This window comes from Tursiops truncatus, chromosome 12 (genome assembly GCF_011762595.2).
Source record: "Tursiops truncatus isolate mTurTru1 chromosome 12, mTurTru1.mat.Y, whole genome shotgun sequence".
In the NCBI taxonomy this organism is placed as follows: Eukaryota; Metazoa; Chordata; class Mammalia; order Artiodactyla; family Delphinidae; genus Tursiops; species Tursiops truncatus.
The window spans coordinates 33,884,581-34,028,759 of NC_047045.1; the positions used below are offsets into that span (position 1 = coordinate 33,884,581).

Below are 144,179 nucleotides of genomic sequence, written 5' to 3' on the forward strand. Positions count from 1 at the left end.
CAGTTCTTTCTACTAAGGTTGATTATTCATTTTATCTTTTGAATAATAGCTTCCAGTTAATATGTATTTTTAAAAGAATAAATTATGAGCCTTTGTCTATTGGTAATTGCCATAATGAACAGCTATAAATTTAATAATACAAACAGTTGAAAACATTTTATTATTTCAAGTGTATTAACATAGATCCTACTGAGAAAGCCAAAAAATTGCCTTTATGAATTATGTTTCTGGAGAAACAAAGAGGAAAATGTTTGAGCAATCTGTGGAGAATCCTGTCTGAATCTACGAGGTAATGAAATTAAAAGCGAGTGTTTTAAGAAAGGAGGAAGACATGAGTCTGTTCAGGGCAGAAGAAATGATAAATGACCAAGAAATATATTTAAAAAATAGTAACAACCTTACTAGTAATGAAAGAAATACAAAATTTAAAATATTTTAAGATCTAATGTGTTGCTTATCAAACTGGGAAGTGATTTTTAACATGATGGTGAGCAGATTTCTTATAATCTGATGGAGAGTGACACGTTTCCATTGTGACAGTGGTGGAGTGAGCTTCAAACTTCACAGACTATCTAAGGATGAATTGGCAACACTTTGTGCCTCCAGTTCCTAGCAGATATTTACTTTGAACATGAACAACACTGCCCTCTTAATGCAGCAAGGAAAATCTGGGAAAGTTTCCTGAAAGGTAGGTACTAATACCTTCTTTTAGCTGGATATAACCATATTCAGTTTCTATGAAGACTGTGAACAATTCAGTGGTGGTCTTTCTCAACTACTGTATGAAATTATTTGTAAATATGATGCCTGAGGAGGATCATGACAAGCAGTTTCGTTCTGTGTCATAACTAAAGGATAACCACAGAAAGGAGTTAAGAACCTGACACAGTGTTTGTAATGAAAAAGAGGTAATGGAGAGTGCAATACTTTCAATACAATCATAAAAAGCCCATTGGCGGTAACTTGATGTGTGTGAAAATTATTTGTTTTCCACTAACATGAAACATAGACCATGTCTTTCAAGTAGCTGGATTTCATATACCTCCTGCCATGCTGTGTACACCACAAGTCCTTTGAAGTGCTCACATTTCTCCATGCAGCAGTAAGTCATTAGTGTTTGTGAGACAGAAAGATGAAAAACTGGCAGGGGAGGAAGCATTAGGAAGTACATTTTTTAGTTATTAAAATATTGAACCAGAAAATCTAAATTTCATGACATTTTATTTTATTTTTTTCGGTGTGAATTTGTATTTTTTTTCTTTTGAGCATATCTATTGGAGTATAATTGCTTTACAATGGTGTATTAGTTTCTGCTTTATAACAAAGTGAATCAGCTATACATATACATATAGCCCCATATCTCCTCCCTCTTGCGTCTCCCTCCGACAAGCTAGTTGATATGATTTCAATTTTCCTATATTTCCCAAGGCTTGATTTCTGATCCAAGATATGATCTATCCTGGAGAATGTTCCATGAGCACTTGAGAAGAAAGTAATTCTGTTGTTTTTGGATGGAATGTCCTACAAATAACAATTCAGTTCTTGTTGTTTAATGTGTCATTTATAGGTTGTGTTTCCTTATTTATTTTCATTTTGGAAGATCTGTCCATTGGTGAAAGTGGGGTGTTAAAGTCCCCTACTATGATTGTGTTACTGTCGATTCCCCCTTTTATGGCTGTTAGCATTTGCCTTATGTATTGAGGTGCTCCTATGTTGGGTGCATAAATATTTACAATTGTCATATATTCTTCTTGGACTGATTCCTTGATCATTATGTAGTGTCCTTCTTTGTCTCTTGTAAGTCTTTATTTTAAAATCTATTTTGTCTGATATGAGAATTGCTGCTCCAGCTTTCTTTTGATTTCCATTTGCATGGAATATCTTTTCTATCCCCTCACTTTCAGTCTGTATGTGTCCCTAGGTGTGAAGTTGGTCTCTTGTAGACAACATATATATGGGTCTTATTTTTGTATACATTCAGCCAGTCTATGTCTTTTGGTTGGAACATTTAATCCATTTACATTTAAGGTAATTATTGATATGTATGTTCCTATTACCATTTTCTTAATGTTTTGGGTTTGTTTTTGTGGGTCTTTTCCTTTCTCTTCTGTGTCCTGCCTAGAGAAGCTCCTTTAGCATTTGTTGTAGAGCTGGTTTGGTGGTGCTGTATTCTCTTAGCTTTTGCTTGTCTGTAAAGGTTTTAATTTCTCCTTCAAATCTGAATGAGATCCTTGCTGGGTAGAGTAATCTTGATTGTAGGTTTTTCCCTTTCATCACTTTAAATATGTCCTGCCACTCCCTTTTGGCTTACAGAGTTTCTGCTGAAAGATTAACTGTTACCCTTATGGGGATTCCCTTGTATGTTATTTGTTGCTTTTCCTTTGCTGCTTTTAATATTTTTTCTTTGTTTTTAATTTTTGATAGTTTGATTAATATGTGTCTTGGCGTGTTTCTCCTTGGGATTTATCCTGTATGGGACTCTCTGCTTTTCCTGGATTTGATTGACTATTTTCTTTCCCATATTAGGGAAGTTTTCAACTATAATCTCTTCAAATATTTTCTCAGTCACTTTCTTTTTCTCCTCTTCTTCTTGGACCCCTATAATTTGAATGTTGGTGCGTTTAATGTTGCCCCAGAGGTCTCTAAGACTGTCCTCAATTCTTTTCATTCTTTTTTCTTTATTCTGCTCTGCTGTAGTTATTTTTACTATTTTATCTTCCAGGTCACTTATCTGTTATTCTGCTATTGATTCCTTCTAGAGAATTTTTAATTTCATTTACTGTGTTGTTCATCATTTGTTTGTTCTTTAGTTCTTCTAGGTCCTTGTTAAATGTTTCTTTTATTTTCTCCATTCTATTTCCAAGATTTTGGATCATCCTTACTACCATAACTCTGAATTCTTTTTCAGGTAGACTGCCTATTTCCTCTTCATTTGTTTGGTCTGGTGGGTTTTTACCTTGCTCCTTCATCTGGTGTATGTTTCTCTGTCTTCTCATTTTGCTTAACTTACTGTGTTTGGGGTCTCCTTTTTGCAGGCAGCAGGTTTGTAGTTCCTGTTGTTTTTGGTGTCTGCCCCCAGTGGTTAGGGGTTGGTTCAGTGGGTTGTGTAGGCTTCCTGGTCGAGGGGACTGGTACCTGTGTTCTGGTGGATGAGGCTGGATCTTGTCTTGCTGGTGAGCAGGACCACGTCAGGTGGTGTGTTTTGGGGTGTCTGACCTTATTATTATCTTAGGCAGCCTCTTTGTTAATGGGTGCAGTTGTTTTCCTGTCTTGCTACTTGTTTTGCATAAGGTGTCCAGCACTGTAGCTTGCTGGTCGTTGAGTGGAGCTGTGTCTTAATGTTGAGGTGGAGATCTCTGGGAGATTTGATATTATGTGGAGCTAGGAGGACTCTGGTGAACCAATGTCCTGAACTTGGGTCTCCCACTTCAGAGGCACAGGCCTGACACCTGGCCAGAGCAAGACAACCCTGTCCACCACATGGCTCTGAAGACACGGGAGAAAAAAAGAAAGAAAGAAGGAAAATAAAATAAAGTTATTTAAAAAAAAATTATTAAAAATAAAAAAATTAAAAATAAAGAAAAAGAAGGAAGGAAAGAAGAGAGCAACCAAACCAGAATACAAATCCACCAATAATAACAAGTGCTAAAAACTATACTAAAAAAAAAAAAAGAAAAGGAAAAAACCCCAAAATAACGGACAGACAGACCCCTAGGACAAGTGGTAAAAGCAAAGCTATACAGTCAAAATCACACAAAGAAGCATACATATACACATTCACGAAAAGAGAAAAAGGGAAAAAAGTCTATATATAAAAATAAAGGAAGAGAGCAACAAAATCAACAAACAAATATACCAATGATAATAAACTCTAAATACTAAACTAAGATAAACATAAAACTAGAAACAAATTAGATGTAGAAAGAAAACCCGAAGTCTACAGTTCTTCCCAAAGTCCACCACCTCAATTTTTAGATGATTCCTTGTCAATTCAGGTATTCCAGAGATGCAGGGTGCATCAAGTTGATTGTGGAGATTTAATCCGCTGCTCCTGAGGCTGGTGGGAGAGATTTCCCTTTCTCTTCTTTATTCCCACAGCTCCTGGGTTTCAGCTTTGGATGTGGCCCCACCTCTGCGTGTAGGATGCCTGAGGGTGTCTGTTCCCCGCCCAGACAGGACGGGCTTAAAGGAGCAGCTGATTAGGGAGCTCTGGCTCACTCAGGCTGGGGGGGTGGGGAGAGTGAGGGGTACGGAATGAGGGGCGAGCCTGCAGTGGCCCAGTGTGACATTGCAGCAGCCTAAGGTGTGCCGTGTGATCTCCCAGGGAAGTTGTCCCTGGATCATGGTACCCTGGCAATGGTGGGCTGCACAGCCTCCTGGGAGGGGAGGTGTGGATAGTGACCTGTGCTTGCATACAGGCTTCTTGGTGGCTGCAGCAGCAGCCTTAGAGTTTCTTGCCCATCTCTGGTGTCTGTGCTGATAGCCGTAGCTAGTGCCCATCTTTGGAGTTCGTTTAGGTGATGCTCTGAATCCCCTCTCCTTGCACACCCTGAAACAATGGTCTCTTGCCTCTTAGGCAGGTCCGGACTCTTTCCCGGACTCTCTCCTGTCTAGCTGTGGTGCACTAGCCCCCTTCAGGCTGTGTTCACGCAGCCAACCCTAGTCCTCTCCCTGGGATCTGATCTCCGAAGTCCGAGCCTCAGCTCCCAGATCCGACCTGCCCCTGCAGGGGAGCAGACAAGCCTTTTAGGCTGGTGAGTGCTGGTCGGCACTGATCCTTTCTGTGGGAATCTCTTAGCTTTGCCTTCTGCATCCTGATTGCTGTGCTCTACTCTGTGGCTCTGAAGCTTCTCCCCACCGACCCCATCTCCACCAGTGAAGGGGCTTCCTAGTGTGTGGAAACTTTTCCTCCTTCACAGCTCCCTCCCAGAGGTGCAGGTCCCGTCCCTATTCTTTTGTCTCTGTTCTTTCTTTTTTTCTTTTGCCCTACCCAGGTACGTGGGGAGTTTCTTGCCTTTTGGGAAGTCTGAGGTCTTTTGCCAGCGTTCAGTAGGTGTTCTGTAGGAGTTGTTCCACATGTAGATGTATTTCTGATGTATTTGTGGGGAGGAAGGTGATCTCCACATCTTACTCCTCCGCCATCATGAAGGTTTCCTCCCATGACATATTTTAGACTCTTAAGATATAGAATGTTAGAAAAACACCATTCATTTCAGTAGTCTTATTTGAAAGATACAATCTTTTTATTTTCAGTTTAAGAATTTTTCATGTGCTTTCATTATCTGCAGAATCTGTCTATATGGGTAGGTAGGATTTAGGGGATTCAGACATTGCATACAAATGAAGTGTTGGTGGAAACAACAATCTCTGAAAAAATTTCTAAAAGACTTATGCCAATTGCATGGACATGTTGTATTTAACAATACTAGCACTACTTGAATCAGAACAAACCATAAAACCTGGCACTCAAGGAAACTATAGAAGCCCAGGTTCTTTCTTTGTGCAAACCATTTCTCACAACCTTACCCTTTAAGATCACCAGCTTATGTTGTCTTTCTTCTTTGGGTTTAATATTGCATTGATGTTCTCTTGCTGTATAAAAATTATCACAAACTTAGCGATTAACACACAAATGTACTATCTCTGTTTCTCTGGGTCTCTTGTCTAGGTATGGGTTCACTGGGCCTCTGCTTAGTGTCTCTCTCACGAGGCTGAAATCAAGCTGTTGGTTGTATTTCTTTTCTTTATGAAGCTCTGATCCTTTTTCAAGCTCACATGGATGTTGGCAGAATTCATTTCCTTGAAGCCATAGGCCAGATAGATGTTCCCGTTCTTTTGCTGGCTGTCAGTTTTTAAGCCTTTGCCATGTGGTTGCCTCCAATTTTCTGACTTCAGGAAGGGCCCACCTGATTACAACAGGCCCACCCAGATAATCTCCATTTTGATTAACTCAAAATCAATTGGTTAGTAGCCTACTTATGAGATTAATATTACATGTTCTTCCATCACTCAAGGGGTGGGGATTTTGCAAGATGTGCACATCAGGGGGTGTGAATCCTGGGCTATCTGCCTACCACAGATATGTAAGTGCATGTTTCTTGCTTGGCCTCAATATGCCATTACTACTTGAAATTCCACCTTGATGTGAATGATGATACATTTGCTGTGCTTTATAGGAGGTGTTAATCAAACATTAATTTTGCCAATAAAACATAAAATTGGCTCTTTATAAAACTGCTGCCTCAAACTTTAGGGAAGGATCTGAAATTTTATACTTTGATTAAAGCTCTTGGTATGGTGTTTAAGTTTCCTTTCTGGCATTTTTCAGTGTAGAATAAAACTATCCATAAGATCCACTGGTGTGAATAAGGGGAAAAAATGAGATTTTGATTCCTGTATTGTTAATAATAACTTGATTAAAAGCTTACTCTGTGATAAGTCCTGTACACGATGCCAAGATTTCTGCCACATAATCCTCATCTCAGTCTTTTGAAGTCAATATCGTTATCCTAAATTACAGATGAAGAAGGAGAAGCTCAGAGAAGATGACACCTCTGAGAAGTGTCTAAGCTGGGTCTATATTCTTCCCTGTCTGCACCACATCCCTGATGATAAATTCATTCAGACAGAAACTGCTGTTCTAAAGCAGAAGTTACCCATGGAACCACACAGTCTTTGATCCTTGCATGGCATATTAGAGCAACTCTGAAATGGTTACTTTTAAAGTGTCTTCTGTGGAATGATGAAATTCTGGAAATGTGTTATAAGGGCTATCTGAGAGATAAAGGAAAGACTAAATAAATGACATTATCTCTTCAGATACATTGTGGCATTTGGGACAAGGGGAGGTTATTTTACTAAAATATGGTAGAAAATCAGCCCTATTGTTCAGCATCCTATTGTTTAAATAAATAAGAAAAAATATATAGAGAAAGAAAATAAATATTTTTCTCTCCTCTCCATGTATATTTATATTATATTTCTTCCTCTCTCTCTCTATATATAGAGAAAGATATATATATATCCTCAATATTTCAATCATTTAGGAGTAAGTTGGAGATATTATTATGTCCCTTTACCTCTGAAATGCAATATATTCTAAGGCAGATCTAACATTTAAATAAGTATTCTTTTTCCTAATTAGGTAAAAATTAATTTTTGAACATTTGTTCTCTGGCTCTTTTTTGGCTGCTGTGACCAAACAGAGTAAACACACGTCGTCCACAGACAACGCTCTTAATTTTTTAAAATCACTTAGTAACATTTAAAAATCCTTCCTTGGATCTTATTACTGTTTCTTACATGGCTCAGGGTAAGGATACTGATCATTTTCTATGCCTGTGATAGATTGTTGTTATTCCTCAATGTGTTATCATCCTTGAATTTTTACCACCAGGTCCTGATCAACATGTTCTGTTTTTATCCAATGGAATTTTCACATCCCTTCTCCTGGACCCTGTGCTGTACCTGTGTTGCTGCCTGTCTAGAGTATGCACACAGTTGATTGTAAGTACTACTAATAAATTATTTTCCAAAGTGTTTGCACAGTATCCACTTGTTCTATCAGTATATTGGTTCACCTTGCTCTATAATTGCAGCAACATATTTAAAAATTTTCAAATCTGTTACTGTGAATTATTTTCTCATTGTACTTTTATTATGCAGCATTTCCTGATGTTGAGCATCATTCCTATATTTATTGTTCATTTGTGTTTTCTTTTGTGTAAAATTTCTTTTTATATAGTTTCTTTTCTATTAGAGTTCTTCTTTTTATCTTACTGATTTGCAAAATTTGTATATTTTCTCTACACTAATAGTTTTCTGTTACATCTGCTGAAATATTGCCTCCTGGTTGAGGACTTGTCTTTTCACTTTCTTTATAGTATCTTAAGACAACAGAATTTTATAATTTTGTGATTTAATTTATCACTTTCCCCATGATAGTTTGCTTATCTTATTTATAAAATGAAACAAAATAAAACAAAAATCTTTCCTTTCTTCAGAGTCATGAGTATATTTCCTATATTGTTTTGAAGAATTTTAAATATCTGCATTTCACATTTCAGCTCGAAATCTATCTGGAATTTTTTTTTTTTTTTTTTTTTTTTTTTTGCGGTACGCGGGCCTCTCACTGTTGTGGTCTCTCCCGTTGCGGAGCACAGGCTCCGGATGCGCAGGCTCCGGATGCGCAGACTCAGCGGCCATGGCTCACGGGCCCAGCCGCTCCGTGGCATGTGGCATCTTCCCGGACCGGGGCACGAACCCGGGCCCCCTGCATTGGCAGGCAGACTCTCAACCACTGCGCCACCAGGGAAGCCCTATCTGGAATTTTAAGTACTTGTTAGATAAGTTAAAATTTTTTTTTTGCTTGTTTTATTAGGAAAACACCTTTATTAGGAAAGATTTATAGCACTGCTTTTAATACCTTTCTTCACTACTGATCATAAATACTGCCTCGTTTTATATGTGTAATCCACATATGTGAATCTACCTCTGACATCTACTTATTCCTCTTGATCCATGTGACCATCCAATATGCCAATAGGAAGCTACCGCTGGCTCCCAACATCCAAACTTCCAGCAACAGAGGCCAGTGCTTACCTCGATATGACACTATTTGTTGAGGAAGCCAACCAGAAACAAACCAGCTATTGCTTAGATACCATCTTTCTACCCAATACTTCTGTCTCATGCTTTTTTCCACAGGTAACAGACCTGCATCACAATTTGAAATCTCCTCCTAACCATTTCTTCTCCCAAGCTCTTTATATTTCACAAGTGTTTTCTCAAATAAATCTCTTGCCCATCTAATCTAGTCTTTCTGTCAGATGTCATGAACTGAAACATATGTTCCTTCTGAGAGCATCAGCTTAAATTTCTTTCAAATATCTGAGATCGCTACCATTGGATAATTATTTTAGACAAATTCTAAGCTCGTGTGTTTTTGAACCATAAATTTTGCTTCGCATAAATTTTGGTTAATGAAAATATAATTTCAGTTCTAATTATTTTCCTCTCATCTAAGAGACAATAGCCAAAGAGGTAAGTTTCCATACCATCTCCCTTTGGAACAATATATTGTCTTTTTTAAGATTTTCCATTTTAAAATTTATTTATTTATTTTATTTGAGTATAGTTGATTTACAATGTTGTGTTAGGTTTAGGTGTGCGCATGGCCGCTGAGCCTGCGCGTCTGGAGCCTGTGCTCCGCAACGGGAGAGGCCACAACAGTGAGAGGCCCACGTACCGCAAAAAAAAAAAAAAAGAAAAAAAAAATTGGTCAAAGTTCTGACTTGACACTTCACCAAAAACACTACTACAGACACTTCATCAAAGGAGATATACAGATGGCAAATATGCAAATGGAAAGATGCTCAACACCATTATTAGAAAAGTCCAAATGAAAACCACAAGGAAATAGCACTATAAAACTATTAATCTGGCTAAAAATTAAAAGACTAGCCATAAAAGTGTTGACAAAGTTGTGGAGAAAATGGAGCTCGCATCACTTCTCCTGGGAATGTAAAACGTTACAACCAGTTTAGAAAACAGTTCTGCAGTTTCCTAAAAAGTTAAATATACCCTTACAACATGATCTAACCATTCTGTTTGTTAGGTATTTACTTAAATGAAGTGAAAGCATATTTCTATACATAACCTTGTACATGAATGTACATTGCAGCTTTATTTGCAAGAGCCCCAAACTGGAAACAACCCAAGTGTATATTGGCTGGTAAATGGATGAACAAACTGTAGGATATTCCTACAATAGGATAATATTTAGCATAATAAAGAATGCACTATGCATACTTCAACATGGATGAATCTCAAAATAATTACTCTGAATGAAAGATATCAGACCAAAAAAGGGTACATATTTATGTTTTAAGATGGATAAAATTCCAGAAAGTGCAAACTAATCTATAGTGACAGAAAGCAAATCAGTTGTCCCCTGGGAAGGGAGGTAAAGGAGGGACTACAAAAAGTTCACAGGGAAATATCTGGGGAGATAGACAAATTCATTATCTTGAATGTGGTAAGCTTTCCGTGAATTTATATTTTATATTTGTCAAAAGTCATAAAATCATATACTTTAAATAGGTGCAGTTTATTGAATGCCAGTTATACATCAGTAAGATTGTTTAAAACCCAGTTTAAAAAAAACCAGATCTGGCTTCTGAGAAAATTAATTTCTTGCTTTACAGTCTTTGAATTAAAAATAGGTTTAACAATATTTAGCCATTACTTTAGTTGCTTTTTATTGATAAGAATTTTCAGGATGTGTAGCCTCATAAACAGCCAGAAATGGAATCCGCTTCTGAGATTCTTTTCCACACAATCTCAGTCATGAGCTGTTGAAGAAATACTGCTTTCTAAAACCAGAATATAAGAATACAATCGTACCTGTGAGATCTCCCTAGTTTTGTTCCATAACAAAAATGTGCTGATGTAATTATGAAATCCTTGTTTACTCTTTATTTTAAATCACACCTTATTAACCTTTCCATTCTTTTGGAAGCTACATCTATACTCAATGTTCCCCCTTTAACTGTTTTCTATTCATTAGAAATATACTAACCAGGACAGAGATATGGAGAAAAATCTTCGTAATTCCATCCAATGTTATCCTTAGTTGAAACTGAATCATCAGAATATTTGTTCAGCCTAATTCCAATTTGTCTAATACACTCTTGCCATATCCTTTATAGAAATTTACTTATCCTTATCTTGCTATACTAATTTATTAATTCTTTAAAAAGAAAGGATATTCAATGCTACTTTAACAGCTTCTAAGGTGCCTTCCAGTCCCTCCATTTAATAACAAATTCTAGAATTTTGGAAATTTTAGAAGCTAAGACTAAACCATTTTTCAAAATTCATGGATGCTTTCTTCCTCTACTAAACCCATATGTGTTTTCTTCAAAGATTATTGATCATGTTTCTATTATCATCTTAGCTCTTTGCCTGGAACAAAATTAACCAAGCTCATCATATGTACCCCATGAGGTTAACTCAGGGCTCCAAGTCTGAATTTTATGATTTCCTGAAAACTCTCGAGTAATACTTAATGGCAGTTACTTCTCATTTTAAACACACCGTTCTATCTTAATACCAAACTTTTAATCCCCACCGTACATTGAACATGGTATGAGATTTTCAATTTAAAATTAATGATTGTATCTCCCAAGTTTGGTTAGATAAATATTTTAATTTAAATTTACTTTATAGAAAGTGTCAGATTTACATACATGACGATTTCTTTTTATGCTAATGGATATTTTGATGTGAAAATCTGCTATATAAATTTTTTACTTGCTATATACTGACAAGAATTTTCATTTTAAATGATTTAGAGGGGGTGACAGTTTATTTTATGTGTCTACTTGATTGGTTCGTGGGGGGCCCAGACAGTTGGCCAAAATATTCTGGGCGTTTATGCAAGGGTGTTTTTGGATGGGATTAACATTCTAATTGGTAGAATAAAGCAGATTACGCACTGGCTTTTCCTGCCTGACAGCCTTCAAACTGGAACAACAGTTCTCCCTAGGTCTTTAGCCTGTCAGCCCACTCTGCAGATTGGATGTGCCAAGCCTCCATAATTGTGTGAACCAATTCCTTATTTTATATATATGTATATATACACATATATATATAATAAATCTATACATATTTTAAATGTATAAAGTGTACAATATATAAATAAATATAATATATAATTTATTATATAAATATATATTATTATATAGAATATGTATAGCCTTATTATATATTATATATATTTATATATATAACCCCTTTATATATATATATATATATATATATATATATATATATAGTCTCCTATTGGTTCTGTTTCTTTGGAGAACCCTGACTAATACATAGGGATATTACCAAACAGGTGCAGAAAATACTGCAAGGTCTTCATAACTTGGGATCATGCATTTTATCATGTATCTAATTCAAATTTCCTGAGTAGAATCTTTCTGTTTGGAACGGATTTTGTCCAGGCTTTCCTCTCTATTATATCTTTACTCTCCAGTTTGAGGATATTGACTTTAATTATTTTGAAACTTTTATTCATACTTAGACTCACATTCCATGAGTGTAAGTTATGGAATTTGAGTTATAGCATTTTCACTTTTCCTGTCTAAGGAAATTTATTGAATAAAACAAACCATTTAGAAAATAACATACAGCATATTTTGTAGTTTTGTAAAAACTATTTTAATGCTCAGCCCCAAGCAGAGATGGTATCTGTGTTTAATAACTGCTACTTCAAAGATATGCAGAAACACATTTGCATATGCTACGACTGGAAGAATTTATGTGTTTAGTTCATGGATATTAAAATTAATTGTAAAATGCCACTAAGGGAATTTGTCTTGTGATGTTGTCTGTAGGGGAAAATTTACATTTTGAGATTAAACATCTAAAAATGAAAAAACTGAAAGAATCTATGTTTTCATCCTGTGATTCGTGGGAAGGGCATAGATACATCTCAACACATTATTAATTGAGTGTTTTCAAGGATCTGTGTTTAGAATATGCCAGAGGAACACATTCTCAGTACTCTATGAAGAGCTCAATTTTTCTTCTTAATAAATAATGCTATGCCGGCTGCCTTTTGCTCTAAAAGAAATTATACCAGGTATGTGAATATTATGGAGATATTTACTGGTCATTCATCATTTAAAGGTTAGAAAAGGCTTTTAATTAGTAATACATAATAAGAAACTTAAGGGAGTTGCCTAGCAAATTTCATCTCAGATAAAAGGACTTTTTTCCATATTAATAAGAGTGAAAATCAGAGGCACAGTTGACCTCCTGCCCTAGAATCATCTCATCCTTTTTCGTAATTAAGTTTCCAAGTAATTTCATGGCCCTTAAGTAACACAATCTTCTGGGTTCTTAGTTCATGTCTGATTTTCTCCATTCAGTATTTCTGAAGAATGCTTCAGTCTCAGTGGACATGCCTTGCTAATCCCCCCCACAAAGTACTACCACATCACTGGCCTCTTGAAGTGCTGCCGACTCACGCATAGTGCTAAAGTAGCCTCATTTGAAGTGTGCTGAGGGAGCAAAGAGAGCCACTTTATTGCCCAGTGGTTGCACAATAAAAAGGAACACAGATAACAGAATATTTGGGATGATGTTTATGAGAAGGAAAATCATCTAGTTGAGAATTAGAAAGCACAGTCAGCTTTTGGGCTAAATTTAAGTGCACACCTGCTTTATCCTTAAGAGCCAGATACAGAGCTTAGTGGCTCCTATGAGTTCACCAGGAAGGCATAAACATTCTGAAGGAAAGGAGAAAATGAGAAGGTTTGTAGAAAGCAAGAAGAAGGTAGGGAGGAAAAAATAAAGGAATAAAACTGATAGGTGTACAAATGAAAATGGTAGTGTGACAGCCTTGCAGTGGATATTCTGGTAGAAATGTCTGGCCCTTGTGTTACCAATCAAATTAAATAACTTACTCATGCCAATAAGAATAAAAATAACCTCAGTTTTGCAGGGCTCTTAATTGAGTCCTCTGATAAGATAATAGGTTATATTAAATTTTATCAGAAAGAGGGCAGTAAAAAATTGATGAGGATTGTCTCTGACAGTTTGTAAACTGTATCAAAGGCCTTCTATACTTATCTTGCTGGTAGGTATCAGGGATAGGAAATTAGTTTCCTAATCCAATAATGTATCCTTCTACTTAAGATTTCCATATACATCAAAGATATATCCTAACATGAAATATATGAAATAAAGTATGTCTGGGGAACACCAATTTATATGTCACATCTTCAGACAGGCCCTCCCCTCCTCTCCCACTGAAGGCCTTCTCTGGTCAATTTTTCTGGGAATTGGGATGGATTCCTGGGAATATAAGATCCCCTCAATCTCCTTTTTTGAAAACTAAAGTTCATTTACTCATGGAAGAGGAATCAGGCCCTAGAATGGGAGTACTTACTATGAAGGAGAACAGGAAATGGAAGACAGCTCACTGTGTATGAATTCAGAAAGATAAACGGTAGTTAAAACATTGAACTAAGCCAGCTTGATGAGTAAACCCTTTGTTTACTGAGGAAACAGAAGATAATGAATTCATGAATATGCATTAGCTTTAACTGCACTCTTAAGATATGACTTCATGACTGTTGGACTAATAAGATGTTCAATTTTTACTTACTTGAGGAGAACCTAGTAAAGATGTGGGCAAATGGGCCTAGATCCAATCCAAGACTTTGTTTTCATGTGGAAAGGAGACTCGATTCTTTCTCCTTGTGATAAGAGGAAAAAATGTGAGAAAAAATCATAAATGTCTCCAGTATCTTGTACCTTATGGTGAACCCTGTGAGGGGTCACACGTAGGAAAGAAGTGTCTTGTTTATACAAGTCAAGTCATCAGAGGAGTGAATATTAGTCAGGGATCATCATCGAGTTCTGACTTACAACTTTGTCCATTTCATAAGTCATTTATTAAATATTTCATACAATGGTGCCTACAGTAGTGTTAAGTGCTGAAATGAAAGAGAGCTCCTTATTCCTGTGAAGGTTACACTTCATCGGGGAAGATGAAGTATCCTAATATAATCCTCTTGGTATCTCATCAAAGTTTGGTAGGTACCAATATAAGACAATCTACAAGTAGGCAACCATTGATAAAAAAGAAAGTACATATTGCAAAACCTTTTATTATTCTTCTATGGTATTCTCTTTGAGCCCAAATGGGATAAATCTCAGACGGGCTCCTGGAGGAATACTTATCTCCATGATCTTTCCTTTCATCTCTTTTCCCTCTTGCTCCCCATCTCCACCATCATATTTTGTTTGTTTGTTTGTTTTTGTTTTTGCGGTACGCGGGCCCCTCACCACTGTGGCCTCTCCCGCTGCGGAGCACAGGCTCCGGACGCGCAGGCTCAGCGGCCATGGCTCACGGGCCCAGCCGCTCCGCGGCACGCGGGATCCTCCCGGACCGGGGCACGAACCTGCGCCCCCTGCATCGGCAGGCGTACTGTCAACCACTGCGCCACCAGGGAAGCCCTCCACCATCATATTTAATTAGCTTTCACAATGAAGCATCTAGAAGGCAAAGTTCTTCTTGCTAACATTGAATGTTTTCCATAGCAAAACTTCAATGTCTTATTAAACTAGTGAATCTTGTTTTATTTACTTTATCTTACTAGAGTTAAAGAGATGAATAGAAGGAAGAAGAAAATTCCATTTTCTCACATAAATAACTAAATAAAGACATTGAAGAAAGAAGTAAATATGATAGTAAAGTACATAGATATCTGATGCCTAAAGGATATAAATGAGAGAAAGATGGATGTGGGATGAAATTAATTGAAGAGATTTGATATGAATGTTTTTATTATAAGTTTTATTTTAGAAAAGGTAATATTTGTGTTGCTAGAAAGGAAAAAATTGAGGCAAAGGGAAAGAAAGATAAAAATGAAGGCCAGGAATGGCAGTTGAAGAGAAGCAAGTTATATAGAAAAGATTAGAAACTCTGGGTGACTGGATTGAAAGGCCAAATGGAGAAAAAATAAGAAATTGACCTGTATTAGACAAAGTGATATGACTTTATAAAATGTTTTATATGCAATTTGTAATCAGTGAAGGTAATGGTGTTTTAGCTGGGTACACAACTACCTAGCTGAAGACTGCCCGTTTTTATCTCCTTTATAACAATATGGGGTCTTACAATTACATTTTTCCCAGCGAAAATTGAGTGGAATTAATATGGGTAGTTTTCAGGTAACCTTCTATGACAGGAGTTTTTGTTAATGTCAACTTGCCTAAGCTACAGTTCCGAAATGTTTAATCGAACACTAATCTATATGTTGCTGTGAAATGGCTTCTCAGATATAAATAAACTCCCTAATCAGTTGACTTTGAGTAAGTGAGATTATCCTGGATAATTTGCATTTGCATGGGCCTGACAATCAGTTGGAAGGCCCTAAAGAAGAGCTAAGACTCCCAGATTTTCTGTGTGTGTGTGTGTGTGTGTGTGTGTGTGTGTGTGTGTGTGTGTGTGTGTGTGTGAAAGAGAGAGAGAGAGAGAGAGAGAGAGAGAGAGAGTCAAGATAGCTTTTCAGATCTCTGAGGCATTCCTATAAGTATTGTAACCAATTGGGATTGGGTTAAAGAAGGACCCTGGCACTAGACTCTAGTATTATTCTGTATTGTATGAAGCATATAACCTACTGGGATGCCTGTTGCCTATGGATTATCTGTGATTGGGCCACCAGGACTGTCTGTTGAAACCTCAAGTAGAAACAGTGACATGTTAAGAAGTGGAATGCAAATGTGTGGTTGTGGTACAGCAAAAATTCCCTTAGATAGACCCTTGAGCATTAATGCAGCACTTTCAGCCTAAGGTGGTATAAAAGACAGCAAGTCCTCAGTTTGGGGCTGCTCTGCCTAGAGGGTTTCTTACCCCTTATTGCACGTATTTAGAACTTTGAGCTCACATCCACAAGGAACTGGAAGGAATTGATAGTCATTTTCTCTTACAAATACTTTTATAACCTCTTGTATATTCTCTGCTGGTTTAGAAACAAACAAGTGAGCAACAATACAAAACAAAAAAAGCAATCAGCAAAACCTAAGTTATTATTTTTATCAATGGCAGCCTGTGGAGTTTGTCCTGGCTCATTCTGCTGAACCGTAAGGCTCCAGCAGAAGAGGAAAGGTGGGTTTGGTTTTAGTCATTGTCATATCACAGGTCTTGGTCAGTGTCTATCACATTGTATGTTATATTAAGTATTTATTAAATAATTTGTGATTTAATATGGCCGTACTCCTCTTCTTTCCAATAGCTTACTGCCAATTTCCATAAGAAGCCCTATTGGCATATCAAATTTAATATTTCCCAAATTTGACTTATTATCAAACATCTGAGCGTTCTTTATGATTTGCTATCCCATTAAATGGCAACTCAGGACCCAATAGGTCAAACTAAAACCACAGGAGTCTTCTTTCCCTGCTCAGCCACCTCCTTCATTTAGTCTCTAAATCTATCAACTGAGTTTCTCTATCTATCTATCCATCTATCTATCTATCTATCTACCTATCTATCTATCTATCATCTATCTCTCATCTATTATCTGTCATCCATCTGCCAAAATTTCATCTAGTTCACTATAGAATTCATACTGGGTACATTAGTAGCCTCTTGGCAGGAAAGTTAATAAGCATCAGAATTGCTATCTTCCTAGGGAGTGTATAGTGTTTTGCAGTATAGATCATTAGCACTTCATTCTACTTCTCCTGCTCTGAGAGAGAGACAGAGAGAGACAGAGAGAGAGAGAGAGAGAGAGAGAGAGAGAGAGAGAGAAGAAAATGGCATCCCAAATGCTTGCATAATGGGCTATCCCTTATAAGCAACCTTAGTTAAATTTGCATCTAACTAGCAACACTTGTTACTGCTTCTTCCAAATTCCCATTAAAATTTTATAAAAACATGAACAAATTTTAAAAACTAAGGATGCAGCTCCAAACTAGATCTGAGATTCAACCTATTAATAATATTTAGGAAACATTTCTACTAATGCCAAGTACAACGCATCTGATTTCAAAATCAACAAACAACCAAAAAAAATTCCATCAGATAAACATACAACAGTGGCGAAAGTGACATTCCTGTCTCCTGAAAGTCTATAAGAAGTGGATCCACTTCTTCCTCATGTATGGTCTTTGGCTCAAAAAAATAGGAGGAATGAATATAAAAAAATGGATACTATTCCTATAGTGTATATACTGTATTTTGAGTGACCCATAGTGCTTTGTCCTCACACCACCATCGTTACCTTCATGGTACCTCTAAATAACCACCTGAAAATGCTAAATAACAAAATGCATCTGAACAAGACATAGAACAGTAGATGGAGGGTTGGGTGTGATGGCTAAGTCACTTCTCTGAAGGTATGGGATCCACAGTTATTATGCTATAGGTTGGCGCAGAGGTCATTGTACACTTGAGACTATCCTTTTTCTTGTCTAAAAATAGTAGTCAACACTTTTGTAATATTTCCTATGTGACAAGTGTTATTCTAAGCACTTTATGCATCTTAACTCAGTTAACTCTCAGAACAACCAACAAAGTAGGGATTATTATTTTTTTTTTAATTTTTAAAAGAGGAGATTGAGTCATGAAAAGTTCAAGTAACTTGCTCAAGTTCAAATAGCTAGTAAATGAACTCAAGCTCTGGTTTCAAAATCCACACTGTTAACAACTACGTTATACTAATAGGATAATCTTGATCCAAGAACGCTCATTAGACACTAGAGATCAAGCTGGAAATTATGCATTGAAACATGCTTATTAAGCTGTGTCTATGAAGGAGATCTGATCAGGACTCAACTGAATGAGGACTCAGACCTCTTTTGTTAATAAGCAAAGCAACCAGCAAACTATACCGAGCACCCAATCATGGAAATATAATCTTGAAGAGTTACGGAAAGGATCATATAGCCCTCTGAAAGTTATTTACTCAGAGAATTATTCAGAAATCTATTAGCATCCTTAATAACACACAGAAAATCTACCTTGAGAGAAAAACAAATACCATGAAGAGGATATACACTGAGATGAAAAAATACCACTTTAATTTTATGTGTGGCATGGGTGACTGAAAAGAAACTAAATATATCACAACAGAATATAAATATCAAGGCACTATAAAGATGAGTAAACAATATAGAAAACTGAATGAGTAGTTTAGAGGTATAATTTATTTCCTACAGGTTGCTTAAGAATGAATGAAAATAATCTGTGACAAGCTGGTACATATGGCGAAAACAAATATCTGAAACAGAAAATTTGGGATGAAAGCCATAATCAGAAACATGATTGAAGAAAACTGCAGTGAAATAGCCTCAGAGTATGGAAACCAAAAGGACTCACTGTAGTTCACACAAAAACTTTTAAAGATACCTTTCCAAGATATGTCCCAATGCAGAAAATTTGCTAAATGAATAAAAGCATAAAAACAACTATGAAACTACCACCCAGTGAAAACTGATACTAATATTATATATATATTAGAAATGAATACATTTTATTATTCCCCATTTATTGTCATATAGACTAGCTTCTTCACTTGAATTATTTAAAATATTTTCCTATTTACTAAATATACACTTACCAAAATAATTTCTAAGGTATCAGGTCATTAATTAGTCAATGAATCCTCAAATTTTCTTTAATATTAGCAAGGGTATAATAGACATTCTTGTAGCTACATTCTAGCATATAGCCATTAGTGTATCCTAAGAATAAGTTGAAATTGATGATTTATATAGTGTGCACATTCTTAGGAATTTTGACCTTAATCCTGAATATATTTAAAATGGATCAACTGGTTAACAAAAAGATTGTCTTAGCATCCAGTTTTCATGTGAAATATAAATATATATACATAAAGGACATCAAAATATAGTTTTCATTGTTATTTTGTTGCTTAGGACAAGTAGTTTCAGAATACAGGTTAAGGCTAAGTTTTTATATTCATCTTAATATTATAAATTCTGTAATAATAGGTACAATCAATTCCTATGTACTTCACTATAGTACTGGACTTGATAAAATGTTTTTGTACTCCTGTTGTCAGACCATAAACACTCCATATATCCTTCTCATAAATCACTTAATCAAATGCAATCATGTATTACTATGCATTATGCATTCAGGAAATTTTCTCATACATTTGTATAAATCCTGAAAGCATTAATGTATCTGTTATATAGTTGCTGTCTAGGAGGTGCTATTGGTGTAAATACTACTTGTATATTTTAAAGGGACCTGGAAGTACATATTCATCTATATGTCAGGTTTCCACAATAGAATATTTAGTAAGTAGGGCAAAAGACAATTTTGATATTTTGAAATATATTTTTTTTCTTATAACCTTATATTAGGTTGTAAAAAAATATCAGAGCGCATATCCTCTGTCACCCCAGAAAGCAGAAGTATGATCAAGCATATAAAAAAAAGTAAGGAGAAATATGTTGGCTCATGGTAAAAAATATCACTTTCATTGTCTCTGCTACAACCGAACCTATGTGCCTCTCCATCTCTGGCTTCATCCAACATTTTCTCAAACTCCTCCAAAATTAATATCCCTGAACTTCACTCTGATTATGTCATTTCTGTGCTCAAAACTTTTAATAGCTCCTCAATAATCACCACACACTGTGGGCAGTTGGTCTAGCTTCTCTGTAATCTTATAGCAGCCGATGTTTCCTACCTATCCCCTCTCACTCATCTTTCTTGAAATTGAAACACTTTTACTGTTTGTGATCTAAGATTTCTTTCTGTCAGCTTTTGTCGATTTTATTCTCTCACTGTGAATTTTTACCCCACCTCTAATTCTACTAATCATCCTTTCCCTTTAAGATTGGCAGAATATCATAGTGCGGAAGTGTTGGTTTGAAACAGACTTTGGTTAAGGTTCCAGATCCACCACTGACATGCTATGTGGCTTTGAGATAGCATCTGACATTCCAAGCTTTGATCTCCTCATGAGTAATATTTAGAGGATGACAGTCTCTACTTCCCTGAGCACTTTACCACATCACTATTCCAGGGACAGTATCTGGCACAGAGATATGGCTCAGGAAATGTTAGCTCTTGTTACTTTATCTAAAGCCTTAATGGAACACATCAGTTTTAATTTGTATTATGCTTTTGTGCATACAAGCCTTGCTTCTGTCCTCTTGTAGACTATGAACAACTGATGTCACCAATTGTGATTTATTACTTTTTTAATTGTCTTAATGCTTAGCATATCACCTGTCTCATAGTAAACTTAAATTAAATACTAGTTAAATAAAATAATCACTGAATCTATTAGAGTTGACTGATAAAGGAAAGTTTGCCTCACAGAGTTTTCAGCTACTGAAAGTGTTCAAGGAGAGGTTAGCTGATCCACACAGTGGAATAATGCAGAAGGTTAAAAAACTACAAGGAAGATAGTACAAGATGAACTCTCAGACAGAGTCTAATTTTAAGACTCTTAGAAAAATAAAGAGGATGACACTACAGTTTAAAAAACAGACCAGAAAATAATTATTGAATGGCTTTACATCATCACAGTTTATTATGAGTGCACTGTGGTAATCTGGGTGAGGTGAGTGGGTTAGAGGGAAGTAGGAATCATGGATTTTGCATTATTTTATCTAGGAATTATATTAAGAAAACATCATTTTCAAACATGATATTTGCTTAATAATGCCTGCTAAAAAGCTGCTGTCCGGTGGTAATCGGAAACAACTGAGAATCCTGAAATTTAGTTTTGTAATGAACTAACGTGTGCCTTTGCCAATATCCCTTAAACTCTCAGGATCTGTTTTCTCATCTGTGAAACTTCTGCTTGAACCAGATAATCTTAGACTCTAAAGTGTAAAGAAGCAGTGAGAAAACTCCCAGCTCTCTAATATACAGAACGTTAAGTAGACCAAAAATTGTATTTCTTAAGAATAGTAGAAATTTAGAAGCACATAAATATTCAGCAAAAGATGTGGCCAAACTCCTGACAAGCAAACTCTGGTGTGTTTTCTCATCAACCTAAATTAAACTGCAATTGTACCCCAAACAGCCTTATATGTCTGTGGGCTCCTGCCAATATGCAGTTGGATCTCTCTTCTGCAGCTGTCTGTGATGCTCCAAAGAGACAAGTGAATACTGTTGTCAAATAACAAGTGGAGAAAATGGCATCATTAAAGCAGAATGAATAAATTACATTGGCCCTATAAGAGCATCTTTAACAAATGAACATAGACAACAGTTAAAGTATACACTTTTGATTTTGCAGGAATACAGCATCAAAGATTTTTAAAAGTGGACATTTTATTAATAATACATAATTTTATTTTAGTTCTATACATTAACTTTGCCATCGTTAGGCAGTTTTTATTAAATAAAACACTTTGAAAATTGAGTTTAATAAAAAGAGTCCTGAATGTGAAATATCTGGAATTTTAGTTCTCCTATTAAGGGTCTGTGTTATACAACTTTATTGGATCTTGATATCTTCATGTGTACGTAAATTAAGACTAGATTACATCCAAGGTCTTTCTAAAACTCTATGATTCTTTGATTCTGTAAGTGTTCCATTTAGTATTGTATATGTATGCCAAAAATATTTTTTGTGTTGCATTCATTATAAAAATGTGTATATTATTATTTTCATATATTGTAAATTAGTTGAGGTTAAGATTATTAATAAAAACAGCCTGGTGCACACAGAGAATTTAAATGGTTCTGGGAAATGGAATTAGAAACTGAAGCAGGTGAAAGATTTGAATGTTCGCTGCAGGTGTCAGACAGGAGCAACGCAGATATTATTTACTTCAGTGCTGGAGTCATGGGAACAAATTAAGCACTTTTATGTTTGTCACAAGTGTATTTGAACTGTGTACTCACCTCAGATATTTAAGTTAAGATACAGCAACAGCAGCCATTGTTAATAGCAAGAATATGGGAACCGGCAGCAACAATTTAGCAGGTAGGTAGGCACCAGTACAAAGCAGCACATAATTGGCACTGAACATTTAAATGAACAGGCACATGAAGTGAGCCTTTCAAAAAAGCTGTTAGGTTGTCATAACTTAGATGACTTCTGAAGGTTATGTTCAGAGAAATGACAAAGGCTCAGGGCGGCAGGTGGTCAGAGTGGGCAGCAGAAGTAGTTTTTTTTTTTACTTGGAATGATGCATAAACAGGCAGCAAAGTTGCAACCTGAGCCTGTGGTGCAGGTGCTAATTATTCTTTCAGTGGCACGAATGGAGTCAAAGAAAGGAGCCTGATTTATAGCCTATTTTCAACAGTACTGACCAAAAATAAGTAACTCCAGATGTCCAATGCAATGGGGACACTGGAGGAGCTCAATAATAAATAGCTGTGATAAATTTTTGGATGAAAATTGTTGCACCTCTGTCCTATTACTCTTTTTGCTAAGTAAGGATTATTCTGAGTTATAGAATGTGGATTTGTGCTGACATTGACTTTAAAACTTGTACTGAATTTCAGTGTAGCTTAGCCAAATTTATTTGTCCTCTTCTCATCCACACCCCACCCAAATATCTCACAGTCAGCCTAGATCACATAGTGATAAACACCTCTTATCATAAAATGAATCTTCTAACAATGAAATCTTTACAGTTTGCACATTCTTCTAAGCAAATAAACATTAAAAACAAAACCAAAATGTGGTTTAGAATTCTCTTCCCTACTTGGCTCACTTGTTGAATCCGTACTTATAATTCAAGCATTGACATCAACACTATGTGTCCCTTGAAGTCAGAACAAGTCTTTTTCCCCAAACCTACACCCCAAATTAAACACTTTTACATTATGCTGAAATTTTTGTTTGTTAGTCTTTTTCATGAGACCCTGAAATCCTGACAGTAAGAAATTCATCTCAATTGTTAAGTGTTGACTGAATAGGCGGCTACCTAAATGACTGAATTAATGGATGGATGATGTGCTTACAGTACTATTTTGATGACCAAAGATAGCAGGCCCAGGCTGTGGGTTGAAAATGGTCAGCATTGCAGTGAATGGCAAAATCACTAGCTTTTGAAGCCAAGCAAAGGGTAACACCAGAATTCTCAACTCTTGGTATGATTAGAATCATGTGAGAACTTTTTATAAAATACGAATATCAGTGTCTCACTCTAGTAAGTGTCTACTAGTTCAGTAGTTCTCAAAAGCGTTCTCTGGACCAGAAGCATCAGCATTACATGAGAATTTGTTAGAAATGCAGATACTTGAGCCCTACTACAGACCTACTAAATCAGAAACTCTGGGGATGAATTCCAGAAACTAATGTTTTATCAGGCTCTCCAGATGAATCTGATTCATGATAAAATTTAAGAACAATTGTGAGATTCCCATTCAATTTATCTGAAGTGTAGGCATTCATATTTTCTCTACAGCTCATCAGTTGATTCTAACGTGCAGCCAGAGCTGTGAACCGTGGGAATAGCAGAAGAGAATAGGAAGAAATATATGCATATATGAAGTCAAATTCACAAGGAACTAGAGCAGAATGAATAAAAACAGAATGAAAAGAAGGTGTGAAAAATTGTAAGATATTTAATTAGCTAAGTTTTTGTTTGTTTCTTATTCTGACAAGAGAAGCACATTACAGAGAGAAATGTTTTCTATACACGCCTACTAGGAGTGATTTAATTATTCTACAAAATTTCATGTCAATTCTGGATGCCATGTTATTCAGCTTTATGAAAGAATCAAACCATAAGACTATTTCCTTCAAGAATCATCATCAATACATGCACAGGTGTAACTGTGAATCAAACTCAATCTTATTTAATCCTTGAACAATCCTTTGAGGGATAAGCACTATTACACTGATTTTTTTACACGTAGGTAAGTGGAAACTCAGGTACTTTAATTAACTTGCCCAGAGTCATATAACAAGGGAGTGACACAGCTGGGACTGGAACTCAGCTTTCTTTCACCAGCCTTGTTTCTCACAAGCAAGACACTGGGATATTCACATTGTTAAGTATGAATCATAAAACTATATTCTTAATGCTGTAATTAAAGCTCAGTGTGGGAATTTTGCTCTACATGGTTTATAATTAAGTTTACCTATTTCTTTACTTGTTCTGAGTCATAAACAAGAGAAGAAAGGAAATAATGTATCTTAATGCCTCTTAGTGGTCGAGCACTTAACATGCACTGATACATTTATCTTTTAAAAATCCTCGGTTGTTAAGTATTATAATAACTATTGGCTGAAAGTGATAAGAATGGTGACTAAGTCTACATATCTAGGCAGCACTGGACGTAAAATCCAAACCCAGATCTGTCTGATCACAAAGTGTTTTGACCACATTCATTCTCACTACACTGGCACTTTCCTCCCTCAAACATCACGGAAGAGAAGAATCATGATTGAGTAATTCCTGAATTATCCTGAGACTGAAAAAAATGACAGTGAGATAAAAAAAGGTAAGTTGGAAGTAAAAATAGCATGAAACTATGAAGAAATGTGAATGTCAATTTAATGGCACAAATTTAAACATTTTTAAAATGGCAGGCTTTTCAAAAAGTGAAGGGAATCTAAGCAAATTTAATGCAAATGAAAATAGAAGTGGAAAATTAAATACAGTGCTGTGGACACTGAGAAGAGAATGAATATTACGACCTAGAAAGTCACCGATGAATTAACGAAAGAAGCAGTCATGAAAGGAAAGTGAGGGCAGAGATTGTGCATCTTAAGTTGAAGCAAAGAAGAAAATGCAGGGCATGGTCTGAGAAGCAAGTTCTAGGTGTGCTTGGAAATGAAGGTTTGGGGGATGCTGAGAGGATCAGCAATAAAAATGGAAAGGGTGATAAGGTCCAAATATTTCAACGTGTGCAATATTCTCTGAAATTTGTTCTGTACTATTAGGTGCTGTTGTGCAAAGGGGTGACTTGAAGGCTGGAGTAAGGACAAGTGTGGATCTTCAGGCACTGTGGAGGGCAGGGCCTGGATCTGAGTGAGAGGTAATGAATGCTTACGTGGATAGTGGGTACCACAAAGGGGAAACTGATCCACATTTTTTGAGAGAATAAAGTTAATGTTTTTGTTGTTGCTTCTTTTCTGTTTCGTTATGTCATGTTTTGTTTTGGCACCATGTATGGGACAATGAGAAGAGGACCAAAGATACAATCTTGAGAAGTATGCTAAAGGCAGGTAACGAAAGGAAGCCACCATCAAGGATACAGAAGGCATTATATGACAGATGGATGAAGCAGAAGAGTAATCCTGGTTCGGTTATCACTTTCCCAGATTTAGTGTCTTCAGTTAAAACAACTAAGTTTTTTTTTTTTTACCATATCTCTATACCATCTATACTTTTATGAACAATATTTTTATTGGTTATCTCTGTTTTTTACATACTTTAAAATGAACTTTATATCATTACTATGTATAGGATGTCCTTATTTTTCTAATTTAAATTAAAATAGATGTGTAACTGGGTTGTCACAAGGATGGTAGCGATTAAGAAAAAGATTCCAAGATCCCCAGGCAAATGTTTCTATTTCAAATGTTCTGATTTCCCTTGTATGTGGGAAAGAACACACAGCAGTGCCCCACTGAAAGGACAGTCTCCCTGGCTTTCAGGTCCCACTGCTCTGATGTCACCTGATTAGGGTGAGAATCTCATCAAGCCGGCAGGAAGTCTCCTTGCCATTCTCACAGCTGGGATTCTACCCTCCCAACTGCTTATCCTCCAAATGCATTGCAGACTCCGCTTTCCATCTCTCTGCTTGCCCCTTGGACAAGTCAGTGGTTACAACACCAGGGACACTGGAAGGTTTTCCCTTAAAAGCGAACTACCCACATTTACCATTCTCCTAGGCTTCCCCGACAGGCTTTGGGGCTGGCTGACTCTCTTCTTGAAATAACGAAAATTGTCCTGTGTATCACAAAGCCACACATCTATCAAAACAAGACCTAAGGGCTTCCCTGGTGGCGCAGTGGTTGAGAGTCCGCCTGCCGATGCAGGGGACACGGGTTCGTGCCCCGGTCCGGGAGGATCCCGCTTGCCATGGAGCGGCTGGGCCCGTGAGCCATGGCCGCTGAGCCTGCGCGTCCGGAGCCTGTGCTCCGCGGCGGGAGAAATCACAGCGGTGAGAGGCCCGCGTACCGCAAAAAAACAAAACAAACAAACAAAAAACAAGACCTAAAATGATAAAGCACCTAAACTCAGAGGAAAAGAAGTGCTAGGCTTTTAAAGGAGAACTACATTGTGGGCAAAGCACTGCTTTAGTTAAAGCGGGTTCAGTGATAAGGAATTCATATTCTAAGGGAACATTTAGACTAAGTTTATAATCTTGGGTTAAGTAGCTTTAACAAATCTTGTAGTTTCCTGTTTATTACTTATAAAGAAACTATTTCCCCTAGTTATTTTAAACAAAAGCCTTGTCTTAAATTAAGAAGTTAAAATAAAATCTTCAGTTTTGGGTGTAGGTATTGATTGTTTTTACAATTATGAGTATTTGTAATTGACATCCATACTGACATTCATACTGTAAGACAGACACACTTAGATTACAATCTCTTCTCAACAACACAAGACCTTACTAACTACTGGGTAGCACTGACTGGAATTGAAGACCTTGTACACGAGACAAAAGAAAAACCTCACTGTCTCACTAGAGAGGTTTTAGGGGATTGGTGAACGTCCTCAAACTGTATGGAAATTATTAGGCACATTTAGCACTTTTTTTCTGAAATTAGGGTATATAACTTTCATCAGAAGTGCAAACTGACCTGTGAGTAACATACACATGTGGGAAGGGAGGGGAGAGAGAGAGAGAGAAACTGCTCAACCCACTGCTTTTGGATTACTTTCTGCAGTTCTAACTCATCTGAATGTGATTAATGGCAGGATTTGTTGGTCTCTGAAGTCAGATTTTGAATTGACATAGTTATGCAGTGCCTCGTCATACAGTAGGTTTAGATTTTATTCTATTTTCTATAGTTTTAGAAAAGCACGTATTTCCATTATGGAACTAAATTCACAGCTTTGCCTGGGTAGTATATCCTAGGACAGCCCTGTGAAAATTGCATTTTAGTTGATGCTGTCATGCCCATCCTGGTTCTCTACAGTTAATGAAGTAAAATGAAATACTTATTTTTCTGTATTATTCACTCCTTTTCAGTCTTCTCAAGGGCACTGTAAGAGTCTTAAGAATGGGTGTTAGAATACTGGTATTAGATCATTAGAACATGGTCCTCGAAGAGTCTCAACAGGCCATGAATATTATCAAGTGTCCTTGAGTCAGTCATCACATACAAATGAATTTGAGATAAATGTGCCACTACTTCCCAAATTAGTGTAGGTAATCAAGAATTGATTGCAACATTAGGAGAACAGAGATCTAGTTTTTTGTAGGACAGCTGCAAATCGTTTTTATTTTAATGTTTCTTTCCCTGGAGAATTCTGCTCAGGCCTTTTCTATCATTTCTTTAATATATATAATGATTTAGTTCACCACCTCCAGAGCAATTTGACCTTTGCCACCTCCACCTGTCATTTTTATCTGCCCCAAACTCAAGCAAGAAACAGGAGAAGATGCACTATAGAAAAAGGCAGTGAACTGTGAATTTCTCCTATTATCTGATGGAGACCTCTCTTGGGGTGAAACTGACCTGCTTTTTTTTCCATTAAAAACTCTATTATAATGTTCCTTAAAGAAATTTCAAAGCATTTAGTCGATAGAAGTTATGAGTTAGCTACAATGTAAAGTAGGATAACTAATATTACATTGATTTTTTATTACTTCTGACATTTCTAAAACAGGCAATATTTGACTTTTAAGAGTTTACTATAAAATATCCAATTTATACGAACCAAGATATTATTTTTTATGCAGTTACATCCTCCTACATTGAAATTCATGGGAAATAATAGTTTTTTAAAAGTTTATTAATATGGACCTCTGTTATAGCCATCAAATTTATTTATATGCACCTGGTTTCTTCCTTTTCTATCTATCCCACAAATGACTGCCACATTAAACATTACAAAGCCACTTAGATTATGACCCTACTGCTCACAGACTTTCAGATTCTTTATACTATCAAAGTAAAGTGAAAATTAAGAATAATTTACAAGGCTTCCAGGATCTGACCCTGTTGTGACTTGTAACCCCTTTTCTGATTACTCTACTCATTGTTTCTATACCTTATACTCTGGCCCATACCCTTTACTGTTTCTCCTAAATGCCAGTGCACATCTGTTAATTCCATCTCAGTTGCTCTCTTGCTCATAATCAACTTGTAGATTTCACTTTTTCGTCTGACCACAAATGACTTCTTCCTTTGAATTTTATACCTGTCAGTTATGTGCATTTATTATGCCTCCTTATAAATCAGATATGAATACGCTTGCCATGGCTCCCTGTCTATACTCCGTAGTCTTTGAGGTCAGAGCTGTATCCATTTTACTTTGTTATCATCAATAGAACCTATCAGAATACTTTGAATATTATAGGTACCAAAGCAACATGTATTCAAAGAAAGATTGAGTGTAATGTGTTACTTAAACTGGTGAATGATGACAATATCATTAATTTATTCATTAATTCAACAAGTTTATGAGGTTCCCACTATGTCGTAGGAATTGTTTTCCATGTTATTTGGAACCTGGCCCTGAGGCACATTTTATCTAGAAACCTTGATGTTCTCACATATTTCTCTGCTTTCCAGGACCTTTCCTATGATCACTGCCATCTTTTGGTATGCTTCTAATTAGACCAGATAAATTTTCCAACCTGAAACTTGAGAACATTGCTGTTGTGGAAAATGACAATCCTACAGAAATCCCTCCGTGCATGTTACTCTCTACCACTTCAGAGTGAACATTGCTGACCACTGGTAGAGTCTGGATGCTATTCGAACTCTCTATGTCTTCCTCTTGAACTGATGGTCTGATACGGTGGAGAGACTCATACCCCTCTATCAGCTTCTCTGATTCCCATCTTGTGGCAATCATAACTTAATCTGCTCTTTCTTACAGGAAACTTAAGCATGGCATGCTATTTATTTATGTCATCCACTGTAATTTTCTGAAAACACTATTTCAGGCAATATCTGTGCTTTTAGAATTTTAATTTAGTGACAATTAGGAGTCATAGCCTCATGGTATAGGTAAAACGTGATTTAACATAACCTTTATTTATTTCAAAGCATGGTCCTGCAGGTTTATTTGTTTTAGAAAACAAATACTTGAGCAGACACTGTATTTGCTAACACTTAACAGAAAGCCTGGTGTATGGTATGTTCTCAATACATATTTACGGAATCAATGAAATGTGGTGCTTTTGTGCATTAAACAATGCAAACAAAGAACACCTGAAAGTAGGGCTCTTGTGTGTGTGTGTGTAAGTGTGTGTGTGTGTAAGTGTGAGTGTGTGTGTGTGTGTGTGTGTGTTTTCTTTAGCTGTAAGACTGTACAGACTCTGGTTCCTCTGTGGTTCTGGCTTCCACTTTCATTGGAATATCTGTGTCTATTCCTGGCTCTATATGTGCGTAACCTATCTGGGCTTTTCTTATCTTCAAAATGAAGGGAATTGATTTAAATAATCTCTAAATTCTCTTCTAGCTCTAAAATCTGAGATTCTACAGATTAGGTTTCCTTATCTTATTTTATTCTTTTGTCGTTGCTATTCTTGGATGTATTTTGCATTTCTTCTTTCCACAGGACGCTAAGGCACTATTTACAAATACATACATAGTAGAAGGCATAGACACTGATTAAAAAATATCCTGCTATATAAACGTAATGATGCATGAATAAGGTAGTATTTTTAGGACTTCTTATTTCAAAGTTTGCTTTGGAAGCAGGTCATTAACATATTGCTCTTAACAGCTAGCTTCTTGTAGGAGAAAGGCAGAGGCTGATGTTAAAATGGTCTCATTAAAGTGAGATTTGGCTTTATTCTGAATGTCAAGTGTATAGATTCAGGCTTAGAGTAAATCTGGGCCCTTTGACAGTTGCAGTATCTATGGCTTTGCTCACCCCTCTGGACTTTTTTTCTTCTCTACTCTGCACTGTTATTTATTTCCTCGCAGCTTTGCACAGCCTAATTATGAACTCCTCAAAGATATGAATCACGTCCATACTTTAATTACAGCTTTCAGTAAATTCAGGATGCTTGTATAGAATAGCTATCATTCAAAAATGATGTAAACTGTATGAACTAATGTTAAATTTTTAATCCTTAAAACTTTGCTATTAGCAATTTTATTTGAAGGAGTTCTATTTGCTGGTAACCAAAATCCAGAAATCTTGGGAAATCTTGCAGTTTGATTTGGACTCCATTGTTTTGGCTCTGTTTCTTAGTAATAGGCCTGGAGACTCAGTATTTCTGTCTTTAGGTACATTGTCATTTGCCTCCTGGCAAGGATTCACAGCAATGGTATTGGGTCACAAGACACGCAATCTCCCCTCGCCATTACCCAGAATGTCTTTCTTGATCATGGTAATCTCACAAAATCTCATATATCTGAAGGTAGGCAAAAAGAGTTTCTTTTTACAAAACTAGCTTGTATTGTGAGTTCTTAATTATTCTCAGGTGGGCCATACCAAAGAGAATAAGATTTCACTAAGCACAACTCTTTACCAAAGTATAAGTTCCTTCTCAGGGAAAAGATTTTTGTCAGTTTACTTGAGTAATATTTCCCTAGTTTCTAGAGCAGAGCTCACACATATCAGGACACTTGATATATATGAACTGGTAACCTGATATCTTTCTACTAATCACTTTAAATCTCCCATTCCAGTGGTTCTCTAGCATGTGCCTCAGAGAAAATAAGCAATATCAAAAAGACTGTTATCTGTCAACCCACTGTGACGGGATCCTTACTAGGATCCACCATGCAGCCAGCTACATTTTGAGATGTAGCTATTTTTTTTTTTTTTGGTATTTGGGGTTGCATTACAAAAAATAACCAAATAACAGCACCACTTAAATTAGCTTAAGAATGATGAACTTATAAATAATTATTCTAAGCTGTCCAGTTGAAGTTGAGGATGGGATCTGAGCTAGACTTCAGAGAAAAGTAGAATCCAGTACTTGAACAATGTCAAGACTCTTTCCACCTCATTTCTATCTTCCTTGTGCATCTTCCTTCTTATCTCTCTCCTTCTACTCTCTTAAAATTTTGGTTCACAAGAGTTTTCATGGTCAAGAACCGTTCCAGAATCTTTATCTTACAGCTTCAGCAATTTGAGAGTTTCTCCTATTTGCCTAGGCTCAATCAGGGGCATGCCATTGAAATTCTCAAAGTACACTTTGCAAAAAGTTAAAAGTACAGTTTTTGTAGAAATATAGAATAAGCATGTGTCAAAATGTATTAAACTTCTTTATGAGAAACCTTGCTTTTAAAAAATTAAGAAAAACCAAAGTGTTTCTATTCAAAGTATTTCTTTCTTTTCTATTTAAAAAGATAGAAAGCTGGAACAGGATTTCTAAATCACATACAAAACAGGTTGATGTCCCACTGGACAATAAAAAAATAAATAAAACTTTGGGGGGGAAATCTTTAGCATGTTTGTATCTCTATTTGCATCTCAACATTCATTTGCATTGCTATTTGACATGAAGCATTTACAATACTATCCATTTTATACAAATCACTAGCTACCTTTACAGAGTTCTTAAATCCTCTATCAGTAGTAAATAAAATAAAATAAAATAAAATAAAATAAAATAAAATAAATTAAAATAAAATAAAATGTATATAACACTAGAAAATTACAGAACTCCTGGCTAGTCCTGTCAGATAATGCTCAAGTGTGACACTGAATGGACATGCAGTCATCTTTTACTTATTTCCAAGTTATGGATATTTTAAAATAATGCCATGAAGATTGTTTACTCACATTGCGAAGATTAAATGAGAATATGTATAGAAAATGCTTAATGAAGTGCTTGGAACAAATTAACTCATCATAGAGTTTATTTATTTTAAACATTATATTTATTAACGTTATTTTACTAAAATACAATCCCCTTTGAGTTTATGAGATGTTACTTCAGATAATTTTTATATTAATATATATAAAATATATTTAAGTAGTATATACTTAAATATACTTGCATAAAATATATATAAGTAGTATATTTGTTCCTTCTTTCTTTCCTTCATTCTCTGATTCCTTCTTTGCTTCCTCCCTCCCTCCCTCCTTCACTCCTTCCCATCTTCCCTTTGTCAAAAATCCAGAAACAGTAAATGTTAAAACCAGATCAGTAAAATAAGTATTTGGCAAGAGTTTATTGAACACAGAAGAACAGCTCATAAACTGGGAGTCTTCAAATCCAAAAATGATACAAAGCTTAGAGGTATGTTATTACAGGATGACTTTTAAAGTGAAAATAAGGAAGTTTTTAACCTTTACAATGATACGTTATTACAATGGTGGTTCCCGACGTTATGGGATTCGTTAAAAGTGACTATCTTATACCACTTTAGAAAGATGACTTAAGTTTCTTTTATGATTATCATCAGAAGTATTTATAAGAAACAACCTAAGTTAAGTTTTGCTTGTTCACAATATAAGCTAGATTTAGTTTTGCTTACATGGCTTAAATGGTTTTGTTTGTTTGGGGATTTTCAAGCCTGGTCTCCATTTTATTTTAACACCTCCTTCTCCCTCCCTCTCTCTCTTCTCTCTTTCTCTCTCTTTCTTTCTTTCTCTCTCTTAAATTCTGGCATGCACCTGATTAGCCAAGCTATTTTCTCCACAGAATTAAATCAAAACGAACAGTCCACTTCATCCCTCCGTCTTTTGTTGCTGCTATTCCTGCCTTGCCTTACTCTGCTGCAGACATATTGGCTTTGGGATATTAGCGATTTCCCACTGGCTCTTATCTCCTCTAGGAACTCTCAGCTTACAGCTTTTTCCAAGGCAAATTCCCTAACCTCCTTCAAATCTTTTATTCCCAAATCATCTTCTCAGTGAGATCTACTCTGTTTGATTTAAAATGGAACTTCCCCAACTCCATTTCTCCTTTCTCTTTTGCCTTGATCTGTTTTTTTCCCATAGTATTTAACCCTTCACAGATATCATGTTATTTAATTTTATATTATTTTTATTTTTTCATATCTGTCTCTATCCCCTCCCATCAAAAGATACACTAGAATATAAGCTTTGTGAATACAGAGATTTTTACCTGTTTTGTTTACTATTATATTCCAAGTGTCTGGAAAAATTCCTGGCACAGTAGAGGTTCTAGATAAAGATAGATATTTGTTGTAGATTTATTGAAAAAATAAATGTCACAACAGGGAAAATAAACAACAAAACTTCAACTCCACTCTCAGAAGGTGATCCTAGTGGACTCTATATATGGAAAAGTCTTCCAGTGAGAATAAACTGCTAAGGAAGGCAAGCTAACGAATGGAAACTTGTGAGATTCATTATTCCTATTTTGGAGGCTATTAAATATTATATTTTTGAGGCAGTGGTCAAGGCACTATACATCTCTTTCCTTGGATAAGTTTTTAACTGTGGTTATTCTGGATTTCTTCCACAATTTTGGTATCAGGTATTTAGAAAATGGTTAAATTTATTAATTAGATCAGAAATTGTCAAACTATAATCTGTGAGCCAAATCCTACCCACTGCCTGTTTTTCTGCCATCTGTGAGCTAAGAATGATTTTTACATTTTCATAGTTGAAAAATATTAAACAATAATATTTCACAGCATGTGACTATCATATAAATTCAGTTCAGTGTCCATAAATAAAGTTTTATTGGAACATAATCACATTCATTTCTGTGGTGTCTATGACTGTTTCTTGTGATAAAATAAAATTCATGAGTCCATATGATATAATAAATAACAAAATAAATTAATAAATAGAGGAGAGGGCTTCCCAGGTGGTGCAGTGGTTAAGAATCCGCCTGCCAATGCAGGGGACACGGGTTCAAGCCCTGGTCCGGGAAGATCCCACATGCCACGGAGCAACTAAACTAGATCCATGCGCCATAACTACTGGAAGCCACGTGCCTAGAGACGGTGCTCCACAACAAGAGAAGTCACGGGAGTGAGAAGCCTGCGTACCACAACGAAGAGTAGCCCCTGCTTGCTGCAACTAGAGAAAGCCCGCATGCAGCAACAAAGACCCAACACAGTCAAAAATAAATTTATTAAAAAATAAATACATAAATAAATAGAGGAGAATAGATAAATATCCCCTACAGAAGAATTTCAAATATTGGTGACAGAAAGAAAGCAGCAAATGGAAAAGTAGTAGGCATGGATGTAGAAATTAGTGGACAAAAGTTTAAGCAGAAATAGGGTATTTGTATAGTCTCAAGATATCTCCTACAAAATATTTGGTAATTAAAAAGGGAAAACAGCAACTTGACAAAACCCAAGCAAACACCACTTTTGCCAAGTGGTCAAGTGCAAGGTTAACATCACCACTAATAAGATACAGATATCATGTACCCCTGAAATGATGCACTAGGAAAGGCATATGATTTTCTGAGCTATCTTTCGCAATAATGCATAACCTCAATCTAATCAAAATAAAACATCAGACAAACCAAACTAAGGGACATTCTATAAACTGACCAGTACTTTTCGGAAGTATAAAGTTTTTTTTAAAGAAAAGTCTGAGGCGCTCTCCTATGTTAGAGGAGACTAAGGAGACATAACAACTGAATGCAGTGTGATATCCTGGACTGGATCCTGGGACAGAAAAGGACAAAATTTTAAAAAAAAATGAAATTCACATAAATTACATATTTTGGTTAATATTGAATAGCATTGTATCAATGTTAACTTCTTAGTTTTGATAAATATTCTGTGGTTAAGTTGTTAGCATAAAGGGAAGCTAGTGGAAATGTATATAGAAACTCTGTATACTATCTTTACCAACTCTTCTGTGAATTTAAAATTATCTAATCATAGAAAGTTTGTTTTAATGCTCCATATTACTCTTTTCCCTTTTGTCCAAGAGGGCCCTAACAGTACTGAGGAGGGTGACAGTTACACTATAGTTCCTTATTGAGCAAGCAGAGAATGGAAAAACCAGCCCAGATAACACTTAAGCTGCTTCCTAAGCTTCCTGACACTTTCTATTCCCTTCAGGAACAGACATAGCCAGAAGAGAAAAATGAGCAGCAGAAGAAAGTCAGAGTGGCTTATCTTCTTTGCATGCCCAGAAGGAAGAAGAAAGGCCGCTCTTAGAAACCAGAGAGAAAAGCTGAATATGATGTATTATTCCCAAACTGTCTCTATTTCTTTTTATTTTTTTAACTTTTAAAAAAAATATCTTTATTGGAGTATAATTGCTTTACAATGTTGTGTTAGTTTCTGTTGTACAACAAAGTGAATCAGCTATAAGTATACATATATCTCCATATCCCCTCCCTCTTTTTTTATTTTATTATTTTATTTTATTTTATTTAATTATTTTTATTTTTGCGGTACACAGGCCTCTCACTGTTGTGGCCTCTCCCGTTGCGGAGCACAGGCTCTGGACGTGCAGGCTCAACAGCCATGGCTCACGGGCCCAGCCGCTCCGCGGCATGTGGGATCTTCCTGGACCAGGGCACGAACCCGTGTCCCCTGAATCGGCAGGCGGACTCTCAACCACTGCGCCACCAGGGAAGCCCCTCCCCTCCCTCTTGAGCCTCCCTCCCACCCTCTCTATCCCACCCCTCTAGGTGGTCACAAAGCATCGAGCTGATCTCCCTGTGCTATGCAGCAGCTTCCCACTAGCCATCCATTTGACATGTGGTAGTGTATATATGTCAGTGCTACCCTCTCACTTTGTCAGAGCTTTCCCTTCCCCTCCTGTGTCCTCAAGCCCATTCTCTAGGTCTGTGTCTTTATCCCTGCCCTGCCACTAGGTTCATCAGTACCACTTTTTAAGATTCCATATATATGTGTTAGCATACAGTATTTGTTTTTCTCTTTCTGACTTACTTCACTCTGTATGACAGACTCTAGGTCCGCCCACCTAATTACAAATAACTCAGTTTTTCTCCTTTTTATGGCTGAGTAATATTCCATTGTATATGTGTGTCACACCTTCTTTATCCATTCATCTGTTGATGGACATTTAGGTTGCTTCCATGCCCTGGCAACTGTAAATAGTGCTGCAGTGAACATTGTGGTACATGACTCTTTTTGAATTATGGTTTTCTCAGGGTATATGCCCAGTAGTGGGATTGTTGGGTCGTATGGTAGTTCTATATTTAGTTTTTTAAGGAAACTCCATACAGTTCTCCATAGCGGCTATATCAATTTACATTCCCACAAACAGTGCAAGAGGGTTCCCTTTTCTCCACACCCTCTCCAGCATTTATTGTTTGTAGATGTTTTGATGATGGCCATTCTGACTGGTGTGAGATGATACCTCATTGTAGTTTTAATTTGCATTTCTCTAATGATTAGTAATGTTGGACATCTTTTCATGTGTTTGTTGGCAATCTGTATGTCTTCTTTGGACATACAGATTGTTTCTTTTTAAATAATAATTATTTTATTGTGGGAGGAATACTCTTCAAATAACAAAATCTAGGCATCGTACTAAATAGCAATTCAAACAAGTTTAGCATATTTATCATTTTACTCTTGCTCCTCATAGATGTTTAAATAGAATGAAAGCAAATGGCAATCTGATTCCCTCATTTACATGGAGAAGATGGGAACAACATTGCCTGGAATATCAATTAATGAAAGGTAGGTTTCCAAAGAACAGAGATGATATTATTTTAAAATCATCTTATTAGAGCACAGGGGGAAAGGTTTTTGATTTACATGTATATTTCAGACCACAAATTATCAATAGTTCTTTGACTTCATTATTTTCATCTAAAACCAGACAGAATGGGAGTGGATATGTAGGAAAACAATGTGAGTGTTTGCATTGTGACCTATGACTATCATCAGCAAGTAGTTTAAGCAAAAGTAAAATCCACTAAATAGCAAAGTAATTAATTACAAACCTCTACCTAAATCACTGGCAATTTCTTGTCATCTGAAGTGAGTGACCCTTTTCCCTCTAAGTCCCACAATAAGGATAACAAATTCTGAAACTTATAAGGGCAAGCAGATAAAATAATTGAATTAGGCAGTGGTAAGCACTGTGGCAAACAGAAGAGCCCTTATCTCAGCATAAAACTGCAGCCACTAATAGGTGAGAGCTAATTGTTGTCTTACAGGAAGGTAAGCACAGTGTTTTCGGATTGTTTTTTTTTCAAGAGAAAGCAAAACCCCAAAATTTTATATGAAATCTCTTCAGTCTATGCCTCCTTTTCCACAGGAGTGTTAGTGCTACTAGGCATATATAGTCTTTGTTTCTTGTCCAACAGAAGAATAGGCAGCAGGGACACTGAAATCCTAGGGGAGTAAGAGGATGGGGATTCGTCCTTAGAAAAAGACTATACACTTGTTAGAATTTGTTTTTTAAATCTATGTTCAAAGAAGAATGGGTAACGAAAGCTTAAGAAAGGTTTTATTTGCTGTAGAACACCTTAAGGATATTGATACACTAAAGTGCATGTAAATCTCCAAGAGGAGATTATCATATTCAACTTTTTCCTAAACCTTTCAAAGTATGAAGAGATATTTTATGGCTTTGAGGATACTAAAATGCCATGTATCTAAATTCATCTGCATTTATATATATTACATCTATTTATGAAGTTTTGTTTTCTGGGTATTTATGTACATTTGAGCACACATGCATTTTCTTGGCCTTCTCATGTTTCAGAATTGCCATCTAAGTTTGGTAAAGTGTGACCAGCAGATTGTTTTACCCCAGGCAAATGTGACCAGTAATCTTGAGTTGGGGTAAAGCAGATGTTTGCAGAGCTTTTGCTCATATTTCTGATTTTGGTACTTCAGCCTGTTCTTTATGCTATGATTATATTGCAGTACTCTATAATCATGCCTCATCAATTCACGCTGCTTCAATGTATCCTTAGCGTGTTTCTTTTGTGAACTTCCCTTGTCATTGCCCTACTACAGCTGGGTAGGTTAGCCTGCTGAGATTCGAGTCTCTGCGTATGTCCTTCTGAGAGCAATCGCCATCTCAGTGTATTTACATAAGTATATGTAGGTATATGTACTTTTGATTCTTTAGTTTGAAACAAAACTTTTATGTTATTGATAGTCAAAATTTGACATACGTTACAAGTAAAAATCTCAGAGTTGCAAGGAAAGCCTTTAACTGGTAATCAGGATATCCTGACTTTAGATTTTGCTTTGCTATTTGTTAATTATAATAAACTCACAAGGCCAAACATAGATACCCTCTGTTTCTTTATCTGTGAAAAGAGAAAATCATACTAAATGGTCTGTGATCACAAAGGTTGTGATATTCAAAGGCAGTAGTTTTCAATTAAGAAAGCATTAAAATCACTTGTGGGGCTTGTTAAAACACAAATTTCTGGGACCCAACACCAAAGATTTGATTTAGCAATGGCAGGGGTGAGGATCGTGAATTCACATTTTTCACAAGTACTCAGGTAATGATGGTTTTCCAGAACACAATTTTTGTAGCACTACTCTATGAAACATCAGGCATCAGGATGATGTTATGTTCAACTCTTCACAATACACTAGCTGAGTAATATTTCCTGATTCTATATGACTTTACTAATTTTAGAGGACTGCATGGGTTGGGAACATAAGGCACAACAGTATAATAAGAAGAATAAGGACCTTGAAGTCACTTATACTTGAGATTGAATCTCATTTATCTCTGTAAACATTTTGAACCTCAATTTCTTCATTTGTAAAATAAGAGGACTAACATTTGTTTCATAAAGACACTATAAGGGTTAAATACGTGTAAATATGTGCATTATATTTAGATTTTATTTCCTCCTTCCTTCACCACCTTCTTAATTCCTTGTTCTCATTTTACTACAAAGATCACTTGTCCACAATTCAGGTAGCTAACACAATAAGAAAATTTAGTTATTTCAATATTTAATAGAAGCCTATTTGTCTAGGCATGTACAAGGGATAGGGAGACTAGCTGATAAGAAAATATTATAATGAAAGTGATTAATACACACCACCTGTTCTCAGAAAGTTTCATTCTAATAGATATCGTAGAAGCACTAAGGAAGGGTACCAAGCCCAACTTTGCAATTTGAGAGGGGGTGAGATGGCAGTGTCACAGAATGCATCTTAGAGAGGATTCTGCCTTTACTTATCTTTAAAATGAGTTTGAACAGTGAGCTAAAAAAGGTTTTTCAGAAAGGTCTATAAAATATAATAGAGGCATAGGCATGAACTATCTGTCTTTGGAACTTAAGTATATGTAATATGTGTATATTTATGTGTATATACATATATTTATATATAGCTTGTTAAGCATGTGTATTTTGATTTTCTATCAACACAGCGAACAAAGTAACAGCAATAAGTTACTTGTTCATGATTATACAATTAGGGCAGATTTTGGCAGGGATGGATCATCTGCTACACAAGCATCACTCATGTGACTGGCAGTTGGAGCTGGTCACTGGCTGGGGTCTCAGCTGGAGCTGTCAGCTATTAGGAGTTTGGATTCTCCTCCACGTGGACTTCTCCACGTGGCTGTCTGGTCTATCTCAAAACTGGATTCCAAGAATGAGTATTATTGACAAGGGTGAAAGCAGAAGCAAAGCTCTTTAAGCCTGCCTTTTGGATTTGAATCTTAGCCACTTCTGTAAAGACATTGTGCCTCAATTTCCTCATCTTTTGAATGGGACTAGTAAGCTTACATCATAGACATGATGCAAGGGGTAATATATGTAAACTAGTTAATTGCATTTAGATCTTAGGTAAACAGCATGACTTCTGCCATATTCTAATGGAGAGATTCAGTCATGAGGGTATGGTGATGGTGACTGTGACTGGACTCTACCTCTCAATGGGAAGAGTACAAAGATTTTATGGCCACCTATCATTACCACAGGGAGACAAAGAGTAGCAGGGCTAAAGAAGGTGACAGAGATCAGAATATGGAGAACCTCATAAACAACGCTAAGTGCTTAACTTTCATCTTGAAGCTAAAAGAAAGTCTTGTGGCCTCTCCCGTTGCAGAGCACAGGCTCCGGACGCGCAGGCTCAGCGGCCATGGCTCACAGGCCTAGCCTCTCCGTGCATGTGGGATCTTCCCAGACCGGGGCACAAATCCGCATCCCCTGCATCGGCAGGCGGACTCTCAACCACTGCGCCACCAGGGAAGCCCCAGAAAGTCATTTTAAACAGTGGAGAGACGTGCACATAATTGGTTTGTAATTAGATTATTTTGACAACATTGTGGGCATGGGTTTGAGAAGGGTACAACTGGAGTAAAGGAAACCAGTTTTAAGCTGCTGCAAGTTTTTAGATGCCTGGGTGTAAAAATCAATCTGGGAGAACAGTTGTAGTAAAGAAAGTGACAGAATGGAGATAGAGATTTATAAATTGGGGCTAGAGGCTGGAGACGAAGGGGTTTGTTTTTGGAGAACTCTAGGGAAGGCAGCCTGAATATGCCTGGTGGTGAGGGAGGACGGTGAGCTGTGAGAAGATGATGTATCTAATTTTGGACATTTGGGTTTAAAGGTGAATGAGAGACTTCAGAGAGAGTGGTACTATTTTGAGTTCAAACTTGTTGAATTCCTGCTTTGTAGGCAGATGGTCCAGAAAGAAAATATAGCCACACAAAATAGTCTACTATTTGTGGCATGTTAAAAGAGACTTTTTTTTTTTAGAAAAGTCCATAAATTATTGAATTAAATTTCTAAAGGAGAACAGCTAAAATACACCTATGTATTAGAATTAAGAGAGAATATAGTACTTTCTCTATTTGTTTAAATGGTAATTGCTAATTAGAAATTCATGAATTTACATTAACCTATTCCTAGGAAATGAGTCTATATTCTTGCAGCGACTTCTATTTTAAAGGTTCTGTGGAGGTTGGTACATTGGCTGGGTTTATTTGCCCTTCATTGATTTGTACATCTTACACAAAAGAGATACCAAGATTCTTGCCTCTGCTGTTTTTCACAGTATCCATGAGTAGTTTTCTGCTTCTTCAACAATAGACTCAAAAGGATTGCTATTGATATCCTTATCTCCTCAATCCATCCTCAGCCACTCCCCTTTAGAGTAGTGTTTATTTTTTAAAGGAAAAACTCATGTAAATCTGTCACGTGTCAAAATAGGTTGATACCTGCTGTCTTTTAAATCTCTTAACTAAGAATAGAATATTTACACTATAGAATTGCTCTCTCCCATATCCCATTTTATACTGCAAGTATTCCAGCAAAAACCCAGCTGTTTTTACCCTAAAATAATTTATATGTCCTATCAATATGTTTCATGCACATACTAATGAGTTAAATTGTATCCATAAGAACTTCTGTGAAATCTAAGACCCTTCTGCTCTGCCTTCCTCTGGCTCCATTTGCCATTCTTATTTAATCCCACTCAGGGGAAGTAAACTCTTTAGCCTGTTTTGAATACAATTCTTCTAATTTATATAACCAAAATGCTATTTTTATTGTATTAATTTTATTTTTTTCAAGCTTTATTGAGATAAATTGACATATCACATTGTGTAAGTTTAAGGTATACTACGCAGTGATTTGACAGACATATATACTGCGAAATGATTGCCACGGTGAGGGTAGTTAACAAATCTATCACCTCACGTAATTACTTTTTTCTGTGTTTGGTAAAAACTTTTAATATCTACTATCCTAACAATTTTCAAGTACAAAATACAGTATTGTTATCTATAGTCACTATGCCTTACATTGCATCCCCAGAACTTATTCATCTTGTAACTGGAAGTTGGTACTCTTTGACCACCTTCACCCTTTGCCCTTGGCAATAAGAATTTACTCCCTGTTTCTATGAGTTAGAGTTTTTTAGGTTCCAGGTATAATTGAGGTCATATAATATTTGTCTTTCTCAGTCGGATTTATTTCAGTTTGTATAATGCCCTCAAAGTTCATCCATGTTGTTGCAAATGGTAGGATTTTCTTTTTTTTATGGCTAAATAATACATATTTGCAGTTTTCATTCTTTCACCATTGACTATGATGTTAGCTGTGGGCTTTTCATAGATGGATTTTATTATGTTGAGGTAGTTTTCTTCTATTCCTAGTTTGTTAAGTGTTTTTACCATGAAAAGTTCTTGAATCTTGCTTTTTTTCTTCATCAATTGAGATAATTATGTGGTTTTTGTCCATTCTGTTATGTGCTGTATTACACTGATTGATTTTCATTTTTACTTCATATGTTGAGCCGTACTCACATTCCAGGAATAAATCTCATTTTGTCATGTAGTATAATTCTTTTAACGTGCTGCTGAATTCAGTTTGCCAGTGTTCTGTTAAGATTTTTACATAAATATCCATTAGGAATATTGGTTTGTAGTTTTCTTGTATTGTCTTTATCTGGCTTCGGTATCAGAGTAATGGTGTTCTTATAAAATGAGGACTTGTTTCTTTCTCTTCAATTTTTGGGAAGAGTTTCAAGAGTACTCGTGCTAATTCTTCAAATGTTTGGTTAATTTTTATAGTGAAGCCATCTGATCCTGGGCTTTTATTTTTGGGGACAGGGGTGGCTTTTGATTATTGATTGAAACTACTTACTAGTTACTGGTTTGTTCCGATTTTCTATTTCTTCATAATTCAGTCTTGCTAAGTGTGTGTTGCTAGAAATTTATGCACTTCTTTTAGGATATCAAATATTTTGGTGCACAATTGTTGATAATATTATCTTATAATTCATTTTCCATCTGTGTCATCAGTTGTAATGTTTTAATATATTGTGTACCCATTAAGATAGATTTATAGTTTAAAAAATATTTTTGTCACTTAAATTCTAGGCACCAAAGTTACAGTAACACAGGTTACTATGTCAGTCCATGTATTACCTTTACTGTAGAACTTTATATTTCCATTTGGCTTTATGTTGCTGTCTAGCATCCCTTTGTTTCATCTTAAAGGGGTTCCCTTTAGTGTTTCATGTGGAGTTAGCCTGTGGCAATCAACTGCCTAACTTTTTGCTTACCTAGGAAAATTTTAATTTGTTGCTCATTTTTGAAGAACATTTTTTCTGGATATAGTACAATATTCTTTGTTGACAATTTTATTCTTTCAGCATCTAAGTGTGTTACCCCAATCTGTTTTGGCCTATAAAGTTTATTCTGAGAAATCTGCTGATAAGCTTATGGAAGTTTTACTTTTATGTGATGAGTTACTTTTTTCTTGCTGCTTTCACGATTCTTTGTGACTTTTGGTAGTTTTACTATAATGAATGTGTATCACTGTGGTTCTATTTGGATTTATCCCAAATGGAGTCTTTGAGCTTCTTGAAATTATATGTCTATTTCTTTCATCAGATTTTGGAAGTTTTCAGCCATTATTTTTTATTTATTTTTTTTAACATCTTTATTGGAGTATAATTGCTCTACAATGGTGTGTTGGTTCCTGCTTTATAACAAAGTGAATCAGCCACTAGCCATTACTTTTTCAGAGAAGCTTTCTGTTCCTTTTGGTCTCTTCTCCTTCTGGGATTTCCATAATGTGTATTTTAGTCCACTTGATGGTATCTTATAAGTCTCTTAGATTTTCTTCTTATTTCTTAATTCTATTTTCTTTTTCCTCTTCTGATTTAATGACTTCAGATGACTTTTGTTCAAGTGTGATCATTCTTTATTCTGCCTGAACATGTCTGCTATTGAAACCCTTCAGTGAAATTTTTAGTTTTTTTCAACTCCAGAATTTCTGTTTGATTCTTTTCATAGTTTCTTTTGGTTGGTATTCTCATTTTGTTCATGCATTGCTTTCCTGGTTTCAATTATTTGTTTATCTGTAGTCTCTTTAAGTTTGTTAAATATTCTTATGACAGTTACTATTAAATTATTTGTTAGGTAGCTCATAGATCTGTATTTTTTTAGGTTTGGTTTCCATAATTTTATATTTTTCCCTTGATTGGGCCATATTTTACTATTTCTTTATATGCCTTTTAATCTTTTTCTGGGATATGGGCATTTGAAGAAGACAACCTCCTCTGTAGTCTTTGCATACTTGTTTTATGAAGGGAAAAACCTTTGCCAGTCAGCCTTGCTAAAGGTTTTAGGACCTCTCAAATATTTTCTGATCTCTTGTTCCCCTTGGAATCTGTCTGTGGAACTGCAGCTCTTACATGCAGTGGTGCTTGCCTATTTTTAGTGGCTTCCAAATTCTGCCACTATTCCCTAAGTGCTCCAAAACAGGCAAGATAAAAGCCATTCCATCAGGCAGGCTCCCAACAAGCTAGAATGTTGGATGCACTCTTGTTTCCATCCAATGGGAGAGCCCAAGTATGGTATGTTTCCTCTGGTTGCATGCATTATACTGTGTAGGTGGACAGACACAAATGAGTATTTAAAACTCCAAGAATTTTCAAACCTGTTTTGCTGGAATTCCTTCTTGATTTTACGTATACCTAAGTGCTATAGCTTGTCAACCACTCTCTAGGGTTCTGGTCTTATATACTGTTACCTCAATGTCTTTGTGGAGGAAGGAAGGTCTGTAGCATTCTATTCTGCCATCTTTCTGACATCTCTCTTCTGTCAACATCTTTTGATTTCCTAGACTGCAGCCATAATTTCTTCTATTGCATATTTTCTTTCTTGGCTTATTTTCTAGTGTTGAAGTAACCCTGAATTTACTTTTGTGGAATGGATATAGGGTGGAGTGTGGAGTATATGTGTGGAAGAGTGATGAGATTGACTATTCAGCTATAGATTTTCAAATAATATTCAGATTTAATTTCTCTCCTTACTGCTACCTGCCTTTTTGTATGCCCAGGCATCCTGGGCATTCTTTAGCTTTCTAGAGGTTAGAAAGTCAAATTTTTTGAAAGCTCTCCAACAGTAACTGCTTTTTCATTCACTCTTCACCTTCCAAAATGTTAATAAAATTATGTGCAATGATGTTCACATCTTGTTCATTTTTTTTGGTGAATTTTCTTATATATTTTGTTGTATTAATCTTATTTTAATGGGGTCTTGGGAAGGAGATACCATTGAGTGCTACTCACTCAATCTACCAACTTGAACTAGTTCTCATTTTTTCTTTGTGGACTTTTTATATGAATTGTTCAGTTCATCAAATATTTATTAAGCAAGGTTAGCTTGCTTCATGCTTGGTAATATGAGATCAAAGATATTTTCAAATATGAGAATATGAGTTCAAAGATTATGTTAGAAAACATGAGTTCAAAGTTATCTGAGCACTTTGTATTCTAGTCCAAAAAAAAAAAAGCATGAACAGGTACTTGCCATTCAATATAGTACTAATATTAACTATAATTTTGAGTACTTCCTATGTGTTAAGCATTGAAAGGTACATTATGTTAAGCCTCAGAATGATGATAGCTAGCCACATACTTTTTAGAATACATACAGGAAGACCTATGAATATTTTGTAATCAGTTTCAAGAGTTTCATTGAACTCATGAAGCTAATCTATGGACCTGCATAGATCCCAGATTAAATGTCCTTAACATAAATATTTTCCATTCGTGTGTTTACTAGAAAATTCTTATTGAGTACCTAAAACAAGCCAGGCATTATTCCAATATGGGGGAGATATAGCAGTCAATGAAACAGACAAACATATCTGCTTTGTTGAAGTTTATAATCTAGAGTATATAGTATGGTATATCAGAGGATGATGGGTGCTATGGAGGAAAATAAATAAGGAAAAGAGTTTGGTGCATGATCGGGGGAGTCAGTTTTAAATAAATAGCCAGAGAAGACAAGACTGAGAAAATGACATGAGCAAAGGCTTGAATGAGACAGGGAGCCAGCCTCCTGGCAACTGGTGCAGAGCATAGCAGGGGATGGAGCAGCAATGACATAACCCTGAGAAAAGAGAATGCCTGGCATGTTTGAGAATCAGCAAGGAGACCAGTGCGACTGGTGTGGAGTAAGAGCATGAGATACTGAGGTATGTGATGTTAGAAACTTAGAATAGACACATGGATCTATTCAGTAGAGATTTGCACTTCAGCATTAGTGAGACGGGAAGGATTTAGGTAGATGGGATAGAGTACTGACATTATCTAACTCTTTGGGGAAGTAAAGTTTAAAGAGATGCATGCCTGAAAAGCATTAGCTTGGCAAAGGAGAGAGTAAAAGCTTCCCAGGTAGATGGAAGACCATATATGAAAACACTGAATTTTTCCCTGTAAGGGAATGATCATTACTGGTGATTTCTCTCCACTTCCATTCAGTGGGGTCAGCTATGAGATAAGACATGAAAGACTTGCAGTGTTTTTTTTTTTTCCTGTTGATCATGGGGGTTAGCAATCTAGCATTAATTTCCTAATGACAGTATTAAGACAAACTCTTAATTAAATGACAGATGCTTTTAAAAAGAGAACCAGACAAAAGTTCTAAAATCCTAGGCATTATTACTTGGATCAACATAAAACAGATTATTTTTTTCAGTGAAATTACTTCAAGCACAAAAATATGACTAATTCCAAACTTCTAACAGCCAAAGCAACATGAGGATTTCTAATGACCAAGCTGTAAACAGCTTATAGAACATCCACATATAGGTCAATGCCCAGAGATGATTTTTCATTTTGTTTTGTTTTTAATTTTCAGAAGCTTTAGTTTGACATCTTAGGCTTCAAACTGGAAAAAAAAAAAAAAGGAACATTTTTTTCCTTTTCAAATAAACGACCTAAAGTCTCAAAAATTATTGTTGCATGGATGAAAAAATAGTAACCTATTAAAAAAAATAAAGCTCTAGAGGAACTTTTAGTATAATCACATGCTAATAGTCCAATACCAATAAAAAACATTTTTGGTTTCTCGGGTATTAATACTCTATACCTTAGAAAGGTCTTTTTTATATACTCTATGGCACAACATCACCAGTATTTCATGGAAGCTCTCTTAAAGTCAGTACAAGATCACACAGAGATGAAAAAAATCCAAAATGAGTGTGCCAAGCAGATTAAATTCCATTAAGGATAGAAAATACTACACGATCATACTGAATACTGACTACTTCACTTTTATTTTTATTGAAAACTCTGTGGCACAGATGTACATAAATATTTTCTTTTCTACTTATAAGATAGCAAGGATATTGCAGAAAATTCCCAATTACGGTGTTGGTGCTGAGGCAGGAAGTTTTAATTTTCTTTTTTTAATCAAAAAAGTTTGCTATGCTTCTTGTAGATATATTTTTAATCTTATGTTTTGTTTAGATATATTTGAAATCACAATGAAGAGTATTTGACACATTGCTCATTTGTGAAATAATAATAAGCTTAAACTTAGGCAAAATTGTGTTACTTGGTAATTATTTTAGTCGTCACTAAATTTATATTTTCATGTGTGTATGTACATATGTACAAATGAAGTATCTATATCTATATTTATATAGAGAGGGTTATATATGTATATCTGCATATGCACACCTACTTTTTATATATATATGTATGTATATATATATATATATATATATTTTTTTTTTTTCCTAGAAGCTCATATAAGCAACTATTAAGCATAGTTACCTCTGGGAGAAGGTCAGATTCCAAAGCTAAGAGTACAGAATTTTCACTGTATGCATTTCTTAGTAGTTGAAATTTTTTAATCTTTTATATAATGTGATACATATTTTATATATTACTTTGAAATAAAATAATGTAACAATTTTAAAGGACTTACCATTAATTGATATATATATATATTTAAAAAGCCAAAGGCTGCTATGTATTATGGGAGCTGGAGGGACTTTATCTAAATTCCTGGATGATCCTTTATAACAACCTCATATTTATCTTCACAACAAGACAGACAAGAAGACTGGCAGAGTCAATAACAGAGTAGAAATTAATGTTTGCCTCTCCTTTCCACCATACTTTTCGGAGACCATGAAACTTGGCTAGGGAAGTGTTTTCCTTTCCTGTCTTCAGTGGCATGGTGTTGTATTGAAGGAGCTAGATATAACTACATTTCTTTCTGAAATCTTCGTTACCAGCTGTGTATTCTTTGGTACATTAAGTACTCTCTTTCAAGAGCAATTTCTTTACACAAAAAGTATGAATAATAACACTGTATTGGTTGCTGCTATGATTAAACAAAGTAATGTAGGTAAAACACCTGGAAAATCATAGTATTTAAAAAATGTATTTTATCCTGAATTAAATATAATAAATATATTATATTGCTTATGTCACTGGAATGTCCTTAAAATAAATGTACTATGTCTTACAAAGCCACAGCCAACATCGTCCTCAATGGTGAAAAGCTGAAACCATTTCCACTAAGATCAGGAACAAGACAAGGTTGCCCACTCTCACCACTATTATTCAACATAGTTTTGGAAGTTTTAGCCACAGCAATCAGAGAAGAAAAAGAAATAAAAGGAATCCAAATCGGAAAAGAAGAAGTAAAGCTATCACTGTTTGGAGATGACATGATACTATACACAGAGAATCCTAAAGATGCTGCCAGAAAATTACTAGAGATAATCAATGAATTTGGTAAAATAGCAGGATACAAAATTAATGCACAGAAATCTCTTGCATTCCTATACGGTAATGATGAAAACTCTGAAAGTGAAATTAAGAAAACACTCCCATTTACAATTGCAACAAAAAGAATAAAATATCTAGGAATAAACCTACCTAAGGAGACAAAAGATCTGTATGCAGAAAATTATAAGACACTAATGAAAGAAATTAAAGATGATACAAACAAATGGAGAGATATACCATGTTCTTGGATTGGAAGAATCAACATTGTGAAAATGACTCTATTACCCAAAACAGTCTACAGATTCAATGCAATCCCTATCAAACTACCACTGGCATTTTTCACAGAACTAGAACAAAAAATTTCACAATTTGTATAGAAACACAAGAGACCCCGAATAGCCAAAGTAATCTTGAGAAAGAAAAACGGAGCTGGAGGAATCAGGCTCCTGGACTTAAGACTATACTGCAAAGCTACAGTAATCAAGACAGTATGGTACTGGCACAAAAACAGAAATATAGATCAATGGAACAGGATAGAAAGCCCAGAGACAAACCCACACACATATGGTCACCTTATCTTTGATAAAGGGGGTAAGAATATACAGCGGAGAAAAGACAGCCTCTTCAATAAGTGGTGCTGGGAAAACTAGACAGCGACATGTAAAAGAATGAAATTAGAACACTCCCTAACACCATACACAAAAATAAACTCAAAATGGATTAAAGACCTAAATGTAAGACCAGACACTATCAAACTCTTAGAGGAAAGCACAGGCAGAACACTCTATGACCTAAATCACAGCAAGATCCTTTTTGACCCACCTCCTAGAGAAATGGTGGAAATAAAAATAAACAAATGGGACCTAATGAAACTTAAAAGCTTTTTCACAGCAAAGGAAACCATAAACAAGACCAAAAGACAACCCTCAGAATGGAAGAAAATATTTGCAAATGAAGCAACTGACAAAGGATTAATCTCCAAAATTTACAAGCAGCTCATGCAGCTCAATATCAAAAAAACAAAAAACCCAATCCAAAAATGGGCAGAAGACCCAAATAGACTTTTCTCCAAAGAAGATATATAGATTGCTAAAAAACACATGAAAGTATGCTCAACATCATTAATCATTAGAGAAATGCAAATCAAAACTACAATGAGATATCATCTCACACCAGTCAGAATGGCCATCATCAAAAAATCTACAAACAATAAATCCTGGAGAGGATGTGGAGAAAAGGGAACCCTCTTGCACCGTTGGTGGGAATGTAAATTGATACAGCCACTATGGAGAACAGTATGGAGGTTCCTTAAAAAACTAAAAATAGAACTACTATGTGACCCAGCAATCCCACTACTGGGCATATACCCTGAGAAAACCATAATTCAAAAAGAGTCATGTACCACAATGTTCATTGCAGCTCTATTTACAATAGCCAGGACATGGAAGCAACCTAAGTGTCCATCAACAGATGAATGGATAAAGAAGATGTGGTACATATATATAATGGAATATTACTCAGCCATAAAAAGAAAGGAAATTGAGTTATTTGTAGTGAGGTGGATGGACCTAGAATCTGTCATACAGAGTGAAGTAAGTCAGAAAGAGAAAAACAAATATCGTGTGCTAACACATATATATGGAATCTAAAAAACAAACAAACAAAAATGGTCACGAAGAACCTAAGGGCAAGACGGGAATAAAGATGCAGACCTATTAGAAAATGGACTTGAGGATATGAGGAGGGGGAATGGTAAGCTGGGACAAAGTGAGAGAGTGGCATGGACATACATACACTACCAAATGTAAAACAGATAGCTAGTGGGAAGCAGCCGCATAGCACAGGGAGATCAGCTTGGTGCCTTGTGACCACCTAGAGGGGTGGGATAGAGAGGGTGGGAGGGAGGGAAATGTAAGAGGGAAGAGATATGGGGATATATGTATATGTATAACTGATTCACTTTGTTATAAAGCAGAAACTAACACACCATTGTAAAGCAATTACACTCCAATAAAGATGTTAAAAAAAAGAAAAGAAAAGAAAGAAAAATAAAGAAAAAAATAAATGTACTATGTCTTTTATGTCATTCGGACACCCTTGCCTCTGGGTCTTCTATCTCTACATTTCTCTTTCTGATTTTTCTCCAGTGAAAGAATACAGTGAGATTGTTATTTTTTGAGCCTTGCTTCAGGCACATGCACACAACAGAGTTGTGTGAAATTTATTCCCAGAGATCTAAGGGAAAGATACACTAGAAAGCAGGCTATTGTCACAGGATGTTGTGAAACCAGCTTGTTCTCTTTCTCTTCTGACCCAAGAATGTGTGTAATCACAGCAATGTCTGTAGTTTGAGTCATAAGATGAGACATCAAGATGACTCACATATTTACTTTGGCACCTTTTCTGGAAGCTCTTCTTGTTCTTTATTCTATTGACGTATTTACTGCTTGCTGTATATCACTGTATATTTTAATGTTTATTCTGTGCCCTAGAGATTTTAGGAGTCACATCCCAAGTTCTATCACTTTGTTATTGTAGTAAAAATGCTTATATTTTTACTTATATCTTTGTAGGTAAAACTGAGATTATGACAAATAATTCTCATACCAAATGTTGTGCACTCAGCCTTCACACTGTTTTAATGAAACTGAACAATTTCTAATAATTAAAAACAGGGAGATTTCATATGAAAAATGAAGGAGCCGCAAGCACCCAAAGCAACAATGACCCAAAGCTCAGTGGCAGCTGCCCTTCTTGAGAAAGCATATGCTGTCCTGTTCACTGTTACTCCTGCCCTTTCACTCCTTTATGCTACTTCCTGGTGGGGCCAGGCATTTGAGTTTATGACCATTAATGTGATGCATTTAGTCATTTCAGTACAGAGAACATTTTGCTTAATTAGGTTTGTTAAATTGCTTAATGGTCTTTGAGAACTACATAAAGATACTCAGTACCCACAGGGCACTGAGTATTTATGTAAAAGGAAATGGATAATGCAAAGAACCAGCTTTCTCCTTTTGCATTTCGTTTTTACTTCCCAAACAGAAACCTAGAAGTCAAGTACATCCTTGACACTCGCCTCTCCTCTTTGATGCTTCATATGTAACCCATCACAATATGCTGTTGATCTTTATGTTCTAAATATTTAATAAAAATTTCTCCAGTTCTCTTCATGTCCTTAAACCTAATGCAAATCATTTCTATCCCTTTGATATTTCAATACTTCCCTAGCTGCTTTACTTGAACTTGAACACTATGTTTAGTCTCCCTCCATTTGTATGTGCTCCCCTTCAGTTTATTCTCAACACTTCAGCTGCAATGATCCTAGTATTATAAATGGAAGCCAGTTCATGTCAGTTCTCTGCTTAAAATTCTCCAATGCTCCGTAAATCATTCTGAGTAAAACAGATATAACATCAGCAACGAGGGGGATGTACATGGTTGGCCCCTAATTATTTCTCTGAACATGTCTCCTATTGCTCCTCTCTTGTCTCCTGTGCTCCAACCGCACCATCCTCTTTCTGTTCCTTGAACACACTAGCCATGCTCAAAGCTTTAACGCACTCTTCCCGCCTGCCTGGAATACTCTCCCTGGAATACTCACAGGACCTCTTCCCCAGCCATCTCCAGGCTTTATGCATCCATTTCTTTTCAGTTAGGACTTTACTAGCCACCCTCTAAAACTACAAATCCCCCAACCCCATAATTCCTTTCCTTCTTCCCCATTTTAGTTTTCTCTTTAGCTTTTTCTGACATGTTTTACTGAGAAGGCCAAGTGTTTTTCTGCTTTGTTCACTGTTATATCACCCAGAACTGTTCCTGGAACATAGACATGGCTCAAGGAATATTTCTTTGAGTTCACTTTAATAGAATGAAAGAATAATAGAGTGTAAATAAGCAAATGGTAAAATATAAATTCTTAACGTGGACCTAAATAGATGTGGTTTTAAATTCCAGGCCCATCACTTTGAGACTGTAGGTAAGTGATGACCTAAACTTCAGTTTCCTTAGGAAAACAATTATAATATCTTTTAATAGGATCATTGTGATGACTAAGTGATGCTATCCTATAATAACCTTACCATAGCTCCTAGGATTTAGCAAGTGCTCAAAACTGTTGGCAATTTTAATTTACCTGTGGACTTAATGTGAATATGGTTAGACTGATTTTGGGGTCTATTACCATGTGTTTTGTTAAGGTTACTAAACTGAGAAATGTAATCAGTTTCTAAAATACATTGGCTTTTGAAAATTGTACAATACCAAACAATTTTTCTCAATTTCTGAAATATATGATTTTTTCTATGAATATATTTTTAAATAACATCTCTTGTTTTATTGAAGCTTTTATCCTATAAAATATCAGAATGATATGTGTTCCTCCATATAATCCTGTCAAGTTTTCTTGAGGTCAACCTTTATCTTTCTTTGAGTTTATTTTAATAGAATCTCATCATATAAACTTCAAGTCCTCTTGCACAGAATATTATGTTTCTTTAGTTTACCAAAAATAAAAGTTTTAGAATTTTTTTAAATTGTTCTCTTCACTACAGTCTAATGTAAGATTAAAACACATTTTTTAAAAAAGTTACAATTTCTTCATACATACTTAATTTATAAACTTAAAAATTATATGTATAGATAAAGATAAGGGTTAAGAAAGGAAAATTGAAAGAGCATTTGTTTCAATATAAGTAGTGATTATATAGTTTGTATTATTTAAATTCTAGAATGAGGCAAATATATCTTTTTCAACACCAGTAAAAAAGTCATTTGTGCAGATATATTCTCTTATCTGCATAAAGAACATTATAAAACAAATATATAATTTTCATTATGTGCAAAACTCTACTAGTCTACTTTTATTGTCATAACCACAACAAATGTGCAAAATTCATGAAATATATCACTCTTAACGAGCAGATATTCCTTAGCTAATTTTTTTCTATTCTCAATCTTTTTTTAAAAATAAATTTATTTATTTATTTATTTTTGGCTGCACTGGGGCTTGTTGCTCCATGTGGGCTCTCTCTAGTTGTGACAAGCAGGGGTTACTCTTCATTGCAGTGCGCAGGCTTCTCACTGCAGTGGCTTCTCTTGTTGTGGAGCATGGGCTCTAAGCACGTGGGCTTCAGTATTTGTGGCATGCAGGCCCAGTAGTTGTGGCTTGCGGGCTCTAGGGCACAGGCTCAGTAGTTGTGGCGCATGGGCTTAGTTGTTCCATGGCATGGGGGATCTTCCTGGACCAGGGCACGAACCCATGTCCCCTGCATTGGCAGGTGGATTCTTAACAACTGCACCACCAGGGAAGCCCCTCTATTCTCAATCTTAAACATGAATATTAAAACCAATTTGTTCTGAATAATGACCATTAATATAAAGAAAAATAAACAAATGTAAAATGACAGACATTAAAATAAAATTTTAGAATTTTCTAGAATATAATAGCTTGTATTTGATCTTTAAAATAACATCTCAACAATGGGTTATGGTTTTCTTTCTTGGCTTTGGGCTGCACACAGGAGTGACCTATTTTCTCTTGCACCATCAATGAAGTTTTGAGGATGTCTGCTTTGATATGTTTTTGTTTGTATCTTTTTTTTCATATAAACCAGAATTTTTAGTATCTTTTTATACTTTTGGCATCTTTCAAATAATCATCTTCCATTTTCTTTGATTTTTTCTTTACAAAAGGAAGCAAAAGAGGAAAATAGTTTCTGCTCCCTTTTTATATATACTATTTTCTGAGTTGGCATTTTCTTTTTCAGTTAGAACCTGTTACAACTAGTTCAATACAAGATCTTCAGCATCTTGGTTCTGGGGCAAGAATGAAGAATGGGGAATACAAAAACTAGAACATGAAATGATTCCCAGGTAGAAAAATAACATATAAATAAAGGCACAGCTGTCAGAAATTTTGGACACCTTAGGGTATTCTTCACTGACCTGCATTACGTGTACTGGAGAGAACAAAGATTAGCATGGAATTGTAGGTTAGAACCATACTGTGAAGAGCCCTGTATAGGTTAGAGTTTATAGCAAACAAAAAAGAAATGTTTTCCAGATGGAAGGGTAGGAAAAGGTATGCATAGGTTGGTAAATCTTTGAAAGGGGTCAACATGACACTGCAAACATAGATGTGTAAATTCTCGGTGTATGAAGGCAAAAACAGCAGAGGAATGCATAGACCATGACTCAGATTTTCCTTACAGAAAATGATATCAACACACTAGGTTTTCTAGCATATCTATATTCAAATATAGATAGAATAATATATTACTATGACTGGTTAATTGAGTTGTAGGAAAAATTGATTAGAATTCAATTAGTAACAACCCCAAAGTCTCACTGGCTGATGATGAAAAAAATGAATGTTTTCTCTCTTACCCGTGAATTGGTGAGCAGCAGGGGTGGTGATTAGGTTCAGGTGTCCTCCAAGTGTCTTTGTTCTCCTTAGACCAATGACTTCCCAGCACAAGCATTCTCAGAGCAGATGGCAGAACCACTACAGGGGCAAGTGGGAAAAGGTGATGCCTATTAAATGTTGATCTTGGTACTAGCACTTTGTCTCTTCTCCCCACATTCCATTGGCTAAAGCAAATCATGTGGATACACCCAACAGCAATGGGGTAGGATTATATTCTCAGTTAATGGAGGTAACTAATGATGGGGAAGAAAGGAATAACTGTAAGGAAATAACATAAACTTTCAGCCTGTTGGAGGGACAATTTGTGGTGAAACAATATTCTGTGTTATCAACTTTACAGGTTAATATTTCCATAAAAGCCAAAACCTAAGTACAGTTATTAAACCCCACCCAGAAAACATGTGCATCCTAATTTTCTATCCTTCTAGTTTCTTCCACAGAAAACTTCAAGTGTGATTTGACTAAGGTATGTTTCCTTTTAGTCTGGTATAAAAGCTTAGATTTAAGAAACAAACTTCTAGCTATTAAATTTCCAGAATTATTACTTTTTAAATCATGAGGACGTCTAAAATAGATTAGGTACGTGGTCATGTATTCCACTTGCTTGTATGTCAACCCTAATGGTGTCCCTTATATCAATAGTTTCCAAACAGTGGTGAGTAAACAAAAAGGAATTTCAAAATATCTTTATAAATATTTTAAGTGTTCATTATGGCCATGTTTAATATATGTATGCCTCATCACTTCGCTTTCAAGTGATTTATTAAAACTTCAAAAAAATTGGCATTCCAGAGAAATACATCCTCAAAAATAAAAGAACCATTGTTCTTGGTACATTTTTATACTTAAATATATGTTAGAACTATACTTAACAAGCAACTTATCAGGTATTGTGGTTTCTATCCAAATATATGTTGCTTTTTTCAGCACAGACATCTTACATTATGAATGCAATTTTTGTTCTCTTTTAGATAATTCTCCTCTAAAACCTTTAATAACATATTTATTTTTATTAATAATAATATAACCTTTAATAACGTATTTTCAAAGCTAAGCAAATTATAAATAAAAGAAGTCTACTTGAATTTCCCAAATGCAAATTATAATGTAATTGGATACATGGATCATCAGGCCATTCCATCACAAAAAATGTCCTGTGATATTAAACAATAGACTGAAAAATTTCTCAGAGTCAACTTAAAGTTAAATATTATATCTCTGTGGTCTTCTAATATCAAAACACAGTTGAAAAAAAGTAGAGTACATATCTACAACATAAATCAACGTGTTCATCTTCACAGTAATCTGTATAATCATTTTGAACACAGTATAAAAATATTAAAGAAAATTTTACAGTCCTCTGCTAATTTTTAAAAGGTAAGCGCTGTGTTTTATTATGGCTGAATACATAAAGAATTCTCTCTCTCAGCACATACACAATATTTAAAAGTTAAAAGTTACTATATAGAAGCATTTCACATATAGGTAAATAGTTATATAAATAAAACTACTAAACAAATAAATACTATTATACAAATTAAAATGCCCTCTAAATATTACTTTATACTATATATAATAAATATAATTTTATATAAAATATTTATTATATTATAACTATATATTATTTTATACATCATATATGATCATATATAGAATATAATTGATTATAAACATAATAAATAAATATATTTTATGTATTATATATATTATATTATATTATTATAATATATATTATAATATATATATAATATATATAAAATATATATTATGTATTATAAAATATAAATACATTTATTATAAAAGTACATTATAAATATTATTAAAGGGGCAGTATTATTTGAGAGTAGCATATCTAGAACATATCTAAATACAAATGAAAATAACAAATAGTCAGTATTAAGATAATGGATATCACAATTTTTTGTTGTAGATAAATTCTGCAATCTTGACATTCTAATGGTTACTCCTAAATCGGTGAAGACAAAATCAACTCTGAATATTTACAAGGTTTCACAATAATACATTAGCTCAATTAAGGAAAATGTGAATTTTCACATTGACACCAAAATTAGTGACTATAAGGAACTTATTGTCTACTGTTTCTCATCTGGGTTTCCCCGGAAATCACCCCAAAGCAAAAAAGTGAAAAAAATTGTGAAAATTGTGAAAAAAATCTTTATTTAAGACATTTTCCTCCCCCAAATTTGCATGATAAATTCTTTCTAAAAACGTTTACTCATTCTTCAATTATCACATAATGTGAGGAGTTCCACTGCAATGAGAATATAGATATTTTATCACATTTAATAAAGACAAAAGTAAAATAGATTGATATTAATCATCATTATGCATAAAATTACTTATTTTCATTTATACTTACAAAAAACTCATACACTAGTGGGAATATTTTCTATTAATTTACCTCAAAGTTAATTTGAAACCTCTGATTCTAGTAATTCACATTACCCATTTTATTTATTGGTGCTCTGACTTTCAATGGTTAGTTTGAGAAGGTAATTTTTTAAAATTCATTTTTAATGACATTTGTGTTGATGAACCTTTTTAGTGTTTTTGTTTCTACAAAGCAGCAAATTGTGAAAAAAAAAGTGAATTTTTTAGGAAATTTATACAGATTTGTTTAAAAAGTTAACAAACATGATGATAGTAACATTTAGTTTTTAATAAATTAAACCTACTGGTTTCAAGTTGACTGATTGTGGCTAACATTTTACTATTTAATAAAAGACAGTAGGAGTCCATTAAACAGTCCTATTAGGTATATCTATTTTTTATTACAGAGTATATATTTTACTACTATTATTTATTTATGTAACATGGTTTTGAAAGCTTGAAAACATTATTTTTTCTGCCAGATTTATTTATTTTTATCTGCTACTCAAGAAGGATTTATATATTTTTTTATTAGAGCTAAAAAACAAAGCTTGATAGTGCTGAAACTTGTCAAATTTAGCTTGTGTATTCTGAAATGATGTGATTAAAAACTTTTTAGAGGTTTAAATTAGAATATAGGAAAGCTAAATTGAAGTTTTCTGTTTCAAAAATCTGAGATGTTTCTGCATTAAAAAATCTAATTTGACAAATATTTACCATGCTCCTCCTAAATACCAGATTCTTGAGGAGTTCACAGTGAAGGGAAGGATATTTTGTACCTTACCGTATTTGCAACTGGTTCCTTAATGTTAGAAGTTTACCACCAATATACCCAGTGATTCACTGCTGCTTGTTGGTACCTGAAATTCCTACTAAGAAGTCCCTTATATGGGCTTATCCAATGTCCAAGTCAAGTGGGTGACCAGGGAAAGTTAATGATTTGCTGTTAATTAGAACTAAATTAGTTCAATGCATGCTAAGGAGAAAGGAGTCGAGGAGCTACTTGCAATCAATTTTGCTCTTATTCCTGAGGCTGAGGGGGGCAAATTCAAGGAAGAAAGAAGGCAGGTACGTGATCCTGGTCTAATCTCCTTATGAACATAGTAATAACTGACCTTTTGGCAAACAACTTAATGCAAAAGAGTCTTTCTGTAGCACAAAAGATATGCTATATAATATCTTTAAAAGATATGCTATATATATATATATATATATAAAAATATAGATTTATATTCTATAAATATACTGAATGTCAGATGTCCATGATCTAAGATTACTTAAGACAAACACACTTGGAATCTATGGGTGAATTAAGCATGGCTCTCTGGAAAATGTCACATAAGCTGTATAACTATCTGAATAGAAAATTGAGGTATTTTGTAACTGAATCTGGTCCTGACTGTGACGAGATGTACACTTTCCTAACTTGAGACCTCAACTTTTACTTGGGCAAGAGGGTGCATCTGTTGTAGGTAGGAAGGCACACTAAAAATCCCTATACCTCACCCTTGATCACTCATGACTCTTAAAAGCCTATTTACTCGAAATTATTAATAAAGGCTAAAACTGAATAAGATCTCTCATTTGTGTGAGTCTGATTTGATAACCTGATCCTTCATGTTAACTCATGCTTAGCAAGGGTTTTGTGGGATTGGCATGAAATTTATTTCCTAATGATGAAGTGTACACAGAAAGAGACTTGCTTCCTTGTCCATTTCTAGCTAAAGTGGAGAAGATACTGTTTTTAAGAAAATCCATAAAACTTTTTTGACAGTTTTTATAGTTTTATGCTCTCTTCAGATCTCTTTAGAAAGTTTCCAACTAAGATAACATTTTGGAAGCATAGAGATGTCTATGATTTAGGTAATAAAATCAATTGGCTTGTTTGTTTTCAGTTTAACTAAAATGTACCATGAGATATTTGGTTTAAAGATTCATTGTGAATTTATATGCTCATTGCAAAATTAATCAGACAGAGGTGAGTTTTCTCTAGGAAGCTTTGCTCTTGTTTGTTTTCTTGTGCTTATTTTATTTTACTTATTTTTGGCTGCGTTGGGTCTTAGCTGTGGCATGAGTGATCTTCGTTGAGGCATGCAAGGTCTTTAGTTGCGGTGCGCAGGCTTCTCTCTCATTGTGGTGTTCGGGTTTTTTTTCTCTCTCTAGTTGTGGCGCACAGGCTTCAGGGCACGTGGGCTCTATAGTTTGCAGCACGCGGGCTCTAGTTGAGGCTCCTGGGGCCAGTAGTTGTGGTGCACAAGCTTAGTTGCCCCGTGGCATGTGGGATCTTAGTTCCCCCACCAGGGATTGAATCCACGTCCCCTGCATTGGAAGATGGATTCTTTACCACTGGACCACCAGGGAAGTCCCTCTTGTGCTTATTTTAATTTCAGTGTAAATGCAGTGTCTCTGTTGTTGAAAATGTGCACTCTTAGCACACTCGGTACACGTATTCCCTGCATTCAAGTGCCCCTCAGGAATACTGGGCAGCTGCCTTTCCTTTATTGGTTCTGCAACTTCTCTGGGCTTTCCTCCCACCTGATGTACTTTCACTGCATATCTATTTATATAATTATTGCCATTTGAAAAAGGACAACTTCCATTTATTCTATTTGCTTGGATCTCATACCTACATTCCAAAATGAGAAATCTAAATGTCTAATATATTTGTAAATTGTTATCAATGATCTAAAAATATGCAGTGTGGTGTAGAAGGAAGATAACTGTTTATGAAAAATAAAATATGTGGTATAGAGTACAAGATATGACACTCACTTCAGAAATAATTGCAAGCTACAAATTTCAGGGAGATGTTTTCCTGGATAAATGAGAGGATAAAAATCATATTTTTAAATCAGTCATTGCTATTAAGCTACCTACTTCTGAAGAAGATGCAAATACATAACTAAATAAATGATACAAGTGACAGGAATTACAGGTACTGGTTTAAAACAGTGGGTCAGGTATTGTGACCAAGTGAGGCCATTTATTCAGTATACTCAGATGGTCTGTCAACTACCATGAAAATTTAACCAGATAGTTTTTCAAGCTCAAGTTTTCCAATGCCATTTTAAAATAATGAGTGACAATTTAAGGAAATGTTACTGGTAAAGTTTTTATTTCTCTCAGTTACTAAATGCATTTTGACTTTGTAATCAGTACTCTGAGAGATTGCTTTTCTCTTTTCTTTGAGATGAGCCAGATGGTGGCATTATTTTCATTCGAAATGTAGCTTTGAACTTTATTATCTAAATATTTTGGTTATTTCTGTCACAGTGGATTTTGAGTGGTGATTTCATGCTGATTTCCATTCCCACAAATTTGTCAAACGTCTATTCTAGTTTGGACATGTTGCTAAGGAATAGGGATAAAAAGATGAATGCTGCCTACCCTTGAAAAACATATTTTGCTCCAGGAGGCAAATCATGCAAACAAATAATTAAAATTATAATTTTTATATTCTTCTCTAGAAATACATAGAAACTACAAAACTGTTACAAATTACAGCAATTACCTCCATCTATTTCTGTCAGGGAAATAAGGTAAAGCATAAAGGGAAAGTGACTTGGGAAAGTGACCTGACTTGGATTCTAAGGAATAGGTGTTTACTGAGCAAAGGTAAAGGATATTTTGGACAGAAGAGAAAATTTGTGTAGCCTTGGAGGGAAGCTAGAATGCTGGGCTGTGAGTTTACCTGTAGAAAAGTATTTTGAAAAATGAGCAAAAACAACTGTGAATATAATATCAAGTGAACAAGGTCAAATAGATGTCAGAGAACAAACACACACATCAGAGTTGAGTTGATGGAACAATTTTGGGGGTAAACTATGAGTCTGGGTCAATGGTAGAAGTGTGGATCCCCTGTAACCACTTACTTTTTGGGTTAGAGCCTAGGAATAGCACAGGAACAGTTGCTAGACTCTGGCAGAAGGACCAAACCCTTAGACTGTGGGGTTATTTAGACCGCATGATTAAGAAATCATCATCCCTTCCCTGGCCTGATTAGAATTGGGATTGAACAGCACTCCAGTGGGCAGGCACTCGGCTCCAGTGCTGATCTCCCAGCTCAGCGTACATAGTCGGAGGAACTATGTATGCTCATAGTTACGTATGAGCTATGTATGTATGCGTGCTCAGTGTGGGCAACCATCATGGTGTAATCTGGAGGCTAGGTTCCCAGCCTTGTCTTGCCTCTGCGTAACATGTCAGGCCAGTTTCAAGATCCTCCATCTCAGCCTCATCCAGGCGTGGCTCCCTCAGAACAATGGTTGGCCTCCGTGGACATTTGTAGGAGACCAACCTGCAGAGAATCCACTTTGGAAAAGTTAACCCTTAGTTCCTACATATCCCAAGTGTGTAGAACACATCGTGGCATAAGAGAACCTCTGCATACTTTCGTTAGTATTTCCTAATTATACCCAGGTAGTTTGTGGCGTAGCTAGCATTTAAAATCAGGCCTGCTAGAACGCAGCGGCGAGGGTCCCGGCACCGTGTTGGGGCCGAGGGGATGGCGCAGAGGCGCTTGAAGTGGCGGGAGCGGGTCGGACCTGGGCTGGTAGGAGCCCCACCCCTCCCGCCTCAGCGGATCATGACCCGGGCTGCGGCTGCGGAGGTCGCGGTGGCGCGGACGCGGCGTGGCGGGGCCAGCGCTAGAGGTGATGCTGTTTCCGGTGACCACCCCGGGATAACAGACTCCGCCGCTGCCCAAGCACTATGGCATCCCCTCCCCCATCAGTTTAGCACCCCCCCAGGGAGACTGACTGCGTACTCACCCAGAAATTAATTGAAACCCTTTGGGGTTTTTGAGGAGGAAGAGTAACTGTAGCGTAGGATTTTAATTTGGGAGAAATTAAATAATCTGGTAAAGGAATGGATACGAGAAATCAGTGAAAGCAAGAGTTTTCCACAAGCTGTAATTGAAAATGTTGGAGGGAAAATCTTTACATTACGGTTCTTATAGATTAGGGGTGCATACGAAGGGTGCAGATATTGACACGTTGTGCGTGGCACCAAGACGTGTTGATCGAAGCGACTTTTTCACCTACTTCTATGATAAATTGAAACTACATGAAGAAGTAAAGGTTTTAAGGGCTGTTGAGGAGACATTTGTACCAGTTATCAAACTGTGTTTTAGTGGGATAGAGATTGATATTTTGTTTGCAAGATTAGCACTGCAGACTATTCTGGAAGATTTGGACCTAAGAGATGACAGTCTGCTTAAAAATTTAGATATTAGATGCATAATAAGTCTTAATGGTTGCTGGGTAACTGATGAGATTTTACATCTGGTACCAAACATTGACAACTTCAGATTAACTCTGAGAGCCATCAAGTCGTGGGCCAAATGCCACAATATCTATTACAATATATTAGGTTTCCTAGGAGGTGTTTCCTGGGCGATGCTAGGAGCAAGAACTTGCCAGCTTTACCCAAAGGCAATAGCGTCAACTCTTGTATGTAAATTTTTCTTGGTGTTTTCTGAATGGGAATGGCCAAATCCAGTGCTACTGAAAGAGTCTGAAAAACGAAATCTTAATTTGCCTATCTGGGACCCGAGAGTAAATCCCAGCGATAGGTACCATTTCATGCCTATAATTACACCAGCTTACCCACAGAAGAACTCCATTTACCACGTGTCTGTTTCAACAAGAATGGTCATGATCGAGGAGTGTAAGCAAGGGCTTGCTATCACACATGAGATTTTGCTGAGTAAGGCAGATCGGTCCAAACTTTTTGAAGCTCCCAGCTTCTTTCAAAAGTACAAGCATTATATTGCACTTCTAGCAAGTGCACCAACAGAAAAACAACATCTAAAATGGGCAGGCTTGGTGGAATCAAAAATCCGAATCCTGGTTGGAAGCTTGGAGAAGAATGAATTTATTACACTGGCACATGTGAATCCTCAGTTGTTTCCAGCACCCAAGGAAAATCCTGACAAGGAAGAATTTCATACAGTGTGGGTGATTGGTTAGTGTTAAAAAACCCAGAAAACTCTGAAGTTCTCAATATTGATCTCACTTATGATATCCAGTCTTTCACAGATACAGTTTATAGGCAAGCGATAAATAGCAAGATGTTTGAGATGGATTATGAAAATTGCTGCAATGCATTTGAGAAGAAAGGAACTTCATCAACTACTACCTAATCACGTGCTTCAGAAAAAGAAAACACACTCGACGGAAGGTGTCAGATTAACAGCTTTGGATGATGGCAGCCTCGACCTGTCTGTAGACAGTGAAGACAGCACATCTGTGTCTTCACTTCCTGGCTCTATGAAGACTGGCCCAGTGACTGGCAGTGCTCAGGGTAGAAGCAGTCCTGCCCCAGCTGTGACGGCAGCATCTGTGACCAGCGTACAGGTTCCCAAAGTTTTCTTGCAACAAGCAAATCCCAGTGACAGCCCAGGGGCGCGTCCAGCAAAAGCATCCCTCAGACTGCCCCACAACCAACTATTTCTCCACCACCGAAGCCCATGGTCGCCAGAGTTGTTTCCTCAACATGTGTGGTCAACCATCCACCCAGGGAGCACAGCAGCAAACATAGCTAATCCTATCACAGGAGTCTAGAGGACATTGTCACGTTACAAAGAAGAAAGGACCAAGGAAACCAGAGCAGAAGATGAACTTGTCTCATCAAGAGACAACTGTGACTCAGTTGGAAACTATTCAGACAGCAGCTTCTCTGTTGGCCTCATGGGGAACATCCAGTGCAGACCTTCTCAGTACCCCTGCTCTCCCCGCAAATCTTATTTCTATCATCAAGAATTCACTGAAACAGATTGAACTGAGAAAAACAACCTCAAGCATCCATAAACAGTATCTGCCAACTCAGACTGCTGTCTTCAAATGCTAAAGGAGGAGGACGAAGGGTACCAAACTAGATATGGTTCAAAATAGAATTGTTAGGCTTATCGGATGACTTCCTTTATTGGGCTAATCTTGATCAGAAGTCCAGGTTAGTATGTGAAGCTAGAAGTACTGTTATTAATGTGTCAGATTATTTATGTGTCAGCCACAGTGATGCTAACTATTTCAAAGGACTCCTGCCCTTTAAGAGGAAAAAAACCCTCCAGCTATATTTGTACCCATGACTGACATCGGGACTGGACTGATGTTTGATGCATTGTTGGGGAAAGTTTGCAATACAAACTGGTATCAGGAAAAAAATAAAAAATAAAATCAGGCCTGCTAGACTTTTCAGCACACATCTTTAAATACTATGCCATGATGACCTTAGCATCAGTGACTATATATTCATTCATTATGAGCTTTATCACTAGTCACTACCGGAAGAACAAGGATAAATAAGGTAATGTCTTTTTTCTGCTGTTTCCTTACGCAGTAGGACTAAATATACCAAGAGGCAGAAGAAAGGGATTATTTATCCTTTCTGTTGCAGTAAATAAATGGAAGAATCACATACAACACATTTTATAAATATGTGTTGACAAAAGGTAACATTCAAAATCAAAAAATCTAAAATATGCTGAACATATTTTTGAAATAAAATATATTTATTATAACTAGTACAGTTGCTAAAAATTGTGTCTGCCTTTCTATTCATTCTCCTGGTTACAAAACTTACACACATAGCCGTGTTAATTAGCCTATGATTGTGGGTATAGAACTAAGTCAGGTGATCAAAGATCTTCCCCAGCGTATTTCTAAGCATGGATGATAGAAAACAACCTTTTTCTAATGCTCTTAGACTATAAACCTAGGGTTCTAGGAAAGTGTTTCCACAACCATTCAGAGTATCTTTATCATGCTTGGAGAATTAAGTGATATGACAGGGAAGTAAAGACAAAAGGGAAATAGAAACAGAGTAGAGAAACCTTGGTTCCAGTAGTGACATTGGGTCAGTTTCCTACAGTTTCCTACGTTTGAAGTATGCTAATCAACGATCCTCATACTGTAGTTGAGGGTTTTTTCCCCACTTGTAACTCTATTCTTGACCAGTACAAATATATTTTTTGGAATTTCTGGGCTAAAACTTGAAGAAAAAAAAAAAAGAATGAAGACTAAATGCAGTGGGCATGAAGTGATTATTGAACAAAGTGTCAGAAGTTGTACCTAGGGGGGTTATCTGACAGAGTTCGTGCAATTGGGAGACATTTTCAGTTCAGAACCACCCTGGGAGTTATTTCCCCCCCAAATTCCCAAAGCATTACAACTAGTCTATTAATGCAATGGAGGAGATGAGAGTGCACAGGATAGACTCCATTTCTGGACACAGGATATTCAAAGCATGCTGGAGGCTGTGGGTGCTTTTAGAACATGTGTGACTGAAAACAGAGATAGCTAAAATAGTGAAAATACATTTTACATAAACTTTGAACTAAGCTTACAATTTCTCTTTCTTTGTTATTAAAGGGAATATTGCCAAGTGAAGTGGAGTAGACCAAGATTATCATAAAACAGAAATTGTAAGTGAATCAGAACCTCTGACTAAAATAGTGGAGTAAAGATGAATGTGGAATTTAAGATTTTACTCAAGTTTCTGGACTTGGTGACTGGTTACATTCTGAGCACACCAGCCAAGATAAGAAATGGATAGAAAGAACATATTTTGTTTTGAAAGTGATTGGTTCCATTTGTGGTATTTTGAGCTAATTTTGATTACTAATAAAATGCATTCATTTGGATACACTCATATGTGTCAATCCAAAGCTGGACAAAGAATCACGACTAAGCTTTATGATTATTGGAGCATATAGTATAAAAGAAATAACTTAAGTCCTACCAAGCCTTAGAGGAGCATGGAAATCCAGGGAAGACATAGGTTTCTACTTTAGGAAAACACAATATGCTGAGACCTCTGTATACATTTTAGATGATTAAATTCTCATCGTTTTTAAATATTCTTGATTTTCTACTATTGTCTATAATTTGTATCTTAATGTGTTCTAAAACATAACAAACCCAAACATAATGCTTCATTTATAAAAACCACTACTTAGCTGGGCTAACCACTCTAAGTTTCTAAAATGCTTTGTACTTATTAGTTGAAATCTGTCTACCCAGTCAATCTTTGAATATATCTGAAAAAACTGAAACACTATAAAGGCAAATAAATTAAAAAGACTGAACCCTCAAAAAATGAGAATTTGGTAAATTTTGAGTCAATTTAAACTTTACTATATACATATGCATATAGATACAAATAGGCAGATAAATAATCCATATTTATTCAATATGTAGATATATACTATGTATCTATAATACATCTATGTATACAAACACTAGACAGAACTAATATATACTGTAATCCTGTTACTAATATTAAATCTTAGACCAAGATATTAAAAAGACAACACAGTTAGGAAGCTACTGAAATTCTTTCTGTTCTGAGTAATTCTGTATCCCAGTCTGGTTTTGTTATTGTTCATGGTCTTGACACTTCTCATTCTCATCCCAGATGACACTGGCTGTTACCATTTCTCTTCTGGTTTATTGCAGTCGCTTCTACTATCCTCCCTAACTCCAGTCTTTCTTTGGCTTAGAAACTTTCTCCACTTAACTGAGGAAGAAATTGCCTAAAACATAAATCTGTTATAGTTATAAAATCTAACTCATTAACAATGTTTCATTCCCTCAAGAGAGGGAAAAGAGTGAACATTTGGTAAGTAACTGCCGTGTGGGAGAAATACAGAGGAGTCTTACAGGGATTAACTGAACTTCATTGCCTCATTTCTCTGAAGTTGTTATGGAAGAACAAATGTAAACAACGGGCAAGCATGGAAACAGAAACACCTGTAAATAAAATATATTCTGTGTGTGTTTATAAACGGATGTTCGGAATGCTTCATTAAAAAAATGTATTTGAAGATGACTCAAATGGTGTTAAAATCACAGGAACTCTGGTAAATTGTATGAATCTATCTCAGGATAATCTTTCCATTTTTTTGCTCCGTCTTAAATCTCTTCTCTTTCTTACGGACTTTACACTGTAGATTATTTGTTCTCCCTCTTGTATATTTATCTCCCGTCCCTTTCAACAGGATAACTCTTCTTCAAGTTAAATTCATTTTGCTCTTTCTAAAATTTTTTAAAATAAAATAGATAATAGATAGATAGATCTTCCACTTGACCTTTCATGGTCTTGAAGCTACTGCAATCTCTCTCCTTCCTTTCAAAACCAGGAATCCATAATGTTATGTTCATTCTCCAATCTCCCATTAGTTCTTTAAGCCACTCCTTTCTAGCTTATACCATAACATGCTTCTGGAAATGGGAAGTATCACTAAACCCAGTGGATATTTTGACTGCCTCATCTTACTTAGCTTCTCAGAAGCACTCAAACCTGTCCAGAGCTCTCTATATTTTGAAGTTTTCTCTTCTTGGATTTATGATGCAAACTTTTCTTGGCCTTCATAACTATTTTACTTCTATTGAATGATGACATTCTGCAAGTCTCAGCCTAGCCTGCGACTCTTCATCTAATATTTTTATGTACATCTCTCTATAGACAAATCACAAACTGAAGTTTAATCTAGATCAGTCCAGCTCCACAGAATGTTCCACTATCATGGGATTGTTTTATATCTGTATAGACCAAAAGAGTAGTCACTAGCTACATGTGGCTATTGAGTACTTGAAATGTGGTGAGACTGATTTTTTTCATTTTATTTAAATAGCTAGAGGCTACTGATTGGATGTATTTTGTCTTACCTCTTGGAATCACTGAAAACTACCTACTACTAACGAAGCAAGACTGAATTTTCCTTCTATCTGCATTTCTTCCATATTCTGCCACTTGTCTAGTTACATAAATTGAAAATCCAAGTCATCATAGACATTGACCTCTTGTATTTCCCTATAGATATTCCTTTCTAAATATCTCTCAAATCAGTCCACTTCCCCCATATTTACCACCCAGTAGCCACCCAGTCTAAACCACCGCTATTCCTGTGTGTTTTGGCAGCAACAGCTTCTCTTACTCTTCTCTAAATCCTTCTCTAGACAGCCACTTTAGGCTTGATGAAATCAAATCTGCTTGTACTCATTTGCTCTGTCCTCACCCCTACATACCCAATTTGAAACTTTCTAAAAGTTATATTTGCTGTAATGTGAAGAAAGAATACCTTAAAACGGCCTGTGGAGCCCTACGTTTCCTGACCATCTCTACCCCACTGGCGTCTTCCCTAATCATGCTTTCCCTTGCTCAATGTCTAGGCAATGCTAAATATACAATTATTTTCAATATCTGTATACCCTTTGCTAGCTTATAGAGCAAGTTTGTAAAACTTATCAAATTTAATGCCCACATTCTCCCGAACATCCCCTATTATAGCCACACAGTTTTGTTTTGTTTTCAGCTCCTTGAACATAACATACTGCCTTCAATCACAGGGTTCCGGCACTTATTTTCCTCTTTTTCATTGCATCTATCCTTATGTAGCAAATTCCTTCTAATCTACCTTCATTTTTTCATCAATTTTTCAAGAATCTAATGAAGTTTAAGTTGTGGAGACTCTCACTTGCATGGGCTACTTCTAAGATGCCCTGTGCCTGATTTGAGTTATTTTCCTTAAAGTGGGACTGCAAATTGTGTAAGATTTGGGTCATAATAAACCTGGATCCAACAATGGCCACAATATACAATAACTTTACTTCTAAACTTTTTTAAAAGCCTGATGATTGCTCATTTGCATGAATTCTGATAATGAATTGGGAGGGGTTTCAGTAACCTAGTCTTTAAATTTACAAGTTTGTGCAGAACTCTTTTTGTGTAGCAGGTTAGATGAAGAAACTGGATTTTGAAGTTAAGATATTGGGAAAATTGGGTGAAATGGATGAATGTAGTCAAAAAGTATAAACTTCCAGTTATAAGATAAATAAGTCCTGGGGATGTAATACACAGCCTCCTGACTATAGTTAACAATACTATATTGTATATTTCAAAGATGCTAAGAGAGTATGTCTTAAAAGTTCTCATCACAAGAATAAAAATTATAACTGATTGTAGTGATGGATGTTAACTAAACTTATTGTGGTAATCATTTTGCAATACATACATTTATCAAATAATTATCTTGTACACCTAAAACTAGTACAATATTATATGTTAATTACATCTCAACTTAAAAAAAAAGAAGTGTTCCCAAGGCGATCATCTAGTGATTCCCTAACAAGAATCCTCTTCTCCTGCCTGGTAGATGGCTCCTTCATGCTTTATACCAAAGAAGACGGGAAATTTTGAAAGTATTAGTACTCTATTATTTTGTTACAAAATGCTATTACTAAAATATTTCTGTTGCTAAAGCTTTATTTTTTCTGAAATAATTTCTGAAACAAAAATATAATAAATGTAATATGCATTTGATTTATGATAAAATGTAACAGTGTGTATATTTCCAGAGTAACATGCATATATATATATATATATATATATATATATGTTTGAAATAAGTAAAAAAGAGAAAATCTGCCCACTAATGATCATTGAGTGATACAGCAATTTTACTCAAAATATGGGTTCAAATATTAAAAGAAAAGAAAGATCAAATATATTTCTTCTATCTTGTTTTAAAAAATCTGAAAAGTAGCTTGTGCATTCAAAACAATAAAATTTGGTATCCTTTAATCCATTAGATTACATATCCGTGACAGCATGTACAATGTTTCAATTAACTTTTTCTTTCAGTGTAAAAGTTGAGCATCCTCTCTTACACTTTGGGAAAAGTCTCACATATACCTTAAAATGTATGTTGTCCAATGAATATAAGGGACAATTTTAAAGAAGTGATTATCAAGGAGCAATAACATGGATTAATTTATCTATTTTGAGAGTAAAAGGCAGAACATGAGAGCCATAGGTTAACAATTTATTTAAATCCTTATGTATCTGTGAAATGTGTAAAAGTGCACAACATAATTCTTTACTGGCAGAATTCTGTGAAGATGTAAATTTAACATGCAGAAATGAGATAAAATCTCTCCAAAGATTGCAAGTTTATTTAGGAAAAAAAAAGCCTTCAATTTTTGTTTTGTTAAAAAATATGGCAACACTCCTTAAAGCTTACTTATCTGACAGCTACAGTTTTCTGTACTACTTCAATGAGAGGATTAAGCAAAAAGTGGGAAAAGAATTAAAATATGCTAAAAGAAACTATGGAATGAATTTTAAAACTTTTCTTAACAAACTTCATCCTTCAACGTATTTTCATTTCACTTTATATGATAAATTTATAAAAGACTGTTCTAGTTGAAAGCATCATCCTATGTAAAACTTGAACAATTATCAGTTGCCTATAATGAAATCTAAATGGTAACATATCAAATTAATAAAGGAAATGAACATTTCAGGGAATAATATGAGACATGGTATGTCGTCTTTTATGGGCTCATCTATACATTTACTCATGAAATACAATTCAAGTTTTCACTCACAACCATTTCCTAAAGTTAAAATTTACTGAGCAGTATTCAATTGACTGAGATTGCTTAATATTATTGAACCCATGCCTTTTGTTCCTTACGAATCAGTGCAAGAATCAGCTTGCCTGGTGCTAAGGAAACTACTCAGTCTTCTAGTAGCGGAGAGAGAGACCCAATGTAAAATATTGTTCATGGAGTGTTCATCTGGAATAATCCCCTCATTAACTAGATGATGGACCCTAAGCACGAAAGTGTTAAGAAACTTGCCCTGTGGACCAGTGTCATCCAGGTGCTACTCCGGGCATCTACTAGAGTACATATCGCCAATGGGACGGACAGTTCTAGGGCTCTTTTAGGTAATATAGAGAGTTATTGAGTTGACTACCAGTATCTATCAAGATAAGATTAACAATTTTGTATATTTAACTCCTAGACATCAAAATAATAGCTCAGGATGAAGTTCTGTTTTAGTAGAGAGGACTGATGATTTATCATGGTAAAAGTTTCTCTGTATATTTGGTAACTAGCACAGTGCCAGGTACACCACTGATGCTTATTATTTGTTGAGTTAAATTGAATATATCTCCCAGAATTCTAAAATGTGAATGTCTATTTTAATGTGGTTATAAATAACGTTTTAAAACTAAACCTACATTTATTAACATTGCATTAAGGAGGATTTAAACAATTAGCATATTCAATGAGTCTTCTTATAAGACAGTGGAGATTTGCTTAAGAAAGCTAAGAATCCTTAAATCTCTATAATTATGTATTTCAGAATTTAAAATTACATTCCATTTAAGCATTTCAAAGAACACAATAAGCAATGATGCTTTGCAAAGTATACACCTTTAAATAAGTCAAATTACAAGAAATAAAACAAGATCATAGATAATATTAGGAACAAATTGGAAAGACAGATATGAATATTGTAGTCATTGTTTTTCATGTAATCTTGGCACTGAGGATGTACCAATGCTTTTTTCCCCCTTAGTTGAAAAGGAAAAAATAAGATGGGGGATTTCCCTAAGGTCAGTATGTGAGAGAGGATCATATTGGATTTATTTGTAAAAAGTAGAAAAGATACATTCTATACCTGTTCATTATTTCAAATTGCCTTAAATTACAGAACTTTTTTTCCCTTTGGAAGGAAAAATAGGTTTTATTTGACAAAAAAAAAAAACTTTTTTGTAAAAATAACTCAAATGTCAAGAAAATGATGAGAAGGAAATTGCTTAGAAAACCACAAAAAGAAAGCATCAACATAAAACCTGAATAAGTTTTTAAAATGTCATAAAACTTTAAATTAATGCATATGTGGAGGTTCTACTAAGTTTTATCTCACTGTTTATATATATAAAAATTAATTTTAGAGTCAAGTCTTGGTCAATGTCTCATTATTAACTTTATTATTTGCCTTCAGGATATTTGTGTAGTTGTTTTCTCATTCAGTGTTTACTAATATATACATTTGTACCTTATTAAATGAAATATGTGAAATTTGATTTGCTGAATTTGAGACAATACGGATAATAAACCTGGTCAGAGCTTTCATTTGGCACACTTCCCTGGCTTATTTTTAGGTTCAAATGAGGCAAAATATGTTAATAACATTTGTGAAATACAATAGAAAGCTTTTTTGAGAAATTTGTTTTATTATGTTAAGCCTGAATATGTAAATTTTAAATTGCACAGTGTTCATTGCATCAGTGGTCATTATGTCTAAATTGGTTTTAAAGAATATATAATATTAAATAAAAATTTTTCATGACATTACTTTATTTTTTTCCAAAAGATTAGTAAACTAATGGGGATTTTTTGTGAAAATATTAGAAATTTAAATATTTTTAATTTTTTTCAAAACATAAGATACAGGTAAGATACAATAAGAGACAAAAGATAAGAATATAAATAAGTTCAACATTAAATGACCTTCCTAATAAGGTTTCCTATTCTTAATTTTCCCCAATCTATTATTCTAGGTCTTTCTTGTTTGCCTATATTTTCTCTCTCTTTTTTTTTTTTTTTTTTTTTTTTTTTTTGCGGTACGCGGGCCTCTCACTGTTGTGGCCTCTCCCGTCGTGGAGCACAGGCTCCGGACGCGCAGGCTCCGGACGCGCAGGCTCAGCGGCCATGACTCATGGGCTTAGCCTCTCCGCGGAATGTGGGATCTTCCCGGACCGGGGCACGAACCCGTATCTCCTGCATCGGCAGGTGGACTCTCAACCACTGCGCCACCAGGGAAGCCCTGAGTAAACATTCTTTTAAATGCGTAAGCCAGGACCCCAAACTGCAAAGTAGAAGGACTTATAGGTATCTGCCCTGTGAGCCAGGAGATCAGCAACATATTGTATGGACTGCAATAATGCCTATAGCTCTGTGCTGATCACTGGGGAAACTGTCTACTGCTTTACTTCCACCTTCTAAATCTGGCACAAATCCCTCTTGTGACCAAACCTAACCCAGAAACATACAAGAAATGGAAAACTAGGGAATATGTTTCCAACTTAGCTTCAATTTATCATAAAACAATTTAGAGTGTCTTGCAAAACCTCACTATTCTATATTATTATACCATTATGATTCTGTGCTTACAAAATTATACTGGCAAAGAAACATTCTCTCAAGTTCTGCGTGTTAACGTATTCTTATGCTACAGACACAGTATGAACACATGCTCAGCCCATTTAAAATCGTGGCAGGAATGAAACAATGTTTTTCATTTTAGTCTTGGAGGACAAGTATCATCGACACAGATAGAAAATCAAACAATATCTTTCTATTTCATTAAGTAAAGGCTTTATTTGCTTTAATACTAATTTTAAATTATCTGCAATTTTAAATAATATAAGGCTACAGGCTCTTTAAGCTTTAAGGCTCTTAAGTTCAGCAAGAGAACTTTGCTAAGAAAGTTTGCTTGCCAAGCAATTTTTCACCAATTCTCACTGCTATCTAAATGTAGTTCCTGTTTCAGTGTTTGACCTAAATGTATTTTCTTTAAACAGAAAGAACCTAAAAGAACAAGGCCTCAGGGACATGGTACTACCTGAGTCATTCACTCTGAGCCAAAGAAAACATAAATACATTCTTTCCAAGGTAGTGGGGTTTTGTGAGGCATTGTAAATTGTTTTGTGATAGATGAACCCTAGGAAAACGCATCAACTCTGTTAAAACAATCAAGGAAACAATATTCGAGTAAAGAAATACACCCCAGGGTACTCAGGGACATTATGTTATGAAGCTAGGGGTGTTGACCCTTCTATCTACGGCACAACTGAAACCACAGTTAAAATACTGTACATGGTGCCAAAGAACATAAAAGATGCCAAACCCTTACAACCAGGGAAATGTCAAAAGATGAGAGGTGATCAGATGGCCAGAATACTGCTGCAAGGTAGGATGATAGAGATTGATTTAAAATATAAATGAGTATATCAAAATCTCACAATTCAGGGAAAAAATACACTTTCGTATAGTGCTTGAAAATTGTCATACATTTGGTGTGGTATCACTCACCCCAGATTTCTCTTTCTGGATTCGTAGGTTATAACATTCATTATATCTGATGGAAATAGAAGAAGAAGTAACATTTTCCTCTACATTTTTCCTATGTTGTCTCTTTGAAGCAAACAGCAGCTTTTGCTGTGAGATTGGATTGTATTTTATGCATTTTTCACCTAAGTACACTCACATAACGTACTAATTAACTAACAATAAGAGAAAGGAGGAAAAGAGGATGGTAGAGATGCTATATATATATATATATATATATATACACACACACACACACATATATATAGTATCCCATATATATGGAATAATATATACAATGCAATATAACTTTTATATAATTATATATAAATAAATATATGATATAGTAACATGAACAGATATATGTATACATTTCTAAATATATATTTATATAAATGTATAAATATATTGTATAATACATATATAATGTAGAAAATGTATATTTTATTTCTTTTTCAACTATGCCCCTTGACATCTCTTTCTCTATTTTTACCTATCTCAGCTTGGGATGGCGAAGGAAGAAAAACAAAATATGCAGGGTCCTTGTGACTCTATTTCTGTCTATGGATTTATAGAGCTATGGTAAAGGAAAGCCAACTGATACATTCCAGAATGATTTTTCAGGTGCCACTTTGCTCTGATTTGGTTTTAGCATAAGTGTAACTAAACAGAAATGACTCTGTGTGTTAGAAAGAATATCAGTAAGCATCCTTGAGTAGGAAAGAAATTTACCTTTTATTTTTTAACTGTGCTGAGCAATGTTATGTAACAGAAAGTAATGAAAACAACTTCTCCTTAGAAATGTACTAATAATATGATGTGGCCATAATAATAGTAAATAGTATAGTTTGGAAACAAACATTATTTCATGTAAAATTTTAACATGAGAGTAAGAGAATAATTATTGACCAAGTGAGTCAATAATTTGAGCGGGAAATAGATATCTAGGTCATCAGCCCAAAACATACACACGTGCGTAAGCACACACAAAATGCCAGGTAAAATAGAGTTAAAATTAGAATATCTCTGTGTGAATTTAGAAATTTTTTTGTATAAAAGCAGAATCAATCTCAAAGTAAAATACTGACAGATTCATCACTATAAAACTATAAAAGTTTCTGTTGAAACAAAAACCACAGAACAACAAGAAGCTTAAAATTAAAAAAGCTAAACAAATTTAGGTGAAAAAATTTGCTACAAGTACAAAAATGGATTGATATTTTTAATCTGCAAATTAACAATATCAGTCGATAAAGACACTGATATAGGCTGAACTGGAAAAAAATAGCAAAGAGCAAGAAGAGAATATTTATACTTGAAAAAACACAAAAGACTTCTAAATATTTTCTTAATGTTCAGCTTCAGAAAAAAAAATTACTAAAAAACCTTTATTGGCCTAGAAAATTAATAATTTTTGGAAACATTTTAATATTGTAATATTTAATTCCAGTTAATATGGTTAGAAAGAGACAGTCTCAAGTGATATTGGTAAAAGTTATATTGTTAAAGTCTTCCTTAAAATTTTGCAATCCGTTAATTTATTTCATTTGGTGTAATAATAATTTTATACTATTGAACTTGGCAATTTTATTTCTAATAATTCTCCAAATCCATTACTGAAATTAATTTGAATTGCCAAAAATGTCAAGATCACTACATTAATAAAATGAAGTATGAAAACCATATGACCCTCTCAATAGATGCAGAAAAAGTGTTTAACAAAAAAGTTAAAACATCTTTTTCATGATAAAAGCTCTCAACAAATTCAATACAGAAAAGCAAGACTGCAATATAATAAAGGCTATATATGACAAACACACAGTTAACATCATACTCAATGGTGAAAAGCTGAAAGCTTTTTCTCGAAAACCAGAAACAAGGTAAGGATGCCAACTCTTACTACTCCTATTCACCATAGTACCTGAGTCTTAACCAGAGCAATCAGGAAGAAAAAGAGATTAAAGTCATCCAAATCAGAAAGGAAAAGTAATATTGTCTCTGTTTATGAATTATATGAACTTATATATAGAAAACCTTAAATATGTCACCAAAAAATGTTTAGAACTAATTAACGAATTCAGTAAAGTTGCAAAATACTAAATCAATATATAAAAATCTGTTGTGTTTTTGTGTACCAACAATGAACTATCTGTAAAAGAAATAAAGAAAACTATACCATTCACAATAGCATCAAAGACAATAATATACTTAGGAATAAATTTAACCAAGGAGGTGAAATTAACTGTACACTGAAAAATATAAGGCATTGATGAAAGAAATTGAAAAAGACACAAATAAATGCAAAGATATCGCATGATCATGAATCAGAAGAAATAACACTGTTAAAATGTCTGTAATTCCCAAAGCCATCTATAGATTCAATGCAATTTCTATCAAAATCCTAATGGCATTTTTCACAGAAATAGAAACAATAATCCTAAAATTTGTATGGACCCTGAATAGCCAAAGAAAAATTAAGAACAGAGCTGGAGGCATCACACCTCCTGATTTCAAATTATACTACAAAACCATCATTATTAAAACTGTATAGTTTTGGTATTAAAAACAGACACATAGACCAATGGAATAGAAGAGGGGGCCTAGAAATAAACAGATTCATCTATGGTCAACTAATATTTGACAAGGGAATCAAGAACACTCAATGGAGAAAGGATAGTCTCTTTAATATATAATATTGGGAAAACTGGATAGCCACATGCAAAAGAATGAAATTGGACCTCTGTCTTACACCATTCATAAAAACTAACTTGAAATGTATTAAACACTTAAGCGTAAGACCCCAAACTATAAAACTTCTAAAATAAAATGTAGGGAAAAAGTTCCTTGACATTTGTCTTAGCAATGATTTTTGGATCTGATATCAAAAGTGCAGGCAACAAAAGCAAAAATAAACAAGCCAAATTATATCAAACTAAAGAGCTTCTGCATAGCAAAAGAAACAACCAATAGAATGAAGACAACCTATAGAATGTAAGAAAATATTTGCAAACCATATATGAGGTTAATATGCAAAATATATAAAGAACTCATATAACTCAATAGCAACAACACAATCTGATTAAAAAAATGGGCAAAGTACCTGAATACACATTTTTCCAAAGAAGACATACAAATGGCCAACAGGTACATGAAAAGTTGCCCAACATCACTAATCATCAGAAAAACTGAAATTAGAAGCACAAGGTGTCACCTCACACTGTTAGAATGGCTACTATCAAAAAGACAAGATATAACAAGTTTCGTTGACAGAGGAAAGGGAACCTTAGTGCACTGTTGGTGAAAATGTAAATTGATACAATCATTGTAGAAAACAGTGTGGAGGTTGCTCACAAAATTTAAAATAGAACTACCATATGCTCCAGCCATTCCACTTCTAGGTATATATCTGAAGGAAACAAAATCACTCTCTCAAAGATACCTGCACCACCATATTCAGTGAAGCATTATTCATAACAGTTGAGACATGTTAACAATCTACCAGCAGATGAATGGATAAAGAAAATATGAGATAGGTATACACAAACACACACACAATGGAGTATCATTTGGCTATAAAAAAAGAAGGAAATCCTGCCATTTGTGATAACATGGATGGACCTTTAGAACATTATGCTAAGTATAGTAAGTCTAGGGCTTCCCTGGTGGCCCAGTGGTTGAGAGTCCGCCTGCCGATGCAGGGGACACTGGTTCGTGCCCCGGTCTGGGAAGAACCCACATGCCGCGGAACGGCTAGGCCCATGAGCCATGGCCGCTGAGCCTGCGCGTCCGGAGCCTGTGCTCCGCAACGGGAGAGGCCACAACAGTGAGAGGCCCGCGTACCGCAAAAAAAAAAAAAAAAGTAAGTCTGACAGAGAAAGACAAATACGATGAAAACAAAAAGTCAAACTTATAGAAAGTAGAATGATGGTGGCTAGGGGTGGGGGAAATGGAGAGACACTCGTCAGAGTTCACAAAAAAAATAAAAGTGTCAGGAAATATTTTCTAAGATCTGGCAATGGGCAAAAGAGACTACTGCATGTTTTTAGTAGGTATAACGTTCACAGGGAGCTGATAATATAATGATATTTATTAAGATGTACACCTTGGGGCTTCCCTTGTGGCACAGTGGTTGAGAGTCCACCTGCCGATGCAGGGGACACGGGTTCGTGCCCCGGTCCGGGAAGATCCCATATGCCGTGGAGCGGCTGGGCTCGTGAGCCATGGCCGCTGAGCCTGTGCATCCGGAGCCTGTGCTCCGCAACGGGAGAGGCTCACAACAGTGAGAGGCCCGCGTACTGAAAAAAAAAAAAAAAAAAAAAAAGAAGATGTACACCTTAGGAATTATTAGGATATAAGGGTGTGCACCTTTGACTGTCTTTCTAATGACTAGTCTATTTTACCACTTTGTAAGTGTACGAGTATTCTTGAATAATGGTTGTCATACCAATTATTTTTGTCCACAGCAATGCAAATAGATATCATCCACACTAGAGAAAATTGACTTCCTGTCTTCAGAGACATAATCCCAAGCATTATATTTTATTGCCTCATAGAATGCTAACCAAAGTTGCATTTATTAACATGTTAAGTTCGGCATTCCTGATTGCTTTTATCTACTTCTGGTGTTCAAATTCTCCTTCATAGTGGTTTTAATATCTTACTGGTTTCCTCATTAATCAGCAAGCTTAATAAAATATTTGCCATGTATTTTATATTTCCATAATAATCATTTTTAACGTTTTGAAAATGATATTAACAGAAGTTTTATACTCTACAATATACGTTGCAGTTTTATTTACAATAGATTAAAAAAAATAAGCCAAATGTCTAACAGTAGTAAAAAGGATAAAGGTAAAGTTTTGAGATGAAGCAACATACTTCTTAAGAATTTGCAATAACTTTGAAACATTCTTATGTCATCATGTTTAGGAATTAAAAGAAAAATATAACATTGAATATGTGAAATGAGGGAGTCTGGCAAGAAACATACCAAAGCTAATAGAGTTTTCCTCTTGTTGGTGAATAATTTTTCTTTTCTATATTTTCTAGTTAAACACTTTCTATTTTAAGCATTTACTAACCTTATTATTAAAAAAAACACTGTTTATTAGAAATACATTACTGGAAGCATAAAATATCATACAATTTGTGCTAAACAAAGGTTAAATAATATTTAAGCAAGCAATAGTGGGATCTCTGTCAGAGAAATTAGATGTTACATTTACATGAGAATATTCAAACTATGCACATTTTCTGAATGTACTAGTCTACATTATAGTGTGATTAAGAGACGCATTCCAAAAAGATCTCACTCATAATTCTAATAAATACACGCACTACTACATTATGGTTTTTAAACCCACATTAATATTTTAAAGGATGTTAATGACAATGTGTTGCCTCATTCTAGGGATTTGGCAATTTACAAGGAGTTTACTCTAGAAGATACCTGAATCCAAAACCTCAATCTTTTGTTAAAAGAGTAGTTTTATTCATTCAAATGTCACACATGATGAGAAGTAGTGGTGGGAGAAAATTCTCTGCAGCTAAGTTAACAGCTATTTTTATAAAAGATTAAACCCAGGTAGGAGCAAAAGCTATATCCAAACTTGAGCTTAACCTCTGAGTGAAACTGAGCTTGGTATTCTCTCTGTAAAACAAGACATCATTCACTCTCTTTAAGAACTTCAGAGTCTCCTGGATAGTTTCATACTCCATCACTTAGATCATAAATTGTACGAGGGTACTGGCCTTTCTATCTTGTTCACATATACCTTCCCAGTGTACAGGGTCTGGCATATACAAGAAACTCAACATATACTTTGTCTAAGTGATCAAAATATTTGATGGCAAATTTGAAGAAATTATATCTGTAATTCATAATATTTAATTGTGAATATCAACGGATTTTTAGGAAGAAGTCACAAAGACTATTAAGATAAAGAAGGACTATCCCTCAACTAAATAAATTTAGGCCAAGAGAAAATCTAGACTTATTTACTCATGTCAAACATGAATCAGAAGAAAATATATAGAATGGGAGAATCTTCAAAACATTTACATATTTACAGAGTGGAAAAAAGGGAATAAAGTGGTAAATAACATGGCATGCTAAAGAAAGGATCATTTCTAGAAGGGATATATTCAGTAAAGAGAATATTTCTTCCCTTTGATAAATTCTTCTAACTCTCAGCAAAATGGAAAGATGATGAAATAAGAAATACAAACTCAAATGAAAGTAAAATTGATTAGAATGAAAAAGCAAAAATATATCACTGAAAAATCAATTTGACTTCAAAAAGACCACTATGTAAAATTAATAGATAAAACCAAATGACATGGTAGAAAACTGAATCAGTTAATTGGAAAAAATCTCCAAGTTATGACAAGAAATGCAGAACAAAGAACCAATTAGAGAAGATAGTTTTTGAAGTCAGACAACAGAGATTGATCAGAGAGGTTGTTAGTGTTTTATAAATAGAGGGCTGATTAAATATACACCGACAATCTTTAAAGTATAATAGAAGAAAATTTTCAAATATAAAAAAATAACAGAATCTACAAATTAATATGCCATCTTATTACAGGTAAATTTTATCTAATTTAATCAACACTATCTAGATTTAGTCTATTGAAAAAATTTTAAAAACCTCAAAAAAGAAGTATCATGTATATAAAAGATAATGTATTAGGTAGTCTTATATTCTATGCATACAGGTTCAATGCAGAAAAAAATTTACCGAAGATATGAATGAGGTAATATTAAATCCAAGATTTTTTCCAATCAGTCAAGATTTCTTTCAGATAGAAAGGCAACACAGACTTTTAAAAACAGACAAGGTTTCAGGGCACAGCTATGCATTCACATTTCTCCTCTCATCCTTTTCTCTCTGTACTTTTAATTTCAAATAAAATGATTGGTTTCTCTTGTCTGGGGAGTTGGTATAGGTAGGGAATTAGAGACTCTTTCTGCTCTTGTGTTATTTCCATAGCATTTTAATCTATATTACAAATCCTCTGCAGTCCACTATAAATTAAGGGTTTTTGGACAGGAAATCCAAGTTTGTTTTTTGTTTTCTTTTAGCATTTATGTTCTGGTCATCCCTTCCCTGAGGTAAAGAATACTGAGTGATTTATCTGATTTTATGGGTGGTGGGGTAGGGAAAATAATTTTACAAAACAGCAACAGGTAGACAATTGTTGATCTCAAACAACTAAAGACACAATTTCTTACTTATAAATATTTGCATCCTTATGTATCCAGTCAGGGTCCAGTCAGTAGGCAAAGAAAATTCAATATAGATGTTTTCAACAGTAAAAGGGAATTAACTACTAAGAAGGATAAAAATAAACCTATAAGAAATAAGAGTAGCAGATGTCAAAGCACAGTTACTACTTCTAAGGCTGAGATACAGTACCCAAGGAAGGAAAAGACTTGTGAGAGTCACCACACTCCTCCCCAAACCTGAAGGAGGCCAGTAGAAACCTGCCCTCTAGAGTGCTGCTAAGACTTGGGAATCATCACACTGGAGTATTGTCAAGATTCACTGGGAAGCCACTGGGGTTCCAGGGTCCATTGATAGTATTAAAAAGCAGGGCAAATAGGGTGTATTTGAAACTGAGAGCCAGTTTCTTGATAATTGGAACATCTATGGAAATATTTATTATATCCAGGCTTTCTTTTCTAAGAAATTAGAACCTGGGAACCTATCTTGCAGTCAAATGTTCTACCCCTGAGCTAAAATCCCTGCTGGGACTTACCCTAAATTGTGTTTACCACAACCAAAACTCAAACGTAAAAACAGCACAAGACTGCATGAATATTTTTTCAAAGATCACTAGACACTGAGTTGATAAGCCAAGACTTATAGTGAAAGTTTTTCCTTTTGAAATAGGGTAACTAAGGAGGGGATGCCCACTCTCACCACTTAACACAGCATTGGAAGTCCTAGCCACAGCAATCAGAAAAGAAAAAGAAATAAGAGGCATCCAAATTGGAAGTGAAACGGTCACTATTGCAGATGACATAGTACCATATACAGAAAACCCTAAAGTTTCCACCAAAATCAATTAGAACTAATAAATGAATTCATAATTTTCAGGATGAAAAATTAATACAGAGAAATCTGTTGCTCTTTTCTATACTAATAATGAACAATCAAAAAGAAAAGGTAAGAAAACAATTGCATTTAAAATTGCATCAAAAAGAATAAAATACTAGGAATAATCTTAACCAAGGAGGTAAAAGACCTATACTCTGAAAACTATAAAACACAGATGAAAGAAATAGATGATACAATGAAATGGAATGATACCCTGTGTTCACAGATTGGAAGAATTAATATTGTTAAAATTTCCATACTACCCAAAGCAAGCTACAGATTAATGCAATCCCTACCAAAATATCCATGACATTTTTCACAGAACTAGAACAAGTAACCCTAAAATTTATATGGAACCACAAAAGACACCAAATAGCCAAAGCAATCTTGAGGAAAAAAGAACAAAGCCAGAGATATTATGCACCCTGACTTCAGACTATACTGCAAACCTACAGTAATCAAAGCAGTAGAGTATTTGTACAAAACCAGACACATAGATAATGGAACAGAATAGAGAGAACAGAAATAAACCTATGTACATATGGTCAATTAATCTACGACAAAAGAAGCAAAAAATATAATACAGAAAAGATAGTTTCTTCAATAAGTGGTGCTGGGAAAACTGGATAGCTACCTGTAAAAGAATGAAATTAGAACATTTCCTCACACCATATATAAAAAATAAACTCAAAATAGATTAAAAACCTAAATGTAAGATGGAAACCATAAAACTCCCAGAAGAGAACATAGGCAGAACACTCTTTGACATAAATTGTAAGCAATATTATTTTGGATCTGTCTCCTAAAGCAAAGGAAATAAAACAAAAATAAACAAATGGGTCCTTATTAAACTCAAAAGCTTTTGCATAGCAAAGGAAACCATCAACAAACAAAAAGACAACCTACAGAATGGGAGAAAATATGTGCAAATGATATGACTGATAAGGGGTTAATATCCAAAATATATAAACAGTTCATACAACTCAATATAGAAAAAAAAAGACTGATTAAAAAATGGGCAAGAGACTTGAATAGACATTTTCCAAAGAAGACATATAGATGGCCAGCAGGTATCTCATGAAAAGATGCTCAATACTGCTAATCATCAGAGAAATGCAAATCACAGTGAGATATTACCTCACACATGACAGAACGGCTATCGTCAAAAAGAACACAAATAACAAATGTTGGGGAGGATGTGAAGAAAAAGAAACTCTAGAACACCATTGGTGGGAATGAAAATTGGTGCAGCCACTGTGGAAAACAGCATGGAGGTTCCTCAAAAAATTAAAAATAGAGCTACCATTCTATCCAGCAATTCCACTCCTGAGTATTTATCCAAAGGAAACAAAAACACTAATTCAAAAAGATACATGTACCCCAATGTTCACAGTAGCATTATTTACAACAGCCAAGCCACAGAAGCAACCTAAGTGTCCATGAACAGATGAATGGATAAAGAAGATGTGGTGTATATAAACAATGAGATATTACTCAGCCATAAAAAAAGAATGAAATTCTGCCATTTGCAACAATGTAGATGGACCCAGAGGGTATTATGCTAAGTGAAATAAGTCAGACAGAAAAAGACAAATGCTGTATGTTATCACTTACATGCGGAATCTAAAACATAAAGGAATGAATATAACAAAACAGAAACAGATTCACAGATATAGAGAACAAACTAGTGGTTACCAGAGGCGAGAGGGAAGGGGGAAGGGGGAAGATAGGGGTAAAGGATTAAGAGGTACCAGCTGCTATTCATAAAATAGATAAGGATATATTGTACAGCACAGGGAATATAGCCAATATTCTATAATAACTTTAAATAGAGTGTAATCTATAAAAATATTGAATCACTATGTTGTACGCTGAAACTAACATAATATAGTAAACTAACTATACCTCAATACTAAAATAAAATAAAATAAAGTGTGAGGATAACTACTTATTCCCCACTCTCCCACTAATGAGGAAGTAACTTCTCATAAAGCCTAGTTTCTTCATTCTCATGCAAGTCTTCCTTCTACTCCTTCTCTTTTTCTTTTTTTCTTTTGATATTCCTAAGTGTCTCCTAACTTTTGCATTTTTCACAAAGTATGAAATTTTGTCTTTACCTTTCTTTGACTCCTAGTAAATTAGGATTACCAATCCTCAGCTTTATTTTGGTGACTCTTCCTACCCTCTACTGTATTCTGTTGGTGTAGGGATAAAGGTTACAATATGTTCTCATATAGGCCAAGATTATTTATTGGGATCACTTTAACTGGCCTTCCCTATTCTCTTCCCACACTTTGTAAATAGCAAATCTTCTGAACATTTCTGAAGTTATGCCAGAATGCTTGAACACCTGGGGTGTCAGCAACACAATCTTCTCTTCCTCTGGAGCTTCTGGACCCTGTGTGGAACTAATAGACCAGAAAGGATTTGGAGTTTAGTGGTTATATATAATGGTTCAAAATAGACTATTTCTTCATGATGTTCAATGATCACCCACACAAGTCACATCTCAAGACTAGGGTTAAATGGCCAGGACTCCGTCTTGTGTACCACAGTCTCCAGAACCTAGAACAGTGCTTGGAATATTTAGTGCTTAATTATTATACATTGAATAAGTAAATAATACTTATATTTCCCCATTTCTTCCATTTCCTTCTGCCACCTACTTTTCTAATCTTTTTCAAATTAGCTTCAAATACTGATGCCTGTAAAATTTAAGTGCTCTTTATCTCTTCAAGAAATGTCACAAACTAAAATAGAAAATAATCTCATTTACCATAAGTCATTAAATTTTTCATATTCTGTTATCCAGTTAACTCTGGGCTTTTTCTAAATTGGTGTTTATGTATATTTCATTTTTCTTTTCTTACATTACGGAGTAGCAGTGATAAGCCTGGGAATTGAGGCTTTGCACTTAGCCTTTAAAGGCCATTGACAACTCTTGATCCATTTTATTTTTTGCTTTCTGTATTTACTATTTGATTATATGTCCAGGGATTTCTGTGGTTTTTGTTGTTGTTGTTTTATTTTGTTTTTTTTGATGAAGATCTTTGTCTCCCAATATGTATGGTATCATTTACAGAAACCTCTGCTTTATCTTATTCTTGGCATAGATTATCCAACAATATGCATGCTCTGGAGTTAGCCTGGATTTGAATTTATGCAAAGGTACTTATTATTTTAAGACCTTGGGAAAAATAGCTAACATAATTTCTGGTGAAATGTGAGCTGAGGATATGCCCTTTCCTCAAAGAGTTCTTTTCATAATACATATTCCTGCCATATATTAATAGTCATTATTTCTTTAAAAGGCTGACAGTCTCATCATTTAAGAACATGTATTTAAATTCAGTTCATACACTTCTCTTATAAAGTATATAACGAGAAGTTTATAATTGGCTCTCCTGAGAACTATTTCACTTTTTCTTATTTTTTCTATTTTTTTCTCTCTGGAAATGAAAATGAAACTTTACTCAACCTACACTGATCAACATTTAAACAAATAAACAAAGAAACAACTGAATGTCACTGAGGAGGTTTGAAGGAAAGCTCATAATTACATATAATTAGGGAGCTGCTTTGATTAAACTTCTCATACAATCAGTGGCAATGAAAATGTGTTAATAAACAACTTGATTAATTCAGATACAATGCTCAATGACAAATGAGAGTAAATAATTGTATTATTTTGCATTTCTCCTTACAAATTTGGGATACATTGGATGAAGGGGTACCATGAAGTCAAATAACAGATGGGAAACCTAGGTACATTGATTCTAGTCAATATTCTCCAAATGAGGGGCCAGAAAATTACTTTAGATGCAGCTTCAAAATAGCTAATTTCAACTACTGATGTCTAGCTTATATACACTTCCTGAATGAAAAGTCATTAGCTTAATCACTTACCAGGCACGAAATTGTTGTAAGACAACAAGTCAAATATGATTCAGGGATCAGACTGTGAGTCTTTGTTAATGGTCATCCAAAATGCAAGTTATTTATGTTTGACCAACATCATATTGGTTTGGTTCATTGGGTTGTTATAGCACTAGAATTTTTTTTTTTAATTTCCCAATATCTGCTTTGCAATAATCAAAACATAATAGACCATAAGAAAAAACAAACAAAAAGACTTCTGACTATGGATGCAACAATGTTAAGAAAATAAATTAAACAGTCATATACTAAAAGTTTTAACACCTTGAACTAGTTTTGTTTGAATAATGCAAAAATGATTCACTGTGAAAAAAATCTATGAGTATAATATACAATGTCAATAATCTAAGAAAGTCCATTTTTATTTTATAATTAATAACTGCCAAAATACATTGAAATTTAGCAGCAAGTCTAAATTTAAATAGAAATTTGAATACAAAAAAATACAGGTAATTAATAAAGTTATGGAGAATTAATCCCACTTTCCAAAAGAAGAATCCTGACAAATAAAATCTATATAAAGTTGGTTTATATTCTCTCAGGTTGAATATTTATTTGGAACATGGAATTCAGTCTTAAAAAATATATTTCGGGGTTCCCTGGTGGCCCAATGGTTGAGAATCTGCCTGTCAATGCAGGGGACAAGGGTTCGAGCCCTGGTCTGGGAAGATCTCACATGCCGCCGAGCAACTAGGCCCGTGAGCCACAACTACTGAGCCTGCGCGTCTGGAACCTGTGCTCCGCAACAAGAGAGGCCGTGATTGTGAGAGGCCCGCACACCGCGATGAAGAGTGGCCCCCGATTGCCGCAACTAGAGAAAGCCCTTGCACAGAAACGAAGGCCCACCACAGCCAAAAATAAGTAAATTAATTAATTTAAAAATATATATTTCACTAGAAAATATCTTTATATATTCTTTGGCATTGCTTGAAAGGAAATTTTTATTTTTGATTTCAGATCACTATTAGTGATGTTTTGAAAGAGGGGACTTTGAAGGTATCCTAATCTGGTTTTATGCAAACACTGTAATTCTTGTTCAGTTTTATTGTGTAGTTAGTTTTTGAGTACATGAACCCTAATTTACCAGGTTCCTTAAGAACTATACTGAAAAAATCACTGAGCTACATCCCTTTAAAACTTGAGCATAGGTCTACATTGAAAAACTGTAACTTTGTCCATTAATGCAAAATTAGAAATCCATTTTTCCAATTGTGTCTTAGGTTTCCAGCCATTTCTCTTTTTTCTCCTTGTAAGACCAAGTAGACTTATAGAAAACCAATCATTTAAGATGATTCTGGCAGAAGAGTTATAGAATGAGAGCAAAGAGAATTGCAAAGTAATATGGATAAAACTTGATAAAACCAAGCATTCTGAAAATGAAAGTAACTGATGAAGTTAGAACATTTTTATATCAAGTTGTTACTTAAGTGAAGCATGAAAAGTGTTAACGTTATATGAACTTTGAAATCATAGACTGACTATAGAACTCTGTATAATTTATAATTATTTTATATATAAGTTTAATACATATACTACAACTCTATAAATATACACTATATTTATACATATACTGTCATATAATGACATATATTTCCATATATATTCATCCTTATATATATATATATATGTATACACACACATATACTTCTATATATATTCGTCCCAGCCTTCCCCAAGATATATTCCATGACATAATAGCTTGCATGTATTCAGAATCTGGGCCACTCTTTGTGACATAGGTAAATATTACCATGCTGCACTTTACTTACAAGATAATTGAGACTTGAATATGTTAAATATTGCCTAAAATTATACCTATGAAGTAATAAAGCTGTAGTTTGAACTTGGATGTGTGCACACCAAAGTCTATGAACACATCAATTCCACTATCTCTCACATATTGATAGAAGTTGAGATGAAAGGTATCCATGGTAAAATTAGTCTGGGACACAGGCAGAGTTAAACGTTAGACATGTTGCTTTACTGCTGAAATGTTCAAAGTCTTTTATATGCTAATGCACATTGTGAATTAATGTACTTTATATAAGAAGGATCTAATATGACAATCTGCTCAAACTTATCGACCAAAGAATCCTTTTCCTTCTCCCAAAATATTTTTAGAATTTCAAGGAATTCATTTGTGAGTTGCTATCATAAGACATATAAAACTGTGAATACTGGAGTGCATTTATTCCAGAGCAACAAATAAAACAATTATGAAACATTTTTAAACAATACTATTTGATATGATGTATGTGCATAGACAAGTTGGGTAGCTGGGAAAAACTAGAACAAAAGGAAAATCAATCTTCTGCATCATTTCCCCTTGCTCCTGATCTCGCGCCCACTTATATCTCCATTGATTTTTTTTTTTTTTTTTTTTTTTTTTTTTTTTTTTGTGGTACGCGGGCCTCTCACTGTTGTGGCCTCTCTTGTTGCGGAGCTCAGGCCCCGGACGCGCAGGCCCCGGACGCGCAGGCCCCGGACGCGCAGGCTCAGCGGCCATGGCTCACTGGCCCAGCCTCTCCGCGGCATGTGGGATCTTCGCAGACCGGGGCACGAACCCGTGTCCCCTGCATTGGCAGGCGGACTCTCAACCACTGGGCCACCAGGGAAGCCCCTCCATTCATTTTTATATATGGTGCTTTTGGGGAAAACCTGCTATATTTCAGATCAGAGCTTTTCAAAGGTTATTGTATATAAGAATCACCTCAGAGGAAGTTAAAATGCAGATTCTGATTTGGAAAGACTGGAGTAGAGCACAAGATTCTGCATTTCTAGTGAGTGCCTAGGGTATGTTTGAACCACACTTTTAATAGCAATAAGCTAAGGCAGCATCCTCTCCCCATAAGTGTATTTTGAAAAGACTTTCAGAGTAATCAAAGTCTGTCCCTACCAAGCTTTGATCCAATGTAGCTGTTCCACTGGAAAAAAAAATCTAAAATATTTCATAATTTGATGAAAGTGTAGGATACTAATTGATTTTTTTCTTTCTCTGAATATTTGTATTTAACAAGATAATAAACATGCTTCAAGAAGAGATTCTCTAACTGGAAACTATTTTTCTGTTTTGATACGAATTATATTGCCTTTATGCTTGTGTAAAATAATAATTTTGAGACATATTAAAGGGAGAGAATCATATAAGAATAAATGAGTTCATCAGGATAGGCCTTACTCAATATAACTGGCATTTTTTGAAATAAAAGGAAATTTGGACACAGACAGGCAAACACAGAGGGAAGACCACAGGAGGTGGTCATCTTCAAGTCATGGAAAGATGCCTCAGAAGAAATCAAACTTGCTGACCCTTTGATCTTGGACTTCCAGTTTCCAGAACTGTGAGAAAATAAGTTCCTGTTGTTTAAGATACTCAATCTGTGATATTTTGTTATGGCAGCTCTAAGAAACTAATACAAATGCAGTTTATCCAGAATTTGTGAGTATATTTTTATTAAGGCTTAATTGTGTCAAAGGGTTGCAAGATTGTACCTAGTAGATATAATCTATTTCTCATTATATGGAATGTGGCACAGATATGAAGGCTCAGATATGAAAATAAATATAAGATTAGTTCGAAAAATTGAGTTAAGTATTTTTTGAAAATGTGTATGCATGTGTAAAATATTACACTTCAAATTTTCACTATCAGGTTAGCACAAAGTTCAAACATTTCCTATTTAATTTCTTCACCTGTGAAATGAGGGTAATGACAACCAGCTAACACATTTTTGTTAGGAGATACAGACTAACTGTAAAATACATAGCATAGTATCTAGAAAAACTAAGTAATGAAATAGAGCTATTAAAATTCCTTCCCCCCCAACAAAAGCTGTTCTGCTTTTGTTTCTAATTAAACTCTAACTAGTAAATAAGATCCAGTTGTTTTTAGAATGTCCTCTTGCCAGAAGACCTGTAGACATTAAGCCAGTTTCTCTGCCATTGCTTCCTGTAAATATGCTATGCATGCTTCCATTCCCCAATCATTTTGCCAACATGGCATTAGTAACTATGAGACTTAAAAATCACCCTTGAGGGATGGGACTAAATATAGGGAAATTAAAATAAGAATGCAGATTTAAAGAATGCAGCCACACAGCACAGGGAGGTCAGCTCAGTGCTTTGTGACCACCTAGAGGGGTGGGATAGGGAGGGTGGGAGGGAGACGCAAGAGGGAAGAGATATGGGGATATAAGTATATGTATAGCTGATTCACTTTGTTATAAAGCAGAAACTAACACACCATTGTAAAGCAATTATACTCCAATAAAGGTGTTAAAAAAAAAAAGAATAGCTGGTATGCTCTTATCAGTCCCCTTCCATCCAATAAATATGAAATAATATTGGTAGTAATAGGGCGGCTGTAGATCAGTTTAATTTGTCCATTTGTATTGGTAAACTGGATGGGAAAATAGCCACATCATCGTAAAAGAAAAGTGAGTAATATTATTTATTCTAATGTATCACAAAAAGAAAAATTAATGAAAAGGAATAATAATATATCTCTTTTGTAAAATAAGTTTAAGGAGACTCCTTGGACGAATCCCCTATATTAATACATAAAAATGCACATTCCCCAATATGTTTTTGAATTTTTTAATTGATGTTTTCCTGGTTTACATGGAAGTGATATAACTCTAGTGTGATTTTACTATCATGAGCGTCACTATAATTTATTAGTTCCCAAAATTCTTATCCTACTGAATTTTGATTAAAATGATGATGTTGCTGTTTTAAACTGCATTGTGAATTATTGTAAGCAGGCTCCATCATTTTGTAAAATCACAAATGTATTCCTAAATCTTCAACCCTACAGCATTTATTTGCAGATGAACATTTGTCATAAAAAGGAATAAACCATTATTCCTTGACTGGAACAGTTTTAAATGTTAGAATTAGTGAGCTGAGATCATTTAACGGAACAGTTTTAAATGTTAGAATTAGTGAGCTGAGATCATTTAACCTAGATAGTCTTACTTGCAATATAATATTATATAATTGTGAACATATTGACGTGATAACACATGGACCTGCCTTAGATGGATGTTTGGGTGGCACAGCTGGCAATTTTGACTGAGACCTCATTTAGAATCTTTAATTAGGGTTTAACTGTAAATTTAAAAGTCATTTTTAAATGGTTAGTCTTATATATTCAAATGCTCTTATAATACATTCTAAAAATTCAAATTCATTCTTGATTGAAGTCACAACATAAAGTTTAAATGTTATCTCATGGACACTCATTTTCTCCTCCATAACTAGTTGTGAGTCTCCATTTCAATTCTAAGGCTTTTTCCCTTTTTACTGTAATATATCTTGGAAGATTTAAATCACATATTCAAAAAATAATTGTCATTTTAAATTGAACTCAGAGCAGAACAAACCAATTACTGTAGTTGCATCAGTGTAAAGCATTTTACTCTTTTAGCAGCTGTAGAAGTGTGCATACTTCCTCTATCACAATTATTAACTCATTATTACTGCATTTGTATTCACCTCCTGAAGTAGACTAAAAAGCTTCCAGGGGAATGAATATCCTTGAAGTCCATATTGGATTTTAATGGTCTTATTTGACCCAATTTAAAATATGAGAAATCCATAGTTAAATTAATTTATATTCATCCACAAAATCTTTGGTTGTATGAAATTCCAGTTGCCCATAACCTCACCAATGCATGGTAGTATCAATTCTAGCAGGTATGTAATAATATTTCCTTCTGGTTTTAATATACATTTCTCAGGTGGCTAATGGTTTTTAGCAACTGTATGTGTTTATTGGCCATTTGTGTGTCTTCTTATATGAAGTGTTTGTTCAAATCTTTTGTCCATTTTTATTGGATCATTTGCCTTAGTATTATTGGATTGTAAACTTTCTTTACATATTATGGAGACAACTGTCTGTTACATTGGTACCACAAGCCATAAGAGAGGCTACAAAAGCAATTAGCTGGCTTTTTATAGCCTCTAAAGTGGGAGAAAGGCAAGGTTTAGAAAGCTGGTTATAGCACTTGCATTAGCTTGTAACCAGTGTTTTCCATGGCTAGCAATCCATATTTATAACAGCTGAAAAAATTCTTATAATATGACATGCAACAATACATGGGGTTATGAGGGCATGTGTGTACAAACATGCATATATAGTTATTATATGTAGTATGTGGCATTGGGTGAGGAACTGAAAAGAATAGTACCCTGTTTACTTTCTGATTAAAAGCAAAATGTGCAAAAAAGTCAAACAAGAGAATAACAATTATTATTTTTTTTTTACAGTTAAATCCCAATTGCTCTGTGATCCCTATCTATGATCATAGGTCCTGGATTTTCTAGGCTAGTTTTAATACTTCATTTTCTTTTCTTTTTTTTTTTTTTAAATTGAGATATAGTTGATTTACAATGTTTCAGGTGTACAACAGTGATTCAGTTATGTGCATATATATATATATTCTTTTTCAGATTCTTTTCCATTATAAGTTATTACAAGATATTAAATAGATTTCCCTGTGCTATACAGTAGCTCCTTGTTTTTTATCTATTTTATATATAGTAGTGTGTATCTGTTAATTCTAAATCCTAAGTTTTATTATGATCCCTAAAATGAGGAAAATGTTACATTGTTCTCATTTATTATTATTTGCTATATACTGAGGTAGAGATAAGTGGTGCTAGGTACAGAACACAGACTTAAACATCTACTTAAGGAGAAATGTGACACTGTTTAATTCCAAATGCTAAGTGTCATATAAAATCACAAACCATAAGATTTACAGCCATTCATAGTAAGAGAGACACCATCATAAAGGTGGTAAAGGAGGTGTAGCTTTAAATAGAAATCAGAACATACAAAAGAAAAAAATAAAGCAGAGTTTTTTATATAAAATGATGAGTACAAGCAAAGAGGAACACTGACCACTGAAAAAATTTTAAGAACATATACCACATTTCGGAGAACCAATTGTGTAAGTTGCTTGCCAGGTTCAAGGGTAATTAATAGCAAGGGCCATTTAGTACACATTATCTATCCTTTTGAGTGTCCAATGCCTGTTAATTCTTTTTTTGTTATAGTTGTGTGAGTGTGTTTGTTTCTTTCTGTGATGAAACAGAAAGGCAGAAGCAGCCATCAGTCCAAAACTATAGGCATACAAAGACTTGCGGGGTCAGAACTTTTTTCCACACACACACACACACACACACACACACGTACACACACAGTTAGAATCTGATTGGCAAGACGATTCAAGCATTAGAAAAATTAAATGGCATTCAAAGTGACCAATTAATAAATATTCAATGAAATCTTTACTAACTACTTCAAACATAAAATTGAATAAGACACAATCTCTAAATTTAGAGTTCACATCCTAGGAAAAGATTAAGCCCCATATAAAGATAGGCTATGTGAATACCCTTCCATGGTAGTACAAAGTAACTCCGATACTTGGGAGAGATGAAATGACTGTTCTTCACGAAGCAGATAGTGACATAGGACCTAGCTCTTGATAGATGTTTGGGCATTTGTGAAATGAAGAAAAAGATAGAGAGTATTCTATGTAGAAGGAAGAATGAACATAAGGCACAGGTATGTGAAAGACTCTACTATTCCACATTTGGCAAAGTGGCTGGAAAAGTAAGTAGAGATAACTTGAGATAGCTTTTGTACTCCTTGAAGAGTACAGCTGACCCTTAGTATCCGGAGAGGATTGGCTCCAGGACTCCTCCATACCAAAATCCGTGGATGCTCTAGTCCCTTGTGTAAAATGGCATAGTACTTGCATATAACCTATGCACATCCTCCCATATACTTTAACTCATCTCTAGACTATTTATAATACCTGATACAATGTCAATGCTACATAAATAATTCCCAGAGTGGGGCAAATTCAAGTTTGCTTTTTGGAACTTTCTGGAATTTTTTTTTGGAATATTTTTGATCAACAGTTGAATCCACATATGTGAAACCCCCGTATATGCAGGGTGACTGCAGTTTGAACTTTATTTGCCTTTGGGTTTCTGTGAGAGAGTGAGATATGCAGCTCTACCTTTATGCTAGGTGACTCTAGCATCAGGGTAAATAATCTTGTAACAGTCGGGGCAAGAAAAGGGACTGGAATATGTTGTACAAAAAGGATGTATAAGAAGGATGGGTAAAATGTTTAATATAGATCTGAGATAATCTGTGACAGCCTGGATGAAAGAGAAAAACGACAGATAAGTAGACGAATTTCAGTACCTACTTATTGAAATACCTATTTATTGAATGAGTAGGATTTCAATAAATTTAGAGAACAGGGAAGACTTTCTAAGAAAAGAGAAAGGCTATGGACAAAAAAAGATGGCATTGGCAAGCTGACTCATTTGGCTCGAGCAGAGGGTAGGGTGCAAAGAAACAGAAAATTGAAGAGAGGGTTTTAGGCCCAGAGTTCAGACAAACAAAAGTATCAGATATGGAAGCAGAAAAACTATATGCTGAAAGTGTCATTCTGGGAAGATGTGTCGATGGCTCTGTAAAGGATAGTATTTGGGGATATGGAAGCCAGCCTTCTGCAAAATGACCAGAGTCGAGAAGCAAGGGTAGAATTTGATGAGAAACCAATAGTTCATTCACAAAGAAATTCACCAATCACTCCATTTAGAATCAGGGCTATTTCAAAAATTTTTTCACACATATGAGCACTGTGAACAATAAAACCAATACTGTGCTGGTAAATAACTAACAATCATTTCTTTAGGGGAAAACAGGGAAAAAAATGAAAAAATTGATATACTGCATCTGCCAAGTACATGGTGTAAATACTCAGACCATGGCTGATTATGGTGTAAATATACCACGGCCGATTTCAAACTACCAATGTGCTCACAAAACTCTTTCTTTCTTCCTTTCTCTTCTTTTCTCTTTCTAACTTTCTTTCCTCCCTCTCCTCTCCTCTCTCCTCCCTCTCTCCCTTCTTTTTTAGTTGAAGTATACTTGATTTACAATACTGTGTTAATTTCAGGTGGACAGCAAAGCTCACAAAAATTCTTGTACATTAACAATTGACTCTCAGATCCAATAGTAAGCTCCGAAAGCACGTCATTGCTAAATCTAATAACTTACAGTAATAAGGCTACCAAGAAACATACAGATTATCTAAATTCCTCAAACATTTCTATTTCAAAAGGAACAGAGAAGAAATATGGTTAGTGGTTTCATAATCTGAGTATGACTTTCAGATATTGGTTAAACCTAGAAGTGTTCTTTGTTGACAGTATAATGTGTGTTTTCTGGAGTTCCTAAACTTTGGAAAACAACTACTGTGGCATTATAAAAGCTATGTTTCGTGTCATTTTATAATCCCTCCAATAAACTGGTCTCCTTCCATACAAATTAAGTAGTTCCATTTTCGTTGTTGAAACTCTTTTTCTCTATATGAATGAATTTAGCAATCTCAAGTGCTTAGTGTTGCGGCCCACGGCAGACCTAATCATCTGGGAAATGAAAGTCCTATTATATACCCTTATAAATCTTGTTTTATACAGGCACAAGAACATATAACTCAATACAACATCTGTTCCAAAATACGTAATTTTAAAATTTTGAAGTAATTCAAAGAAGTTAGAAAAGTGAATTCTGTGGAACTAACCACCTAATTCTGAAAATTCTACTTCCAAATTAATGTAGTTAAATGTTTTGAATTTTATATTTCAAAAATCTAAACTTCTATTATAGGTTCTTCTGGGTTTTTTTTTTTTTCCTTTTAAATTAAGTCACTTTGCCAAATGCACTGAGCTAAAACTCCCTTTAGCTGAATTTTCTTATATGCACTATAGATGAATTTAGCAGTTAATTAGTCTTACTTTTAAATGTCTTTTCTATGCAAATAAATCATTTAAATATTAAATTTATGTTTTAATCTCTTGTACTTAGGTGAGTATACATAAGTGTTATTTGATTCATCATAGATCAGTTAATAAAACTTTAAAGATACATAATATACTCAAACTATGGAGATTAAAATACAGATACCTGGTTTAATATGCAATTTAATTAAAGCATATGAGCTATTTGTTTAACACTTCTGCTAATTATATCTGAGGACTTTTTCTCTTTGTAAATTATCACATTTCTTAACACCATGAGATCTAGTCTAGTTAACATAAGACCTTTTATTACTTTGCAAGTGCACAGCAGGATATGTAGTCTGAAAACTAACATTAGATAAAAATAATCTTTGCCTAATTTTACCAAGCATGCTAACTTTCAAAAGCTGATTAGAGGCTTTATATCACTTAATATGAACTTGGGTCTTGTCTAGATGTAGAGTTAACTAACATTTTGTCATTTTCAGAAAGATTTATTGGTCTCTCGCAATTAGATACCTACAAGGAGCATAAAAGAATAATTCAATACTTAAAAATGATAGTGTTGTGTGGGTATGCACTCTCTCGTGTGTGTGTGCGTGCATGTTGTATTTTGTTTTATTTTATTAGATTTGGATTGGTTTGGTGTAATTTTTACACAAATGCATTGGTATAGGTTTGGAACAAAGCCTTTAACTGTGAAGGAAAACCTTGCTTATTGAAATGCTCCTTCTCTTTGACTACAACTGTTGGTTGTTTCCAGTTCAGATTGAAAATTCAACTCCTAAAACACGATAGCTTTCACTAGGAGCACCAAGTGTACCCAGAATTTTAAAGGGCAACAACATAGCATTCATAGTTATTGTAGACTGAAAGTCTTGTGATTCCCAGGCATAGATGCTGATGTACCAAGATCACTGTGACTTTAGTCATATTGAGCTCACACAGACCATCTCAAGTGAAAGATGCCATCAACCCTCCAGCTTTTAGCTTGCTAGTGAGATATCCTCAGGAAGACACAGCTAAATTCTATTATCTGGGACAACTGTATTTCATCAATACTTATTTCTCTGTACTCGATAAATATTCTTGATAATGAGAAACAGGTGCTTGTTCCTATAAATCATACCCCCTGGCACATTCTCATTTATGTGGCTCTGCATATGCTCTTAGAGAATTCTTAAGTTACTCTTTCAGGAAAGATTTGATGGATGTTCACACATCTCTAGAGCTAGAGGAAAATCTAGAAAGTATCTGTTAACTCTTCCTTACCACTTGGGCTCCAGCACAAACCAACATAAGAGTGCGAAAAAATGAAACACTGAGGCTTCTGGGAGAAAACAAAAAGGGCAAAACAAACAAGGGATAAATTATATTTTGTGAAATAAAAAATATTAAAATCAAATAAAATTAGTAAAAGTATGTAGTTTTAAGAAATATAACGTCACCACAGTTTTCAATCATCAGAGAATGGGAAGTCAGAGCATTCTTGAGATTATTTCAGAGGTCAATATTAAATTTCACTGTCTTACGTTGAAATTACTTGGGTAACAGAGTTCTTATTTTAAATTAACATTTAAATGATATTTAGACTTCAAAGACCATATTAATTTGGAGGTAGAGGGATTATAAAATAACCAGGATGCTAAACATTTATAACAAAATAAAATACATCTATGCTCTGACATAGATGAAAACATTTCTTCACTACTCAAATTATATTGCTTTAATATATTATTATACAAAATAATCTATCATATTGTAGTATTTTTTGTACTAAAATGACCAAAGATATATATAAAAATGTAATCTTTATCTCCAGAAATGTAAATGGTTAGATGTTTCTCATTATGGATTATATATAATCCATATACAGACATATATATAACTATAGTTATAACTATAGTTATATATATGTCACTAGCATGACAGAGAAAGATAAAACAAAAACTACCCTAGAGGGAAAAAAGAGAGAATTTAAATGGGAGCTTTAATCAAATTCTAATTAATATACTCAGTGTCATATAAAGGCTTGCTCTAGTACACTAAGTTTTGAAGCAATTCGTTTTGTAACATTAGTAATGGTAACATTCATCATAAGATAATAAACTATTATGTAATCTTTGATTTTCATCACATACATATAGGATTATTTTGATAATCCTCAACTAAACAAACATTAAAGTCATAAAGCAAAAAAAGTAATATGAATATACCTAATCATCTATGTTACAAGCCATCAACTCTAAGTCAAACCACGAACATTCCAAAATTTTAAATGGATTTTCCTTCCTTAAGGAAAGGATTATGACTAAGGGTTATGACTATTTCAAAATTATAGACAATTTTAATTTTCTTTTCATATTGACTGAATCATAATCTCTGTAATTGTTTCCGTCCAATTCTATTTATTTTATTCTTATTACACAAACAATGTAGAAATATCATCCTGGTTTTACCAGAAACATTTTGTTCAATTCACTTTCTTTTTTTAGTTGTTCTTCCTGTATTCTTCTGAGTTCTTGATTTAATTTGAGATAAATGCTCTGTGGGTTTGTTAATCATCTCCCACAACATATTTGTTAATATATACATACAGACTCATATGTGTGTATAAAATATGTATGTATGATTAAACATATATATAAAATTGTATATGTATAACTTTACATGTATAAAAAATTTGTATATATATATTAATACCATAGTTGTGGACTTCCCTGATGGGTTTCTTATTTTCACAATGGTTGTGTGGAGTTTGGATTGAGGGGGATAGATTGAGAGGGATGCATTTGACAGGTAACTAGGAGAATATCAATTCCCGCCATTAGGAACTAAAATGATATGCTGAAGAATACAAGTTTCCCAATTCAGATAAATAAAAGACTACTGTAGAAACTGGCTTTAGGAATTTAAAACAGTATTCTTTCCACAATTTTGATATATTTTTATTTTTATAAACTCAACATACTTTTCCTACAATTCTGTATATTTTATATATATTTTACCTCTTCTCCATATACCCTTCTCATCTGGTCCAAGAATTTAAGTATATCCTTTTAGCAAATGTTCTTCCCCATATCAATCCAGACTCCTCTATAAAACAAACTAGTAAAGAGCTAACCACAACATAATGTGATTAGTTCTAAATAAATGTCTGTGCATAGTACCATGGGATATTTCTTAATGGGCAAGTTTTATAATCAAAGAATCAGAAAATGAATGATCCTTATCCCCTGATCTGCTTTCAATAAGTTTTTCACTCATAGACTCTATGAATGGACATTTTAAAAGAAAAATTTAAGTTTGTTCATTTAGTTGAAAGAAGTATATGTATAACCATTCACATTCAGTCCTACTGTATGATTACTTAGGTAAATTAAGATGTTTGGAATTCCTTCCTACATGTAAATATTTATTGCATTTGAAGAGGTTATTTACAAATGAAATACTGTAAACAAGAAAAGCTGGTGGTGCACGGTGCATATTGACAAGGAATTTTTAAAACCATATTTAATTTTTCAGAAGCTATAGTTTTAAAAGTCAATTCCCATTTTGCTTATATCAAGCTTTGCCACATTAATGAATTGTTTATTTGCCTACTTTGTTTTTTGTGTGGGTTGCTTTATCATTTTTTTCATTGTCTAGTTCACTGAATTCTAAATAAGTTTTATGAATGTGGAAAATTCTGATGGTGTTCTGTGGATTACTCATTCATTGTCTCCCCCCCTTAATTATATTTAATCTCTCTTGATTTTTTTAATATTCCCCAGATGAAAGACATCTTATATGCAGATTGTGATGATAATCTATAATCTTCTTAAGCATTTTACTTTCTCAGTTCATAAAGTATAAAATCACTTGCATTCTATTTTTAAAGATGAAATGCTTATCTCCACAGATTATGAATATAAAATCATATATGCAGTCAGAAACAGGTGAATAAATAGAAGTCCATGCCTCAAGAGAAACTGAAAAACTGCTCCTTTGGAGTTGACAGCTAGGTACGGCTGTCTCTATTAAATAGCAACTCAATTGCCCTTCCTAGGAAGAGACATTTTTAGGATGGATTCAAACTTCTAACGAAGTACAAGCTTCTTAAAATACCGCAGCAATTCTTTTAGGAACGTGTATAGTCCGTCTAAAATCACACTGACATGACTGGGGACCAATAAGCCAAACACTAATGCTGTATCTCAATTCAGGATCTGGAGAGGGAGAGAGGGCTTTAGTTTGGCTTTAGTTTTCAATTGGCTTTAGTTTTCAATCTTCTCATTAGCTCTGTAATGGATATTAAATTGTCAAGCAATTCTGATGAATGCATGTAATGGCACAATTTATATTGGCCTTTACTACTTCTTTTCCAGAGACTCATTGCCCCCCTACCCATCTTCTATATCCCATTTCCCCATAGTCTGAGTAGGGATTTTCTGCCACCTTCTCTCATGTATCATCTCTCAACTATAACCGAAGTTCTCAAGTACTTTTCCTGCCCTTGAGAGTGCTAACTTATGAGTCCTGTGAAGTAAAAAGGCCATGGTCTCCACATTCAAACCGCAAGTCTTTTACTTCTAGCTATGTGAGTGTAGACAATTCATCTCTTGGAGCCTCAGTCTCCCCATCTGTACAATGTGCAATCCCTTTGCAGTGACAACACATTAATGAGACGAAAAGCAAAAGAGAAGGAACTTGGCACAAAGTATTTGATATTAAGATATTTTAAAAACTAAGCCTAAATTACTTATGGATAATTTGTTTCCTGAGACTCATACTTTGATTATCTGGCTAAGAATAGAATATTATGCTTCGAGTGATTTGCCCTTGACCCAATTCAGAATTGGAAGTGCAAATCTCTCTTAATTTTTTGGGTAATAGCCAAAGTAGTGACAAGAAGAAGGCATGGGAGCCCCTAGGTGGTTTATGCCTATATTTTATGTCTTCGTTGGAGAATTGGTATCCCAATTAGAATTTTTAAATGTTGACTATGATGAAGTTGCAAATTTATCCACATTGTACTCAGATAAGCAAATTTAGCTTCTTTAACTCTTCCCGTAATTCATCTGATCCTTCTCCATGTACCCTCTTCCCTCGACTTACAGAGAAGTGTGGTGTTAAACACACTCACACTCACATGCATGCACACTCTCCCCACACAAACATACAAACACATGCATGTCCTGAAAGTGCAGTATAACCCTATTTGATAAGCTCAGAATGGCCACATAGTTTTACCATCAGTTTATGCAATCTATTTGTTCTTGATAATTCAACATTTCAGGTTCAAATCACAGCTCCAGATTCTTCCCCAGACAGTATCAGTATACGGAAGTTTGCATGATCATGTTTTGGGAAATATATACTGGTTACTGTTCCCAGAGAAGAGATCGGGCAGAACCTGTTCCTGGGCCCAGTGCAGGTCAAGTTGATGGCTGCTGTGATCTCTTCTCTGGCTTTTCAGAGGTCACTTAACCTCACCTTAGCTATGCCATACCACCACTGCAATTCCCCTTTAGTCTGACCCCAGGTTTCTGCTCTGGAGGTTTCAGTTACAAAGTACTTTCTCTTCCACTTCCCTGAAATCCCCAGTAAACTTGCCAAACAGAACCATCAGATTCATGTGACACAGGTGCTGAAGAGACCCTCAGGCCTTCCTTCTGCTTCAACAGGTCTCAAAGCTCATTTTATTCTCATGGCGGTTACAATGTGAAAGACATAGTCTACAAGTCTAGAAGTCTTCCCACAACAGCGCAAACAGAAAAGAAACAACTCCTCTGCCCTGGGCTGTCTCTTCAACCTGTTTATCACTCCTCAGGGACCCTGGGATTGCAGTTTAGCAAAAAATGAGTGGAGGTCACAGCATACCCTCTCTCTGCCTTCCTGAAAATCCCTACCCTTCATCCCACAATCCCACTGAGTGGCAGGAGTCAGCTTTTCCCCTTCCTCTTTTGACAGTCCACAGGAGCAGAAAAGATGTGCTTTCTCTTTTCCCTTTTTCCTGGTTAAGACACACATATGTCCCATCTTCTGATTTTCTAAAATAACATTTATTCACTCTGTCACTCTCATGCCTACCAGAACGGAAACTGGGTTACTAAATAGGAAGCATGAATCTGAAGGAAACTCAGAAATTAAAAGATCATTACATAACTTTTATTAATGGATTAACTATTACCTATCATCCCTTATTATATAAAAAAATTTAGCAAATACTGCAGGAATTGAACCTGATTACAAAAGTAAATTTGCGTTTCATTGTTTGGGATAAATGAAGACACAATTCATATTTTTGTGGCTGGGAATAAGATTTGTATAAGATGTTGTTGTGTATGTGAATATATTTTATATATATATATTCTTTCTTTTCTTTATTCATTATCTTTTAGTCTTCTTCCTTTCAATCTTGTATCTCGGAAAAAGGAGGTTATGTAATTTTTTTGCCTGTATGTTTGTATTTTATTTCATTTGTAGAGAAACTCTGGCATTGGATATAACATTGAAATAGTTTTACATGGTTGTTTTAGCTCTTCACAGCTTGTTATCACAGTGACCTACACTGGACAAATAGGTTTCTTCACCTGTTGTCCAGAAGCCTTTCAATCCTTATTTGAATTAACAAATTATCTCTTTAAAAAAAAAAAAAAGCCTATGGGGCTTCCCTGGTGGCGCAGCGGTTAAGAGTCCGCCTGCCGATGCAGGGGACACGGGTTCGTGCCCCGGTCCGGGAAGATCCCACATGCCGTGGAGCGGCTGGGCCCGTGGGCCATGGCCGCTGAGCCTACGCGTCCGGAGCCTGTGCTCCGCAGCGGGAGAGGCCACAGCAGTGAGAGGCCCGCGTACCGCAAAAAAACAAAAAAGCCTATGACTTCATCCTCAAATAAAAAACGTACTGCAAATGTGAAAATGTTTCAGTTATTTATTTTGCTATGGATGCTGTATGATTAAATTCTTTAGCATTGTTAAATTTTGTCACTTCTGAGAAAAAATTAAAAAGACCTAAATGAAAGTGAGTTGGGCTCTTAGAAGTGAGTACAGATATACTGCTGGCAAACTAGTGCCAGTGAACAGGAAAAGAGAAAATGATCTTTTTACACCATCTAAAAGCTATTTTTTAATGGCCAGTGAGAATGACAGCTCTTTGTACCTGATAAAATTATCTGATTAAGAATCCAACTGCGCCTGAAAATTGTCACTTTAGTCGAGGCTGAATGCATGAGACATATGTCTTATCCCCTGCTTGCACTTCATGGTTTACAGTTTTATTGTTTCTTCACTTGAAATACAATCTGCTATATAGCCATTAGAGCATTACTTTTCCCAGTGCTATAATTAAGGTCTTCTCAGTACTTCTACTGTAACCCCTATTTTTCAAGGATTTTAAATGGTACTATGAAAAATTTTAAATTGGTATTTAATGTTTAAAGGGTAACTGTATATTTTTTTCCAATTAAATTAGAAAAGTAACTGGGTAATTTGGAGTGATGAAATCATTGAAAAAAAGGAGATATTTTCATGATTTTTTAAGCTACATTTTGAAGACGTGATATATTTTAAAATGTAGCAGCACATGTATATTATAAAGGAAATTCTATGGAAGATTCATATGTAGTAAATATAAAATTAACATGTAAATGCACAAGTCTGGTCTTCAGTTGTAATCGACACTGTTGATTCTGTTCCTCCCCATACCTTTAGCCGGTGATGCTCTCATACTCTGAGTTGCTACTTCCTCCTGGAGAATAGCTCTCAACAGGCCAAGAACAGCTCTATCTGTCTTACTGGGGACTATTAGACTCTTCACCAAAGGAGTTAAAAAATATGGTCCCCTGGCATTAAATGGGACAAATTTTATTTATTTTATTTTTGCTAGGTTTAGGGTTTAGACATTTTGGTCTTCTGTTTACATAGAAAAATGATGGGGATGGAGATTATGAGTTTATGTCCTGATATATACACAGCTTGAGGGTATTAAACTAGGGGATTGTGGGCAGGTTTCACACAAAAGACTAGGAAAGGGAAGTCCCTCAGGGGAGAAAAGAAAGTCAGACATAAAGCTGATGACTTTGGAAACTGATAAGGATTTTTTTCTATGAACCCCCCTTTTTATATTTAGAATTAACAATTTGAATGCCTCACCCCTTGTGGTAAATTTGGTGGTTAAGTAATCAGAGGGGGTGGGAAAAAGAAATAGGAAAATCATTGTGACACCAGGCCCAAGTTAATCGCCTGCCAAGGTAACATCCTTTTTTACCTTTGATCCCATAACCTTCCCTGTTTCCTACACTCCTCTTCTCCTGAGAGCACTCCCTCAATCAATTCCTTTCTCAAAAACACTCTCTCTGCTTTTAGGGAACCCAATCTAAGGCATTAGTACTCTTCCCTTTGTCTTTTAATGGAAATTCATTAAAAAGCTCAGAGCCAATATTGCAGAATGAAAGGATACTCTCAATTTAAGACTTTTCCTTATATATATAAATATTTCAAGCCAAATATTTACACAGCTACTATCTTTTTGTCAACAGCTAGAGTGCTTTTCTTGCCAATAAATATTTTTATGAGGCAAGAAAGCAAAATGTTACCTGTATGCTTCTTTTGAAGAGTTTGCCAAATTCAAGTGTTGAAAAATCATAGCCTTATCCAATGTATTCTATTTCACTGTAGAATATATGTCTATCCAGTTAAATACAGGAATTCCATTAAAGATTCTTCCCAAATGTTAAGATACTCCAGAGTGCAAATAGGGACCTTCTGTCTGCATTTCCTACACCTATTTCATGTCCTCTGAAGGTATCTTTCCACGTGCCCCTAGTGACTCCATCACAGTCTGGTGAATTGTGGAACTCATGCAGTTCAAGTCACTGTTCACTCTGGTTCAACTTACTGCTACACCAAATGGCAACCAATGTTTCACTTAGCACCATCAACAGGAAGTGAATCCTCACTGGTCACATTTTCTTTCATGTTTATTAGTGAAGACCTTGCTTGCTGCTCTTGAAAGAGAGATGTTGGTTACACTGAGTCACAAGTGTAGGGGAAAGAGATAAGGTCTGTCTCAGATTTTACCACATGTGAATGTGAAAGCTCTTCGCCACACCTGGGTTGCACATATTACTAGGTAAGACAATGTCAGGACTGGAAGTACCAAGTACCAAACCCATTCTGGCTTATATTAATAATTTTTTTTTTTTGGACCCACTGCACAGCTTGTGGGATCTTAGTTCCCTGACCAGGCATCGAAACTGGGCCCTCGGCAGTGAAAGCGCAGAGTTCTAACCACTGGATAGCCAGGGAATTCCCTTTACTAAAATTATTAATAATAATATTTTGATAAGAAAATAAATAATCCGGGCCAATTTAAAGCTCGATGGAACCCAATATCCGATCCATGTAAGTGTGATACATTTAATAAAATATAACTTGTACCTCTGCTTTCAGTCCAGTTCCACTCCTATGAATTATCCATGCTGCTGCAGATGGGATATTTATAAAATCCAAATATGATCATACTACTCCCTGTAAAAAAATTCCTTCTGTTCTCCAATATGCCTCAGAATAAAGAACAAAACCCTTCCTTCTGCGTCCCCTCTCAAGTTCAACCTGGCCTCTACCTTTACTTCCCCAAACATACCAGTTCCTTATGATGTTGTTACATCTTCCTGAATTGCAATTCATCTTTCTCCCTTTCATACATTACTCACCAATATTCTATTATCCTTCCTAACTCAACTCAAGTGTCACCTCCTCCAGGACACCTTGACCTCTCCACTCCAGCAAGAATTGGTGTTTCTTCCTATGCCCCCATACAGCACTGTGCTTACCTCCATTATGGTAGCTATGAAAAGGTATTAAACTGATGGCTTAATTGTCTTTCTCTAAGCAAACAGACTGCAATATCCAGATGCAAAGGTTTAGCTCCTTGGAAAGTACCTAATACCATACTCCCTAAATATTTGACATAAACTATTGAATAAATAAAATCTGAATGTACAAAAATGGATAGAACATGGTTCCTTTTTCTAAGGAGCCGGCCATCCAGTGTGAACAGATGCTTTTCAACTTATTAAGCTATGTGCAACAATTATAAATAGATTATATCCACATAAGAATTTTTTTTTAGATTTTAATCCAGAACCTACTTGAGTTTTCTGGGGATTTTTTTGGATGAAGAGAGGAAAGATTTAAAGAGTATATTTGTAACAATGTTTCTTAGCCTTTTTTTGGCTGAAGTTTACATGTTGAAGTGCCAATATGTGGATCAGGTAACATCCCATTCACCCTGCCCAGAACTTCCATCTTTTCTGAGCAGACAAAGGCTTCTTAACTGTCAGTGTACTTGAAACACTTACATGGGCATCTAGTCAAATGTCTTCATTTAACAGTTGGTTTTACATGCAAATAGACAGACTGTAGAGGGACAATAAAAGCCAAATTTTAGTGAAGGACAATGGGAAACGTGAAGGAAGATGATTTGCATGTCATGTAGGAAGCTGGCCTAATGAGGTTGTGGTGGACACAGTATGAGACTGAGCACAAACTCTCCTTTGAAGTTCAGAACTCTTTCCTTATGCTTCTACCATTGCCTATCAGTGACTCTAAGGCAAGGAATTTTATCAAAATTACAGTGGCAGTGGTGGCAATGAATTTTTCAAACAATGCATACACCTTTGTGAAATAAAATTCATATTTTATGGCAAGACAAGAAAAATTTAAACAAAAAATTTCTTCTCTGCCCTTTGGCCTCTTCTCTCTCCTCTATTGTGCTTTATGTATCTGCATTATGCATCGACGACCAGTCCTCCCCACTGGCGGAAATACCTGCTCAGCCATAAAGAGCAACATTCTCCTATCACCATCAAGACAACTCCTTAAAAGACAATATTCCTTCGTGACCTCGTAAGGGTCACGATGACCCACCACTTTGTACTTACAGACCTGGATTGTGCAAACTGTCAATAATACATCATTTAATGTACAGCCCTCTGTCTCAGAAAACCCATATAACTGTACTTTAACTTCTAGTGAGTGGAACTGTTCTCAGATGTCTCTCAGAGGCTGTTCCCAGTTTATAATCCTCAATTTTACACAAATAAAAATTTCCATTTCTTTCTTACATTGACTGATTAATTTTTTGTGGACACTCTGGAGATACAGATACATTTTATAGGTCATTTTCCTCTAACCCATCAATTTCTCCCAGTCCAATCACCCCCACCCAACACACACAGAAACTCAAACACTGCCACAAAAATCATTAGTGATTCAGTGATAAAGATAGGGATATGTCACATTCCTCAGATGCAAAGCTGTAGAAAAAGATGGAGTTCCACTAGCCTATATGTCCTAAGAAAGAGGAGAGAGTGTGGTAGTAAAATAATGTAAAAAACAACAAAAAAGAAAGAAAACAACTTCTAATTTCTTGAGCTACTGTGCAGACACAACCATCTAAAATTAATGAACAGTAAAAGGTAAGGCATTTTTTGTTTATTTTCAGGTGTCTGCACCTGGACCCTGGGAGGCTGACAACATGGTTAAATTGCAAGACTAAAAGATCAGGAGTGGGCCAGCCCACTTCTTTACAAGGCCAGGGAATCTGCAGACTTAAAGCAAAGGACACCAAAGAGTGTGAGAAGATCTGCAAAACTGCAGAAGGCAAATGCAAGTACTTTAATCCATTGTCCTGCCTCATCCTCATTTCTAAAGAGCCACAATTCAAGGAAGGGAAGGGATTAAGGTTTTTAAATTGTTAGGAAGTCCATAAGTCTATTGGATTTAGGGACAGACTATTAAGGCAACTCCTACAGGAACCACAGATTGATGAGATGTAGGGGACATTTTGTATATATCCCGATAAACTTGTAATTGCATTCAGCACTGATTGAGCACCTAATCTGTGCTTTGTCACATGCCAGTTATGATATAAGAATTACTAGTTCATGAAACTATTTCTTTATCCTTTTCTCTTTTCTGGCTCTAGAGATTGTTATTGAAAAATATCTGTACTATGAATGTGACAAACATTTATTTATTATTACTGTGTGGTAAATTCCATAAAAATAACCCAACTAGCTATGCATGTAGAAATAGAATAGGGAAGATTTCCCAAATCCCTAACATACAGTATTGCCAAAAGTTACAAATAAGTTCTTTTAATTTTTCTCTTTCATTCTTGTAGCTTGCCATCAGTTGAATGGTGATACAAGTAACTGAAACAAATAAAATGATGTATATCCAGCATGGGTAGAAGTAGAAACTAGAGATATCTGCTCAGCGGCCATGGCTCACGGGCCCAGCCGCTCCACGGCATGTGGGATCTTCCCGGACCGAGGCACGAACCTGTGTCCCCTGCATCAGCAGGCGGACTCTCAACCACTGCACCACCAGGGAAGCCCCAAGTTAGCATACTTAATTGTGCTTTTTAATACATAAATACAGCACTCATTCTTTAGATAATGTCTCCCAAGTTGCTTAAATCTTTTTTTAAGCAACTGATGAAAGATGTTCAAGTAAGCACTAAAAGAAACAAGTCTCATTTGGAGTTGAGACTGCACTATTAACCACAGCTCTCACTTTCAACTCATCTCTTTTATTGCTTGCGTTTGTATTTTTTTTAATCCTTTCTATTACCTATGATAAATCTCAGTCCATTCTCTTTTTATGACCATAGCTTTTGCTTACATGCACCTACCAGCTGGAATAAAGGTATTACATAACTTATTATTACACATTTGCTGCTGATTCTGAGCTTTAAATGCTCTCGCAGCTATTAAATTTTCTCAGAATAAAGGGTCTCTCCAGCCTTTTGAACTTATATTTTAAACCGCTGGCATCTGCTCTCAGTTTTTAACACTACCCAGCTCTACACTTCGGTATCTACAGTCAGCTTCTTCTCACTTGTGGGTTTCAACCATCATAAAAGGCAAGCATATCCTTTTGTTGTTGTTGTGTTTTTCCATATAATATAAGATAAAGTTGTAATTCTTCCAGAGTGCTAGCCTGTTCACTTGGAGCTTCGTGTTTTTATTTTGGTTTAGAAAAACAATGAAATCATTAAGCCACTTGAATTAAAGCATGCCTTTAGACAGTTAAAGCATATTACTTTACCATGATTCTCATGTAAAGTACATAGCTAGATAAACTTGCATCAGGTAGGAAATGAACCTGTGCCATCTGGAAATTTTAGTTGTTTAACTGTCGATTTCAAAAGCTCTGTATCATACAGTAACATTTTGACCCATAAGTCTAATTTTGTACATCAAAGCTCTCTTTCCATCTTGTAAAGTTTTCAAGTACGTATTTATCATCAAATTATTTGAATCTCCTTTAGTTCATTGAGAATAGGCCACATTAATTTCTTTAATATCCTAAGTATCTCTTGCCATGACTATGTGGTTCATAATACTATTATCTTCTAATAACATTTACACAGCTCATGACTAATCTTTAATTTAAAGTAATTAACTGCAATGTGAGTGAGTAAAGATTTCAAGAAAGACTCCTTTGTTGTTTGGTTATGAGAAAAAATATGAAGCCAAAAAAAAGTTATGCCAAAGAAGTTATGCCAAAGTGACTTCTATATTTCATTTCATTATCACATTTTTAAGAGCCATCATGCTCATTAACGACGTTAATCTTTCATAAGCTTCTTTCATTTTCAAATCAATTGCTTGTCAACATAATTACTTTTTATAATCATAAAAACATTTACACATACATTAAGAATCACCTGTCTTATACATTTTAAATGTGTTAATGTCTATGGGAGAATTAAAAATATCCTTATAGGAAACAAAAGATTTTAAGAGTACTAAAATGTATCAAGATTATGGGCTTCCCTGGTGGCGCAGTGGTTGAGAGTCTGCCTGCTGCTTCAGGGGACGTGGGTTCGTGCCCTGGTCCGTGAAGATCCCACATGCCGCGGAGCAACTGGGCTCGTGAGCCACAACTACTGAGCCTGCGCGTCTGGAGCCTGTGCTCCGCAACGGGAGAGGCCACAACAGTGAGAGGCCCGCGTACCGCAAGAAAAAAAAAAGACAAACCAAATCAAAAAAAAGTAAACACACACACACAACTACTGTTTACTTTGACTCATGTTATGTTCCATCCACTCTGCTGAGCTCAATTTGTCTTCCAAACATGAATATGAGGAAATAGAGGCATAGAAAGTTAAGTAAAGCGTCAAAAATTACACAGCTACTAATTGACAGAATTTGTGAAACAAAGAACCAGACAACCTCACTTCAAAATCCAAGTCCTTAATCACTATGATATATTGCCTCTAGAAAATGACATCTGAAATATAAAAGAGTGATCTATTCAGTAATGTTTTTTAATGTTAAGAAACTACTTGACTTAAGAGGTCTCCCAGTCCCAGTTTTAGCAAATATAAAATTAAATCTGTATACATATCACTGGATCTAATGCATATACTGTAAACTGTAAAGGATTTACAGAAATAGTTGTAGTTGTACTATCATTATTGAGGTTGGCACCATGGGAATGTTTCAGAATAGCTGTATTGCTATTCCTCAGCAATGGAATAATGCAATTTGACAACGGAAAAATGATGGATGCCTTCTCATTTGTTTCAGCCTCAATTTAAATAGTAATATTTATTTATGTTGCACAAACATGGAATTCTGACCATCAGTCTATAAAATAAAGGCTAGAGTTTACAGGTGTATTGTAATTTAATTATATCTATTACTTTTAAGTGTATTTCTTTTAAGCAAGTATCAGGAGGGAAGCCATATAAATTATTTCCTTTGTGGACTCATCATCAAAAAAGATATAATAATACAAAGCCTTTTGTAGTTCTACTTGGCAGAATAAACTAAGACCTCAAAACAAATAGGAGCCTTCTTAAGCCTTTTTGTTTGTTTCCTGAGCTGAGGTATAAGCAGTGAGCAAGCTCTGTGTGCTAGAAAAGCAGTACATAGCAGCCGGTGCTTCATGCCTTGTCTAATACATATGGATGTAGCAGCTTTTCATGAAAGGAGTAGTTCTGCCATTGGTATAAGAGAGGGAATAAGTTGTCTAATTCTAAGCTAAGGGCAGGAAGGTCAGCGAGAGAAGCATATTTTACTTCACTTTTAAGACTAGCTTGAATGGTAGCAATTGTGGCTGGAAGCTTAGGCTTCAATCCAAGCATGAAAAGAAAAATATAAAAAAATAAATAACTAAAAGCGGAACAGCAAAAACTAGGGAGAAATCAATAGACTAAATGAGATAGTGTTTGTTTTTCATTTAGTTTTGTATATTAAAGAAATTGATTTGTCATCCAAACTATAAAATCTGAGAGCTAATTAAATACAAAACCTTCCATTACCTAAATTTTCTCTCAACAAACAATGATATTAAAATGTCGGTAACAATAACAATCTAAGAAGCCAACAGAAATGGAATCAATGACTCACATGTTAGAGTGGAACATATCAGAGTAGTTTAGATGGTCAGAATTTCTTCTATTATTGAGGGATTTTATCTCATATCTATTATACATTATTTTAAAAACAACTCAGAAGGAAAAACACTGCCAGAAATTTATTTCAAGAAATTGGTGCTTTGGCTTCCCTGGTGGCGCAGTGGTTGAGAGTCTGCCTGCCAATGCAGGGGACATGGGTTCGTGTCCCAGTCCGGGAAGATCCCACATGCCGCGGAGCGGCTGGGCCTGTGAGCCATGGCCGCTGAGCCTGTGTGTCCGGAGCCTGTGCTCCGCAACGGGAGAGGCCACAACAGTGAGAGGCCCGCGTACCGCAAAAAAAAAAAAAAAAAAAAAAAAAAAAAGAAATTGGTGCTTAGCATAAAATTTCTATATTAGTTAAAAGGAGATTTAAAATTAAAAAATGGTAAACTTCTTTGAGTAACAATTGCCATAGTTTTGTCAAAATGTATGTATCATAATGTATAATAGTTCGTATCATAATGTATAATAGTAAATTTGATGTAGATATCTCTAATTTTTAGAGCACTGTATTAGACCCTTGGGAAAGTTTTATTCTTCAATATATATTATGAAATCAATGTTACGTATTTGACACAATAGCTATTTATAATGATTTTTAATTAAGTGATTTTTTAAATTCAATTCAATGCTTAAATAATAGCATACTGAAATGTTTAAGAATAAATATTCAGATGTACATATTACAATGTGCATATTATTTTTCATATATAAGGTATGATAGCAGACTAAATCTCAGGAGTTCAGTTGCATACAAAAAGACATTAGAGTTTAGAAAGTGTAATAAATAGTTGAATAAAAAACTAGACTATGATAGAATATCAATTGTGTAATTATTACGGCAAAACATATAAGGGATCACCAAAACCAAAACAAACCAAACAAAACAATGGATTATTCCTGGGAAGTTAAATGAAGCTTCTCAGAAGGAGTGCTATTTAAATTAAGCCTTGAGGAATAAATAGCTTAATCAGACCTGTGTGTGACTAAGATAACTCTGACAGCAATGTAAAGAATGACAGAGATCTAGAGAAGCGAGAGAGGAATATTTGTTTTCAACATTTTAAAATAAATTTGAATTCATTAATAATTATAAAATTTATTTTTAAACATTTAAATTAATAAAATTTCATTGAACATGTACCCCAGCTAGATTCAGTTTTTAACTTATTACCACATTTGCTGTATGTACATAAAACAACAATTCAGCATGCATCTACAGAAATTAGAAGTATTTTCTAAATGAACAATACCATTGAGCAAAAAAAAAAAAACCACACACAAAAACTTGAAATTCCCTAGAACAGTTAACATTCAATCCATATTGAAATTTCATAATTGTCTCAAAAATGCCTTCTTCAGCTTTTTTCAGTGTGCACACGTTGTATACTGACATCTCTTTAGCCTCCTTTAATATTGAAACAGATCACCCTCTTACATCTTCCTCATGGTATTTACTTTAAGAGACAAGTGCTGTTGTCTTGTAGAATGTCACATAGTCTGGATTTGTCTGACTGTGTCCTTGAGGTGTTATTAAACTGATCTTCACCTCTTGTATTTCCAAAAAAAAAAAAAAAGAAGGCAGGTTTAAAGAACTGATTATAGTCACGTGAAATTTTATTTGGTGTAGACTCTTTGCAAGTGATGTGACATTAGGAAACTCATTAAGTCAGGTCGCCCCTCCATTAGCAATGCTCTACTATTACTTGTTTGGTGCTATAGTTTATTTTCACTTCTCTGTAATATTATTTTGTTTTTATCTTTTCGAAGGAGAGCTTTGCATCCACAACTATGCTATCATGAGCATATAGCATATATGTATGTATATGTTTATCTAGGATATAAATCTAAAAGGGGATCTCTAAGTCATAAATTCTGTTCATGTTTCATATTAAAAATAATGAAAGGTTATTTTCCAAGGTAGATGTACCAGTTTACATTCTTATGTTATACTCTCATCCCTTTAATCTTCATTCATATTTACTATTGTCAGATTTTGTCAATTGCTTAATATTAAATAAGATGCCTTTCTAGTTTTATATTTCACTGATACTATAGATAAAGGAGTAGATTAAAATAGAGCACAAAGGAATTTTGGGGATGACGGCTATGGTAATTATCTTAATTATGGTGAATATATCAAATTGTATGCTTTACATCTATATACATAGTATGTCAGTTATACCTCAATAAAACATAAAAGTCTTTTGCGTTCATAAAGTAAGCCACTTTTTCACAATGTATTATTTAATATGGTTTCTTATTTTTGCTTTGTTTTATTTTAGTGTATTTACTTCTATATTCATTCATAAATGAGATTGATTTCTATTTTGTTTTTACCCCTTGTCCAAAAACATAACCAAGACCACAACTTGTCTGCAGGAAGTTTCTTTGGGAAGAGTTCAAAAACATGAGAGAGCAAAGAACATGAGAAAGAGAAAGCCAAAAACAAATACAGATGGAATCACTAAGCTGGTTGGTTACCACAGTGTGTTAACTGTGGCCCTGTCTTGCTAAGGACTTGCTGAATCAGTTATGAGAATTATCTATTTATTTATTTTCTTAGTTTTACTTTTCCTGATATGAACATGTTTAATTTATTATTATTTGCAAAAGAACAATTTCCCCATGATTTGTGAAATAGAATATACATATCTGTACCCAAACCACAAAAAAAGAGGTGGAGGGAGAGAAAAGCAGGGAGCAAAAGAGCAGGTGAGGCACGCAGTGAGAACTTGACAGACAGACTGCTTGCAGCATGTAAAGGACTGGTCCATGGCACATAAAGCTGAAATCAGAGGTAGACCGAGGGGATATGGCATGGAGCACGAGTAATACTGTGATTGTAAAATAGGACTACATCTTTTACTCTCCTCCCAATAAGAGGTGAGTTCTATACACTAGTTACTTAAACTTTCAGCCTTTGCTTTGTTCTTGGAGCCCTCAGCCCTACATTAAAAGTTCAAACATTTAGTGGTCACCCTGCTGTGAGGAAGCTCAAGTTACACAGAGAGGCCACAGGTAGGTAAACATTCCTAGCTGATCCTGATCTATAAGTCATCTCAGCCTAGATGAGATGCAAATGAGTATCAAGATAATTCTTGCCTTCTGTTGCACTCCTCACCTGCAGGTATTTTAAGAGAATGTTTCATAGAAATAGCTGATGCTTTCCAGATGGGCCAGATGTTTCTAAGCTGGGTCACCATATACTGCTACCAGAGGAGTGCAAATAGAGATAGGAAATAGAGATAACGATCCAGATGTGCCCTATCAGAATGCCTGCCCCACACAATGAAATGGTTGTTGTTTTATGCCACTTACTTTGGGATAATTTTTATGCTAAAAACTGAAATAAATAATACCTGTCATAGCCATTAAATTTACTTCCTTGTATAGTTCTTATTTGTAGGTAGTAATTAGGTCATATAATGGGTCATATAATGAGTTAGAAGAGTGTTTCTCCATTTATTTTCTCTGTTAAGTTTCAGGCTTGAACTCTCTGTTCTTAACTCACTTAATTTATTCATTATTTATTACATTTGGTCTAAATCATCTTGTCATTTATCTATATGTTTTCCTGCCTATTGTTTCAGTTACATTTCCCTGTATTATGAAATTTCATCTTTCAAGTTCTTAACCTTCTGAGATTCAAGAAAAAAGAACGAAAGACTCATAATAACAGTCAGCATCCTTCTGCTTTTTGAAGTTTTATGCATGTCTTGAACATGTCTAATCATAGGGGACATTTTTCGAGACTTGGCTTTCTTTAGTTTTTTTTTTTTTTCTTCCCTTTGGACAGACATTCAGTATTGACTCAATTATGTGTAGCATATTTATGAACTAACATCCTTGCTTATATAATTTCCCATCAAGTAACCCCTAGCTATTGGCTACTTTTGAAATACGTTTTGGTTTTACATTTTAAGTGGCAGCAACTTTTAAATACGCATATCAAAACTCTTGCTTTTTAAAAATTAACCAGGCTTCAGCCTATTCTTACAGGTCAGAAATGTTAATGAAGAGAAATAACTTTTTTGCTAGGTGTTTCCATATGTATTGTTTCATTTCATTTACACAACCACACTTCTTGCTATTTGTTATTACAACCACACTTTGGAGATGAAGATCATGAATTTCATAAGGGTTACGTTATTGCGTTGGGTCAATATGGCTAATAAGTTGCACACTTGAAATCTGAACCTAAAATCTCTGATTCCCATGACATATATAAAACACTTAGCCCAGTTCCTGCTGTATACAAAGCAGTCAAGAAATGTTAACTATCATTTATAATGTTTTTATTCAAGACAATAATGATTATGCATATTTTAGATAGTGTCAGCATTTCTAATTTTTCTAGAAGTCATCTGACAAGATATAGGTTATGCAGTCAAATGGTATTTCCATGTTAATTTACTTTTTTAGAAATTTCAACCAATTTAGAGTCTCACAGGCAATATAGATACGTGTCTTTTATACTTTTTACATTGTGTAATTTAATGTTTTATGAAATGAGTAGATGTATACAAGTTTATTTTAGTTAAAACCAAAACTTTATATCAGAAATGCTCTACATTTTCATTTTATTGGTGTACAACATCCAGAGCCTAACTTCTTTTTTTTAATTGTTTTGTTTCAGACTGTGTAGAGGGAAAGAAAATTTGAAGATTTTGTTATCACTGAGACATTGATTATTCTCACTGATCACACTTAAAAAATTTTTTTTTTCTATCTGGAGAACATGTTTCTTCTTTTTATGTATAATTACACATAAATCTGTTTTTAAACTTTCATTATTGCTTTCATTCAGAAATAAGGATCTTCTTATATTTAAGTTTATAACTGTAAATCACGTTTATTTTCCTAGTTATGAGAAACTTCCTAGTTATGAGAAACTGATTTTAACATTAGCAGGAAAACTTAGCAAGCCAGTATACAAGGATAAATTAAGTGCTTACACTAATGAGAGGAAATATAGTTTGGAGTAATCTATCATTTTTTGTTTATGTGGAAGAGAACAAGCAAGGAATGTTAGGATAGAAAAAATTATTTGGATAAGTAAACAGAACATTGAGAATGTCTGAAAAAGGGCAGATGAGAGACACTGCCTTTAACCCAACTCTCTCAGATACTTGCAGAGAGGAGTAAAATCCTCTAAGGGGCAAAGTCTATTATTCTGGGCATTGGTTAACAGCAAAGGGAGCAACGGACTGCATCAAAAAGAGGAGAAATAGGACAAGATTGTGGTGTTGAGGAGAATCTTCCAAAGGGACATTTAAAATAAACTTATGATCCAACTTTTAGCTCTTTCACTCAACACTAAAGTTAGCCTTTGAAAAGTATGAGAGTTTCACTTACATATTATATTTCAGTTCTATCATCTTTAAAAATAGTATCTTAAACTAAATTTTATTTTCCTATCTCATATGCCCTATCAAAGCTCTTTATTGTATTGGGAATATTTATACTATACAACCCTGGTTTCCATTATTTTTCTCTTATTCTCTGAGTGTTTTTTTTTAACAGTGGTGTCCGTCATGAGATGACCTTCCAGTGTCTCTTGAAAATTAATTTTATGAAAAGACTTTAGATATTTCAGATGTATTTATCCAGTAATTATATACATAATGAATTCTGTTAGAAATATATGATATATTTCTTCTTTTTTCCAATTTATTTTGTGTCTCTTTGATATAGAATATAGTCTTGATGAGGGCCAGGAATTGTGTTGTTTAACACTGTATCATCAGTATCATGAAAAAGCATCTGACACATGATAGCATTCCTAATAAATATTTGAGAACTTAGTAGCATATGCAATTTTACAAACTAAATGTTCACTTATTTTAACACAAGTGACTTTTTAATCTTATGCAAAACTTAGTATTCTTAATTCTTAATAACTGTATACCACTGCATTATGTGGATTTATCTCTCTCTCTCTCTCTCTCTCACACACACACACACACACACACACACACACACTCTAAATACAAAGAGAACTTTATCAGTGTATCAATGAATGATACATAAGTTTTTATATGATTTGTTTTTTCTATTTTACTCCAGCTTTACTTATATCTTAATTTTATGTTCCAGGAAAAACAACTGCTTGGATTTTTTCACATTCAGATTTATGTTTTAATGCTGCTATTCATGTTAGATCCTCTGCCTGGAATGATTTTCTTTTCTGCCATTGTTAGGGCGATTAAATATTAAATATTGAAATGTTTAAGATCAACAGTTTTAAATCCAAATTGATTTGGCTGGAACAAGTATGGCCCCACTAAATATCTCATAAACAGTCCTTTCTAGTTAGTAGACATTTAGGCTTTCCTTTCCCCTATATAAGAAATCCCTTCAAGCTCCTAAAGGGGATGGGAGGAGACAGAAGTGGCAAAAATTACTCTTGCAGTATGCTAAGATTTTTCTCTTCAAAAGCCCAGGCCAGTCTTGCCCTCAGACTAACCCCTCTAGTGGACAAGCACAGAGCAGCAAGAAACTACCTCCATGTATGTCTGCATTCTCCCTGTGATCCACCATTCTTACAGTAGGAGGTATGAGTCACTCTGTTTGTGTTTATATTTATATTTCTTTTTAGCATTGGAAAACAACACATAGACATTTATCTGAAGGTTCAGTTTTTCCCAGTGTAAGTCAAGGGAACAGACTTTTTAGTGAAATGAGAATCAGTCTGGAAATACAAATCTATCTCCAACTCAAAAAACAAATACAAAATTTGTATTCAGAATTGAGCAAAATCATAAAGAGAAAAAAAAAAGCAGGGCACAGACTAGGGTCACTACGGTCAAATCATTTTGTGAGCAGGTAATAACAGAAAACTTATTTTTGTCTTAATGTTTCACACATATGAAAAAGATGGATTAGATTACATCACAGAGTGTTCCATTGTTGAAAATACTTCACTGTGACACCTGGGTAATTCCTATCCATCTTTTAAGACATAACCCCTGACTAGGTTGAACTAGGTGATACTATGTTAAAAGAAAGGCCCCAGTGCATTCACTTTAGTATTCACATGTCTATTACATCATAGATACTAAGTTTAAAAAATTGTTAGTACTTTGTATTTCTAGTATGTAAAAATGCAGGCTATGTGTCTAATATCAGTTGAAGATCCAGAGAGTAGAATCACCATTGGAAAGAATACCTTCCCTCACCCTTGACAAGGTCTCATGAATGGTGATGTCCTGGAGAAACAGGACCTTCTTCTAAGGTCGTGTTTCTCAACTTGTGGGGCCTGGGCCAGCCACATCAATAGCACAAAGAACTTGGTAGGAATGTAAATTCTCAGGGTTCTCACAGAACTACTGAAATAGAAGCCTCAGGGTAGGCCAAATCTGTATTTTAACATGGCCTCCAAGTGATCTGACTCTCACTAGAGTTTGAGAAATAGTGTTCTGGGGCAGTGACTCATTGTGTACAGATATTGAAGCCAATTGTGATGTTTTTGAAAATTGTGTATGTGCCCCATCTTCTCCGAAGAGGAAATTCTCATATGCTCCCCTGTCGGTTTTATAGGTCACAGTAACAACTAATAATAATGTTCTGCCCTGTCACAGCATGGGTTTCTCTGATAACTGACATCATGTATGTCTATCACATTTAATTCTTCTCTGATCAATAATACAACTTGTGCATTTTATTCACATCTTTACACTCCAATACAGTTGGCCTTTAGTAGACAAACATAATGTAAAGAACATTCTATAAAATGAAACAATATCAAATAAGTTTAAAATCAAGATTTGATCTAAATATTTTTATAATATACCTGATAGTAGGTCTAATTTTTAAAAGAATGAAGAATATAGTTTGTATGTAGGCACAAACAAAAGAAAAATAATATTGAAATCAGTCATTACTTGATATAATACATTGTTTCATCTACTTTATATAGTTGTCTGAAAGGCATTAAAAACTACTTTCCTCAAAGACACAGATTTCCTACTTAGCCTTTAAATAGTGGTTTCACCATGAAGAGGCTTTTCTGTTGATGGTGATATTATAATATATTTATATTTCAAAATGTGTGCTTAAAGTGAAAAAGAATATCCAGGTGACTTATTGTATCACAAAATTGTAAATGTCATCTATTATGTTTAAGTGATGAGTTTGCCAATATGTATTAATTTCTATACTTTTACCTTATTAACAAGGTTTTTTAAGTAACCTGGAAATGTAGATAAGACAGAGGTCAGAGACAAATTTAATTTATTGGCAGCATTCCAAATGAAGCAACAACACATATATCTTCACATTGCTTTACCAACTATATAAAAACTAACATGTAAAATATTGCTGTTGCTGACTAATATTTTCTTGTTCAAAAAGAAGTAAGTTTGCTTCATAATTTTAGATGTTTTTACCTTTTAACATATTTTGACAGACTATATTACTATCATTTGAATTAATAATGGTATTGCTTTTAATTTTTGTAGATTGAAAGCAGGCAGTAGAGACAGAAGTTACAGAGACATTACTGTATTAGAATCAGCATCTACTCTAGGTTAATCTGGGATGTTTACACATATTTCATTTTATTCTTCTTTTTTCTCTATATGTTTTCAACATTCAATCCCTATATGAAATTAATTTTGAGGCAATGTCTGTGTATAAAATTCATTCATACATTTCTTTATTCCTCTAAAGATTTTTTACTTTTAAATAAAATCTATATTCTTTACAATCTTTCTAAAAACATATACTAGAGAGTACTGAAGTCATATTTAATACCACATGAATTTCTTTTAAGCCTGAAAATGCACTGTTACTTTTTCACATAAAAGACAGAAAATTTAATAAGGAAGAGTGTCAATGCCATAGTAAACCATAATATTTTAGTCTAAAGAGTATGCATTCTTTATTTATCTCACCTACGATCAAGGTTGTATCACAGTAAAATTTTAATTTGACCTGCAATAATTTGCCTATTTTTAAATAAACGTAAAGATCAAATTCCTCATATGAAAACAATTGTTAACTTGCACATCATTTCCCTTGTTAATTATATCTTGCTTCACATTTCGAATGAAATTCTCCAAACTTGCATTATTTTAACTACAAATTAATAATAAAGCTCATGGCAAGATGGTTAGTACTCCTAAAACAATGGAATTTAGTTAATATGCTTCTTGTTTTTGGGTGAATTCAACATAAACTAATATTTAGAGGGTCCTGACTATTTTATAATTTCACATTTAATGCCCAATTTGATCCACTTATGATATTTTCAATAGACAAACTATATATGTAAATATACATCAGGCAGCCTATTAAAATATTACTGTATGTACTTCTAGGCTTTTACAATTTAAAATGCTTTCCTGTTTGTATCCTATGTGCTTAAAGTAGTGATTTATGCAGAAGGCATATAATTACATTTTCTTTATCTGTAAACTATGTATCATATCTAAGGAAGTTGTTTTTTAGAATTTAAGTACACTGACTAAGTTAATATGGCTAAAATTTGCATAGTTCAGAGGCAAACACATTTCACTCCAAATGTATGGCTCGTTTCCTATAGGGCATTATGTCTCTGTGCCTCCACTTAGCACTTTTACTGGTCACTAGAAAGAGTCCAAGTCTTAATAAAGCCCAGGAGAAGGATTTCCTAGAAGTTAAAGCACAGGAAAAAAAAGAGACCAGTTTGGGTATGTATGTATGTAGTAGCATATAACATTTAGGCAGTTTTAGATGGATATATTCAAGATAGGTCACTCCCAAAGAAATATTCTTAAAATGACAGAAATATACCACTACTGCTAAGGTGAAAAATCATTTGGTTTTCAATTTTAGAACATTTGGATGAGGAAAGAAAACAGACTTATTGAATTACTATTGTTTCATACTCAACTTTTCAAGATGCCCAAGAAAATAAAAGTTAGTGAAACTGATATTGACATGTCTATTATAAAGCAACGGACAAATATTGTGGCTGACAGGAAAAGGCTTGATACTAAAACTACGGAATGTATTTTTCCATTGTATACTTTTGAGGTGGGTCAGAATGTAAAACAAGGTTTTGGGGATTTTTAATACTTTGAAGCAGCATGAATCTAGGGTTAAATTGGTAGAAGAGATTAAAATTGTGTTGACATGTTTTTAATTGAATATACTTCCTATAATCCTATGGTTCAAAAAGTTATTGATGAGCAGCTGCTTACATAAAGATCAACAATCTGATGGACGTTAATACAAGGAAATTTACATGGCGAAAAGAGTAGGCAACACATATATGGGTCAGTTTCTTTAAAAAAGGCAAATGACCCTAAACCACCTTATAATATAACCTCAAGCATAGATCTCAAGATATACTCAAAGGATTGCTTTTGAATTCATGATCCTGAATAATGTATTACCAGTCTATAACCTTGGATCATCATTTCTAACATTTAAACAGCTCTGAAAATGCTACTCATCTTTCAATGGAGAAATATGATGTGGTGGATTACACAGTGCCAATGTTCACTGGGACTTTCACATACACGTTTTATATATAGTAAGTTCATCAGAGCTCAATTCTGTTTGCTTTATATAATAATAGTAGTAACAGTAATAATGCAATTATTATTCTTCATGTGCTGTTTGCTTTGCAACTCCAGCCACATATATTCTCATATATGGGAATTATCTTCTCCCCTTCCCCTTCCTTTTTCTCTCACACTTTACCCCCAACCCTTTTTTTTTTTGGCTTTGAGGTGCTAAAAGTTCTGAACTGCTATTTTCCTTTGAGCTTTCTCTAGTGTGAAATATTTTTAAATTTGTTATAAACGTATAATATTTAATAAAAATTGTGTATATATTTTAAATTCAATAAATCATTAAACAGAAGTTTGAGATTAATTATGCTTCTATCATCTTGCATTTGTGTCTTGATTTCCCATTTAAAAAGTGAATTCATGGGCTTCCCTGGTGGCGCAGTGGTTGAGAGTCCGCTTGCCGATGCAGGGGACACGGGTTCGTGCCCCGGTACGGGGATATCCCACATGCCGCGGAGCGGCTAGGCCCGTGAGCCATGGCCACTGAGCCTGCGCGTCCGGAGCCTGTGCTCCGAAACGGGAGACGCCACAACAGTGAGAGCCCCGTGTACCGCAAAAAAAAAAAAAAAAGTGAATTCATATAACTCATCTCATTCTATCTTTGCACAGTCTAGTTAGTTTGATTAGTTTTTCCATTTTGCTTATACACATTCTGTACTAGGAGCATAGATTGCCTTATTTATTGTCCTCATCAGGAATATTAGTTCCTCTGCTGCATAAGTGGATGCCTAGTGAGTATATCTAGTAACTCAGAAGACAAATAGGCTGTAAGCACAGAGCAACTGTGTTTCATTCCCAAAGTACCTGTTAGAGTAAAACAATCATTCAGTGTTGCTTATGACAAAAAGGCATTTCATTTCATAGTCATTTTCATCTCTGAACATATTCAATAATTAAAATGGTGAAATGTAATAACAAGAGAAAAATAATCTGTTTAACTTCAAAATTAAGGACCATAAATCAAAAAAATTCTGCTTTGCATACAGAATTTTTAAAAGTGACATTTTAATTTTCCACATAAGTCATTTCTAATTAAATGGTGTCATCATAATAAAAAAAGATTATTAAAGATTAATTTTGAAAGCCTGATATTACCATAAATACTAAGAATATTTGCATTTGTTCTTAGACTGTAATAATGTGACACTAAACTATAATAAGGCTCCTTGTAAAAGTTTTATTTGTCAATATGTTTTGAGTGTCTACTATGTGGAAATCACAGTATTAAAAGCTTTAGGGTCTCAAAAAAACACAAATCCTCAAGGAGCTTAATTACTTTTTGGTAAAAGAAATGATAAAAAAGAGGAACAAAGAAAAATTCTGAGAAGTAAATACTTGCCAAATATGTGGTAAATACTATACCCATCAAAAGCAACTTATCACGAATTGTGTAGGATGACATAGAACACAAATCTGGAAATCTTGGGCATATAGAGATGAATACACAAAACAGAAGAGTTTTAGAAGGCACAGATTTTAGAGACTGAGCCAACAGAATGACGCTGGAGGAGAAAATTGATCAGAAGCAGTAAGAGCTAAAAGGGACAGTTGATCAACAACTTCAAATACTCTGGAGACACAAGTAAAATAGGAGCAGAGAAGTGCCTTCTCAGCAAAGCAATGCCATGGTCTTTGGTGATTTTAATTTCAGTTATTGTAGCTTCAAGTTCTAAAATATATATTTGATTCTTCTTTTATAGTTTCCAGTCCTCTGGTGAAATTTTTAACATTGTTCTTTATTCTTTTGATCATATTAACCATACTTATTCTAAAGTCTCCATAATGATGACTGCATTATCTAGATTACTTATACATCTATTCTTATTGTCTGTTGTTCTTCATAGTCTTTTCTGTTTTTACATCTTTACTGGAGTATAATTGCTTTACAATATTGTGTTAGTTTCTGCTGTATAACAAAGTGTATCAGCTATACATATACATATATCCCATATCCTCTCTCTCTTGTGTCTCCCTCCCAAGCTGCCTATCTCACCCCTCTAGGGGGTCACCAAGCACAGAGCTGATCTTCCTGTGCTATGCAGCTGCTTCCCACTAGCTATCTATTTTACATTTTGTAGTATATATAAGTCCATGCCATTCTCTCACTTCGTCCCAGATTACTCTTCCCCCTCCCCATGTCCTCAAGTCCATTCTCTTTGTCTGTGTCTTTATTCCAATCCTGCCCCTAGGTTCTTCAGGACCATTTTTTTTTTTATAGATTCCATATATATGTGTTAGCATACGGTATTTGTTTTTCTCATTCTGACTTACTTCACTCTGCATGACAGACTCTAGATCCATCCACCTCACTACAAATAACTCAATTTCGTTTCTTTTTATGGCTGAGTAATATCCCATTGTATATATGTGCCACTTCTTCTATATCCATTCATCTGATGATAGTGCTAAGTGGACACTTAGGTTGCTTCCATGTCCTGGCTATTGTATATAGTGCTGTGATGAATATTGTGGTATATGACTCTATTTGAATTATGGTTTTCTCAGGGTATATGCCCAGTAGAAGGATTGCTGGGTCGTATGGTAGTTCTATTTGTAGCTTTTTAAGGAACTTTCATACTGTTCTCCATAGTGGCTCTATCAATTTACATTCCCACCAAAAGTGCAAGAGGGTTCCCTTTTCTCCACACCCTCTCCAGCATTTATTGTTTGTAGACCTTTTGATGATGGCCATTCTGACCAGTGTGAGGTGATACCTCATTGTAGTTTTGATTTGCATTTCTCTAATGATTAGTGATGTTGAGCATCCTTTCCTGTGTTTGTTGGCAATCTGTATATCTTCTTTGGAGAAATGTCTATTTAGGTCTTCTGCCCATTTTTGGATTGGGTTATTTGTTTTTTTGATAATGAGCTGCATGAGCCACTTGTAAATTTTGGAAATTAACCCTATGTCAGTTGCTTCATTGGCAAATATTTTCCCCCATTCTGAGGGTTGTCTTTTTGACTTGTTTATGGTTTCCTTTGCTGTGCAAAAGCTTTGAAGTTTCATTAGGTCCCATTTGTTTATTTTTGTTTTCATTTCCATTTCTCTAGGAGATGGGTCAAAAAGGACCTTGCTGTGATTTATGTCATACAGTGTTCTCCCCATGTTTTCCTCTAAGAGTTTTATAGTATCTTCCCTTACATTTAGGTCTTTAACCCATTTTGAGTTTATTTTTGTGTATGGTGTTAGGGAGTGTTCTAATTTCATTCTTTTACATGTAGCTGTCCAGTTTTTCCAGCACTACTTATTGAAGATGCTGTCTTTTCTCCATTGTATATTCCTGCCTCTTTATCAAAGATAAGGTGACCATAAGAGCATGGGTTTATCTCTCGGTTTTCTATCCTGTTCCATTGATCTATATTTCTGTTTTTGTACCAGCACCATACTGTCTTGATTACTGTAGCTTTGCAGTATAGTCTGAAGTCCAGGAGCCTGATTTCTCCAGCTCCGTTTTTCTTTCTCTAGATTGCTTTGGCTATTCGGGGTCTTTTGTGTTTCCATAAAAATTGTGAAATTTTTTGTTCTAGTTCTGTGAAAAATGCCACTGGTAGTTTGACAGGGATTGCAATGAATCTGTAGATTGCTTTGGGTAGTATAGTCACTTTCACAGTGTTGATTCTTCCAATACAAGAACATGGTATATCCCTCCATCTTTTTGCATCATCTTTAATTTCTTTCATCAGTGTCTTATAGTTTCCTGCATACAGGTCTTTTGTCTCCTTAGGTAGGTTTATTCCTAGGTGTTTTATTCTTTTTGTTGAAATGGTAAGTTGGAGTGTTTCCTTAATTTCTCTTTCAGATTTTTCATCATTAGTGTATAGGAATGCAAGAGATTTCTGTGCATTAATTTTGTATACTGCTACTTTACCAAATTCATTGATTAGCTCTAGTAGTTTTCTGGTAATGACTTTAGGATTCTCTATGTATAGTACCATGTGCTCTGCAAACAGTGACGGTTTTACTTCTTCTTTTCCAATTTGTATTCCTTTTATTTCTTTTTCTTCTCTGATTGCTGTGGCTAGGACTTCCAAAACTATGTTGAATAATAGTGGTGAGAGTGGACATCCTTGTCTTGTTCCTGATCTTAGAGGAAATGCTTTCAGTTTTTCACCATTGAGAATGATGTTGGCTGTGGGTTTGTCATTTATGGCCTTTATTATGTTGAGGTAATCTCCCTCTATGCCTACTTTCTGCAGGGTTTTTATAATAAATGGGTGTTGAATTTTGTTAAAAGCTTTTTCTGCATCTCTTGAGATGATCATATGGTTTTTATCCTTCAATTTGTTAATATGGTGTATCACATTGATTAATTTGCATATATAGAAGAATACTTGCACTCCTGGGATAAACCCCACTTGATCATAGTGTATGATCCTTTTAATGTGCTGTTGGATTCTGTTTGCTAGTATGTTGTTGAGGATTTTTGCACCTATGTTCGTGAGTGATATTGGCCTCTAGTTTTCTTTCTTTGTGACATCTTGGTCTGGTTTTGGTATCAACGTGATGGTGGCCTCTTAGAATGAGTTTGGGAGTGTTCCTCCCTCTGCTATGTTTTGGAAGAGTTTGAGAAGGATAGGTGTTAGCTCTTCTCTAAATGTTTGGTAGAATTTGCCAGTGAAGCCATCTGGTCCTGGGCTTTTGTTTGTTGGAAGATTTTTAATCACAGTTTCAATTTCAGTGCTTGTGATTGGTCTGTTTATATTTTCTCTTTCTTCTTGGTTCAGTCTCAGAAGGTTGTGCTTTTCTAAGAATTTGTCCATTTCTTCCAGGCTGTCCATTTGATTGACATATAGTTGCTTGTAGTAATCTCTCATGATCTTTTGTATTTCTGCAGTGTCAGTTGTTACTTCTCCTTTTCCATTTCTAATTCTGTTGATTTGTGCCTTTTCCCTTTGTTTCTTGATGAGTCTGGCTAATGGTTTATCAATTTTGTTTATCTTCTCAAAGAACCTGCTCTTAGTTTTATTGATCTTTGCTATTGTGTCCTTCATTTCTTTTTTCATTTTTTTTCTGATGTGATTTTTGTGATTTCTTTCCTTCTGCTAACTTTTGGGTTTTTTTGTTCTTCTTTCTCTAATTGCTGCAGGTGTAAGGTTAGGTGTTTCTTTGAGATTTTTCTTGTTTCTTGAGGTAGGATTGTATTGCTATAAACTTCCCTCTTAGAACTGCTTTTGCTGCATCCCATAGGTTTTGGGCTGTTGTGTTTTCATTGTCATTTTTTTCTAGGTATTTTTTGATTTCCTCTTTGATTTCTTCAGTGATCTCTTGGCAGTACTGCGGCCTTGGCTGCGCATGCACATGCACGCCGAGGCATTCCCATAGTCTTTTGTCAGACAGTTTTCACTGATTGCATGTTGAGTTATCTTTGTTATTGGTCTTTTAAACATTTTAATTTTGAAATAATTTTAGATATACAGAAGAACTGCAAAGACAGTACAGAGACATCCTATATACTCCTCACTCATCTTCTCCAAATGTCAACATCTTATGACAAACAGTTCATTTATCAAAAGTAAGAGATAAACACTGGTACAAGACTGTTAACTAAACTAACACACTGCATTCAGAATTCTCAAGTCTTTCCTCTGATGTCCCATTTCTGTCCCAGGATACAATCTAGAAGACCACGTTGAGCTTGATATCATGATATCTCCTTAGTTTCCTCTAATCTGTGATAGTTTCTCAGGCTTACCTTGTTTTTGTTGACTTTGATGATTTTGAACTTCAGTGGTCAAATTTTGTAGAATGTCTCTCATTTGAATTTTCCTAATGTTTTCTTATGATTACACTAGATTATATTTTTTGTAGAAGAATAACACAAACGTGATGTGCCCTTCTCATCATGTCATATCAGAGGGTACATGTCACCATGACTTACACTAGTGATGTTAACATTGATCATTAAATTAACATGATATCTTCCAGGTTTCTCCTCTCTAAAGTTACTATTTTTCACTTTCCATAATTTATCTGTTAGAGCAATTCACTAAGTCCAGCCAGCTTTCAAGGAAAATGTATTTAATGCCTACCCCTAGGAGGAGAGATATTAATGATTTTGTGAATATATGTTAAAATGATCACATCAATTTATATTTTTTGAAAAGATTATATGAAAGTATGCAAATATCTTGTTCCTCCTTAATGTCTGGCTTGCTAATTTAATATTCACGAATGGATCTTACCTGCAGTACTCATTATTGTGGAGTACTAACGGTGATTTTCTACGACCACCTGCCTTCTATAAGTTTTATTGGAATTCTTCTATAATAAAGACTTCCTTTTTCTCTAATTTCTTTATTTTTTCAACCATGTCTCTATTTTATTTTGGTTTCAAAGATGTGTGGATGTTGTTTATTTTATTCTTTGAGTTATAAGAAACATTATTTATTTTGTTGCTCTAATTGGTCCAGTTTTGACCATTAGGAGCTCTTTTGAGGTTGGCTCCTTTGTCCTTTGACATGACACCAATCCTTTTTATTTATTTATCTTTTTGACGAATTTTTTACCTTATAGCACTACAAGAGGCTCCATGCTCATCGTATGCTTTCCTTTTCCTAGCACGAGAATCAGTGATTTTGTCAAGGAATCTTAGTTCTTTTTATTGGAGAATAACTTTTAGAAACAAAGATCTGAGAACTAGATGTGTTCATTACTATTAGGTTATCACTGGTTATTTGCAGACCCTCTCAAGAGAAACAGCTAGAATATGTGTGTGTGTGCATTTATATATATATATATATATATATATATATATATATATATATATATATATATATATATATATATATATATATATCTATATATATGCCTTCAGAGCATTTTCTTCAGAAAATGCCTTCAGAGCATTTTCTAATCTATAAAGAGCAAATTATTTTCTCTTCTGTACAAAATCACACACACATATATATGAATAGATTTTGTACAGAAGAGAAAAATATCTAACATCCCAAATGAAAATTAGAAACAACATCTATGGGAGCCCTTGGCAGAAAGACATTGGCTTTAGGTATTTGGCTAATTAAGTCTAGTGCATAAGCTTGACTCAGAAAGATCTCAAAAGAAATGGTTAAACAGCTGTCCTTCAGTCTTTCCTCTAACATCAAGAATGCCTGAGAATCTGATTCTCCTTAATATTCCTTACTCATGGATAGGAATATATCAGATTCAAATTAAATGACCATACTACTGAGGTTGTTGTGTAGCCACCTGGTTGTTGAAATTGATTATTTATAACCTAAAATTGATGAGTAGTCATAAATTGATGGAATGTTGCTAAACTAAAGGGTAGGGGCTAGTGATGTCATTGTGAGGGGGTCATGTGACCACCAAAGTAAAAGATCTAAAGGGATGCCAGAGGTGATAATTCCCTAAACAGAAGAGTTTCTTATCCACTTGGCTGCATCTATCTTGATCTGGGTGCCAAGTGAGAGTACGAAGTTCACTATTTTGTTGTGTATATGCTATTGGCTGCCTTCTATGTTTTATTAAAGCTAAATAAACTTGCTTTATTGTGTTGCAGGAGTGTGTTCATCTATTCAAGCCCAAGACTACTGGTGCTGGCAGAGAATAGTGGACATTTCAGCATATATGGCTTTTAATCTCAAAGGTGTTTATAGTAAATTTTAGACAAAATATATATTGAAAAATGCTCCCTTATCTCTAAATCTATTGTCTTTTATTATATACTATAAATTCTAAAATTAAAACTACACATGCAATAAAAATAAAGTCCCCAAACTACAAGCATTTGTTTCAATGTCAATCTGATACACTAATATGGACTTTTATAACATACTTTCAAAGATGAAAATAACTTCTGTGGTACACTTACATTGGAGTTTTATATTGGGGCTTTTTGTGGAATAAAAATATATACTGTTTATAGAAGCATTCATGTGTAAAATATAGTTCAGGAAATATTCTATAAACTTAAACAAGAATATAACTTTCCATTTTAAAATGACTAGTTCCAATTTTTCTACTTTGTGGAATGGTTAAAAGGGCCAAGCATTTTAAAAGACTACAGAAAACAGCATATTAATTCTTGATTTATTTGCACCATTTTTTTCTCTTTCTATCAGTATGAGTCATAAAAAATAAAAAGTAACATGTAAGTATTTGTATAGCTCTTACTGTATCTCTTCAGGAGTCTAACTGACAGTGGTGCTAGCATCCTAGCAGTTGCCTGGGGTTCTGTCAGAGATTAGTCTGTTGAAGGATAAACTATCTTTAATACATTGCTCTTTCATAATCTCTTAGATTTCTATGATATTACATTATAGTGCAACTCCTACTTCATAGATCTCAAAGTGCTTCATAGATTTTATACATTTTATCCTCAAACTCCCTCCAAGGTCAAATTGATAAAGAATTATTTCCCTTTTTTTTAGCGATGGGATTACTCTAAACACATAGCAACCACAATGAAGTGTTCAGAGCAAATAACACAACATGCAGTAACAATTATGTGGAGGAATATGCAAAGTAAAATAATCGTAACTGGATTTTTAGTTAAAATGAATCTTCCATTTACATTACATCATCATAATTATTAACATAATTGATAAGAAAACTTTACAAAACCTTCATTATTCAGATATATGCATCTTTTAAAACTAATTCTTTTTTAGTATTTAAAATTTCTTTTTTAATTGAAGTATAGTTGGTTTACAGTTTTGTGTTAGTTTCAGGTGTATGGCAAAGTGATCAGTTTTTCAGATTCTTTTACATTATAGGTTATTACAAGATATTGAATATAGTTCCCTGTGCTATATAGTAGATCCTTGTTGTTTATCTATTTTATACATAGTAGTATGTATCTGTTAATCCCAACCTCCTAATTTATCCTTTCCTCCAACCTTTCCCCTTTGGTAACCATAAGTTTGTTTTCTATGTCTGTGAGTCTATTTCTGTTTTGTAAATACATTCACTTGTATCATTTTTTTAGATCCCACATATAAGTAATATCATATGATTTTTGTCTTTCTCTGTTTGACTTACTTCGCTTAGTATGATAATCTCTAGGCCCACCCATGTTGCTGCAAATGGCATTATTTCATTCATTTTTATGGCTGAGTAAGACTCCAATGTGTGTGTGTGTGTGTGTGTGTGTGTGTGTGTGTGTGTGTGTGTGTGTGTATATCACATCTTCTTTATCCATTCATCTGTCAATGGACATTTTGGTTGCTTTCATGTCTTGGCTATTGTAAATAGTGCTGCTATGAACATTGAGGTGCGTGTATGTTTTTGAATTAGAGTTTTCATCTTTTCCAGATATTGCCCAGGATTGGGATTGCTGGATCATACGGTAACTCTATTTTTAGTTTTTTAAGTAATCTCCATACTATTCTCCATAGTGGCTGCACAAATTTACATTCCCACCAACAGTGTAGGAGGGCTCACTTTTTCCACAGCCCCCTCCAGTATTTGTTATATTTGTAGTCTTTTTGATGATAGTCATTCTCATCGGTGTGAGGTAATACCTCATTGTAGTTTTGACTTTCATTTCTCTAATAATTAGCAATGTTGAGCATCTTTTCATATGCCTGTTGGCCATCTGTATGTCTTCTTTGGCAAAGATATATTTAGATCTTCTGCTCATTTTTTGTTGGGTTGTCTGTTTGATATTGGGCTGTATAAACTGTTTGGCTATTTTGGATAGAAAGCCCAGAAACAAACACACACACTTATGGTCAATTAATCTATGACAAAGGCAGCAAGAATATACAATGGAGAAAAGACAGCCTCTTCAATAAGTGGTGCTGGGAAAACTGGACAACTACATGTAAAAGAATAAAATAACATTCTCTAACACTATACACAAAAATAAACTCAAAATGGATTAAAGACCTAAATGGAAGACCGGTACTGTAAAACTCCTAGAGGAAAACATAGGCAGAACACTCTTTGACATAAATCACAGCAACATTTTTCTGGATCTGTCTCCTACAGTAAGGGAAACAAAAGCAAAAATAAACAAATGGGACCTAATTAAACTTAAAAGCTTTTGCACAAAAAAGGAAACCGTAAGCAAAACAAAAAGACAACCCATGGAATGAGAGAAAATATTTACAAACAATGCGACCAACAAGGGCTTAATTTCTAAACATAAATTTCATATGCACTGGGAAACCAAAATATTCAAGTAACTCGCTTTATTTTTGATCTTTGCTCTACTGCAATGGTTCGGAACCAAATCGGCAACATCTCCAAGGTATGCCTGCGCAGGTAAAATGATTCAATGGTGTTTGAAGTCAGAATGAGGTATTGTTTGGGTCCTAGGGGCCAGAATTGGCTAGGAAAAGGCACTAAGGAACTTTCCTGGGTAAATATGTATCCACGTGTACATATTTAAATGTGCATATGTAAATATTCATTGAGCTGTATACTGAAATTAATACATTTAACTCAGTTTACTGCATGCTTGTTGTATTTCATAGAATGTTTTAGAAAGAATACATCACAAGAACATCATGTTCATTAAATTAGATTGTATGTGTAACGAACTTTAATACTCCTGTTTCTCACTCCTTTGTATTTTACAAACAAGGACACTAAATCTCAGGTTAAGTAGTCAAGAAGGCATGAAATAAAAGATCTTAGAATTAAGATAATGGCAATGAGACTAGAAGTAAAAGAAGATTTGACAAAACATAGTGACTGGTTATGTGGTCAGAATAAAAACAATTACCCACACAATGTTTTATGTAGATAATGGAGACAAAAGTGATATTAATCAAAAGCAGGATAAACATGTACAGAAGTGGGAAGCTGGAGAATTTATAAATTTGTGTTAAGGCTTGTAGCATTTGTAGTGGTAATAAACTGTTCAATGAGATGTCACGTGCACAACAGAAACTAAAGGCTGTGAGACAGTAGTCATGTTATAACTAAAGTGGCTACTTTGGGAGTTAACTGCATATTTGACTATGTGGATGTCATACATTTTACATTAAATATTTACATTTTGAAATTTTTAAAAAGTTCAGGTAAACCTAGAAAATGTGAAATACTAGATTTACCTCGAACTTTTTAGGAAAGGTCTGATAGAGGAAGTGAGAGTCTTAAAATATTAGATATAAAAATACATTTGAAAACAGCTTGATAACTAGGTTTAATTTTTATAATTATTATATATTAATTTCTACAAAATGCATTTAAAATATAAATTTGGCTTACACATTATCTCTTCTTTAATATCTGTTTTTGGTGAATGTATTAGTTTCCTACTGCTGTTTGTAACAAGTTATCATAAACTTAGCTACACAAATTTATTATCTTTATTATTCTTTAGGTCAGAAATCTTACACGGGTCTGTCTCACTGAACTAAAATCAAGGTGTCAGCAGGACTGCATTCCTTTCTGGAAGATCTAGGGGAGAATCCAGTTCCTTTTCTTTTCCAGGTTTTAGAGGGTGCCCACATTTCTTTGGTTCAAAGGCAGCAAAATCTGGTGGAGTCTTTCTGACAAAGCATCACTCAAACACGGAAACTTCTGCCTCCCTGTTTCACATTGAAGACCTTGTAATCACATTGGACCCACTGTGATAATCTCTCCATGTTAAGGTCAGTTGATTAGCACCCTTAATTCCAACTGCTACCTTAATCTTCCTTTGCCATGCAAGGTAACATATTCACAGATTCCAGGGATTAGGATGTGGACATCTTTTAGGGGCCAATAATCTGTCTACCATTCTGGGTACATGAGGTTCCTCCTTGAAATTTTAGTCTAGAATATCAAAGACGTAGCGTGTCATAATTCATATACAAAATTTAATTTCACGTTGTCAACTCTAGGTGCTGTCTGTGGCTTAGGTAATTTGTTGGTCATGCTTGTGGAAGACAAACTGCACTATAAAATTTTAATATGTACCACTCTGACTTTTTAACATGAAAATATTTAAACAAATTGAGTAAAAGAATAAAAGATCCTAATATATCTAGCTAGAAATGGTAATTTTGACCTTTATATTTCTTCTTCTGTGTTTACCACTTGTTCATTTAGATTTATCTCTATTATTCCAATCTCCCTTGTTTCCATAAAACAGTTCACAAATATTGCTAATCATAAAAAAGATGCTATGTGTGTCATAAGAATATAATAATTATGCCAAAGGCCTTAGATTTCTCTATAAAGACCAAAATATATTTGTTTATATACAACTGTATTAATAATGTTTTTAATACTAGATAATTTCATTCAGGTGTCTTTAAGAAAAATATATGTTTCCTAAAGTTCCCTTAAAAGTATTCACTTCTTGAAAACCAGACACTTGCCACTCTGAGCTTTATTTCCAATTTTAGTTAATTGTTACTCGGTTCCAACTTGAAATTGATGAGAGCTTCTCAATAAAAAGCAGTATTGAAGATAAGACAGAAGACAGTTAAATGGGAGAATTCTAAAGTATAGAAAACCCCATAACAAAGAAATACTTTGTCTACATAATTACTCTGGAGCTATTATTGCCTGAAGAAGTGCTAAATAACACTAGCATAGGCAACAGTGAATAGTAGCATGTGGACCTAACTCACAGAACCGGGTACGGTTATATTTGAAAATGATAAGTAAATTCTTATCATAAATTCTTATATTTGAAAATGATAAGTAAATTCTCCAATTTGCTGAGTACACCTCAGTTTCTGGGAAAAATAATTTCATAATTATACATAATTTTTAGTCAGTGTACACTGCTGAGTATATATATGTATGTTAAAGTTGAGGGAACAATTATATCAAAAACATTGTAATTATAGTGGGGAAAATTTCACTGCTTGATTTCTTTTTTTTAATATGGTTCTTTCCTTTTAAGGTATAAATAAATAACTCAAGGAAATGAAATAAAACCTTAAGTTTTCTACTTTTCAAGTTTTAATATGTCCTACTATTTTAATATTTACCTATTAACTTACTATCAGCACATGATTTGCAATGTCTTTCTTCTTGTTAGTTTACATGTTTTACTTGGGAGTGGATAAAATGGATTTTTCTACACAGCAGAGGATAAAGAATCTATTTAGGGATACCTGCATATCTCTTCTGATCTTTTCTCTCCTCTTTCCCATGCCCAGAGAAGAATATGTGTCCTTGCTGGCCCAAGTGTAGAGGGTTTGAAGTAAGAACTACTACAATATTTGACAGTTCAAATCTCCCTTAATGACATAGATTGTCATCACAGTAGGAAGTAAAACAGTAAACAATGAGGAAATATGTAAACTCAGATTAGAGTTAGCAATTTAAAACCTTAAGAAGATATTTTGTATGTTACATGGAGCACTAAAGATGGCATAATATAGGTAGAATGTAATACTGTTATGGTCATATGATCATCCTAGCTGATGCAACAGGACATCAAAATAAATGAAAAGAATAAAGAATCTGGTTTATTCATAGAGAATATGACTGTGCCTTTAGAAAATCTTAACTAACTAACTAAATAAATAAACAACCAGAAATAACATGGGAATTTAACAAGCCTGCAAAATACCAGGTTATTACACAAAACATATTATTCCTGAATACTAGTAATAAAAATATTGGCAAATGAAATGTCAAACATACCTTTAGCAATACCCTAAACATGAAATATTTAGGGTTAAATTTAATGAAATATGTGTGAGATTTGTACACTGAAATCTATATAGTATTCCTGAATTATGTGTTTAAGAGTCTAGATAATTACAGAAAAAGAGATACCATATTCATGAATTAGAAGACTGTAATTTTAAGATGCCAGTTCTCCCCAAATGAATCTACAGATTCCACATAACACCAATAAAAATTCCAACAGGTTTCCCTCTCTTTTTTATTTTTTTAAGAAATTGATCATCTTACTCTAAAATTCATATAGAAAGGCAAAGAACCAAGAATGAGCCAAAGACTATTTTTTACAAAATAACATATTTTGAGGATTCATAATGCTTTATTTGAAGACATGCTATAGAAAGATCCAGCTATCAAGGCAGTGTGGTATTGACATAAGGGGAATCATGTATATGTACGGAATAGATTGGAACATATAGAAATGCGAGAGTAGACTTCTCTAGCTCATTCTCCATCTTAAGAGAAACCATTTAGTCTTTCACCATTAAGCATGTTGGTAGGTTTTATATAGTAATCTTTAATGAGATTCAGGAAGTTCGCTTATATTCCTAGTTTGTTAAAATTTTATTATGAATGAGTATTAAACTAGTCAAAAAAATTTTTATCTATTTATATGGGCATCTAATTCTTCTCTTTTATTTTTTTAATATGGTGAATTATATTGTTGTTGTTTTTTTTTTAAGTTAACCCAAACTTGCTTTCCTTAAATAAACCCACTTGGTCATGACATACTGTCCATTTACATATGGTTGCATTTGATTTGCTAATATTTTGTTTTTGATTTTTTTGTTGAGGTTTATGAAAGTTACTGTTCCGTAGCTTTCTTTTCTTGTGAACTTTTGTCTGGTCAGAGTGATACTGGCCTCATAATATGAGTTGGGAAGTGATCCACCTTTCTCTAATTTCTGACAGAGTTTGCGTAGATAATTTTACACGTTTATTTTTTTCTTATATATTTTTCTTAAATACATTTATTTTTGATGAAATTTTTATCAGGGAATCCATCTGTGCCTGAAATTTCCTCTGTGGAAAGTTTTTAAATTATAAATTTATTTTATTTAATAGATATAAGACGACTCAGATTTCTATCCCTTACTTTTGTTTGGTAGTATGTACATATCAAGTAATTTATTTCATCTTTGCCAGAGGTCAAAATTTTTTTTTCTCTAAGTGTCCACATATAAATATTTTAGGCTTTGTGGGCCAAGACAACATCAAGGTAATTAAGTAGATACTTCCATACAAGAGAGAAATTTTAAATATGATAATAGATTATAATTTTTTGTAATATACATCTACTATACCTTGTAACACAAGTTGACTAACAAGAAGAATTAAAGTCTTTCCTGGGGGATTACATTTCACTTAATTGGAGTGAAACACTATAGAGTTATAACTGTTTTACAGCAATTTGTAGTGTGCAGAAGAGCAGTGATGATGAGAGCATATATTCAACTTTGCTGTTATAGCATGAAAGCAGCCATAGACAATATACAAATGAATGTGTGGCTGTGTTCCAATGAAACTTTAATTATGGGCACTGAAATTTGAATTTCATGTAATTTTCATGTGTCAAAATATGATTCTTCTATTGATTATTTTTCAATCATTTAAAATTAGCCCTTAAGCTATACAAAAATAGGCTGTAGGCAGATTTGGCCTATGGCCTGTAGTTTACTGACCTCTGTTGTAGGCTGTCAAAATTATTGACATAAATGTGTTCTTAATATTGCTTTATTGGGATTTTAGCATCTGTAGGTTCTCCTGTGATGATGCACTTTTCTTTCTTGATATCAGCAATGTATTTTCCTGTGTTTTATCCATCCAAAAGAATCCTCTGAATAAATCTTGCAATTACAGATTAATTCTAGTAGAATACAATTTATCAAAATTTTCATCAATATTTTAAAGCAAAATAAATGCAGTTTTTTGATTTTCGAAGTGTGATGGTTAATTTTATGTGTTACCTTGACTGGGCAAGGAGATGCCCAGATAGTTGGTAAAACATTGCTAAATTATTTCTGGATGTGTCTGTGAGGGTGTTTGTGGAAGGTTAGCATTTGATTCACTAGACTGAAGAGATCTGCCCTCACCAATGTGGACCTACAAGATCCAATCCACTGGGGACCTGAATACAACAGAAAGAAAAAGGAAGGGTGAATTTTCTCTCTTGTTTCTTGAACAGAGATGTCCATCTTTTCTGCCTTCAGTTATCAGAGCTCTTGGTTCTCAGGCCTTCAGCCTCAGGCTATGAATTACACCACTGGTTCCCCTAGTTTTCAGGCAATTGGACTTGAATTGAATTGTATCACCAGCTTTTCTCTGTCTCCAACTTGCAGACAGCAGATTGTGGGAATTCATGGCCTCGATAACTACATGAACTAATTCCTATAATAAGTCTCCTCATATATGTGTGTGTGTATTTATATATATCCAAATATATCTTACTGATTCTTTGTCTCTCTGGAGAACCCCAATATACAAAGTTTTGTTTGGGGATAAATATTTTCAGTAATTGAATATTATTCAATAATTGAATATTAAATAAGACACACATTTTCAAAGTTATTTCTTTCCATGGGCAGAAGCCTCTAAGAATTATAGAATATATCAATAGGAAAAGTTTGCAGCAATGCAAGTGCCAGGAGGTAAGATCATGTGCTATAGCAGCAGAGGATTGAATGAAGAGATGGAAGCAGATCTAAGGATTATTTTAGAGGTAAAATCATATGCATAAAAGCAGGTCTCTAATGCTTAAAATTAAAAAGAACATGTGGAGTAATGGCAAAATTTAGGAAGGCATATAAAAACTTGAAATGAAATTATCATTCAATTAAAGAACACATTGGTGAGATGTAGAATTTGTTTCATCTAGAAAACAGGAGGAAAATACTCCACTAAATTTTTTTTATATTCTGTGATAAAAGAATCAAGTTGACATTTTAAATCAAGTTCTTCTGGATAAAACTAAATTGATAGCATTACTTAAGCTAATCGTGTTCATTAGTCTTTTAAACTTGATGTGGTATTGAAACTTGTGAACATCTCTAAACATTTAAAAACCTAGAGACATATTTATTTGAGAACACTTTAATGTTATATTTTAATATAAATAATTATTCTCCCCAGGGGAATAGAATTTCTTAATTATTTTATTATAAACTTTTTAAAGCTTAATTTCCTCCAAATAAGTACAGAAATATATTCTAATTAAATAGTTCATTAATCTTTATAAAGGTTATTGTTTTTAGTCCATGACCTTCACACTATATTATATATACTTTGAGATTAGCTAGTTTTTCCCACAGGTAGGAGATGTCAGGGACAGATTTCCATTTTAGGGATTAAGCATGTGAAACACTAAATGGCTGATTACGTTATCTAAACCAGGATATTACCTCAGAATTTAAAACTTTGAACTTTTACGCATGTACCCTAGCCACTAATTGTTTCCTTCCATTTTGCCTTGTTCTATCTTCTTATGACCTTAAAAGTAAATTCCAACAAGTTAATTATTTCTAGTTTGATTTAATATACCATATGCAGTACAGGGATTATGTACCTACATTTCTAATCCTATGTTGAAGGTCTTGATTTTCATTTTTACTTGTGTTCACTGCATTCTGATTCTCAAGAGATAAAGATCCACATTCTTTTTTTCCTGCAACTCATTATAGAGTGCTGTGTCATGTATTGCCAGGATTGCTTAGTAATAACATTCATCATGTTACTTTCCTAAAATCTGAAAAAAAAATCTGAATTCCAAAAGATATCTCTTTGCACATGGTTTGGGCAATGGGTTGTGGATTTGTGAAAACAAATCTATAGCCTCTGTACAGAGTGTAGACCTTGATTCCCTGCTGAGAGTTTCTCTGTCATAATGACCTGTGTTCCATCTGCTTTTTCTATACCTCTTAAAGTATCTCACTCTCATGACTCAATTCCTTATTTTAATATTTTATTCTCCCTACCTTTCATCAAACAGTAATAATGTTCCCAAGGGATCACATATCTGTTAATTTTTTTCAGAGAAGACCTTTCTGTGATCTACCATTGTTTATTCATCATCACAGTTCCCCCAATTTTTATTGTTTTTGCATTTTAATGGTGAAACCATCCTGTTATACTAGCCTCTGCTGAGTTCTTCATGCACTCATTCATGAGCTCCTCTGAGGAAATGAGCTATGACTTGAAGGAAGAGTAGGAATCAAGATGAAGGTAGCATATGCAGCTGAATATTTCAGGATGATTGAAAAATATTTGCACAGTTCCTGAGAAAATACTTATCTTGGTAGGTTGGTTAAAAGTGAAAGAATGTTAACATGATTGAAACATAGGGGCTAAGGGTGGGCATCAGCAAGATACAGACAATATCACCCAGGGAAATAGTATAGAGTTAAGAAAGGAAAAATAGAATGTTATACAGAGAAACAAGTACTGAGGGTGTAGTAAGAGAAAAAGAAGCTTATTTTAAAAATTAAGAAGTAGCTGGAGAAATGGCCTGAAAATCAGGGTTTTGTAACTGGAGTAAATCGAAGTAAAAACATCAAGGCAATTAAAACTATCAAAAGCTAGAATGTGGTCTGATGACAAAATATAAAAGTACTAATTAACACCAATTGCATTAACCATAAGTAGGTAACTATTTCAATGAGAAAGTGGTTGGATAAGGAAAGGAAGAAAGTGAAGTATTTGAGGACTTCATTAGGAGTGTGGAAGTAGAAAAGTCAAGGAAAGATAATTTCTGAAGGGGAGCAGAGAGACAGGCTGGCACTTACAGTATGGTACAGGGTAGAGGAAGAATCTGTTTTTTCACAAAATTTGCAAGAAGGTTTGTGTTTAAATGTTGATGTGAAGAACCAGTATAAGTGAGAGGTTGAAAAATGAGAGATTTGGCATAATTTGTCAGATTTTTTGGAGTGAAGAGGAGGCTGACATAGATGGTAGCCTTGATCTCAAGCACAAGTGGAGGGAGATACATTTCATCTATTAGATATGAAAGAAGGATGGGTGGACAGATGGATGGAAGGATAGCAATAAGTTTCCAAAAGAGTACAGAGGAATGAATGATGATGTGTTTGACAGAGGCTATCTTCTCTGTCAGGAAGGGACCGTCTATCCAGAGTGAGTAGAAAAGTAGTGGATAAAGGGATTTGGGTAAGTGAACACATTTTGAAAGAGCCTTGAAGGATAATGGGAGATGGACTTACTGGAAAAACAGAATGATTGCCTGGTAGCTCTAAAGGGCCGTGAAGATGGGAGACTAGGAATTTTGGGTGCTAATAATACATTATATATTCAACGATATTTTTTTCTCTGGTCAAGTTCAGCTTGTTAAAGGGGTGAAAATGGCATATATTCTGGTTACTCTGGACTTGCAATTTTATATATTACAGTTGTGGGTATAGGCAGGGCCTTGGTTGTGGAGAATAGCCTATATAGGAAAAGAAGAATATACAACAGGGTTTATAGACTGAGAGAAAGGAGAGGAGTTAGAACCTGGATGTTTGATAAGATTAAAGAACAACTACAGAGTGAACAATTGGTAAGAATTAAATGAATAGTATTATTTTCAGATATTAATTTTGATTTTAAGATTTACAAATAAAAGATTCACTCAAAAATATTTATTGAGCAACTCCTGTATAAGAGAAATTGTCCTTAGCATTGTGGAAATGAAGGTGGGACAAGTTTTACCCTCTTACGAAGCTGAGATTCTAGCCAAGTGGATAATATCAAACTAAAAGAATAATGTGGTCTGATAGTCTGCACTGCAGAGGTGACAGGGTGGAAGAAAACACTTCCCACCTCCCTCAGCCAGGGCAGTTGTTTAACAATGCAACACAGATAGCCTCAGGCATTTCGGTGTGTGCTGTCCAACTGGGAGAGTCAATCATCAGCTTACAACACAGCAAGGTATTTCTATGCTGAACAGGATGAGAATTAATCCCTACCTTCACCACAGCATAGGCCATACCCGGGATCCTGACCCTGGCTCAGAACTGAGATCAGAAAGCTGCAGGGTCACAAAGATACACAGAAAAGCCACTCTAAAGCTAACTGGTAATAAGTGGACAAGCTATTACAAAGAAAGTGTTAGAAGCAGTCAATCTGCTTTCAACTTGATTGATTGAAGCTCTATTTTTAGTGAATACTGAGGATGTCTATTAACAAAGACTGATAATATGGGTCTTATACATGGGAGGGATATCCTAATATAAAATTGCATGTGATAAAAATCATCAAAGAAAGGACATAAGACAAAGAACAAAACTTAGAAAAGATGTGAATATGATCAGAATAAAGACATTTTCCCTTGGTACGCCATATTTAGGATTTTTGATAATTCCTTATTGAGAAGATAATTATAAATTATTATTAGAATGCAAAAGTTTTGGATTTGTTTGTGCTTATATTATGAATATTTTAATGTGTTTATAGTCTAAGTTCACTGTATGTGTTAATCATTCTCAACCATACTTTTTATTGACTTCATAGCATCTCTACATCTTCTCGATATTGTAATTTAATAAGTATCTAAAATTGTCGACCTATGTGGCTTTTAGTGTCTACAATGGGCATATCAGTAACTCTGTGAACTGTGTAACAAATTACTTCAAAACTTAGTGACAGGAAATAATCTTTCATTTTGCTGGTGTCTAGTGGCAAATGTCGAGAGAAAGAGCCAGTTCAAGCATGAGAGCCATTTCACCTTTATGACTTAGACTAGGAAGTATTATAATACAGCATCATTTTTATATATTCCTCGAGGCATAGAATTCTGCACCAGTTCAAAGGGAAAACAGATTTTGACATGTTTCTGGAAGATCACATAAAACTGCAATTGGCCGTTTTTGAAAAGGTAATCTGTCCCAGTGGGTAATATTAAGCAGTATTCCTTAGAGTTGTTTTAAAAGAGGTTAATTTTTTTTTTTTTTTGCGGTACGTGGGCCTCTCACTGTTGTGGCCTCTCCTGTTGCGGAGCACAGGCTCCGGATGCACAGGCCCAGAGGCCATGGCTCACGGGCCCAGCCGCTCCGCGGCATGTGGGATCTTCCCGGACCGGGGCACGAACCCACGTCCCCTGCATCGGCAGGCGGACTCTCAACCACTGCGCCACCAGGGAAGCCCTAAAAGAAGTTAATTTTTGAGAATTCCCTGGCAGTCCAGTTGTTAGGACTCTGTGCTTTCACTGCTGAGAGCCCAGGTTCAATTCTTGGTCAGGGAACTAAGATCCCAGTGTGGCCAAAAAATTTTAAAAATTAAAAAAAAAAAAGGTTAATTTTTTTAGGTTTTGTCACTGTTTACTTGTGCTTTGTATTGTAGAAGCACAGTGCATTCATTCTGTCTATAATGGCACCGAATAATGCTTTATAGAGTAGTAGCTGAGCGGTCTCTTTAAGGGCAACCTGGAGTTTATCAGGTAAAGTAAAATGAATTCATTCTATCACCTGTACATATGGGAGAGAGTAATGGCCTATTCAGAGAAGGGTCACTGTCTATAGTAAAGAAAGAGGAGGTTGGAAAGGTCACATATTAGTCTATCCAAGCAGTATTTAAAAGAATAATCATGCATCATTAGTGATAAAACTAAGCTCAAAATGGATTAAAGACTTAAATTTAAGACCTGAAACCATAAAACTTCTAGAAGAAAACATAGGCAGTATGCTCTTTGACATTGATCTTAGCAATATTTTTTTGGATATATCTCCTCAAGGAAGGGAAACAAAAGAAGAAATAAACAAACGGAACTACATTGAACTAAAAAGCATTTGCACAGCAAAAGAAATCATCAACAAAACAAAAAGGCAACCTACTAAGTGGAAGAAGATATTTGTAAATAAGATATCCAACAAGGATTTAATATCCAAAATATACAAAGAACTCATACAACTCAACATCAAAAACAAACAAAAATATTAAGAATGACTAGAG

General features: G+C 34.7%; 1 pseudogene; it reads left to right on the top strand.

Annotated features, from left to right (window-relative positions):
• Nucleotides 1-62,501: 62,501 nt before the first annotated feature.
• Nucleotides 62,502-64,409, top strand: LOC101317914 (poly(A) polymerase beta-like; annotated as a pseudogene).
• The last annotated feature ends 79,770 nt before the right edge of the window (nucleotides 64,410-144,179 follow it).